Source organism: Tiliqua scincoides, chromosome 3 (assembly GCF_035046505.1).
Source record: "Tiliqua scincoides isolate rTilSci1 chromosome 3, rTilSci1.hap2, whole genome shotgun sequence".
In the NCBI taxonomy this organism is placed as follows: Eukaryota; Metazoa; Chordata; class Lepidosauria; order Squamata; family Scincidae; genus Tiliqua; species Tiliqua scincoides.
Genome location: NC_089823.1, coordinates 39,804,837 through 39,949,015, shown reverse-complemented (window position 1 = coordinate 39,949,015; position 144,179 = coordinate 39,804,837). Strand labels below are relative to the sequence as shown.

At 44.0% G+C, this 144,179-nt stretch overlaps 1 protein-coding gene across 1 annotated transcript; it reads left to right on the top strand.

Annotated features, from left to right (window-relative positions):
- Positions 1 to 23,616: 23,616 nt before the first annotated feature.
- On the top strand, positions 23,617 to 132,162 carry MYH15 (myosin heavy chain 15). The gene is made up of 42 exons (XM_066622592.1): positions 23,617 to 23,762; positions 27,204 to 27,307; positions 31,618 to 31,761; positions 36,322 to 36,478; positions 40,357 to 40,384; positions 42,183 to 42,276; positions 43,488 to 43,508; positions 45,342 to 45,434; positions 50,125 to 50,188; positions 50,285 to 50,383; positions 52,775 to 52,878; positions 54,311 to 54,449; positions 58,280 to 58,398; positions 61,003 to 61,152; positions 62,322 to 62,492; positions 63,976 to 64,155; positions 65,359 to 65,491; positions 69,069 to 69,136; positions 69,638 to 69,725; positions 69,901 to 70,018; positions 74,199 to 74,322; positions 78,822 to 78,958; positions 80,732 to 80,987; positions 88,267 to 88,509; positions 89,673 to 89,849; positions 91,728 to 91,873; positions 93,143 to 93,233; positions 95,834 to 96,223; positions 105,022 to 105,148; positions 106,557 to 106,675; positions 107,012 to 107,208; positions 109,125 to 109,474; positions 110,533 to 110,657; positions 117,889 to 118,004; positions 118,889 to 119,081; positions 120,580 to 120,783; positions 123,439 to 123,564; positions 123,915 to 124,085; positions 124,275 to 124,379; positions 125,552 to 125,647; positions 128,726 to 128,863; positions 132,029 to 132,162. Exons 1-42 carry the CDS (start codon positions 23,672 to 23,674, stop codon positions 132,044 to 132,046), a joined length of 5,814 nt encoding a protein of 1,937 aa, XP_066478689.1. The 5' UTR covers positions 23,617 to 23,671; the 3' UTR covers positions 132,047 to 132,162.
- The last annotated feature ends 12,017 nt before the right edge of the window (positions 132,163 to 144,179 follow it).

Genomic DNA, 144,179 nt, shown 5'->3' with positions numbered 1-144,179 from the left:
ATATTGTTCTGTGGCTTAAGAAAAGAGACGTGCAGTGCAATCCTAAGTAGGACTTAGGCTGGCGCAAGTCTCTAGAGCAAGCCGCGCCAGTGCACAGAGGCTGCATCCAGCCTCCGTGGCAGCTTACAGGTCAGCTGAGCTCAGCCAATGCAAGGCTCTGGGGTGGGCAGGGAGGAGGAGGGAGGGAGGCATTCCAGGGTGGCGGGAGGGAGGTGCCAGGGCGGATGGAGAGCAGGAGCTGGGATCTGGCTGTTATGCTTCAAGCCGCTCCACTCTCCTCGAACTTGTGCCACCTCAGGAGGTGGCGCAAGTCCAAGGAAACCCATAGAGGCTGAAGTGGCTTACACGGGGTAAGGAGAAGAGTTTCCCCTTACCTTCAGCTGAGCCACTGTGGAGCCCTACCAAGCGCGCAAGCCTCCTGGCTTGCCTGTTCCAGTGCAAGATAGGATTGTGCCCTTAATTAAGTATTTCTATAAGGTTAATTTCTAGTTGTTAGTACAGTACAATAAAAATAGCTATTATTGATTTAGTCTCAGTCACTTGTGCTTTTGCAAATAAGTGCTGAATGCACTTTGTCCTATTGATATTTTGCAAGTTCTTTTTCCTTAAGCCAAAGCATGTGATATCTGAAAATGTTACTCAGTTGGCCCAAACTTCGAAAGTGAGATCTTTATGCCGGGATCGCCTTCAGAACAAAAATAGCTAGCTAGGAATGATGTTTGCCTAAAATAAGTCTTTGGAAAGGGGAAATGCAGGATGCCAAGATAATGTCTTCAAAGTAATAGCAGCTACAATGCATTTGGGGGCTCTTGTGTTTGTATTATGTTATTAAAAACTAATTTTGTCAGTAGGCAGCTGTTGGCTTGGCTTGTCTGGATATTCCAATGAAATATCTGGACATCTTGGTGATGTTAGTTTTCCAGGGTTACATTTCAACTGTCCCAGAAGACAGCCAAAAAGCTTTTGACATCTGAAAGGAAATAAAAGGCCACAGTAATTTCAGACTCAAATGGCTTATATGAGATAAGCTCTGAAGAACAACACTTATCAGTTACACTGGATTCCAGTCTCATCACAGAAAAGAAGTCAAGAGTCATTTATTTATTTGTGTTGCCTCAAGTACTTCTGAGTACTTGCGTACTTCTGATGCCATTGCTTAGCAATACATTTTAGGGCATGATCCAAAACTGCCCTTAAGCCAGCACAAGTTCCTTGCACCGGTCTCTAGGTGTTGCAAATATGCCGTAAAGCACTGTGGGAGTCAGAGAGGCTGGTGCAAGAATGGCTGCCGGCCTCCCCACACCGGATTCAGACCAGTGCCAATAAGTTCAACCCAGCGGCAGGCCACCAGCACTGCAGTTTTCAGTGAAATTCAGAGCTGATTGCACCAAATCATACAGAAGACATTTCCACACCATCATAAAAAACATTTATAACCAAATTTCAAAAGTGTATATCAGGGGTGCCCAAATCCCAACCTGGGGGCCATTTGTGGCCCTCATGGACTCCCAACCTGGCCCTTGGGGAGTCCCCAGTCTTCAGTGAGTCTTGCTGGAGTCTATGCTAGCCTGACGCAACTGCTCTCAGAGTGAGGGTGATTGTTTGACCTCTCGCATGAGCTGTGGGATGAGGGCTCCCTCCACTGCTTGCTGTTTCACATCTGTGATGTAGCAGTGGCCTCAAAGGAATGGCTGGTCTTGCTTTGTGCAAGGCCTTTTTTAGGCCTTGAGCTACTACAAGGCCTTCATTCATTCATATAAGTTCCATCTCTAATATATTCATTTTTGTAAATTTATTCAAATTTGAAATGTAAATTAATTCTGTTTTTCCTGGCCCCTGACACAGTGTCAGAGAGATGATGTGGCCCTCCTGACAAAAAGTTTGGATACTCCTGGTCTATATACCAAAACACACTATGGGCTCAATCCTAACCCCTTATGTCAGTGCTTTCCCACACTGACATAAGGGCCATGCAGCTCTGAAGTAAGGGAACAAACATTCCCTTACTTTGAGGAGGCCTCTGTGAGAGACACCCAACTGCAGGATGCAGCACATGTCCCATTGGTACCACTATGCCAGTGCTGGAAAGCACTGACATAAGGGGTTAGGATCACACCCTATGTGTCCAACGAATTTAACAAATGAGGTAAAAGAGACAAAAATAATCATGGAGTCATAAGAGAACTTGCTATAAAAATGACACATCATCCACATTAATATTCCAAAGTCATAAAGTGACAGATTATTCAGAAATCACATGTGAATGTACACAAACAGAAAGGTCATAGAAAGAGGCCTTATCTGAGTCAGATTACTGATTCTTTTTGCTCAGGAGTGTTGACAAAGACTGGCAGTGGCCCACCTAGATTTCAGGCAAGAGTCATTTCCAGATGTACCGGGCGATGCTGAAGACTAAACTTGGGATTTTCTGCATGCAAAGAGCACCCTTGTTAAATAGCCTGAGGTTGACTTAGCTATTTCGGCAATAATTTTCCTGAATAAAAACCGTAGTCATTACTCTCTGTGAATAACTCCCTGCATCATCCTGGAGGGCTGCTTTATATTTGTAGGAGGCTCCTTCTAAATTAGGAATTATGCACGTTACACACTTGTGTTTTCTCTCCTTTTAAAAACCATCCAATCTCAGTAACGTCAATTATTGACAAGTGTCTTCTATCTGTGGAATTGTTGACAAAAAAGAATATGTTTAAATAAGATAGTTGAAATCTGGCATTCATCTCTGGTGACTGTTGATAGCTTTTATTTTCTTTTTGGATCTTCTCCAGGCTTCTTAGCCCTAAAATGTGAGTGAAAAAGGCAACGTAATAGCTGAAGTATATAGGATAAATGTCTACAAATTGTATGGAGATGCTCTGAATTAATGATAAGTTGTAGGAAAAGGAATAGATTCCCTGAACATTATATTTGAACTGATTCCCTGAACTGATATTATATATCAGTTGGTAGAGCTGCCACCTTGTATGCCTGAAGATCTGAGGCTGCCAGTTTGAAACAACCGGAAGTACCCGAGAACTGACGGCACGCTGATATACTGATGCACTGACCCTCGGTGGCAGAGAGGAGTTGCCGTCAAGTGGAGCGTGGGAGGCGAAGGGCCAGAGAGAGGCCAGACCGGGAAGGAATCCAGCTGGAACGAGGAGTTCTATGAAAGACTAGAACTAGTCAATTGTAAAAATCCCTACGGGGGTTTAGAACAGCCTGCCTATGTAAACTGCATTGGATTAAAGTCTGAGGAGAAAGAAAGGCAGTATATAAATACCTAAATAAATAAATAAATAAATATTTAATTTTAAATTAGATCTAAATGAAATGTTAACTTTTTCATAGACTGTCTTTGCGTAGTCGGCTGGAGCTTCATTTGCTTGTTTTGTGTGACAATCCTTGCTGCTGAAGAGACAAGCTTCTTTTAAACCAGAACAGGTTATCTCTTCAGCAGTGAAAAGGTCAGGCTCAGTGCTCCAGAGACATGTATGCTTCTCTTCTGCATGCTGCCCATATCACTTTTCATGATCTCAGGTTATGGGCTTCCATGCTGCAGCACTCCTGGGCTTCCGTGAATGGGAGTTGCACACTTGGCAGAGGCATCACTGGGGTTTGTGTGCATCATTGCGCCACCCCCATGATGGACCTCCTCCTGTACCCCACCATACAGAATAAATTATGATGTCATACACACAACCTAAATACAATGGCATCACTAAGGTTGGTGTAACCCCCATTTATTTATTTATTTATTTATTTATTTATTTATTTATTTATTTGCATTTAGAACAGTACAGTCACCCAACAAACCAACCAAAAACCAGTGGCCAACTTGATGACACTCACACAACTGAATAAGTTATAGTATTAGCTCTCATATATGGAAATGAGAGCTGACTCATACTAACACCTAATTTGTTCTCTGCTGTGTCATAAGAACACCTCATTGGTTCTTGGAAGAATCAGTCTCATGAGTCAGTTTTAAGTTAAGGAAATCCACTTTTTGTTACATTAGGCAGTTGTGATTTCCTTCTCTGCTTATTTGGCTATTGTATTGTATTGGCAACCTTCAGTCTCGAAAGACTATGGTATCGCGCTCTGAAAGGTGGTTCTGGCACAGCGTCTAGTGTGGCTGAAAAGGCCAATCCGGGAGTGACAATCCCTTCCACACCGGGAGCAAGTGCAGTCTGTCCCTGCTCTGTCTCCCTGGCTATGGGCCTTCCTTCTTTGCCTCTTAGCCTCAGACTGTTGGCAAAGTGTCTCTTCAAACTGGGAAAGGCCATGCTGCACAGCCTGCCTCCAAGCGGGCCGCTCAGAGGCCAGGGTTTCCCACTTGTTGAGGTCCATCCCTAAGGCCTTCAGATCCCTCTTGCAGATGTCCTTGTATCGCAGCTGTGGTCTACCTGTAGGGCGCTTTCCTTGCACGAGTTCTCCATAGAGGAGATCCTTTGGGATCCGGCCATCATCCATTCTCACGACATGACCAAGCCAACGCAGGCGTCTCTGTTTCAGCAGTGAATACATGCTAGGGATTCCAGCACGTTCCAGGACTGTGTTGTTTGGAACTTTGTCCTGCCAGGTGATGCCGAGGATGCGTCGGAGGCAGCGCATGTGGAAAGCGCTCAGTTTCCTCTCCTGTTGTGAGCGAAGAGTCCATGACTCGCTGCAGTACAGAAGTGTACTCAGGACGCAAGCTCTGTAGACCTGGATCTTGGTATGTTCCGTCAGCTTCTTGTTGGACCAGACTCTCTTTGTGAGTCTGGAAAACGTGGTAGCTGCTTTACCGATGCGCTTGTTTAGCTCGGTATCGAGAGAATGTGTGTCGGAGATCGTTGAGCCAAGGTACACAAAGTCATGGACAACCTCCAGTTCATGCTCAGAGATTGTAATGCAGGGAGGTGAGTCCACATCCTGAACCATGACCTGTGTTTTCTTCAGGCTGATTGTCAGACCAAAATCTTGGCAGGCCTTGCTAAAACGATCCATGAGCTGCTGGAGATCTTTGGCAGAGTGGGTAGTGACAGCTGCATCGTCGGCAAAGAGGAAGTCACGCAGACATTTCAGCTGGACTTTGGATTTTGCTCTCAGTCTGGAGAGGTTGAAGAGCTTTCCGTCTGATCTGGTCCGGAGATAGATGCCTTCTGTTGCAGTTCCAAAGGCCTGCTTCAGCAGGACAGCGAAGAAAATCCCAAACAAGGTTGGTGCAAGAACACAGCCCTGCTTCACTCCGCTTCGGATGTCAAAAGGGTCTGATGTGGAGCCATCGAAGACAACAGTGCCCTTCATGTCCTTGTGGAAAGATCTGATGATGCTGAGGAGCCTGAGGAGCTATTTGGCTATAGCTTTTGATAAAACACATATATTTCAATGCGGTTTGTTTCATTGCATTCTGAATTAAATTCCACATTGAATGATATATGATTTGATGGTATTATTCAAAAATACCAAGATTTTACTATCTTTGCCAGTAGTGGTGTCACTCACATGACAGAGTGCATCACCTGGTTCAGTCTGCACCCCCACACCCTCCTAGCGATGCCACTGGTTCTTGGAGGGTGTCATTTTGTGAGATCCACTGTCCAGTTCATCAAAGGAGCTCCCAGCTATAGAACACCATGGTGTAATAGGATGTTTCAATCACGTATGTTTACCTAAATAGGATGATTGTCATCCAGAACTCAGGTTGTCAGAAGAGGCTTTCATGCACGCTACTCTTGTTCCTGGATCATGGCAATTAGGGTCAAATGGCACATTAATCATAATGCATAGTTTGGCCTTCAGTGTGACAGTAACCTGCGGTGGCAGGCTACTGAGCAGAATGTTATTGGCTCAGTGAACAGGAGACACAATTGCTGCTCTTCTGAGCAGACATTTCAGGCATTCCATCCCAGGGAGCCTTCCTTTATGGAGAAACTGTCAATCTGCTGGTTGGTTGTTTTTTGAAACCCTAGACTGGAATACCAACATACATGCACACACGCGAATGTATGCTCTTATCAAGATGTGCAATGTGTGTGACTATCACGATCATTTAGGTGGGAGGATTGTGTGGGTATTTCGTTTCAAGGCATTGCCCGCCCTCCTGAAGGGATGACAATCTGTGTGGTTCTTTTCCATCTGTTAGTCCTGTCCATATGAGAGACTGCAGCACTTAATTGAAAGCCTGGTGGGGAAAAAAGCTCAAGTAGCAAGCCATCCAAAGGTCTGCCTGTGAAATAAGCACCCCAGACTGCTGCCAACCTCAAAAAGTCACCTTTTGTCCCAGAAGGAAATCTACATAGTACTGATGCAGCCCTAACCAATCTACCACATCATCAGTATGGTGCTTGCTGAACTTTGTGCAGAGAAACTAATATAAAATGCTCTATAGGGACACTAATGTTTGAGACACAGCGCAACTAGCTCAGTAAAATGCCTCACTTCGAAGATTTTGATGGACTCTGGAAGAAAGCTTTCAGCTTCATCCAGAACAACCTTTTAAAGTAAGGGAATGTTTGCAGGCTGATAAACACTCAAGAGGGTCAATTGGTGGGTAATAGCTGCATGTGACAAGTTGGAAAAAAGAAAAACACTTCGGCAGCAATAGACAAGGTCACTGTATCTCGTTGTTGCTGAGATATTTGTGTGATGATTAATCCAGTCCAGACACACATCTACCCACCCACTTTCTCCTGATTAGATCATTAGAGTGTCAGTGAGCTGCTTTCTCCAAATTTTAATTCTAATTGGAATGGCTTCAGGCACCTGATGTCATAACAGCATTGGTTTCTATGCGCTCTCTAGAAGGAAATATTTATCACGTGTTTATACTGCAAATTGCCAGCATAATTTTCAAACATAAAAATTTACAAACATTTACCAACGGGTTTTTGTTTGCCTGCTCTGTGAATTACTTACCATTAGACTTGTAAAATGTCCTGTATTTTTAAGGTGCTTTAAATAGACAGTGCTTTATTTCAGATCATGCTAGTTGTGCTTGTCTTCATTTCAGAGTTCCTTAGATCTTGAGAGAAAAGATTTTAGCATAGTTCCTGGGTGTCTTTTCAGAACTTATCGATCTGATATGTTTTACCATTGCATCTTAAAGTATGTTGCCCTCAGTTCTCCTGATCTGAAAAATTTGAAACCTTCAGTCTCGAAAGACTATGGTACAAGCCTACAGCACTCGGTATTCCCAGGTGGTCTCCCATCCAAGTACTAACCAGGCCTGACCCTGCTTAGCTTCCGAGATCAGACGAGATCAGGCATGTGCAGGGTAAGCTTGAGAAACCACCCCAGAAAGCTGTGACAACTCATAGTTCCTTTGTGTCTTCTCACTGTATTTGCACAACTGTTAAAGAGATACATGTTGAGATTATTGCAATATCTTTTATTCCACTATCAAAGTAGTTGAATTCCACGGCTACAAAGTAATACTGCCAAGGATGCTGATATGGAAACCAGAAAGTCCCTGGTTTGAACCTTACCCATGCTATGGATTCACAAGGTGAAGTTGGGCCATAAGGCACTTTTTGCACTGGTGCTATCAACAAATTGCCAGCGCTGAACCCAGCACCAGTCAGCACTGGGACTCAGTGCTCAAAGACAGATGCCAAGAGCTCCTGGCAGTGGGCTTTTCGGGGTGGGATAGGGTGAGAAGAAGGCATAACTGGGTGTGGGAGGGCAGGAGAAAGGGAGAAGTGGTCCAGGAAGGACTGGAGATGGCGGCAGGCTCTGCTGCCATATCCTAACCCCCCTCCCAGGCCAGGAAACCGGACACGGGTCTCCTTGATTCTGTGTCTGCTCAATAGTGGCCCCATTGGGGCCACCTGGTGTTAGCCCTTTGGGGCCGCCTGGGTGTTACAAAGTGTAAGGGAGCATTTGTTCCCTTACCCTGAGGAGACCTGGCACTGCTTCCCTGGCTCTATAGGTTAGAGCAGTTGCCATTTTGGGTGCTAGAAAAGAATAGATTTGGGCTGCCCGTCTCTTGATTTCCACCTCCTTTCTGCAATATGGGATCAATAACATTGACCTATCATGTAGGATGGCAGTAAGGTATGCTGTGAGTGCATGTAAAATACCTTAAAAGCTCTAAATGCATAGCAGTAAATGCCAAGTCATCTTATTAATGAACACAAAATCAACAAATGTTGTTCTGATATACTTGATGCTTGCATATGGCAAATATGGGGGAAACACTGCAAATTGTTGAAAAAGAAAATACTGGAGAGGTCTGGATGCTAGTAACCAGTGCAGTTCATGTTCTGTTGAACAATGAACCTATTCTGTTGGGTTAAGGACCAATTAGGGATCTGGTCAATAAGAAATTTTTTAATTTAATCGTATGGCAAATGCAGCAGCATTATATAAAATTCACAATATACTACATAGAGTATATAATATAATATAATTATAATACAATAATATAAACAACAAGCAATTAATGATTGAACATGGTAAATAAAATCATAAATAAAATAATTTGCTTATAATGAATGGGAGCCTCCTAGAAGTTTGACTCTATTTGGCAGTGGTTCCCAGAGATGTATACACATTAGAGTAATTGGCTACTCTTTTCACTGCCCATCATCTACAAACAGGCTTCTCACTCACACACCTGACACTCCCCTTTTAAAAAAATCATCATTTTGTTGGATGCTGGCACAGAGCACACAGCTGATGTTCTTTTATGCATCTGTGTACCCTTTGCATTTTGACTGAAAATTTAAGGAATTGCTAATAGCAACAATAGAAAAAGAGCTTATACTGCTCTAGTATGAATCACACAAGGCCACTGAGGAGAGACGATTCCAGTGTGGCAAATCTCTGTACACAAAACAAACAAGATTCAGAGATGATGAAACATTTTCAGAGGTTTTTAATTCTTTAGCTGTGTCAAAGTGAGTAAGAACATCTTCAGAGGCCAAGTTGTTGGAATATTCAGAATGAATTTCTTCCTGACCAAACCAATTATGTGCATGTAATCTCTGGAGTAGCATCAAGAACTGTTAATTTTGCGGATGCCATTGTTGCTCTGATGTGTTACAAGAAATTATGTGGTTCTTGCTTCACATGCCATAGATAGGAAGCTCTTTAAAATCAGTTCTGAATGAAAATGCAAATGGCATGCTGGAGAGAAATTTTTAGCACAGAACACTATGACGTTAAGTATATATGCCAGGCTTGCGCAAGTTGTCTCACCAGACCATGTGCAATCCACCAGCCATATGTGGCATGGGTTTGCTTATTTAAAGTATATTTATTCTCCCTTTCTATATGCAATACCCTGGTAACAAAATCAAAAGCAACCAGAACGATTCATTTTAAAATAATAATAAACTTAACAATAAATACTGCATAGCAGTATAAACTTGAACCAGTAAGGGCCCAATCCTATCCAATTTTCCAGTGCTGGCGCTGCAGTGCCAATGGGGCATGTACTTCTTCCTGTGGTGGAGAGGCAGTCACGGAGGCCTCCTCAAGGAAATGGAATGTTTGTTCTGTTATCTCGGGGCTGCATTTTAGTTGCACCGGCACTGGAAAGTTGGATAGGATTAGGCCCTAAGGGTGCGATCCTACCCTGCAGTGGAACAGGAAAGCCAAGAGGCTTGCGCTGTATCCAGTGCAGGATAGGTGCCAAAAGCAGCTCAGCCAGGGGCAAGTTTTCCTTATCCCTAGGAAAGACACCCTTTCCCCTATGGGACTCCTTGGACTTGGAACCCTAACCTCCTGAAGCCGCTCTTTACTCCCCAGGAACAGGGGTTGGGATCCAGCATAAGTGCTGGATACCAGCCCTTCCTCCTGCTCCTCACCCACCTGTTCCCAGGACCGCCCACCACCCACCTTCCCCCTACCCAGGAACACCTCCCTCCCGCCTCCTCCCTGCCCACCCCAGAAGCTTGTGTCAGCCCAGCCAGGCCGACACAAGCCTCAGAGATGAAGCTGGCACAGAGACTTATGTCAGCCTCCACAGACCGGTGCTTCACTGAGCACCAGCCCAGCTTTCTCCCGAGGAGGCGCAAATGTGCCTTCCGGCACATTTGCAATCCTCCTAGGCCAGTGCAAGGGACTTGCGCTGGCCCATGGGCACCTTTGGATTGCGCCCATAGATACATAAGTAGCAGCAACAGCATAACAGATAAATATTAGCAACAAAAAATAGGCTTTTTGCATTGCCATTACAGTAAAGACCCACTGAAATTAAAGGGCTTTAATTTCTGCTGGAAGGTCAACATTCAGAAAGACAAATGGGGTGGGGGAGTTTCAAAGTTGGGGACAACCACTAATGCAGATCCCTTCATGGTATGTTAACTGCTTGCCCTACCTCAGAGGTTGGGAACATGGATTGGGGTCTCTGAGGACCATCTAAGTGCTCAGGGACCGGCAGTCTCATATGGAGTTTGAAATGATGTTTTCAGGGGCTGAGAGTCTTCTTCTCATTGCATCCAAGAGAAGTAGAAAGACCAGTTCCAGAACTAGAGCCAAGGAGACACTCTGCTTTCCTCTTGGCTTGAGCAGTTTTACCATTCATTCCGCCTCGTTGTCTATTGAGCTTACTCTGAAGCCCAAAACATAGTCATACTCCTCCCCTGAATGGTCAGGCATCATCCTTCACCCAACAGGCTTCACTCAGCTCTGTCCCATCCTATCATCTTCCACCCCTGACCTCTAGGATATTCACCCTTAGCTCTGCTCCAGTGTCAGGAGACCTAGCAAACCTACATATGGCAGTCACCTAGCTCAATCACCTGCCCTTTTCTGGAAGTCTGGTACTACAAAATTAGAGCAGCACATGGCCAGCCACAAGAAATGGCTGTTGGGCTGCATTTGGCTTGGCAGCCTGATTTTAATATGCAAAACAGCAGTTGGAATATCTCTATTTTCCACATCTACGCATGGCCATACATTACATCATCATCAGTTTAAGCTCCCACTCTCTTTTCTGGAACACTTTACTTACACCCAAAGCTCTGTACAAAAATTATGCCATTTGCTTGGTCAGCTCCTGGGCCTGCTTTCCATATGTTTGTGGAAACATTTAACATTATGGAAAATAACTCTCTGACTGCTCTTGCCCACCCCCTATATAGGTCTGTAACCAGGCTATCCTCTGTCTAGAAATCCTTGTTGAGGACAGGAAAATGCCCTCTTGCACCAGACTTGAGATCATCATACCAAGTGGCTGAAGGAATCAGGGAGTTAAAAAGGAATTCAAAGGTACTTCAGAAGATGCACCTTTTGGATTGAAATCAGTGATTCATTTTGCCCTTCCTACACCCCAATCTGCTTAGAATATTTGCATGGGAAAGAATAACCTCAAGTATTAGGCAATTAAGTTTTTCTGTTGCTGTACGAAGCCTGGTAGTTGATTTATGAGTGTCAATGATGACTATTTAAAAGGTCTAAGAACTCCATCAACCTCACTTCCTGAGTTCTGCAGCGAAAGGCATGACCTATTTAGAAGTTCTTAAGATACAATAATGATCAAATGTCAGCAAGGCAGAATGAGTAATGACAGCTTTGAAATGTATCGCTACTTAGACCGGAATGGCAGGGGGAGGTAGGGGAGGGGGATTGTTCTTGCATGTGGTACTTCAGTATTCAGTGGTGTTATATGCTGCCAAGTGCCCTTGTCCACTTGAAAACACATTAGAGATTAGGAATGCCTTTCTGTGCTATGAAACCGATAAAGCATGCAACATTTTCCTTTTGTGATCCAAGCTTTTCTTTTGATCTCTTTTTACTCCACTTGTTAATGCCTCCCCAAATTGTAGGCTTCTGGAGCCAAGGAACAATGAGGTATTTTCACACACCACGAAACCGATCTAATTACTTCCATAAACACAGGGTAAACTGTCAATCACATACTTGATAGTTGTTTTTGGAGAACCAAGTTAGTCATCTCCTTGCCACCTAGGCACCTTTTCGATGCATTTTTCATAGGTTGAGAAAAGGGCCTACAGAGTCTCGGTGAAAGGTTGACCTGATTTCACAGTGAGTGAAAGTACTAATCATTATCACTGCTGCTGCTGCTGCATGGTCTGGACTCACAAATTCTACATGTCAACCTCTGGTAGCCTCTGTGCTCAGCATGCAAGTGACCTCACACCATCAGCTCACAAAATGTTGTTGTGCTTTTCCTGTCTAGTTGCTGTGAATGGAGCTCTCATTATGACTTTGTCTTACCGTGGTGCTGCCTGATTAGAGCCCAGAATTTGAAAAAAGAATGTGGTTTTCCTTGAGGGCTTTGAATGCCCCCCCCCCCAGAATGGGCAAGTCCCAAAGTGTTGGGAGTCTGAAGGTCAAACCACATATGATGCTAAACACATTCATCATTAGTCCTTCTGTTTTCCCCTCATTTTAATACTCCACTGTAGGAGGGCAATCACAATCAGGGCCAAGGAATGTGGGGAGAAGTAACCATGGCCATCCACCCACTATCTTTTATTGCTGTTCTTCCTCCTCCCACTCCCTGACTTGAAAAAGGTGGAGGAGTGGAGTGGAACAGGAAATATGAAGGAGATGAGAGCTGTGGCCTAGAGCAGTGTTTCTCAAACTGTGGGTCAGGACCCACTAGGTGGGTCGCAAGCCAATTTCTGGTGGAGCCCCATTCATTTCAATGTGTATTTTAATTTTTAATAGACTTGATGTTACCATGGTATGTAACTGCACTTGGGTAAATCTTACAGATCTGTACTTCTTACAGGCTACTATGCTTTTAACAATGATAGTCAATGGGGCTTACTCCCAAGTAAGTGTGGATAGGATTGCAACCATTGGGATGTTTGGGAAAATTCTTTTAAAAGATCAGCAACTGCTTGGGAGGGTTAGGAAGGTTTTTCTTTATTTTAAATAATTTTTTAAACTTTTATTTCTTGTAAACTTTTAATTTACTTACTTAATTGATTGACGTACTTGATTTGATTTTGCCTCATGGGGCAAAATGTTCCTGCTTGATATGTCACTTCCAACCATGATATCACTACCATGTTAATGACATCACTTCTGGTGGGTCCCAACATATTGTAATTTTAAAAAGTGGGTCCCGGTGCTAAAATGTTTGAGAACTGCTGGTCTAGAGTGTCCCTCCCTCTTCTGTTTCCTAACCAGGAAGTGGGCAAAGCTGAGGCTCGCACATCACAAGATAAGGGAGACAGAATTTGGCACCCCCACCTCAGAAGCCAGGAAGTCTTGAACTACATGGATCTGTTACATGGATCAACTATCTGCCACCCTGTTGCTAGACTCTGCGGGTGATGTTAGAGTTCAGCCAGGTCAAGGGCTCATCCAGCTGGAACAATCCTTTGACAGTCCAATGCTGGTTGGGCATCATAGATTTCCATCCCCATTCACAAATGGGGAGAGTGGGTAGAGCTGCCTCCCACTGCTGTAGCCAATCAGTTTTGCAGGAGGCCCAAGGCAGAGCTTTGCCCCAGGAAATCCAGCAACTCGATGCCAGGACCCTTTGACTCCATGCTGCTTCAAAACATAGGTGGTTTGTGGCAACATGGGAAACACTGCAGGGAAGTGGTCAGAAATCATGGTAAACAACATATCAACCCTTTAATCTGAATCAAACCTCTGCACGCCCTTCACCCTTGAAGCAGCCATTCTATAGCAAGTTCATTAAAGAACAGAATGGTTGGCATCGTTTATCAGTTAAAAAACTGCATCTAGTTCTTCGTTTACAAAGCAGTAAGGTGTCATAAGTAGGTTTTACATGATCCAGACATCCACTTGAAGATTATGGCATTGCTTTTGACACTATCTCTGGGTCTAGAGTAGATAAATCTTATTGCATTCTTTTCCAAGAGGCCATGTTGTTAAAAATAGGTTAACCTAATCGCAAAGGGAGCTTTTCAAAGTTCTTTATGCATTCTATTTTAACCTACCAGCCAAAGAATATCGACCAGTGCTGACCTTTCCAAATAACCAATGACTTTGTTTGCCCTGCTCCCAAATTTAGGAGAGAAAGGTCCATTCTAATGGGAACTAGAGTGTACAGTGGAAGATGGAAATGAATGAAATGTGATCACACTGAAAACTGTGCCAGTTAGGAAAGAAATTGGCCTTCCTTGATAGGGGGCTAGACCTTGAAACGATACAGGCATTTGTTCTCATACTTTGAAAAAGAGGCATAGATTTATCAACGAATGTCATATAATTATATCCCCTATTGTTATTTAGTATAGAATACCATTTTTCCTCATCATTATGTATTAAATGTAAATGCAACTTCTGGCCACTATTTTGAGTGTGCTGCTGCAACTAGCAGCACTGCAGGAGGCCCGCAGGAGTCACCTGATCTGCAAAGGTAGGCGTGATGGAGAAGGGGAGGAACAGGGTGTCCCCAGGCAGGGTGGAGGGTGGGGAGGAAGGAGAACTGGGAGCAATATTGGTGACACTCATGTCCCCCGTATCTTAACCCTATCCATCTCACGCACTATCCCCATTACGCGCCTTGGACTTGCACCTGCTAAACAGCAGGCATAAATCCAAGGAGACCCATAGGCGGCTTTGGAGACTTTCCCTGGGGTAAGTGAACAAAAGTTCATTTAACCCAAGGAAACCTTTCCAACTGCCCCTTCCCATGAATACAGAGCATGCTTCAATGGTGTGGCTGCATCAGCGGGGGAGAGGGGATTTGGGTAGGATTGGGCTGTTGGTCTAACAATTTTGCTACCATAGTTTGAAATGTTGAAGATTGCAGGTCCTCATTTGGGTGGTTTGCTCGCTGGGACAGATGGAACAAATCAGATCCCAGAACTTTCTGGAGTTTTTTTCTAACTTTAAGGGCTGCTGTTCTGAAGAAATGCAGATGTGGGTAGAAACACAAAATGACTCCAGACTGGAAGCACAGGCTGGCTACAGTCATATTTCAGGTGGCAATCGTGGGATTTCTCCTTGTGATCAGTGTTTGTCATAGGGTTTCATGAGCACATCATGTGTGGGGCTTTCCATGTGGGAGAGGAACAGGTATAACTTATGAATAGGGCTAAGGGCTTCCAAATATTTTTATCCCACATCCTGTCTTTGCCTTTGTAAGAGGGGTTGAGATGGATGAAGCACAGAGGAAAATTACTAGAAAGCAGAGTCATTTCACTCATGGCAAAGCTGACCAATTGTACTGATTATTTTTAAAAGACTATGGCAGAGTAGAAGCAGTGGCAAGTAACACTTTCTTCTATGCTGCCATGCCTACAAAATGCCATCCAGCAGAGCTGTTCCAGGCTGTAAAAGGCCTGATGATCTGGACTGCTGCCATCCTGAGGCTGAACTGTTGCCACGGTGAGGAATTTGTAGAGAAAATTGTTTTTGCTTGGCTTGACTTGGAAAGTGGCACTTTAGACACATAATCAAATTTTAGGATACTGGGGATCAGTGTCCTGCTTACTTGGATCATTGTCAGCCATATTGCTCACTCAGTCAGATTGTGTACTGAAGGAGAGGACCACGTCCATTGTTCATTGATATCCACTGTTCCCTTTAAGCTGTGTTGCTGTGTAGCAGGGATGTGCTCAAGGCATAAAGCCTGAATCCCAAGTTGAGTCCCAAGTCAGCGAATGGGCAGCCAATGCAGCCGCTGGAGAAGCGGACTGACAGAGTCGAACCGCCTACCTCCAGTAACCACACGGGCCGCCGCATTCTACACTAGTTGCAGTTTCCGAACCATCTTCAAGGGCAGCCCCACATAGAGTGCGTTACAGTAATCTAATCTCAATGTCACCGAGGCATGGATCACAGTGGCCAGGTCAGCACGATCCAAGTATGGCCGCAGCTGGCGCACCAGCCGAAGCTGAGTGAAGGCCCCCCTAGCCACAGCCGCCACCTGGGAATCCAGGAGCAGCTGTGAGTCCAGGTGGACCCCCAAGCTGCGGACCTGCTCCTTCAGAGGGAGTGCAACCCCATTCAGTGCAAGCTGATAGTCCAGCACCTGCATCGAGGATTTCCAAACCAGGAGAGCCTCTGTCTTATCCGGATTTAATAGAAATATGGTTACTGAATCTTATTTGAGACAGTGCAGTGGAGATATACTGTGCCTTTTTCAGTTTAGGCAGGCTTGTTCCTGCTATTGCTTGGGGAGTCTTCACCTTTAACCCAACTAGTGACTGATGGCTACAGATAAAAGAAAACAACTTCCCTTAAAATAGTCCCTTTCCTACTGCCTCATAGTATCTGGCTAATGGCACCCTAGTTCTCCAAACGTACTGATTCAACACCTCTTATGGAAAGCCACATCTTTGGTAAGCTCTTATTTTCTCAAGTGCCCTTGCCTCTGGAATCCCTTGTTGGGCAGACCATCCAAACAGCATATTACCAAGAGCAGATATAATGTGTACACAATGGCTTTATACTTGGCTCACTAAAAATAGCTAATTGCTTCTCTGGGTAGATATCTAGGAATAGAACATCTAACCTTCTCTCTTGCTTTCAGAGTTAGGATTCAGCTTTTGCACTTGCAGACTATTTGGAGCCTTGTTCGCGCTCCTGCCTCTAGGCACCATACTACATAACTTGCAGTGTTCCCATTTCAATGAAAGACTGCAAATGAACCCAACAACACTCAAGATAAACCTGAAATAACCCGATCAATAATTGTACAGAAACCATGAATGCTGAATTAGACTACTTGTTGGAGGTCCATGACTGGCAGCCCAATCCTGCCACCGCATCCTGCGCACCAACCGCACTTTTGTCCCCTTCTCCTGGGTAAGGGAAGTAGCCCCCCAATGACTGACCAAAAGGTTGGCAGTGAAGTAAGAGCATTTGTGTCAGGTGCCAAGCCCCACACAAACGCTCTGGATCTGGTGGAGCAGAGCTCCACCGGACCCACCTCCCTCCCTCCCCCCGGCATGCCTCCTCCCTACCCTCTTCCCACCTCCCCCCTCCCGGGAATGCCTCCTCCCCACCTCTCCCCCTGCCCTTGCTTTCTTCTCTGCAGCTTGGCGGTCCGTGTGACTGCTGAGCGACGGAGGCCAGGCACCTGCCCAGCACTAGCCCATTTCCGTCCAGCACTGGGCCAGCACGGGTGCTTGCCCAGCAGTAAGCAGTAAGACAGTGTGCACCAGCAGTAAGCCAGAGTGTCAAGTCCAGGATTGCGCTCTGGGTCTCCTCAATCTTTTCTTTGAAAAACAATGGTGGGTCTAGGGGGAGCTTACTGAAGATGTGGCTTTCTGTAAGAGGTGTTGAATCACCCTGTGTTTTTGTCTCAATCTAAATAATGCATATACCCACCTTCAATTTGTCCTGTTTGGGAAAATATATAGGTACACATATGTTTTCCATAAAGAAAAAACAGCAAGTGGGGAAGGGGCTGATTTAGATGGGAAAAATGATGCAGAGGAATGGGTTAACCTCCCCACGTCATTGGAAATCCTAATCCAATTTGCCCCTTCAACTGCTTTTAAAATTAATTTAAAGATTCATTATAGACCTCAAACGTCTCATCTACTTTGGCACTGAGTTACCATGGGAAGTCCAAGGCATATATTATTTACCAGCAAATAATTGGATGCAAGCATTCAGGCATAAGTAAATGTTCCTGGCTGCTACTCGTGTTCCCTGTTTCCAAATTCAGTTCTGTATTTGTGCTGGTTGGTCTGTATTACGTAGCAGAATCAGATGGGAATGGACTAGCTGAGTCCTAAAGGGGTCAAATGGACTGTGCCTCTGCAGACTGCATGTGGATGGTCACATATTACTTTCTTATGCAAATCTCCCTGTAGGCAGAAACCTAGCACAGCAGCACGTGTGTTAGGCTAGAACCTTTTTCCGTGGCATACTTTTTTTTTTTTTTTGTAATTACAAGGAAGTTTTTACATAGGACAGCATTAATTAAGAAAAAAAAAAAACTTTCTTCCACCTACAGCCTGAAGTGGTAAAATCTAGAATTCTACCACTCCAATCTATGCCTTCATTCTTCTCTCTATGGAGACTAACTGCGTGAAGAAATAGTGCAATTCCCACATGGGAAATCCCACATTTTGTTTGGTTTGCTGTATGCTGGAACTCTGGTCTCTATTATGGAGAAAACTTCATGTTAGGTACTTTTACTCATTAGTGTACCTTTCATAATCTCCCATTTGAGGAAGGAACATAAGTTCCTAGTTCTCACTGATGTAGTAAGCCCTGTATCTGAGCTGGACTACTCCGGGCCACAAAAGAGGCCCACTTGACTGAAAGCTCCTCCACACAAAACATTCCTGATACACAGAAAACTAATACCCAGGGAGAAGGTGTCCAGCTTATATTCTGTTGCATGCTGAGAGCTTATAGTCTGCATGCTTGCATAACATGCTTATATGTTGGACACTGTTGCGTTGTGCCGCCATTAAGAGACGTGAGGGGGGTGACGGCCAGAAACAGGGCCTTCTCGGTGGTGGCACCTGCACTATGGAATTCTCTCCTCTTTGAACTGAGGACAGCCTCCTTGCTATTAACTTGCCAGTGGGGCCTGAAGACTTTATTTATTTAGGAAAGCCTTTGAGACCTTATAATGGCTGCTTTTACTAATCTATGTTTTTACTGCTGACTGCTGTGTATTTTATATTGTTTGTTTTTTATTGTTTTTAAAATGTTTTTATCTGTATTTTATATTGTATTTTAATGTACTGATTTTTAGCTGCCTTGGGTGCCCTTCAGGGAGGAAGAGTATAAATCAAATTATATACTTATTATATACTTATACAAATTATTATAAATCAAATTTTATACTTATAAAATAAGTATAAATCAATAAGTATAAATCAAATATAATAAATATATTAACATTTATTAATAAATATTAATAAATTATATATTAATATAATTAATATTATATAATATATTAATATTATATAATATATTAATATTATATATTAATAAATATTAATATTAATAAATATATTAATATATTTATATTATAAATCAAATATAATAAAATAAGTATAAATCAAATTATTATTATTAATAAATATTAATATTAATAATAATATATCACGGGCCTACAAAAAAACCACTTTTTTGGTTTGCTGAGGATGTTTGAACCAGTTTTGCTCAATTGGCTCTAGTTTCGGAGGTACAGCATAGCCACCTTACGTGCTGATTCAAGCAACTTCCTTGTGAGAAAGCTGATGCCATGGGTTCCTCACGAGGAAGTTGCTTGAATCAGCATAGAAGATGGCTATGCTGTACCCCCAAAACTAGAGCCAATTGGGAAAAACCGATGCCGTTTTTTGATTCAGGACTCCAAATACACCCAGGTGACCAGATGTCATAACTGCAAAAGAGGACAAGGCACCCCAAAATGTAGGACATTCGAGAAAAATGTAGGACATGACAAAATAAAAGCTGAACACGCTCATATATTGATTTCATGTGGTTAATCACTACAATCACTACTACCCCTGGGGGCTGGGAGATAAGAATAGGCCCTCAGTTTGGCTGTACTTGTCATAAGAGGTGACTAAACTGCCATCGGGTAGATGGGACTTGTCAGCCTGGGAAGGCAGCTCATCTGAGAGAAGGAAAACTCTGATCCCAAACCTCCACTGCCTTGTGGCTACATCCAGTTATGGAAAAGGCTTCAGGAGTCAACCTCAAGGCAAAATCCGGAGCTGGAGTCCCTGAGGCAGTTCATGGCTGAACACAGTCATGTTCTGGCAACTCCTGCGACGCCGCTGGAACCAACCGTATTGGCCTCTGCCTTTCCATTGGACCATATCAGCGACGTGGAGAGGGGGGATTTGCTGCATGGGTAACAGCCTATCCTCCATACCTACTTTACCCAGGCTTTGTGCACTGGAGAGGACACTCTGTTCCAGAACCACCATTCAGAGCGCGATACCATAGTCTTCCGAGACTGAAGAATGCCAACAAGGCAATCACTACATTACTTTTTATTAAATTTAAAACTATATTACATATAATTTATTAATTACAAGAAGGTTAAGTGCTGCCTGCTTACAGAGCAAAGGAGGAAATTTAAGTTTTCTTCCAGGACACGATGCCAAAAAAGAGGACATGTCCTGGAAAAAGATGACGTCTGGTTACTGTGCCCAAGAATAGGTCTAGCTTTTAAAACAACAAAATGTGTATAGGCCCATGTATTCTATTTGCAGGGTGATTTTGGTATGGAGGAGCATTTAATCATGAAAGCCCAAGCCTGAAGGCTGAAGTGGTACAGAGCAAACACTGGTTTACCACATTATTGAAAAGTACACCCTAGAAATCCCCCATTTTCAGGCAATACTAGCAATAAGTACAGCTGGTTTCAAGGATCTGGACAGTTATCAAACGCCCTGGGCCCTCAGGAGGACTCGCTACTGATCCCAGACACCAGCTCTGCACCCATAGTCTTTGTGTGGTGGTGACACAGTGCCTCTTTCAGGAGAACCCAACCAGGTAGAAGGAGGCCTGTAATGTAGAGGGCAAGGTTTTGCCCCTACAGCAGGGGTGCTCACACTTTTTTGGCTCAAGAGCTACTTTGAAACCCAGCAAGGCCCGGAGATCTACCAGAGTTTTTTTTACAATGTTCGCGCCATCATAACATATAACATTTATGTGTACAATGTATGTTGGTGTACCTTGAGCCCCACTGAGTATAACAGGACTTACTCCTGAGTAGACATGCCTAGGATTAGGCTGTGAGGCTGCAATCCTAGCCACACTTACCTGGGAGTAAGCCCCATTGAGTACAATGGGCCTTACTCCCGGCGTTTCTTCCCAGAGGCACCTGAAGGGGGGGGGTCAGCACTCCGTGATCTACTCATTTTGCCTCGCGATCTACCGGTAGATCACAATCCACCTATTGAGCACCCCTGCCCTACAGTTTGCCAAGGGCACCTGAAACTTGGAGCTGGCCTTGATAATCAAAGTCTCTACTAGTAATCGGAACAATCACACACAGTCTACTTGAATGTATATAGACTAGGACAGTCTGCTGTGATCCTGCTTTCTCCTGCAGGTTTTCAGTCACCCCCCTGGATTGTCTGTCTGAACAGGACTCTGGACTATCTCTCAAGAAAAATAACCAGATTCTCACACTAAATGGCTTGTGGCTTGTAGTTTTGATTTCCAGGTAAACAATGGCTGGACAGTTTAAAAACACAAAGCTAGTGAGAAGGAGCACTTGTCTATGAATATGTGGAAAGGTGAAGATTAAATCCAAGCCAAGTAACAGACCACTCCCCCATCATACCACACGTACTGGAGTGCTTTCTTCTTCCAGGACCTAGAAGACAAATATAGAAACAAGGGAAACTAGTGATGCCTTTTACATCGTTATCATCATTGACCTTCATGGAAGGTGTATAAAAAGTCTGGAGCAGACAAGACCCCCTTACTTGGTCCTTTACTTTCCAGGGTAGGTACCAATCTCTTTTTTCTTCTAATATTTGTGGTCCAGAATGCTTTAACACTTTTCGGTATTGTATTCTATGCTGCTAAGATGTAAAGGTTTTAGTTCCGATAACCGTAAACAAAGAGTCTTGTTTTAATTGTTCTGAGATGCTGCCAGTGAATGCATAGATAAGAAGCAGGTCTTTTTGGCGGAGACTCCCAAAGTCTAAATGTTCAGCCAACTGGAAGAAGTACATTATTTTGGAAAGCAGAGTTGTGGTCCTTGTTATGCTGAAGATGCATCTATCACACTGGCAGACATGCTTTCCGTTTTTCCAAATATCTTTGAGAGTTCATGGGATTTCCTGATGGATCAGCTATTTTGGCTTTTAGTGGGAAAACCACTCACTTTTAATATGTGGATTTTTTTTTTTTTTACAACAGAAGCTAGATAATGCCTCATAAATGAAAATCCTCTTTCATCCTATCCTTTGCACCCCTTTTCTTGGACACCTGTAACCAATACCTGCTCTGTCCAAGAGGTACCGAGAGGTATCTCTTTGTTGTACGAGTGTCACATCATGCATACTGTGAAATGTGATACACAATTCCCAGGCCATCTGTGAAACTTGAACTCATGCTTACAGAGTTTTTAAAGTCACTGATTGGAAAGGCCCATGTAGAAGAGTTTCAGGTTCGAATGAATCCAGATGGAGCATTCAGTGTCCGCTGCATGAATTGAAGATCCGAGGCATTGCTGACCTGAGAAAGAAACCCTGTTGAGTTTCCTTATCTCTAGCAATATAAAATAGTAAGCATGGGTCAACTGCTCTTGGTGCAGTCCATGAAAGGCTCTAGAGCAATGAGATGTCCACGACACAGACCTTGTAACAGCTCCCTGCTCTCTAGTTTTAACAAGGCTGTCTTGTGACATCTTGCCATGGCTATCCGAGCATCTGTCTAAAACTGAGAAGGCAGAGTGACAACAGCTGTCACTGGACTTGACACAGCAGTATGAAAAAAGTCTTCTGACTGAACGGGAAGACCATTTTGCTGAAGCATTTCAGCACTCAAGTAACATTTTTGGCACCAGCATTCAGCACCCATTCTGAAAATCAAGTGTCAGTTTAAGGGATCAAATGCTCTCCTTTGCCCAGAGGGAATTTACACATTGGGATGATAATATGACCAAATTTAGGATCTGCTGCTGTAGTAGGATTCAAATGGAAATTCATTTCTGTGCTATTTGGAATTTGAGTACTATGCAACAAGAATCAAGAGGCCAATGACTGTGCACTTCCTCCGTCTTAGGGGCTTATTACAGAATCTTCTCTTTTCTGGGGGATGTAGCAGCATCTACTGTTTTGGTCTGACAAACCTGCAAGTCATAGCAGGGTCCATCAGCAGCAGTGGCTGCCTCTTGTGCTATCTGTCAGCAGTCCTCTGTTCCACCATCATAAATGCCTCTATGCAACAGCCCAATCCACAATAGGAATGAACTGTGAGAGAAAGGCACTTGTTTCCAGGCAGAATTCAGTCCCAACCCAACTTTTTCTAGAAATTATGGTAAGCACCGACTCGTGGAGCGTGACCGATATGAATAGAAGTAACTTGCAAAGCTCAGTAACAGACAGAACAACTCTACAACCTGTTTTCAGTCAGATTTCAGTCTGAAGCAATAATATATAGACCCTGAGCTTATGTGGAGTTAATTTTCCTCATGACACCTTACACTGACATATCGTACGAGGAGCGACAGGAGAACTGCTGTGGCCAGAATGGCAGAGCATACATTTGAGGTGGAAAAAAAAGCAATAATAAAGCTGGAGGCAGGGTGCAGGTTTCAAAGAAGGACTGGTAGATCTTATTTGAGGCCTGGTACAATTTTTTAAGGAATTAATTTCACACCGCAGAAAATAGGCAGACAGCCATGGAATCTTCCACTCTAGTAATGAGGCAGCGTGGATTCTCTGGGATGCTTGCACAGGGTCAGTGCGCCACTCTCCCTGAAAACAGATGTATTTATTCACAAAGTTTATATCCCGCCTTTCCTCTTGATATTTGGGATTTACAAAAGGATTTACAAAAATGCATAAAAATGCATCAAAACAATAATGCACCACTCACATTAATAAGAAAATACAACGCAAATAAAACAATGCAATGGCAATAGGAATGGAGACACATTTACGAAACTCTTTAAAAAGCACAAGCACCAACAGCTGAAAAATCCCCAACCCAACAGATGCCATGTGAAAATGTCTTCTATCTCTCTTATGTTGGACAGCTGTATACTTTGTAATTCTTTTGTTACAGGCTAGCTTGCTTTATCTTTCTTTTCGGAGTACGACCCTTCAGCTTACTTGCCAAGATGATGGACATGTCGGAATTTGGGGAAGCTGCCCCCTTCCTCCGAAAAAGTGAGAAGGAGATTATGATGTTGCAGACGGTGGCCTTTGATGGTAAGCACAGGATCTGAATTCTGCTGCCAATCAGCTTGAATGAATTGGTAGATTGGATACATACTTTGATGGCATGCGATGAGATATTCTGTTGTTACAGGGCACTGAATCTTCATGGCCTTCTATTTAGCCTGGTGCCACTGATCTGACCAGCTGGGATTCTATTTGTAGCTGAACGATTAAACAGTGCCATAATTTGAATATCTATTTGGCTGGCTTTCTGCTTCACTTGGCAAAATCACTTTTCCCTGTTGCTTTTGTGATGATTGTACGGCCAGATTGAGCAAGAAAGGTCATAACGCTGTGGCAGTTTGCGTCATTGCAACATTGTTAGTGATGTTCTATGAGGATAAAAAGCAATTGTGTTATACTCAGCATAGCAGATATCAGCCTGCTCAGAGAGTGCATTAAGGACATCTGCCACACATGTTCTTAATAGAAGGCTGGCCCATGAACTGTTGTGCCCATCCTTGTACAGTACCTTGCTATGCCAAATGTCAAAACCCCTGCCTTCAACACTCCTCTTCCTGCTCCCTGAACTGGAAAGAAGAGGGGAGTGCAGGAGAAGAGAGAGGTGATCTAGAGCGAAATACTCTAGTTCACCCCTCTCTTTTACACTTCCTGTTCCTGTTCCTCTCTTCTTTTTCAAATTCAGGAAGTCTCTGGGGAATATGCTAACTATGACTTATTCATTTACCTTGCAGACACATAGGCAACTGTCACAGGATGTTTGAAAAACATAACTAGGGGCGCAAAACTAACTACGCCCTAGAACATAAGAACATAAGAACAGCCCCACTGGATCAGGCCATAGGCCCATCTAGTCCAGCTTCCTGTATCTCACAGCGGCCCACCAAATGCCCCAGGGAGCACACCAGATAACAAGAGACCTCATCCTGTTGCCCTCCCTTGCATCTGGCATTCTGACATAGCCCATTTCTAAAATCAGGAGGTTGCACATACACATCATGGCTTTTAAGCCATAATGGCTTTTTCTCCAGAAACTTGTCCAATCCCCTTTTAAAGGCACCTAGATGCCGTCACCACATCCTGCAGCAAGGAGTTCCACAGACCGACCACACGCTGAGTAAAAAATATTTTCTTTCGTCTGTCCTAACCCTTCCAACACTCAATTTTAGTGGATGTCCCCTGGTTCTGGTGTTATGTGAGAGTGTAAAGAGCATCTCCCTATCCACTCTGTCCATCCCCTGCATAATTTTGTATGTCTCAATCATGTCCCCCCTCAGGCGTCTCTTTTCTAGGCTGAAGAGGCCCAAACGCCGTAGCCTTTTTGTCGTTTTTGAGATGTGGCAACCAGAACTGGACACAATACTCCAGGTGTGGCCTTACCATAGATTTGTACAACGGCATTATAATATTAGCCGTTTTGTTCTCAATACCTTTTCTAATGAGCCCAAGCATAGAATTGGCCTTCTTTACTGCCACCGCACATTGGGTTGACACTTTCATCGACCTGTCCCTTGCGTCGGCCCAGGAGGGTCGCAAACATGCCGTAAAGCACATTTGTGTCTCCTTGGGAGTTGGCTGGGATGGTGCAGGGACGCGCACTGGCCCATGGAGGCTGCATCCAGCCTCCACACCAAGTTCGGGAGGGAAGGTTGCGTCAGATGGGGAGGGCGGGGGGAGGGCAGTCCTGGAGGCAGGTGGGGAGCGGGAGGCGGGGCTGGGACATGGCAGTTATGCCAGATCCCAACCCCATTCCCTGAGCAGCACGGAGTGGCTTCAAGCTGCTCCATTCTCCTCAGACTTGTGCCACCTCCTGAGAAGACCCATTGGGGCCATGGTGGCTTACCTGGGGGTAAGGGGAAGAGTTTCCCCTTGTCTCCAGCTGAACCACTTTTGGCCCCAATCTTGTGCTGGATACAGCGCAGGCCTCCTGGCCTGCCTGTTCCAGCACAAGATAGGATTGCACTGCAAGTCTCTTACAATGGGTAGGTTATGTGTTTTTAGGAATCAGAAGAAATAAAGTTTAGCAGTCTGGTGGCAAGTCCCAACTAGCTGCAGCCAGAAAGACCTAATAAAATTGTTGTGAATGTGATGCCAGGCCTTCTTGAACATTCAAAATGGTGTCATCTGTGGCTCATAAGATGCAACACATCTTTATTGTATAAAGTGAAATCTACATTGTAAGTGCATCCAAAGAGAATAATCTGCCCTATGGCACAGTGGGTTTGGCATTGATATATGATGTGCACATTTCCTGCTCTTAATATCACTATTTCTTTGTTTGGATCTAGTGATTTGTGCAATTTGGAAGGTCCCAGAGGTGGGATCAGCGGTAGCAGTGCAAGCTGTGTCCCAACCCCCTCCCCAGACCTGATCTGTCTTCCTGGGTCAATGCAGAATTGTGCCAGTGATTGAGCTGGTGCAGGTCTGAGTTTATCTATAGTGGCTGTTGGGGCTTACCCAGGGGCAAAGAGGCAAATGTCCCCTTATCCTGAGGAGACCTCCAGGAGCTGAAAATCCCCTGTGGGATATAGCAGTAGCTGTACCAGCGCTGCTGCATTGCTTTGTGGGAATTTGGCTGCCTAATATCATGAAGATCTTCGAGCAGACCTTCTCAAACTTTTAGCAGCAGAACCCACTTTATAGAATGACAATTTGTCAGGACCCGCTGGAAGTTATGTCATTAACCTGGAAGTGATGTCATGGCCAGAAGTGACATCATCAAGCAGAAAATTTTTTAACACCGCAATATGACCAAATCAAAACACAAATCAATCAATTAAGTAAATTAAACATTTACAATAAATTTAAAAAATTATTTAAAATAAAGAAGAGCTCTCCTAACCCTCCTAAGAAGTTGCTGATTTGTTTTTGTTTTTAAATTCCCAACCATCCCAAAGGCTGCAGTCCTGTACACACTTACCCAGGAGTAAGTCCTACTGATTATCATTGTTAAAAGTATATACATAGTAGCCTGTGCTATATACATATACAAGTATAGATCTGTAACATTTCCCCAAATGCAGTCACATACCATAGTAGCTTCAAGCCTAATATATTAAAAATAAAATACACACTGAAGTGAATGGGGACCCACCTGAGATTAGCTTTCATCCCACCTAGTGGATCCCGACCCATAGTTTGAGCAACACTGTCTAGAGCACAGGAAGGCTCGAGGCTGCTGTACAACTTGTTGCGTCATTCAGCTTAATGCCAGGCTTCAGGGATGGTATCAGGTGTTATCTGGTCGGTTGGGACCAACAGATGACCCAACCAGCCAGGCTATTCCATGAATTACCCAGTACCAGTGGCTGCAGTCAGTGTGCACGGTGGCCATGAGAATTCTACTTCCGCTGTGCCTTAATATTGGTAAATTAATATTTTTACCAAAAATGATGTTTTGTTTTGTTTTTCCTCAATATTTTGTATCTACATGGGTTGGCATACTGCTGAAGGACTAATTCTGTTTCACAGGGAAGAAGAAATGCTGGATTCCTGATGAAAAGAAAGCATATATTGATGCAGAGATTCTTGAGAGCGTTGGTGGCAAAGTCACTGTTGAGACTTCAGATGGGAAGGTAAGGAGCCTCCACCCTGGTTGATTAGTCACCAGAACAAAATATATTAGACATAATGAGGGCAAAGGAGCAGGTTGTGCTGCATACAAATTTTGACCAGAAACAGTGGAAAGAAAATAAGCAGTCGAGTAGCTAAAGGGGGTACAAACCACTAAGTTTTTCAGGGAGCCTCACCGCGCCATGCAAGCGGCCCCTCTCCCTTCCCTTCAGAGCCATTCCGGGCCACTAGAGCAAAATGGAGGCATACGCAACAGGGCACAGGACTGGGAAGGTCCACCACTGCCCAAGACATCACTTTTCATAATAATCGGAGTTGATTCATCTACATGATCCACTTGGAGGTCTTGATTCACACAAGTGGCTTGCCCTCAGGATCCAAGACGACTGTGACTTCTGCAAATTCTCTCATGTACACCTGGTGCGTTTAGGATACCCTGTGAGTGTAATCATGTCTATATAGGCACTACCAAAAACCAGACTTGCAGAACATGAGAGGCACTGCCGTTTAATGCACCTAGATCAATCAGCAACAGCACAGTGTACAATAGAAACAGGTCATCAAATGAATTTCAAAGCCACACAGGTTCTTTCCAGTAATAGATTTTATTTCCCAAGGCTTTACAGAGAAGCTATCAAAATACTTAAACATCCCCAAAACATCGACAGAAAAGAAGAGGCTCTACATATTAGCAACACCTGGCTTCCAGCCCTAAAAAGAACAGACATTAAAGAGCTTTGTAAGGAAGAAGTTTCTAGCAGAGATTAGATTTCTACTGTGATTAGGCTGAGTTTGCTTTAAGCATGCAGCAGTAAAATGGAACTCTAAGCACCTGGAGGGTACAGGTTTTTTTAACTGCTGTTTCTGGCTTGTTCTCTACCAACATGTCCTGTCTAGGCATGTTTTCCCTAATGAAATTCTGAAAAAACAGAACATTGGACTTTTTTTAACAACATGGATTCTAATTCTTTGACACAACTATGATCTCACCTGAATAAATATATGTCAAATTGCTGGATTAAAATAGATTATTTTTCAGTTAGAAATAATACCGTGGATGCATCTGCTGAGTGTATCACCTATATCACCTACCTAGTGCACTTTTAAAATGTTTGAAAAGCAAAGGAACTTTTACTGAAAAATATTTAGGAAGACTCCTTCTACCCTCCAGGACTGACCTTACTCCATAAGAAAGTCCAATCTTTAGGGCTTTCCTTGGATTTGCTGGTCATGATGCCATGGACAATAGAGTTTAAGACCCTTCACACCCAGATATGGGATATTGAAAAACAAGAGCTCCTAGCCAATGCCAAAAAAACTTGTTCCCCACTTTACTTTGGATAATCTTAGGCAGCTGATTTCAGCTGTAATTACTTAACCTTCTTAACGAATCCGCAAGAACTTAGAGTGTTCTCCCTAGCTAGATTTAATGCTTACCCCTCAAATGAGATAAAAGGTAGGTTGAATGCTAAACAATCCAAAGCTTGTCACTGTGGTTCAGGTTCCTTGGAGACAGCCCCCCATATCTTACTAAACTGTGCCTGTTATTCTGACTTATGGAGCCGGTACTTACTCCCCCTTCTTGTGTCACTTAATGGATCTGAAATTGACATTGTCAGACAGTTACTAATTGGCAGGAATGCGGTTGTATCAACCAACGTGGCTAAATTTCTTTATCATATTTATACAAGAATTGTTTCCGGAACCTGAGTATAATCAAAGTATGATGTGGATGTATGATTTAGAAATGGGCTATGTCAGAATGCCAGATGCAAGGGAGGGCACCAGGTTGAGGTCTCTTGTTATCTGGTGTGCTCCCTGGAGCATTTGGTGGGCCGCTGTGAGATACAGGAAGCTGGACTAGATGGGCCTATGGCCTGATCCAGTGGGGCTGTTCTTATAATTTCTCAGACCAATATTTGGGTTTCACTGTCTATACCAATAAAGGTTTTAATTTGACTTTTAAAATGTTTAAAATTAATAAAAATGAGAACTTGGAATGAGAACTTGGAATAAAAACACAGAACACCACTTTCTGCCTTTCAAATCATGAAATCTGTTGAAAAAATAAAACCATTTTCAAACACCCCCAGCTATTACCTATAATCTGGAGGAAGAGAGAGATGTACAGAGACTCCAATAACCTAGCATCAGCATGGGGGTGTCAGTTAAGTCATCATCCACCAAGTCCTGAAAAATCATTCTAAATCAGCATTTCTCAACCAGTGGTATTTGTACCACTAATGGTACTTGAGGTGGTGTCTGGTAGTACATATGGGACCCCCCAACCCCCACTGTCTGGCAATGAGACCAGCAATGCAATGCAACAAGCAGAAGTAGGCAACTCAGTTCAGCAGGAGGTCTGGTCTAGAGGGTTGAGCCTCCATTTGCTTGAAGATAACATCCGAAGGTCACCAGTTCGAGGCCACCGGCACCGTGCGACCTTGAAGCAGCTGATGAGCTGAGCCGAGCTATTTCCATCTGCTCTGAGTGTGGGAGGATGGAGGCCAGAATGCGTGGCCAGATCAAGAAAGAAACATCTGATTGTTGTGGTTTCTTGAAATAATAATAATAATAAATAAAACTTTATTTTTATCCCGCCCTTCTCCCTAACGGGACCCAGGGCGGCTAACAACATATTAAAAAACAATAGAATTTAAAAAACATTAATACAAACAGATAAAAACATTTAAAAACACACTACAGGGCCATAAAAACAGTAGTCAGATTAAAAGAGTAAAAGAGCAGATCACCGAGGAATCAAGCCTGTAAAACTAAAAGATGTATAAAAAGTTAAGAAGGCCAGAAATCAGAAGGCTTGTTTAAACAACAGTGTTTTCAGGCCTCGCCGAAAGCTCTCAAGAGAGGGAGCCATTCTCAAGTCAAGGGGAAGGGAGTTCCATAATGTTGGTGCCACTACCGAGAAGGCCCTATTTCTTGCAGCCACCCCCCGGACCTCCTTGGGTGGCGGCACTTGCAAAAAGGCCTTCTCTGATGACCTGAGATGGCGAGCCGGATTGTACGGGAGTAGGTGGTCTCTAAGATATCCTGGCCCAGAGCAGTATAGGGCTTTAAAGGTCAAAACCAGCACCTTGAATTGGGCCCGGAAACGAATGGGCAGCCAATGCAGCCCCCGGAGAAGCGGGCTGACAGAGTCAAACCACCTGGCTCCGGTGACCACACGGGCCGCCGCATTCTGTACTAATTGTAGTTTCCGAACCGTCTTCAGGGGCAGCCCCACATAGAGCGTGTTACAGTAATCTAACCTCGATGTCACCGTGGCATGGATCACCGTGGCCAGGTCTGCACGATCCAAGTACGGTCGCAGCTGGCGCACCAGCCGAAGCTGAGCAAAGGCCCCCCTAGCCACAGCCGCCACCTGGGAATCCAGGAGCAGCTGCGAATCCAGGAGGACCCCCAAGCTGCGAACCTGCTCCTTCAGAGGGAGTGCAACCCCATTCAGAGCAAGTCGATAATCCAGCACCTGCATCGAGGATTTCCGAACCAGGAGAGCCTCTGTCTTATCCGGATTTAATTTCAGCTTGTTAGCCCCCATCCAGATCCTCACTGCTTCCAGACAGCGCTCCAGGCCCTCAACCGCCACCTTGGAGTCTGGAGGAAAGGAGAGATAGAGCCTTTCAAATTGTAAAAATCCCTACGGAGATTTAAATTGCCTGCCCATGTAAACCGCCTTGAATAAAGTCTGAGGAGAAATCTGAGGACCTAGAAAGGCAGTATAGAAATACCTGTATTATTAGTATTAGTATTAGTATTAGTATTAGTATTAGTATTATGTGCTTTTTGTGCCCTCGAAAAACCCCTCTTCTCTGCCCCAAGCCTCATACCAATGTTTGTCACTTACCTGGCCTCCCAATCCAGAAGTAATTGGCAATGACATCATTGCCAGTTACTTCTGGTGGTACTTCCAATAGGTGGACCATGCAAAGTGGTACGGCTGGGGACAAATGTTGAGAAACACTGTTCTAAATTGTTTTCAGTTTCTCCTTGCTGGTGCCCAACAGCTATGTCAGTTCTTTTGAAGCCTTCAGTGTGCAGGCAAACAGAATGGGATTTAGCTTATAATTTCAGTTCTCAGTTTTGCCACCACATGTATCTCAGCATTCTTTAGCTGTCATTCTCTTGGCTCTCTGAAAACTATGGATACTACTGCTTACAACATAAGAGAAGTATTTTAACCTCCTTTCTTTTTGATATTTGATTCCCGCAAGGGCGTAGAATGTGTGCTGCCTGCTCATTTTCTCTAATAATGGCAGGTGGAAAGTCTGCAGTGATGGTGTTCTGTTTCTTGCAGACAGTCACAGTGAAGGAAGATGATGTTCAATCGATGAACCCTCCCAAGTTTGACATGATTGAAGACATGGCAATGCTGACTAACCTTAATGAGGCATCCGTGCTACACAACTTGAATAGACGCTACACGAACTGGATGATCTATGTAAGCTGGGTTACTCTTTGTCTTTACATGTGGAATGGATTGTGAACTGCAGCTATGCAAGAAAAGTGTCAATGTCTCTCACAACACAATTGTGTACATGCAGCAGGGAACCACATGCTCTTGTTCCCCCTTTGCAATGGCACCTGTCGCAAAAGGTGCTCTTACTGCATGTGACTTAGTGCGTTGCTGGCTGTGCTGGCAGAAGACCTGCATGTTCCTGCCCAGGTCATCATCCATTCCCCTGATCTCAGAGGCAGTAAGATGATGGGGGAGGCAAAAAGGGAGTACAGTGGGGGTGCAGAGCAGGGGTAGGGAGGAGCAAAATGGGGTGGGGAGAGGGCATGGATGGGTGGATTGGGTCCTAGGACGGGGACAGGATAGGCAGCAATGGTGCTGCTGATATCCCAACCACCTTCCTCAGCCCAATTCTGTGATGCAGGTCATTGTGCTCTTTACAGCAGCAACATAGCTGTCATAGGTCTGGGTAGACCTGTCTGCGGCACAGAGGCTTACCTCCAAGCAAAGGAATAATTGTTCCCTTACCTAGAGGAGACCTCTGCAACTGCCTCCCCCCAACAGGATGTAGTAGTCACTATTTTGGCAGTGATGCATCAACAGGGGTGAAAAGGATAGGATTAGGCCAGTAGTGAAAGAATTTCTTCCATACTCTGGACATGTTGGCCTTTAACTTGCTTTGGGTCTGTTTAGACAAATCTTACCAAACCAGCCCCTCTTCTCATGTTTAGGAGTAGGATTGCACAAGTCCTTCTTCTCGTTCTGGATTACATTCCATCTTTTCCCAACCACATAGGGGGTGGTTCAGTCAAAATGTCTCCCACAACTTTGGGAAAAGAATGGGGAACATGCACCAGAAGGAGCTATTAATATGATGTGACTGTGGTTCCTGCCTATGGCTTCAACTTCAATTACCTATGGAAGTTACATTGTCCTTACATTGTCTCAATAATGCTCTCTGCTAGGTATGGGCCAGGACTCAGATGACTTGGACTTGAATCACAAAAATTTTTTTAAAAAACTTTATTTTATTTTGTGCAACAAAAAGAAAAGAACGAAAACAAACCTGTGTTTTTTTACAGGTTTTTTACCACTCATATGGACTCAAGTCATACATATTAAAAAGACTTGAATAGACTTGTCAACACTAACTTTTGTGTGTGCTTGTGACTCTGTTTTCTGTGTGTGTGCTTGCTTGCTTTTCTTTTTCCCCACTTCTGGGGCTTGACTTGCTTTTCAGAAAGACTAGGACTCGATTCAAAATGACTTTTAAAATGGCTCTGAACGAGTTGTGACAACCATTCATTATGACTTGTGGATGACTCGAGTCAAAGGGGTGGAGACTCAGGACTTGACTCAAGTCTCGGCATGGTGGCTCTAGCAGATCCCTGCTCTCTGCCTCCTTATACATTCAGTTTACTCCCTCCCACTCTGAGTTTCTGTTAATGCATTCTACTCAGCAGTTGTCAAAATGGCAGTGATGGAGAAACCTATAGAAACAAGCTGACTATTCCTGGTGGAGCACTCTCACCTCAGGATAGCTAGATCTTCTATATTATCCTACTGTGTTATAAGGAGGATTTTGCCTCTCATTTGGTGTCAGGAGTGTGGTAAATTGATAATTTATATGACTTTTCTGTCAGTTTCTGAAACATAGATAAGTCACCATTCATGGATTTACTACAAATCCAAAGGCATATTCAGAAGAACTTTCTGGAGTGGTTGCCATTTGAAAATTCCCTCATTCATCACGCACAGTCTCTTCCTATATCATGGTTTTATAACATGTTTTGCCTACTAGGACTGAAAGGGGAATGAGAAGTATCTCTTTCACGCATCTGACTGAAATGATGGTCTCATTTTATACTACAAAGTACCAGCTTATTACCTTGCCTCTAGCAGAGCTGTTCCAAGTGTGTGTTTTTTCCTTTCCTTCTGCTGTAGGCAAATTAAAATTTTACCCTTCTGTCTTATCAAAAATAGAGCAATGTAACAATAACATTAAATCATCAAGAATGGAGTCAGGACACTTATCTCATTTTCAAATGTCTGTTACTTCTTTCCTATATCCCCTTTACAACCATCTATGCCAGGGGTGTCCAAACTTTTTGGCAGGAGGGCCACATCATTTCTCTGACACTGTGTCAGGGGCCAGGAAGAAAGGAGTTAATTTACATTTAAAATTTGAATAAATTTACATAAATGAATATATTAGATATGGAACTTATATGAATGAATGAAGGTCTCACAATAGCTCAAGGCCTATAAAAGACCTTGCAGAAAGCAAGGCCAGCCTTTCCTTCGCTGCCGCTGCTGCTTCATAGATGTGAAACAGCAAGAAGTGAAGGAAGCCCTTGGCCCGCAACTCATGTGAGAGGTTGAACAGTCGCCCTCACGCTGAGAGCAGTTGTGTTGGACCAGTATGGGCTCCAGCAAATCTCTGGAGGGCCAATCGCTCATTGGAGACTGGGGGCTCCTCGGGGGCCAGATTGGGAGTCCCCAAGGGCCGCAAATGGCCCCTGGGCCAGGGTTTGGGTACCCCTGATCTATCCCAAGGGTAATATTGGAAAGTGCCTTAGAATGCAGCAAATACAAAACCAGCCAACAATTGCTAAGTTGCCTATAAATGCCTCCTCTAAAAGTACAAGTAGTAGGTCTCTTCCCATAAACTTTGCATAGCTGAAGCCGATGCCCCTATAACTTCGGTACACTAAGGAGCTTGCTAGTTTGTTACTGTGGTTAGGCTAAACCTTGCCTTGCCACTAGGTTTTTCTGGTGAAATCTCAGAAGTTGGGGAGCTTATCCAAACTTCTGTGGACAATGGGCAGATTTTAGAGTGTTACATAGCTCCTTTCCCGTCCACAAACACAACAGAAGCAGTCTATGTTATGCATAATATACAAATATGAATATGATTCAAGAACTGGCTTTCCTTAATACAGTGCTTGGAGTCATCTTACTGCACAATTTGGGTACTTATAGCACTGAGTAGAGGTTTAACTTTGTTATACACAGATTTGACTCAACATGAATGCCCATTGCAAATGAGAAGGAATGTGCTGATCCCTGGAGAAGGGAAAAATGCAACTTTTTAAAATCATAGTTAAAAAAAAACAAACGGCTTTTCTTACTGTTGTAGAGAGACAGTCATGCAAGTGATCATGCCATTCTTCAGCTGAGTCAGGCAAAAGCAGGGGTTCTAATTGCCTCTGACTGCCTCTCTACTACAGTAAGAAAAGCTGTTTTGAACCACAATTGGTTTTATTTATTTAACACATTTTATGGTATCAGCAGGGAGTCCCAGAATCAAACCCCTGAAGATGCTGAGGCAAGACCCTATTCCAAATGGAGCAATGGAGGGGCAAGAAACCTGAAGTGGGTCTTTAAATCTATTTTCCCATTGATTTTTTATCCACAGATTTTTTTTTTTATCTGTGGATAACAAGGAACAACTTGTATATTCAACCCTGGCTGCAACAGAAGATGAGCTCCTGTCTTAGGCAATATCCATTCATTCAATTTATACTCCACTTTTCTCCTCCATGGGCACCCAAATATCTGTATCAAATAGCTTCATGCAGAATTTTGCTGAGGCAGATGAGTTGAGTCTGGATGCTGGAGAACTGTGTTCAAAATCTGCACAACAATTTTCACCTGTCCTGTTTGAAATAGACGGGAAGAGCTCCCAGCATGCTCCGCTGTTCATTTGAAACAGGATGGGTATGGAGAAAGGAAGCAGCACCAGCACTACAGTTGAGGCATTGGAGTTTCCTAAGCAGCCAGTGTGTGGGCAAGGACGTGGCAGTGGGCAGCAATGGCAGTGGTGCTGGAGGAAGAGGTGGGCTGCTTAGTGAGTAGGAAGAGACCTGTAGAGCCTACTGAAGTAGCTTGGTGGATAGTAAACCATAAGGGGGTGGCAGGCATTTGTGGGTTGTGGATCACCTGTCTTCAATGCGCTATTTCTCCCCAAGTTTTAGTCAGTGTCATGAGCATGCAAGCCCTGATTGTATTTACATCCTGCCTTCCTCCAAGGAATTAAATGCAGCTTCTGTAGAGTGCCCAGCTGATCTTCCAGCCAGGCATTGATCAGACCCAGATATGCAGCAAAGTTGGGGCATCATGTACCTCTGGACCATAAGCCTGGTCCAAACCAATTGATATTGCTTTTCCCTAATAAATGTAATCACTGCCAACTTGCAGGGGGTGATTGCTTTCTGAGGTGGACTGATGGAAGCAAGGAGGCTAGAAGATCTTCAGCTACTTCACATTTTTCCAGAAATGACTGGCTGTGACCAACACATCCCAACTGAAGTGTAATGCACGTTCCATTCTTGTCAATGGGATTTGCCTGCTTAGATATGTTAATCACTTTGTTCCTTGGTTTCCATGCCGAAGCACTTGAGTTTTGTAGGTTTTGTAAAAACTCTTTGATTATCTGATGCAATGGACTAGAGCTATTAACTGAGCAGCTGACATCAGAACAGTGGTCGATGTACTCCTTTTCTTGATTAAGTATCAAATCAATGCTCTGTTCTTGCTTTCCAGACTTACTCAGGCCTCTTTTGTGTGACTGTAAACCCTTACAAATGGCTTCCCGTCTACAAGACAGAAGTTGTTGGGGCTTATAAGGGCAAGAGGCGCTCAGAGGCTCCTCCTCATATCTTCTCCATTGCAGATAATGCATACCATGACATGTTGCGCAGTAAGTAGCTTTATTTGCTAATACATTTAGTATTTGGAGGTGTAGCTAAGGCATCTGATACCCAGGGTCAAACAAGATTTTGGAGCCTCCTTCACAATGAAATTAAATTTACGTAATTAAATAAATAATAAAATAGAAAGTGTGCCCCACTCATCCTCTTTTCCTCTTTGCAAGGCATGCCAGGCCCCTAGCCTTCCCCGCGATTCAGAACGCCTGTTGCTGTGGTCCCTCCCAGCAGCATGGAGCTTAGCATCTTAGCAATAACACTGCGTACAACTTATTTTGGCTTTCTGAAAAGGAACAGAATTTGTTAAACAAGAAAAATAAAACTGTGGGAAAACACATTTAACCATGACACCAACAGCAAAGATTCTGGAAACTGAAATCTGGAAACTGAAACTGAATCTCGAATCTGGAAACTGGAAGGTCTATGACCTATGACTAACTGCTCAAACTTAACTTACATTTGAGGTCATATCTTCTGAATTGCTGGCTGAAGAGTAGGTCAATCCATGCAGCATATGCTTGGCCTCCAGAACTCGGTCCAGTTATTTCTAGAAAAAAAGAGGAAGGTGTGAGAATAATTTTTATCCATTTTTAGTTTCTGCTGAGCACAACTCCATGATCCCAGACCAAGTGCTGTGAGGTCTCCATTGTTCACAGGGTACCACTTGCCAAGCAAATGTTTTTCCATTGACTTCAATGCCAAAGGCTAATTCTATGCACCTAATAGGCTGTAAACGTAAATCATTTCCTGGCAGTGAAGTGAATGGGTAGCCTTGATCTACCTGGAACACAGTGTGCCAGCAATTCCCAATCTTAATGGTATTGTGACTCACTTCATCTACCACAGTGGGTCACAACACTCCTGGTGGTACCAGGGAGCCTCTTCTTGGTCTCATTAGGTCGGCAACCCACTCTACTGGCCTCCCCTGGGCCTCAGAATAGCCCAAATAAATCTTCTAAAGTCACCTCGGGTTTTCAGAGGCAAACCACAACTTATCTCTGAAAACTGGAAGTGGCTTTTGGAGGCTTCTGTGGGCCATTCTGAAGCCTGCGGAGGTCAGTAGAGTGGGTTGCCTGCTAGGTGTGACCAAGGATAAGCCACCGGGACTATCCAATGCTTCTGGAATTGATCTGATTTGGATCCATTAGGACACAAGAGCAGATGGGAGGACCCAGCCTATGACCTACTTTGCATGGGCTCACAACCCAGCAGTGTGTCATGACCCATACTTTGGAAAAGGCTGCTGTATGCCATGACTTCCCCACCACCATCACACCACAAGAAGCCACTAGATCAGGGTGCTTGTCTTGACTGTTATTTTTCCTTTTAGGTGGAAGGGATCATACAGTAACAAACCATGTCTACAAAGAGGAGTAGAGCAAGCAAAACAATGATTGAAATATCAGAAATGTATATTTCAGTGGGAGAGAGGGAATGAGTAAAGCATTTTTTTTAACTCTCCCATTAAAATCAATATATATATATATAATAATACACTCATTTTACATTACTGGGAAGGTGTGTGGGAGTGATGCAGATCAGCAATAGCTACATGTTCCTTGTAACATCTAGTTAGGCATTTAGTGCAGCAATGTAATGTCAGAGAAATACCCTCATATAGATTGGGATGGCATATAAGGGACCTTATAATTGCTTACATAGCTAGAAAACCAATTTTATTCACAGATCAAAATCAGCATACTGATAAATCCTGAAATGCTGTATAGAACAAGTGTAGACACTGGATCAATAATGTAGCCTAATGTAAATATTTTCAGCAGCCAGAACAGACAGCCAGTTGATTCATTCAATAGTGATCATCGTAGATTTAAGCATATCAGATTTCTGCCATGAGAGGGCACTGGTGATGCATGCCTGATAGCTGGGAACACTAACACTTGCCTAGCTTTAAACATTATTCAATGTTACCAAGTAATTTGGGGAGTCTGTTTATTAATTTTAAAAGTCAAGCTCCACAGAATCCAATGGAGAATGTACAGTTTATAGCGCAAACATAATGTTTCAACCTATGGGACAAATTCCTGTTTTGTGAGTTTTGTTGGAGCAAGCTGAATTATAATAAAGGTTAAAATGTAAAAAAGCAAAGTGAAATCTATAATTATGCTTGGCATAGTAATATATTTTGTCTCCTAGATCCTTATAATTATACCATCTTTAAATGTGAGGTGCCTCCCCTTTAAGAAGCACAGCTATTGTAAATGGAAGTGTGAGAAAAACATGTTACCTAATTATTTCCATCCAAGTTTGTCTGGATCCCTTAAATCAGACTCACAGCCCAATCCTATAAGCCATTTACAACAGTGGATCTATCAATCCAGTATTGAGAGGGCAGGGAGCAAGCTAGAGGAGGTGAATTTTGGCATCAAAGGTGCACACCGGATCCAATCTTCAATTTTTCAACTCCCCCCCCCCCCTTGGACTTATAACTAAATAGCTGGCATGGGTCTGAGTAGAGCTACACATGATTCAATGGCCTACCAGGAGATAAGTTAAAAGTTTTTACTTATCTCTTGCTGGCCGACTGATTACCCCCCTCCCCAATAGAATGCAACACATGCTCCATTGACATGGCTGCATGCTTCCAAACAGGGAGTGAGATATATACATTTTAAAGGCAGCAGAATGCAACAAACCGACTGACTACTTACTACATGACTAAATTCTCAGGGTCCTGCTGTGCAGGATTGGTACTCAAAGAGACAAGGTGACCCACAGCACTCAAGTCACAGACCACCCCTCTAGACTCACTTCTCACAGTTGTATAGATAATGACCTTTTTGGTCCAGCCCAATCAAATAGTCTTAAATCTGTTGAGTCATGGTCTGCCTTTCTATGGCTACCCCAAAGATGTTCTAATTCTCTGGTATCAGGCATAGTTCCAAATAGATAGCACCTGGTCTCTGTCCTTGTAGCCCCATAAGGGGCCACCTGGTGGGTTTTTCCCATTGGGTTCACAGGGCAACTGTCCACACTGGTGTCTAAACTGTCAGTTTTATTCCTCTGATTGGACAGTCCTCTGACCTCTCCAACTCCTTCAAAGAGTTTCACACTTCCCTCCAATCTGGATCTTACAGGAAGGACATTTCTACTTCAGTACAACCTACATCTTACAGAAAGGACATCTCTCTTCAAAACACAGCATCCCTAGCATTCTTCTTCCCACATTTTCCCACTCGCTACTGAGAGGATGTAACAGAAGGAAGGGGGGAACCCACTCACCCTCCGTGACACAGGATTAGAATTCCTCCAATCTGAATATCTTTATTTTCCTGTGTTTTCCATGTCATAGAGTCTTTGATATGCTAATGCATTCCATCACATCAAAATCCGTCCTCTATTTGCTTCTTTGCTCACTGCATTCTTGTTTCCTTTGAAGAGTCCTGTCAGTTTCAAAAGTAGACATTGCTTTTTGCATTTTTTCCAAGAAATTGGACACGTTGAATCATTTCTAATTAATCTGCTTGAGACATCATGCAACCACTTTTGCAGTCACATCCATAGAAAGAATCCACATGAAACTGAGGCTGTAATCATATCCGCACTTACCTAGAAGTGAGCCCCATGGACTATAATGCTAATTACTTCTAAGCAGACAGGCATAGGATTGGGCTGGAGACCATGGAAAGGGTCCAATATAACTTGAGTTTGCAGTCCAATACATGTCCAGAATAGTCAGCTTCACTGAAGCATTTAGTAATATAACGAACAATAAATCTATCTTTGTGACAGTCCTTGAGTTTGCTTGGTTAGCTTTCTTGTTGATAGGCATGACACTGTTGGAGCAGCAAAACTATGATGCTTCTATAGGAAGTACTATTAACCTAGGAGTTCTTTTTCTTTTTTCTTGTAGATCGAGAGAACCAGTCAATGCTGATCACGTAAGTGACTCTTTTGAGATGCACACACCAGCAATGGTGAACTTTTCAAACTGGTTGCTGGTATGTTTAGCATGCAGAGCACATGAAACTGGTGGTATGTGATCCTAGTGCTGCTACCTGACAAAAGGCACTGTAGTTTTTCAATGCCAGATAGACTTTCTTTTTGCTAGAATCTATGCAATAGAGATTAATATTAAAGCATTCTCAAGGACAAATTCTTACAAATATGCACACTTGTACTATCAATAATTATATCACTTTCTTGATTGCAAAAGTCTCTTGCAAGTAGTCAGAGCAAATACAAATTATTATTTCCCTTGCAAATTTCAAAAGTCTCAATGTGATCTCATTTCTCTTTCTTCAGATCATTAATAATTGTATGCATGTCTTTCCTGATGTAGGCATTACTCTCTATCCACATCTAAAAGTATGAAGACACAGTTCCTTCTCTCCTTTGAGGCTATGATAGAATGGTGGAAAAAGAACAGTTACAAAAAAATACACTTAGCAAAGCATTCTTGGTTAAATAAGCTCAGAATTATCTATCTATCCAGACAGACAGACAGTCAGACAGACAGGCAATTAATTCTGAGCTTGTTTAACCAGGAATGCTGCGCTAAGCATATTTGTAACTTTTTTTTGGTATTTTTTATGTTTTTTACATTGTTAGCCACCTTGAGTCCCCTCTGGTGTAGGAGAATGGTTGGATAAAAATACTATAAATAAATGATTCCAATTCGTATGCTTCCTTTTATCAACAGTTTTCTTCAACTGTTTGTGATTTGATAAAAATAGCTTTCAAACGGTTCTTCCAAGTTAGGCCTGAAATGCACAGCAATAAGTGCACATGACAGAAAACAACAAATTATCCAAAGAAAATGTCACTGAGCACAGAATGTTCTTTTATTCTCTAACATTCCAAGTCTCATACACTGAAGTTATGCTGGCATTGAGAAAGTGAATTTTGCCCTTGGGGTGTTTTGAAATAGTCTGTGGAACTCCTTGTCAAGGGATGTGGTGATGGCATCTGGCCTAGATGCCTTTAAAATGGAATTGAACAGATTTCTGGAAGAAAACTCCCATCACAGTTTACAAGCCATAATGAGTATGTACAGTCTGAGATTAGCTGGTCGCTCCTTATGAGGGCTGGGTAGGAATTTTTTTCAGTCATCCGAATTGGCTGTTGATGGAAGTTTTTTCACCTATAATGAGTATGTACAGTCTGAGATTAGCTGGTCGCTCCTTATGAGGGCTGGGTAGGAATTTTTTTCAGTCATCCGAATTGGCTGTTGATGGAAGTTTTTTCGCCTACCCCTGACTGGGAAGGGAGGCAACACAAGTTTAGTAGGTTTCATGCATTAAAAAATTGGTCACTGTATTTAATAAAGTAGCACAAGTTAAACACAAGGGGTGTCTTCATTGGGGGCTGTCAGGTAAATAGAATGCCAGATGCAGAGGAGTGGCGGCGAGATGCAAGTATCTTGGGGTCTTGTGTGCTCCCTGAGGCATCTGGTGGGCTGCTGTGAGATACAGGAAGTTGGACTTGAGGGGCCCTGGGCCTGATCCAGCAGAGCTCTTCTTATGATCTTTTGAAGACTGTATGAAAGTTGTAGTTCCTTTACTAAGGATGTCATGTGTTTAAACACAGAAATAGAACAGGAAGGCATAGTTGTTGTTGGGTTGTCTTAAGGGTTGTCGGTCACCATTCATTTGAATATAATGAAAAAATTGCAAAGAGACAGGACTGATTACAATGACTAATGTGAGATGAATAGTACCATTTTATTTTTGCTTGTAGCGGAGAATCTGGTGCTGGCAAGACTGTGAACACGAAACGTGTCATTCAATACTTTGCCACTGTAGCAGCTCTCGGTGAACCTGGCAAAAAGAATGTAAGTGTTTGAATGACTATTGCCACCTTTCATTTAAACAATATCAGGCAACATCTGCAAGACAATCTGTGTCTGGACCATGGTCACCATTATTCAGCATGACTGTTATATGCATGGAAGCCTAAGGAGAAGCTGTAATGCTGATGACATAGAGACTGCAAATCTTTTCTCAGTGACTCTATGCATATCAATGTACCCCCCAGGGTTTCATGGGACAAAGAAGGTCCACTGCAGTTTCTTTCATCCTTTCAGATCATAGTAGTTTGCATAGTAACGAGTTGTAAGGTTTCAACTTCTAAGTCAGCACTGCCATCAGGCTGGCTTCAGGGTATAACTGCACTATGAATTTATATCAGTGTTATACTTGTTTAAGCCATTTCTGCCCAACATTGCATATACGCAACAGGGATCAAATGTGTATACCTATGGGCTGGGCAAAAATGGGTTAACTGTCATGGCTTCCTCCAAAGAATTCTGGAAATTGTAGTTTGGTGAGTGTATTGAGAACTTTCTCTTTGAAATCCCTAGCATTCCTCTCTGGATTACAGTTCCCAGAATTCTCTGAAGAGAGAATATGACTGTTAAATCTCTTGACGACCATGGTGCGAAAATGCTTTTGACTCCTAGAGACTGCCAATCTCGCACTTTCAAGCAGGCTTGGAGGTTGTTTGGCCCACACAGGAATGCAAGAACCTCCCTTAGGGAGGACTGGAGTGGCGGCAGGGCTTGGATGCATTTAACAGCCCGCCCCAGCTCCCTTCCTCTCTGCAATAGGCAGCACAAACTGTTAGTGTTGCATTAATAGCCATACCTATTTCTGAATCTACTACTAGTGGCACACATACTTTTGCACTGGTAGGGTTATACTTTGTTCTGTACAGCAGAACCAGGTAGACAGATTTCAAGTTTTTATGGTAGCAGTTATACAGAGTAGATCGATCATGAGAAGACTCCATATACCAGCACTAGTATGTTGGACTAGAGGCTGGAACTTCAGGGTTTGATTTTGGGTGTTATGCCTGCAGAATAGTAAGGATTAATAGTTTAATATTGATAGCATTGATCAAATGTTGGCAGTACACTCACAGAACAGGTACATGCTATGTGCACCCATATGGGTTATGGATGTGGACTGGGGAGGAGGGAGACTGAATTTGTCTTTCATTAGCACTAACACCTTTGTTTTTTGTTTTTAACTATTGCTTTGGTAGCAACCAGCCACCAAGACTGGGGTAAGCAGATGAATCCACTCTTCTTGACTTTATACTCTATGAGTTCTTTTGAATGCAGTGAATGCCACTCATAAGCCTATGTAAAACATCAGTTGTGCATGTCATATCTGTAAACTGAAACTAAGGGTGCAATCCAGAGGTGCCCATGGGCCAGTGCAAGTCCCTTTTGCCAGCCCAGGAGGGTAGCAAACATGCTATAAGGTACTTTTGCACCTCCTTGAGAAGAAGCTGGGCTGGCGCTCAGAGGAGCGCTGGCCTGCAGAGACTGACATAAGCTTCTGCATCTTCCTCACTGAGGCTTGCATCAGCCCAGATAGGCCAATGCAAGCCTCTGGGGTGGGCGGAGAGGAGGCAGGAGGGAAGTGTTCCTGGGCGGGCAGTGGGCGGCCCTGGGGGCTCCAAGTCGCTCTGCTCTTCTTGGACTCGTGCCACCTCAAGAGGTGGTGCAAGTCTGAGACCCTTAGTGGAAAGGGTGCCTTTCCCAGAGGTAAAGGGAAGAGTTTCCCCTTGCCTCTGACTGAGCCGCTTTTGGCCCCGATCCTGTACTGGAAACAGTGCAAGCCTCTCGGCTTGCTTGTTTCAGCACAAGGTAGGATTGCACCCTAACTCAGTTGAGATGTGTTTTTCTCATAAACCAAAAGCTAATTCAAAACCATAGTAATGTCATGGTAAACATGGCTCTGAAACGATCATCTGTCATCTGAGTATTTACTTGAGCATCTTTCACCTCCTAGATCAGTTTGAATGTATGTTTATAGTTTGCGCTTTTCATTTTTTATGAGTGTGGTCCAGCCAATGTGAAGTCCTTCAGCCTTACTGATTTTGCTTTATAAAAGCTAGCACACACTTCACTCTACAGGTGAAACTGGTATTTTTTCTTTCTACACAAACTCACTGTCTCCTTTCCCTTCTTCCTACTTCTGTTATCTGACTTTACTATAAAGTCCCAAACTTTAGGAGCCCACAGACCACAAAAAAAACACACCACATGCAACCCCCCCCCCCCCCAAAAAAAGATACCATTAAATTTAGTAGTTCATGGGCTTGATGCTGGAAGTGGCTGGAGTGGGCGTTTCATTCTCTGCCCTCTCTGGTGGTCCATGGGAAAGCAGCTGGAGTAAGCGGTCTCCCATGGACTATCAGACAGGGCAGAAAACAGACTGCCCACAGCCACAGCCAACACTTCAGTGCTGGCTGTGCCTGCAGGTGGTCTGTTCTCCAGCCTCTCTGGTGGTCCGTGGAGGATCGCTTGCTCAGTGAGATGCTGGAAATGATCAAAAGTGATCAAAAGCTGGAAGTGATCATCTTTTTCTGAAACCTCATGGACCACTTCTCAGGGTCTCATGGGCCATGGGTTGGGAACCACTGTTATAAAGTGTGCTGGCAACAAACCTTTTTCAGTAGCCATTAGAAAAGATGCCAAATCTACAAGGCAAACGGCAGTGCAAAACTATCAGAGTGCCAAGGGCTTGTGAATGCCCAGGAATTGCAACCCATATTTCAGTTTGTTTCATAGAACCATGCTATTCACACAGTAATTACCATTTCCACTATAAGCTTGTATCACAAGTTGCTTCTCTTCCCGCCCCCAGACATCACATGCAAGGCAAAGAAATCAATGGGAGAAATACTGGAGCATAATGAATTTATCACCATGTTAATGAATCACCTTGAACAGCCTTCAGATTCTAAGCACACAGTAATAACTCCACTTCTGAACTGAATTATGTTGCGTTTAATAAAAATGAACATGAAAATGTATCACTGTACAAACATGGATACCTCTCTGTGGCACTGACTGACTAAAGGTACTTCAATCTTTTGTCTTCTTAGGGGACCTTGGAAGATCAAATCATCCAAGCCAACCCAGCTTTGGAAGCTTTTGGGAATGCTAAAACCCTGAGAAATGACAATTCCTCACGCTTTGTAAGTACATTTTATTGCTGCAGTATTTTGCTAGCCTTCATTAATTATATTTTATTTCTGAAATTAGAGGGCCAATAACTAGCAGGCCACATAGTCACCTCCCTGAAGATGGTTAATTCAGGTTTAACTCTTTAGCAACCAGCACCAATCTGGGATGGGGGGCATTTGCCTAGGCCTCAAGCTAAAAGGAAGACACAAGTGTGAACACTCACAAATTTAAAAGCAATACCAGTTAATAGTAAAACAGTAAAAACAGAGAGCCCAATGGATCATAACAATTAAACAACCATTAAAAGTTAAAAATTAATTTAATATTCCAGCAAAACATGTCACTCATTTAATGTTATCCTAAATAAAAATGTTTTAAAATTTAGCAAAATTTTAAAATGTTAAAAAAAAAAATCCCATTTTAAAAGTTTTTTTTTTTTTTTTTTTGCTAGGGACCTCAAATGTTGGAAGGGACCCCAGCCACAATGGATGTCTGAAAATAGGGCCTCTGCCTATTTTCTGTCCATCCAGTGCCCTAGTTCCTTAAATTACATAATTTTAAGCATTCAGTGTAAGCAGGCCATTTTACTATTATCTCCCTCCACTCCATGCGTGTTCGCTGAACACAGGTTGAACATTAATTTCTGGCATCCCAATATAGTGGGGAAAGACTTTTGTCAAAAACCTTGGAGATTCACTGAAAATCAGGGCCCAATCTTCTCCCACTTTCCAGCACAGATGCAGCCTCAATGTAGCCCCGAGTTAAGGGAACAAACATTCCCTTTGAGGAGGCCTCCGTGACTGCCCACCACCAACACCACAGGATACGGTGCACACCCTATTGACACAGCTGCATTGGCACTGGAAAGTTGGATAGGATTGAGCCCTCAATGTAGGTAAACCATACTGAGCTGGACAGACCAATGATCCAACTAAATATAAGAGATGCAGCATCCTTTGTGTCTAATGCCTGCGCAGCATGTTGGTCAATGGGCCCAACATTGGGAAAAATATTTCTCACTTATAAAATGACTATTGCATCCATAATAGAGCTTTTGCTTTACAGCAACACTGGTGTTTCTAATTGGAAATGGAAACAAATGTATAATCCAGAGAAAGTGCCATAAATTAGGAAGGGGTAGATGTTTGAGCAAGGAGGTTGTCACAGGGGAACACCCCTAGATGAATTAATCAGGAGAAGCAATGAGGTACAAATGATGGGAAATGTCTAATAGAGTGTTGCACCCTGTTATATCCTGCTGCCCAACAGATGAAGGGTGAGTCCATGCTTAGGGTGAGTCAGAGTGGAGTTAACAAGTGCAGAGCGCCTGACTGCCTCAGTCCTGTCGTACAATCTCCATTAATAAAACAGAGCACAGCACAGTGTCAGTGAAGCATACAAGTAATGTGTAACGATCCCCAAGGGATGCAGCAAAATCAGGCTGATCATGAGACAACAGAAGGGAACTGTTGTTCTAATTATGGCATGTGAGATACAAAGCTGCAGAAACCACAGCCTGTCTCCACAGTTTTCTAGCTCACCAGCAGTAACAAGGACAGAGAAGACGGTAGCATTTCCACAGTCTTAGAACTGCACAATCTGTTGTGAGCAGATTATAGTTCTCTAGCTCTGTGACACGTGGGGGATGGGAGCAAGTTAAACAGCAAGGCCAGGCAGAACCTGCCGCGTCCCCCGTCTGTTAGGCTCCCCCATACAATTCTTAGCACCAGGAGGGGATTCTAAAATCCCACCTGCCTTGCAGCACAATCCTATGCATGTCTACTCAGAAGTATGTCTCATTGAATTCAATGGAACTTACTCCCAAGAGAGTGTGTATAGGATTGCGGCCTTAGTCACATATAAGGTAATTCCTTTTTAATGTTAATGGGAAAGGGACTCATATGAAAACTGCTCCTTTCTTCCCCAATCCTTTTACTAACCACCCACCAGTGGCATACCTGTGGGGTAAGGGGGACAAATGCTCCAGGAGCCAGGCTTGGGGGTGGCACCATGCCACCATCCATCCCCCCACGGCCCCCCTCACAGCACTCAGTTGGCCGGCATGCTGATCTGAGATTCTTTCCCCCAGAGGTGTTCTGAGGGCCAGGGAAGCCACACGCAACCTTCCCAATCCTCCAAAGGAAGTGACATTTTATGCCCTTATAAGGTATTCTGCAGGCCAGAGAAGACTCCCCGGCCCTCAGAAACCTTTTAAAGGTTTAAAAATGTCACTTCCTGTTTCCTCCATTAAACTGGAAGAGAAATTTTTTGGCTCTCCAAGGGCTTTACAAGGCCTTTGTAGGGTCAGGGAGGTTGCGCATTACCTCCCTGGGCCTTCAGAAGGGAGGCAGGTGGCGGGACCAGTAGGAGACAGCAGCCCAGCCAGGTGGGCAGCAGCTTGGGGTTGTGGCCCCAGGGCCAGGATCGCCAGTACCACTATACACTAAAATATATTTTCCCAGGTTATGTATAACTGTGGGAGTAATCACACAATCTAATATTAAGATGAACCAACAAAACAAACTTTATTTGCATAAATAATAGATCAGATGCGTTATTTGCTTAGATGTTCTGTGGATTATAAGTTTAATAATAGCTCTCAAAAAGAACTAGACAGTGTGCCAGTTCAATTACCCCTTCCCATCTCTACCCTGTCACATTGGATGGCTTCCCTGGAAAGCCGTCTGGCTCCACATTTCAGGCCAGGTCTCTGAAAGGAATTATATCAGAGCATACAAAGTTTCTTTTGGGCCCCTTCCCTTCTTCATTGGAACATAATTTGATATGATCATTGGATTATATGATATTGGATTATTGGAATTATGATGAATAAAACTATGTAGGTTACACCTTTTATCACTGTTTCTCAATGTCAATCCTTCACTGTACCACTTTACATGGTCTGCCTATTCGAAGTACCACTGGAAATAACTGACAGTGACATCATTGCCAGTTACTTCTGGCTTGGGAGGCCAGATGCCATGCAACAAACACCAGTAAGAGGCTCAGGGTGGATGGGAGGGCTTTTTCATTTGCAGAAAAGCATGCTTTGGAGCTCTGCCCACCAAACTGAGTCTCCTATTGCTGCTTGTTGTGTCACATTTGTTGTGTCATATTCCTGGTCTTGCTGCCAGGCAGCAAATATCTAGGGATCCCACAAGTACCACCAGACACCACCTCAAGTACTACTGGTGGTTACTGTACCACTGGTTGAGAAACATTGCCTTATGTGAATGCTAGTCTTCACACAATGTATGCAAACGTTTTCTGAGATCCCAGGAAATGTCTGGCTCCCCTCCTTTGGTTCCTGGACACCCCTTTTGACTCTGGGTCCCAGTACAATGTAACCCTTGCAGCCCCCCTCCCATGAACCCTCATGAGATAGGAAAATGTAAGATCTCAGGAGATTTTTGGACCCCCCTCCTTTGTCTCCTGGGCCCCCTCTTTGATCCCAGGGCCAGGTACAATTGCCCCCCCCCCTGCATTCTGCTCTCATGAGTCCTACTTTAGGCAGCCTCAGGTCTCTCAAAGTTACTTCCTAAAGTCTTCCATGGCTCAGGACATTTGCTCTCCTAATGAATCAGCACTCAGAGACTAAGCAGTCGGCTCCTGACTCTTCTGAAGTGGGTTCCCAGAAAGCTTCCTTAAGCTCCCAATTTCAGACACAATGACCTCTTCTGATTTTCAGATACTCTGTTGTTCTTCATCTTAGCAACACTGCCTCTACAATATCAACCAACCCATCTCTGGGTTGGTTCTATTGCCCATTTTATTTTGTTCCACTCTGCCCTTTGGAACCAGTCATAAGACACACTCTTTCAAAGCTAGTGTCCTTAGGTGTATAATAAAAGCAAGTAAGAAAGCTTGGATGGAATTGTAAATAACGAATTGGAAGTGATCACCTGTTGATCAATCAGAACTAACCTGTGAATCAGAATTTCCCTAGTTTGAATCTCACCTCTGCAATGATAACCAATTGGAAGTGGTCACTTGCTGACCAATCAGAACTGCAGGTTTGTGATGCCTTCTGGACCATCAAGACAGTTTTAGCACATTCAAACCTCCACAGTTCTGTCATCTTTGAGTCGCTGGTGTACATAACTATGACTGACAAGGCCAGCTCTGCCTTCTCTCTTCCTCAGCACAACCTGTCAGCAGTAAGGCCCACACTGTATATCTATGTTCTCACAAGACTTCAACAGCTCTGCTTTAACCTTTAAGAATTGCACAACTGCAATTTGTACCTAAAATGCTGAGATCTCTGATTGTTGTTAATGTGATAATTGTTGTCATTTTGCTTGAACATTTCCTGTCATTTTCATACCAGAACTGAGAGCCGGTGTAGAGCAGTGGCTAAGAGCCTGACCTATGAATCAGAATTTCCCAGTTTGGATCTCACCTGTGCAATGAATCCTGACTTAGGTGGCCTGAGGCAAACCACTCACTCTCAGTCCGTCTCTGTACCCCAACTGCAATATGGGGAGAATGGTTCTTACTCACCTTTACATCATTGTTGTCAGGACAACATCAAAATGCTACATATAGAGCACTTCCCACACAGTACAATAAGTTATGAGTAAAATTCAAGTTATAAGTAGACTTGTGAGCATGTATTATTCCCCCCCCCCCCGGTATATATTTGTATTATCATGTTTTCCTGCTGTGTGTTTTTATTGATATGAGATATTTTGTACAAACTAGGGTAAATTTATCAGGATCCACTTCGGAACCACAGGCAAGCTATCGTCTGCTGATATTGAAATCTGTAAGCAACATGATAATTTGTAATTACTGAGCTGTACATTCTGTCTACAAGTTTCAGTTTTATTTCTCAGTCTTAACTCTTTACTTATCCAATCAGATCTCCTGGAGAAATCCCGAGTGATTTTTCAACAACCAGGTGAAAGAGACTACCACATCTTCTATCAGATCTTATCAGGAAAGAAAGCAGAACTACAAGGTAAGAGTCAGGACATGCTGAATGGATGCTGAGAGTTGGAACTAGATAAATGGGTAGAGGAGGGGAGGGGGAATGATTTTGTGAAAAAGAACAGTCAGGCTTATCTAAGCCGACTTGCACTGTTGTATAAAGAAGTCAAAATAGATCACTTTCAAAATATTATTGGATTCTGCTGACTTTCTGAGGGCCCAATTCTACCCAATATTCCAGTGCTGGTGTAGCTGTACTAGTGGGGTGTGCACTGCATCCTGTGGTGGGGAGACAGTCACAGAGGCCTCCTCAACGTATGGCAACATTTTTTCCCCTTACCTTGGGGCTGCATTACGGCTACACCGGAACGTTGGATAGGATTGGGCCCTAAAACATCTTAAAAAGGCAATCAATAGCCCAATGAAACAAGTGGTCATTGAGATTTTAAGACTTTCAATTGATTAATAATAACTCTCCCTTTTGGCAATGCCATGTCCCAGAATGTACTTGATCTTGGCACTAAGCAAAGGTATCCTGCCTGATCCAGAAAGACAGCACACATGTAAAAAAGCTTCCACCTGACGATCCCTTTGCTTGGTAACCTGCCATTTGTACAACAGAATGTTGCAACCTTGAATTCCTTAGCTGGGTGTATATGACTAGCTTTTGGCACTGTGCATGCAGTTTCTGGTGCTGGGTCAGGACTTACACAGGTAATGGTCAACACATGATACTGATGATGGGATATTGGATGTACATTGGGACGCGCATGTGATACAGTCAGCATTGCATAATGTAGATGAAGCTGTGCATTCCCTTCTATCATCATCTGCAACTGCTTTGTGAAGCTACTGCTCTCAGCGTGATTATCTATACTATCTCTTGATTGGAGCCACAGGGTTTTGAGTGTGTGATACATTTTTGCTCCTCTGCATTTATACATTGTGGTTATTTCATTTTTTAAATATATTGCTATCAGTGCACGGAGGCAACACAGATTGCTAGAGCTCCCCAGCTAGACAGCGCTTCTTGAAATATAGTGAAGCATCCCTTTATCCATGTTCTAAATTGCTGCCTGGCAAATGCAGTAATAATCTCATTTGAGTTCTTGTCATCCAGGCAGAGTGGCCCATCTGCTAAACCCTTAACCCAGTTAGCCTTTACTGTGGTCTAATTAAGGAAGATTAGAGGAACTGTTTCAAAGTAATTTTGTGCTAACAGGATTTGGACGCAAATATTGTACTGTGAAAATGTTCTTTCCCCGGTGAATTTATTCCCGTACCTACATACTTTGACAGAGAGATTCTTGCATCGTATGCCATAATCCAAACAGGGTTTTAGATGTTGCAGTCAGTTGCTAATGTCAGTTTCCCACTGGAAAAGTTATGAGCACCATTAATTTTTATAGGACAGTTCTTATCTCTTTAGCACACGTCCTGTTGTCTTAACAAATGTCCTAAATCTGATTCTCTGTCCTGTTTTTTGGCTAGTTATCCTGTCTTTGCCATTTGAATTTGCATTCTCTACCTGGGGACAATTGACTGGAATCAGCTGAGAGCTCTTCAGTGGTGTTAGGATTTGTAGGGCTCTCTGTAAAGTGTCTTTGCCTTAACGCTTTTATCAGCTCTGACAGAGCAAAGATCAGAGGCAGGGCTGCCTTTGGCATTGTGTTGGTCAGATGTATGGCATATCCCTGGTCAACTTGTCTTGACCAGGTACTTGGAACTAATGATGGAGTTCACTGGGCAAGTAAATTAGGGCCCAATTCTATCCAACTTTCCAGTACTGATGCAGCCACAGTGCAGCCCCAGGCTAAGGGAATGAACATTCCCTTACTTTGAGCAGACCCCTATGCAGCTCCCCCCCACCGCAAGATGTTGCACATGCCCCATTGGTATGGCTGCATCAGTGCTAGATAATTGGATAGGATTGGGCCCTTATTCACCAGAGAGCATTGTGGGGTGTTTTCTGTTGAGCCAGGAAATAAAGTTCATTTGTAATTTCACCTGAACTAGAATCAAGGCTATCTGTTCACACTAGATGGTGTCAGAAACTAAAAACTAAAGACTGAATTACCTCTAGGAGGCTTCGAAAGCATACATAAAGTAACCAGGGCAACCCTGTCATCTGATTGGTGCACAGAATCAGATACCAAGGAATCAAAGGATACCAAGAAATCAAAGGTTACCAGAATCAAAGAAAATGTGCAGTTGTCCTTGCTGTACTTCCCTGAGACCATTTGTGCTTGGTGCTACTTTTGAAAATGATCTGTTCAGGAACTAGGATCCAACTCTATGCATTATGCTGGTATAATCTCCTGCATCATGGCAGTATGAGACTGACTCTATCACACTGTGATGTGAATATCTCTAATGAAATATAGCTATCCAAGACCAGAGATGTTGTTCCTTCTCTTTTCAGATATGCTGCTGGTGTCTACAAATCCATATGATTTCCATATCTGTTCACAAGGTGTAGTTACTGTGGACAATTTGGATGATGGGGAAGAACTGATGGCAACTGATGTAAGACAAAATTCATTTTGATTATGCAAGTAAAGGTACAGTTAAGGAAAGTGTTGTGGTTAATTATTTGGCTCTCACTTTTGCTTTCACTGAAGTGGCAGTGGTTTTGAATTTGCACAGAATCAATCTGTAAAAACTGTACTCTGGCATAGGGTAGCATCAGTGCACTAAGGCAGGGCATCCAGATCAATGAAATTTTCTATTGACAAAAAATGGTCGTGGCATGGGATCTTCTAAGCGATGACTTCCTCTTCTTGCTTTATGCCATGTCAGAATTAGAACAGCAGGAATGTGCAGACAGCCTTAGGGCCTATTGATTTTCATTACATTTTGAATGTTCAGAGTGATCCTTCTTGACTCTCTGCATGCGAAATATATTATGAAAAGACTGCAATAAATATGTGTTAATAACTATCAGCCATAATTGCATTTCAAATCTAGATCTTCCATAGATGAGGCACTGTTTGCAATCACAAAATCATATAAATGTGTGGCAGAAGCACCAGGCAAACCACATATAAATGCTTTGCTTGAATTCATTTTGTGATCTGACAAATAAGTGAGAACAGTGACTTTCTCCAACAAAAGATGCACGAGTAAACCGAAAGATTCTTTTGGGCCTTGAACCCTAATTGACAGAGTGATTGGTGTCTTGTTGAGATTCAGTCTATGTTTCGGGGAGAGGGGTGCTTTGGTGGGTGGAAATCCAGAGGAAGTAAGATCAGAAATACAGGGCCCGATCCTGTCCAACTTTCCAGCACTGATGCAGTTGTGCCAATGGGGCATGCGCTGCATCCTACAGCGGGGGGGGGGGGGCGGTCATGGAAGCCTCCTTAAAGTAAGGAACATTTGTTCCCTTACCTTGGGCCTGCATTGTGGCTGTACCAATGCTGGAAATTTGGATAGGATTGGGCTCTAAGTTTGCTATCATGTCGGTTTTCTGCTTATTTTCTTTCTTACTTGCCCTTTACCTGAATGCCAGACTGTAAGTGCTGTGCCGAGGCATGTTGCATGACTTCCATGTCTGCTACCCCCCAATCTACTACATTCATTTTGGGGAGTATGCCTGGGAATCCGGGGTCCCTGCAACTCAATAGGGTGTGGGCATCTCCAAGGACCCCTGATTTTTGTCTTGATGGTGGCAGCAATTACTACCATGTTATTCCAGAATAAGGATGAGTTACAGTGAGGAAGTCAGTTGCAGGGGCACCTTTTCTTGACCGTCACATGGGCGCTTGCCTACTCTGCACCTTTGGGGATCAAGCAGCCTGAGAATATATAACGGAGGCCTCATGTTCCCAGTGTTTCTATTTTGAAAGATCTATACCAAAATGAGCACAAACACCAGCCATGCAGTGAGAGCTCTAGAAATAAAACTGCCTGTTGTTTCAGAGGCAAGTGACAAAATATCCTGTTCTTTTTACTTTCACAGCAAGCCATGGATATTTTGGGCTTTGTTGCAGATGAAAAATATGGTGCTTACAAGCTGACCGGTGCCATAATGCATTTTGGAAACATGAAATTTAAACAGAGACCCAGGGAGGAACAGGCAGAGCCTGATGGCACTGAAAGTAATCTTTGTTGTCTTCTTCTTCTTCTTCTCCTTCTCCTCTACATTTATTATTATTATTATTATTATTATTATTATTATTATAGAGTGGCATCAATGTTCCTAGTATTTTTCATAGAGCGAGGGGGTTCTAAGGGTCTTATAATCTAGAACAGTGTTTCTCAAACTGTGGGTCATGAACCAATTTCAGGTGGGTCGCCATTCATTTCAGTATTCTACTTTTCATAGGCTACTTACTATGCTTTTAATAATGATAATAAATGGGACTTACTCCTGGATAAGTGTGGGTAGTATTGCAGCCTAGGATTGTTAAAAAATTGTCCTGCTTGATGATGTCACTTCCAGTCATGACATCACTTCTGATGGGTCCTGACAGAATCTTATTCTAAAAAATGGGTCCCAGTGCTAAAAGTTTGAGAACCACTGATCTAGAAAAACACAAGAGAAAAACCAGAAAAGGGGACAAAAATGGAGCCTGGGGAACGCATGCAACAATTTATTATTGTCTCTGTTTAGCTGTATGAACTTGGGACTTAATTACAGTAGGGAAAATGGATGAAGGTGTAGCGCCAAAGGCTCTATGGAAAAGTGGGTTTGTTCTTCATTCTTCATTATTTACACAGTGTTGTTAATATTCATGGTGCTTAAGACAGAAGGGGAGACAGGTTACTGCCCTGAGGAGCTCCCAATCTAAGCTAGATCAAAGGGACACAACAGGGGAAGGGGAGGTGGCAACGTGCCAGGGTCATTGTAAAACATGCTTTCTGAGAGTGCCAGGCAGCACTGAGAGGGGGAAGGTCCAGGGCAGAAGCAAGAGAGACATGGAAGAGGCAGAGGCCTATGCTGGGCTGAACTTCTCCCTTGTTACTTGGGGCCACTTCAGCAGCTTGGAGCAATTGCCAAGCTCTGGCAATTTTAATGCCAGACTATTGGGAAGGGCAATACAATTGGAATGCCATACAGCTGGATACTAGACTATTGGAGTTTTATGGCATTTCATACATATATACTCAGGCTTTGTTGGAGGATAAAAGGGACATGCCCTATGTTAAATTGTCAGCTGGTGAGCCAGGCCTATTTTATCTTCAATTATTGTACAGCACCTAGAAGCTTGTTTTTAGAAGCTTTTCAACTAACTAAATAAATGAAGACATTCTAGGCCATTTCCCCATGATGTCTTCCTAAATGGAAGGCAAACAATTTGTGCAACGATCCTTCACCAGAACCCCTGAGAGACATCCAGTAGCCATAAAATGAGCATGCACTTGATCTCAGTGAATGGGTTTTTTTACACTCAAATGATGGGTTCAGATACAATACCAACTCCCAATTTGAACTAATTGTAGCTTAGAGACTAAATCATGATTTGCGTTCCTGCCATATGCCAAAGTTTGTGTGGTTTCCCTCTTCCATAAGAATGCCCAGCTGTTCTCCAAGCACAGAACTACACCCCAACCATGGTTTGCCAGTTTCATTGCTAGTCAACCACAGTTTGCTAAACTGATTTGCAAACTAGAACTCCGCCCCACACTGGTGCAGCTGCACCACAAGAGTGCACTGCATCCATCATACGTTGTGGGGGCAGACTGGGATGCTTCAGAGGCAAAAGGGGATTTAAATTCTCAATCCCTGTGTAAGCCTCTCTCTCTGCAAAGGGTCTCCTTGGACCTGTGCTAGCAATTTTGCAAGTGCAAGTCCAAGTAGAGAAGGGATGAGGAGGCTGCAGAAAAGGGGGATGGGATCTGGTGTGTGCCATCACCGCTTGATTCACTCCTTCTTGCAACCTCTTGGGAGGGCACCAGGATGAGGTCTCTTGTTATCTGGTGTGCTCCCTGGGGCATTTGGTGGGCCGCTGTGAGATACAGGAAGCTGGTCTAGATGGGCCTATGGCCTGATCCAGTGGGGCTGTTCTTATGTTCTTAACCTCCACACTCCCAATCATGCCCCCTCCCTGCCCAGTTTTGCCCCTTACCCACTTGCTTTCCATGCCCCCCACACCCTTCTGCTTTCCCTGCCATCTTACCATCATCAATGGGCAACCAGGGATCCCCTGGAACATGTGGGAAGGTTCCGACCTTCTGGACAGTGCTCTGACTGCACATTACTTGACATGCTGCTGGAGTGTACTTTATGGCTCTGGCAGCAGAATGATCATTTTGCCCCATAGGATTGGCCCATAGCTTTCATATCTTGGTTTAGTAGCCACTCCCTACACACAGTTTTTTAGAATATGCCATGATCGTTTCATCTGAATCATCTTGAAAATGGCTATGTTAATGCTAATTTTTATTTGTATCAGTTTATTCCCAAAACATTTGCTGAACTATCACAGCCCTATTTTATACTGTTGGGTGTCAGTTAACTCTAACCCTTTTAGGGCCCTATCCTATCCAACTTTCCAGCACCAATGCAACCACAATGCAGCCCTGAGGTAAGGGAACAAATGTTCCCATAACTTAAGGAGGCCTTTGTGACTACCTCCCCATCACAGTATTCACTGCATGCCCCATTAGCATGGCTACACCAGCCACTGGTGTTGCTAGAGGGGGGGTGGCACCCTAAGTTTTGCAGACAGCCTCCCTGCAGCCTGCAAGTGGCTCCTCCCCCTCCCCTCAGGAGCCATTCACTTCCATTCCCCCCCCCCACATGCCTCCAAAGGGAAGGGGAGGAGCCGCTTGCACGCTGTGGTGAGGCTAAAGGGAGGCGAATGGCTCCCAAGGAGAGGGGGAGGAGCCGCTTGCAGGCTGCAGGGAGGCTGTCTGCAAAACTTAGGGTGCCACCCCCCCTCTAATGAAGCCCAGCGGCACCAGCACTGGAAAATTGGATAGGATTGGGCTGTTACTCAGTAATCCTTATCAGACCTGCCCTTTTGTCCTCACCATTGTAATTTCCACATGACTAGGATGATGCATCCTCTGAGCAGGTATTCTGACTCTTGTGTGTTCTTTGCAATGCGGGAGTTACTCTCTTCGGGCTAAATAAAGGTCAAAACACAGCAGCAGCAACACCTAAACATTCCAATACAGATACTGGAGGCCAGAAAAAATTAAAAATGAACTGAGGATCCATGATCTGCAGAACTAAAGTTTAATGTATTCACATTTTTATATGAAAGATTTTTTTTTAGTAGATACTAGATCTAAGCTGGCATTACAATTTAATTAATATTGTGTTTTAATATTGTGTGTTTGGGAACACTTAGGAGTGATTTTCAAGTTTTGGCATTTTTGTGCAGGGCCCTGTGTTCCAGAAGGAACCATTTTTACTCACTGTTATTACAATCAAACAGGCGTGCTTCTTTATTGTATGGCAGCTCATGACGAAGGGCCCAGTCCTATCCAACACTGCAGGGCTGATGCAGCCATTCTCTGCTGGCATGCCTGCATCCTGTGGTGGTGGGGGGGCAATCATGGAGGCCTCCTCAAGGAAAGGGAATATTTGTTCCCTTACCTTGGGGCTGTTAACTGCATCCGTGCTGGAAGGTTGGATAGGTCTGTGCCCTATGAGCACAATCCTATGCATGTCTACTCAGAAGTAAGTCCCATTGTCTTCAGTGGGGCTTTAGGGAAAGTGCGCATAGGATTGCAGCCTAAGCTAGAAACTAAACAAACAAGAAAGAAAAGACTAGGGGCAGAGTCTAACTCCATCCCGTAATAGAAGTTTCTGAGGTTTAACTCATTATTGACCATGTTCCTACAGGTATTTTCCAGAATGCCAGAATCTGCCCTAAATCCTATGGAGAGTCAGGTTATAAATCTAAATCATCCCAATTCTCTCTCTCTCTCTCTCTCTCTCTCTCTCTCTCTCTCCCCCCTCCCCCCCCCCCCCAAGGTGCTGACAAAGCTGCTTACCTGATGGGAGTTAACTCCTCAGATATGCTGAAGGGTCTGATGCATCCTAGGGTGAAAGTCGGAAACGAATATGTCACCAAAGGGCAAAGTGTAGAGCAGGTGAAAAGATGTTTTGAGTTTATGGTCTGTCATGATACTTACTCCATACACTCTGGTTTTTCTGCTCCATAGATATATATTATTAGATTTCTACAGTACTTCTTCAGTCCAGTAGTATCCACATTTCCTCAGGAGTAACTCTCATTCATTTCAGTTCCAAGGAAGTACGCTTAGAGTTAATGTCTCATGCAGTGAATCTATGGGTGATGCTAAATGGGTCATGGTATAGCTGTGGTCTTATATATACTTGCAGCTGTGTAGGGCTGCAGTTTGGATTGTGACTTCAGCATGCAGGTGGAGGATATTTAACTCTCCAACTCTGTGCTGTTTTTCTGCTGAAAATTGCCTCAAGGAAGCTGCTATTTAACCCTAAAAGTGTGATTGTAGCAAATGGCACATTTACTGTAGTGTTAAATGCCCTCTTCAGAGAGGCAATTTGCAGTGGGGAAAGGTGTTTGAGGGAAAGCTCTATCTCCTGATTCCAATTGGAGCCCTGTGCAGTCGCTACACATGAGTAGATGGGAGCCTGCAACTGCACAATGACTTATTTAGCACCTTTTGTAACTTTACTACCTAAAATATTTCTGAAGTTTTATGCCTTTATAGTTGCGTATCCTTCAAACAGACCCGTGAAATAGATTAATATTTGAGTCCCTCACGGGGGAATGAATCCCAGCAGCAGGCTCTTCTGACTTACACTTTCTTGTTTGAACATGTGAAGGGAAACTTGCATGATCGATTGTACGCAAGGAAAGTTCTCTTTGTGCAATCAACCACCTTGCTTTTTATCAGTGGATTCCAATCGTGCAGCGAGCCCAGACTGAGGTGCAGGCAGAGCCATATGTGCAGATGAATGAGCTCTTGGAGACTCTCTCCACATGTTCAAATCAATGCACGTAGGCAGAACTGACTGTGCAGGTACGATCCTGCTTCTCTTCGTCGTGTTCAGCTAACCATCTATAAGGGGCTTTGGACTTCTGCCAAGACATGAATTTGGGCTGAGACCTTGAATGTCATGGTCCTGTTCACTGTGAATCCTGCTTAGAAAATTCTGGCAGCCACAGAGAAATGCACCAGGGTTTCGGTGAAATCTGCTATGTTTTGCTATACATGTGTGAGTCACTTAATGATGGGGATGTGTTCTCCGATCCCCACTGTTATGCGATTAGGTTGGTAAGTGAACATTTAGCCCACACTAGTGCCTTTGTTGTGTAAACAGACACTGCCTGCCAGAAACCAGCTGTCTGCACAGGCTACTGGAGAGGGATTGCCTCTTCTTTGCATTATGAGCCTGTTTGTTGTGTAAACAGACACTCTGCTGCAGGCTATGGGACACTTGACTGCCTCATTAAGAGCCTCTTTGTTGTGCTTTGACCACCCAGTCATATATGCGGCCTGTCTTTAAGTAGAAGGTTGTTAAGCGACACATGTCTGTGTGTCCTCTGTGTGAGGACCAAAATAGATGTTGCATGGAATGTGCAATATCCTGTACTTTAATTGACTTTCAGTGGAAGGTTTTTTGTTTTAAATAAAAATAGTGCCTTGAATGTGATCAGGATTGGTACCATAATAAGGGCATAGTGCTAGAGCAGTTTGCCAATCCCCTGAGCAGTTTTGCCCCAGTTCCCATCCCCCAGTATGCTATTTACCTAAAAGAAGACACCCAAAAACACAGGGACACATTAGGTATTTGTGTAATGTGTGGTTTGGCCCTAAGCCAAGAAGTTTTCATTGTCACCATTTATGGGTGAGCGTTATACATTCTTACAACAACCTCTATTGCAATACTTTAATCTTTTTGCACAAAACTGTTTCACTTATCATAACACTTCAACTGCTTCCTGACGCTTCACCGGATCGCATGACATCTTTTTTTACACATGCATGAGAATAAATTAAAGGTTGTGCTACAGCATGACTTTCAATCCCATTATGCAGTAATATTAGGTAAGATACATCTACATGAGAACAAGGAACTGAGGAAATGTCAGTTTGGCCAAGAGATTTTCAGCTTGGGGCTAAGAAAACAATAGAATTTCCTCAAGAGTGCAGGGCTATCTTTTGTCCCCATTTTATAGTTTATGGACTGAGGGTAATACACAACTGATTTCCCCAATGCCACATAATGAATTCATGGCTTAAATGAGGCTTGGGCTACAGCTTGTACCAGGTTGCTGAAGGCCCTGGTGCAAAGCTTGCACTGGGCTCTAGGGATATAGTGCTTCCAAATATCCCCCTGATGGTGTAATGGGTGCTACTACTGCCAGTACTCATCAGATTGAGGGTTCAGGGGTCCGTTTGGCCAGGTGGGCCATCTGATGTGAGCCTTCAGCCAATGCCTGATCTGGCCAACCTCTGACACCACCTCTGGTCTGGATCTAGTTTCTCAGGTGCAAGACTCTGTGTGCTGGACCACACTGGTTCTTAGATTTATGTCAATAAATGGACTGTAGCTTTAAACCGAAACTATCAGTAAAATATAAATAGACAAATGGAAAGGTCGAAGGACATATGTCCACCACTCATGAGATGCTGAGAGTCATTCTGTTTCCAACTATATATAGCCAGTATATACAGTATAATTTTTTCATATCTCTGCTGCAGGTGAGCTATGCAGTTGGTGCCTTATCAAAGGCAGTGTATGATCGAATGTTTAAATGGTTAGTTACCCGCATCAACAAGACCTTGGACACTAAGCTGCCAAGACAGTTCTTCATTGGCGTATTGGACATTGCTGGCTTTGAAATCTTTGATGTGAGTAATTGATACCAAAAATATCCATACAAGCAATGGATTAGGGTAACAGGCTTTGTTCATGTATTTTAGTTACAGCAAAAACATCTTGTCAAAGAGTTGTTTGTAAACATCTTACAGCTTGGTAAATGTCTTAGGAACTACAGATATGTGGACCAAACAGAGAGACACAGTGTGGCAGGGTCAGCCCAATGAATTCATCTTGCCCTATGCCCTGGCTCACCTTATATCATCATCTCCCCCCACCTCACCTTTCTGGCTTACCTAGGGGACTGGACAGCTCTTGACCTTTGGGTAGGCAGTTTGGGCAATTCCATCCTTGCCAACTGGCAGTGTTGGGCTTTCACAAGGCCTGCAATGGCAGGGCCTCTGAGGGGAGTCCCCAGCATATACCCAGGTAGGCTTACTCTCCAGCACCAACCAGTGGTGTAGCCAGGGTACTGGAACCTGGGGCAGGCCACTCGAAGTGAAGGGTAGACCTGGCCTCTGCCTCGAGATCCCCTGGTGGAGGCCAGGTCTATCCATGGCTTTGTGCTGCTGGTAGATCTGACTTCTACCAGGGGATCTCAAGGTGGGTGCCAGGTCTACCTGTGGCTTTGAGTGGCTAGTAGACCCAGCTTCTGCCAGAAGATCTCAGGTGGAGGCCAGGTCTACCCTTCGCTTCAAGCAGACACTCAAAGCTGGCCTGCTCCTCAAGATCTCGGGGGAAGCCAGGTCTACCAGTTACTCAGTGGCATGTTTGATGCCCCAGATATGCTTGACATCTGGGGCAGATTGACCCCTGCTCTTGCTACACTACTGCATCCCACTGAGGTGCATTTTACAGACCATTGTTAAGAGACCATTGTTAATTGCAAAAGTTCTAGACATCTGATAGTAGAGTCATTTCTGGATCAGGGTTGAGGAATTATGTCCCAGTCCTTGGAACACACTAGTAACTAACTCAGGTCCCTCAACTCTACTCAAATATGAAAATTATGCCATCATGTTCTCCATATTAAACAGAAGGTGATCTTGAAATAATGCAAGCCAGAGACTAATAGATATTTGTTATATCGATTATGCTGTTTATTCTTTACATTTGTCTTATGACAATGTCTTATGAAATGAATCAATTCTTATGTTTGATCCTGTGCACATTAAATGTGACAACTTTTTCTTCTTTGTAGTATAATAGCTTTGAGCAACTCTGCATCAATTTCACAAATGAAAAACTGCAACAGTTTTTCAATCATCATATGTTTGTCTTGGAGCAAGAAGAATACAAAAAGGAAGGCATTGAATGGGAATTCATTGACTTTGGCCTGGATTTACAGGCCTGCATTGATCTCATTGAGAAGGTAAGGACAGGCTTGCCAGAATTTTTATTCAAAAGTATAGAAAGATTTGCCATGAAGCAAATAAGATGTGATAGGTCGAGCAGAAATAGACTAAGGTAGATCTGGGGTCAAACCCTCACAGCCATCAAGTCTGCTTGGTGAGGACCAATATCTCCCTGCCAGTGTCTCTTAGCCTAACCTATCTTACAGCCCAATCCTACCTAACTTCCCACACGGCAATGCAGCAGTGCCAACATGGCATCTGCTGCATCCCATGAGGGAGTTTTGGCCTTTAGAGGCTTCCTCAGAGTAAGGTAAGGGTACATTTGTTCCCTTTCTCTGGGGTAAGCACCCGCTGTCCCCATGGGTCAATTTGGACCTGTGGAGGTCTGTGTAGACCCATGAAAACAGATCGGGCCCAGGAAGGGGTTAGGATTCAGCAGGAGCAGCTGCTTCCCTACCCTCATCACCTCCCCATTCTGCCCACCACTGCCCCATTCCACTCCCTCCCTGCTACGCTCCTGCCCCATGCAGTCTTAATTGCAGCAGAGGGCATCCCTGTTCCATTGCCATGCAGACCTGGCCGCTCACCGCTTCCAGTGGTGGACAGGCCACGCTCTTTAATGTATTGCATTTGCAAGTCACGTGGGATCGGATTGAGCAGTCAATCTGGCTGTAGTGAGGTTAAAATGGAATAGAATCATCAGAACCTGAGTACCTTGAAGGGGTATTAATATGTATATGTATACGATGTTGTGAGCAACATTCCTCCAGACCCTGTGCAGACCCCTTTGTTGGCTGTGTAGCAGCTTAGTAGTGTTTCTGGTGCCTTGTAATGATGTCATATGTCATTGCCGAATTTCCAAGAATACTGCCCTCCAAGCCACATGACTTCAAAACTTAAAGGGAACAATGGCTGTGAGCCCAATGGGACAAGGAATCATTTAAAAATGTGTTTTGCCATGTAAACCACTCTGAACTTTTGTTGTTGAAAATTGGTATAGAAATATTTTATTATAATAATATTCAGCTACAAACTAAATGCTTCCGTGAGCACCTCTGATGGCCTACCAGAAACTCAATGTGCCTCCCATTATTATTGCTTCTTTGGACTTCGAAACCAGGAGGTGGGGAGCGGGGGGTGGGAATCAATTACTTGACAAGCCATGATACATGGTAAGTTGGGTGACTTTACCTTCCTGGGTCACATTATGGAAAATCCAGTCAATAATAATAATGTTCAGTTGTTTTCTGACTGATTGAAGAAAAATAAGCCAGCCCATGTCAGCACTTTGAAAACCAAAGTGTCAATATTATGTCAGCACTCAGTATAAAATATAACATTTTCACACTGTGTTGCTAAAGCTGGTAGCAGCCTGAAAAGTAAAATATGTTAAATACTATGGCAAAAAAATTCTCCATATACAGTTTTCATTCAAGCTAACCCAAATGATGAACTCATAAAACAAAATCTTAAAGTCTATCTTCTTATTTTTATGAACAGCCCTTGGGCATCTTATCTATCCTTGAAGAGGAATGCATGTTCCCAAAGGCTACCGATATGACGTTCAAAGCCAAGCTCTATGACAACCATCTTGGAAAATCACCAAACCTGCAGAAACCCAGGCCAGACAAGAAAAGGAAATACGAAGCTCATTTTGAACTCTTGCACTATGCTGGAGTCGTAAGTTTGGACTATTTGCAGATATGAACATCATTGAGAGCCTCATAGTACCACTAATGCTGCAGTTTCACAAGCTCTTAACAAGCCCTGAGAGCAATATTAATCCCACTGTCATAAGACCGTATGAAGCTGCCTTATACTGTCAGAACCTCAGTCCATCTAGCTCAGTATTGTCTGCATTAGTGGCAACAGCTGACCAGCTTTCATTTAGAGGTCTTTCTGAGCCCTAACTGAAAAATAGTGTAAGGACAAATAGTGTAATTTGTCCATTGTGTCCTGGACAAATGTGTCCCAGTACTGGGCATTTTATCCATTCTTTTTGGATCCCAGACATTTGTACAGGGTGGCCCTAATTATCCACGAAACCACCACAGAACAATTCTTGTGGATAATGATATCAGAGCCGTTCTTCGGTTGAATCTGGAAGACTTCCTGAGGGCTGAAAAGTGCAACTTCCAGTTTTTTTTCTGTGCTTTTCGGCCCTCAGAAGGGCTGACCAGAGCATAGGTGTGGTTGGGTTTGGAGGGCTACAAGTGGCCTACCTCACAGGTTCGGAACCTGTGGGTATTCAAATCTGCGGGTATCGAACCTGCAGATATGAAGGGCTGCCTGTATATTTATATTAGATGTACTTTTTATTTTTAAAATGCAAACATATGGTTAGGGTTAGGATAAGAGGCTTAATATATATAGCATGGGGTTTATAACACACACAAACACCAACCCCAGACACGACTGTCCAGGGATACCAATCGTCAGGATGCATTTGATCATGACACTATCGACTAGGACAGCACTTTTCAAATTCTCTTGGAAAGTTTGAGCTGCTCTAAGTTCTTGCGGGGGCCGGGGGGAGGAGGCAGCCTCAGGGAGCACTGTGCAGGGCTGCGCAGGGCTCCCCGCACCTCCTGCAGCCTGCTGCAGCCCTGCCTTCTTGAAGTAAGTGCAAAGCACCCCCCTTGCCCCCCCTTAGATATGCAATCCTGGGGATCGCGTTGCTGCCCTAGCCCCTCCCCTGCAAGAACTTACTGAGGGAGTAAAGCTCCCTCAAAGTTTAAGAAACGCCACTCTAGGCTATTGGCCATCACCACATCTTGTGGTAGTGGATTCTAAAGTTTGATTGTGTACTATGTCAAGAAATACTGAAGAAATACAAGAAATTCTCCTACCCTTATGTTTTCAACTGCCTATGTATCTTCTTAGGTGCCTTATAACATCATTGGTTGGCTGGAGAAAAACAAGGATCCACTGAATGAAACGGTGGTGGGCATTTTTCAGAAATCTTCCAATAAACTTCTGGCAAGCCTATTTGAAAATTATGTCAGTGCTGACAGTGGTAAGCAGAATGATGTTGTTTCTTACTTCTGAATTAAGGCTCAGAAGAAACGTTAAATGCACAATATCATGATTTCTAAAGACTTACAGCCTTAATCGTAACTCCCTTTGTAACAACTCTGCTGGGAAATTGAGATATTGTCATTTCTATTGATTCAAACAGTTGTTCCCTTAGCTCAAACAGAGTTCTGTTAGCATATCATGCAGACTTCATGCTGCTGGCTGAGAACAGATCAAGTTGTTCACATGGTCATTTCACATGTTCCATTTTAAAGGGATATCTAATTATCTGCAAAATACTTTGCATGATTGTGCATGAAAGTAACAGACATGTGTTTGCAAATATGTGTGTTACCAAATGGTCCCACAACAAAATGTTGCGAAATTTGAGCCTCAATTGTTCATCTCTGGGCACTGAAGAGTGAAGTAGCCAGTGCCTCCCTGTTCCCTTTCTGCTACTGTCCGTCCCCCCACCCAACTGCTACTTCATAATTCTGTGATGGTCCCTGAACCTCTAGATGCCATTGAGCATGCTCAAGTTGCAGCAGGTTTTTTTTTGTTCAAGCGGATGGTGGTTGACGTTTCCCTTGCAGAAAATCTCACTAGACTTTATGGGGCTTGTTTCAGTGTAAACGTACTGGATCACACTTTAAGGGACAAATTGGAGTCTGTCTGTCTGTCTGTCTGTCTGTCTCTCTCTCTCTCTCTCTCTCTCTCTCATGCACACACACACAAGTGCAGATTCATGCACACAAACATGCACGTGCGCACATCATGCCAGTTTCTTTTCCACATTTTCCTGAGAATAAATCCTACTGAATTCCATGATGGTTTAATCAGAGTACTCATGCCCTGCATCACATTGTTAGATTGAAACTCTCATTCAAGTTTCCAATCCTTCCTTTCTTCCTCACTATGTTTTCAATCTCCTCCTCCCAGCAACCCCTGGAAGCTTTCCAGCGCACTTCAAATGTGTTATGTTACAATGAAAATGTAATCTTTATAGCAGGCTCAAGACCAATCAGCCCTGTGTAACACTTGCAGGCCTAAGAAGGGGGTTAGGATATGGCAGAGGCCTATTCCACCAATCCCATCCCCTCCCAGGTCTGATCTGGCCCCCTTTTGCCCTCTCTCCACACTGAAACATCCCCTCCCTGCCTCCGAACTACTCTCCCACAGCCCTGCCACCACTCAAGTGCTACCTTACCTACTCTGTTGGATGGAAGGCTTGGATGCAGCGTCAGTGGGGCAGTCCTGACCTCCCCACCAGTGCTGCTTACTCATGCACGAACGTGCCTTCCTGCGTGTTTGCAATGCCCTCTGACAGCGCAGGCACTACTGCCCCAGCAGATTTTCTGGTTTGGATTGCGCTGTGAATGGGCATGTATTGAATTGGTTGTGTGAATCTGCCACCAAGAGCACAAACCGCTGATTCGCAACCCAGGAATTATATAAACATGTTTCATGCAGGCCAGCAGTTGGTGCTTATAAAGGCTAATCCACGTGATTGGTTGCCACCACCATCTTGTTATATCAATCAATAACAGCAGAAGTGCAAGAAGTGATGATACAATATTGACAATATTAAATTACATAGTATCATGTAATTTTAAAATCTATAAAATGAGTTTTTTAATGATACATCATATGTATTTGAGGGGAAGTGGGGAGGAATTCTATGTTACCAATCCATCTTTAAATAAAGAATATGAGAAAGGCAGACTTGCACGGGAAAAAAAAATTAATCTGCAGAGCAGAAATAGTTCTTAATCATTCCTGTGGCTGTGCTTTTTGGACACAGCAATTTGCAGGTTTCTATGAACTGATGTTAAATAAGTAGGACTGAGACTCATTATAGAGATTTTGTTGGTATATCCTACAGCCATAGTCACTTACAGCACATTTATTAAGAGTCATATTGGAACAGATGTAGTTGTCACACATCATAGAAAGATGTCTAGAAGATCTCGCCGGAGTGCAGGTTCCACAATGCAGATTAGAGAAGGGGTTGAGCTAAAATAACAAAACCTGCCACTTGCAAACCCTTGCAGGTAACTCACAATTGCCCAAAGTGCCCACAGGGATTTTGGTCTGTGAAGGAATGTTATCCCCTGGGCTTGCTTCTGTGGTTTCCACAGCCGGAGGGCATAGGCATCTGAGCAGCATCACTGAAGAATAGCGCGAAACACATGGCGCCACTCACTTCTCTTTTATTAGGCTGTTGCTTTGGGTAAGCAACACAAATGTCCTGTCAGACTCATTGCAGCATTTCAGAAGCAAGTCCAATTGGTGAATTAGCAAATGTGATATCATTGTTCTGAACTCTAGCTTCATTCAGGTGCAGCAGCAAGTTGATGAGATGATAATATCTCAGTGGCATTAAAGTGCTGCAAAAGCACCACTTTTACAAAAATGGCGTGAAGGTTGGGGTCTGATGGGAGCACATCATAAAACAATATGGATATGATGCATTGGTCTATCAACAGCTACGAGGCGTGATAGCAATAAAGGAATACTCATGTTTGTAGACAATATACCATTAGTACCAGTTGCTAGGCAGCAAGAGCAGAGTGGGAGAGCTTTGCCTTCAAGCCCCAACCAGAAATACCCAGTCATCCAGCCTGGAAAAACAAATTGCTGGGCTGGATGGACCTTTGCTCCAATCCGGCAGGGCTCTCCTTGCATTGTTTTTTGTCAGATTTAAATCTGATGCTGGAATCTCTTAGTTGCTGCCAGAATTTTTATATAAAAGCTTGAACTTGGAGTCAGGACATTTCCAGCATCCCATTTGAAAAGCTGTGATTGCAGATTCTTCACTTCTGGTGTGAGCAGGGCTGGCATTACAGTTTGATATCCCTGGGCAGATCATAAAGCCTAAGTATCCTGGAAGGGCCCATCTCTGCCCAGCTGCCACTCCTCAGGGCAATACCCACTTGTTCATTGGCCTGCCTGATGGCCAGTCCCCACTGCTGCCCAGAGTCAGAGGACATGTGGAGTGACCAGTTTGGCCTGAAAACAAGTGGCAATAGCAGCAAGCCTCCACGGCCAGGGGCTCAAGATAGTGGTGGACATCTCTAGGTGTCCTAGGGCCTTGGCATCTGCAGATCATGTTTGGTTTTTCCCCCATGATAAGAATATGAAAAATGTGGCACTCCCTAAAACAGAATATTTGAGGGGTAATCAATAGTTTGCACAAACAAGCATATTGTTTGCACATTTTTTTCATGTAGGAAAATTCTGGCCAGTCTCAATGTCAGCGAAATGCCAAAACAATATGATCACATCATTCATCTCATTATTAACTGTTGACTTGACATAACTGTACCTTTTGCCCTTGGATTGGTGGTAGCAGGAGTGGAATGGGATAGGGATAGGAAGCCACCTAAAACCAGCACCACAGCAGTGTAGCAGTTGAAAAGCAAACTGATCCCAAGAAAAGCTGACATGACTCTCTCTGTTGCTTTCTGGAACCCTACTGATGAGCTTGTGAATCCTGATAGGCGCCTGTCATTTACATCACTGCTGTAAACCGTATTTAACTTAGTTTCTCTTTTTGTACTTTTTTTTTAAACCCCAAGCGGATCACAGTGGAGAAAAGAAACGCAAAAAAGGGGCTTCCTTCCAGACGGTGTCATCAATGCACAAAGTAAAGTATAACTTGTCGTTTTTCTTTGCCTTTTCACACTGAAAAGCTGATAGAGTTAGAATGAGGAACTCGAAACTGAATCGTCGTACAAATCCTAGATGTTCAGACTCCCTAATTCAACATGTCAAGACTAATGGCTTAATCCTATACTCACTGTCCCCTGGTGGCACTCCTTTTCCACTGGTGCTGACTGCCATAAAGCAGTCAGCATCAGTGATAAAAGACACTGAGGCAGGTCCCACACCCAGACCCTCAAATAAACAAGAGGTGAGCAGAGTAGCCTGGTGGAAAGTGTGCAAGAGCCATCCCTGGAATTGTCATTCCTATGATGTGGGTCGTTCCCTTTGGGAGGAAGTGGGAGGGGAGCAGGGCAATCATATGGTCCCAAAGCAACAGAAGTTGTGCTCATCAGAAAGTTGGTGTTCTATAGTGCTAATAGCTGTAGTCTGGTATATTTTGTCCAAACGTGCTTTCTTTTTAAAATGTCCTTTTTACTTACAGGAAAATCTAAACAAACTGATGACTAATCTAAGATCCACAGCTCCTCATTTTGTGCGCTGCATTATTCCCAATGAAACAAAAACTCCAGGTAAAATATACCAGATTAATTGTATTTGATCTTCCTTCCCCCCTACATAGATTATATATAATCAAAGTATTCTCACTATTAAAATATGGTAATTCCATCCTGAAATAAATTCCTTTCATCTACAGTACTTTTTCTGTTTACCTTTTGAATTATGATTTTTTTTCTCTCTCTCTAGGTGTAATGGACCCTTTTCTTGTGCTACATCAGCTTCGTTGTAATGGTGTCTTGGAAGGAATTCGTATTTGCCGCAAGGGTTTTCCAAACAGAGTTATCTATGCAGACTTTAAGCAAAGGTAGTATAGAGATCAATGGCTTAGCCAAGTCCATACCTTCCTTTTGAATCTTTGTTCTCATCTGAATAAAGAAGCCTCATTGTTCATTCCATTTGTTGTGCACTTCTCACTTCCCTGAGTGGTGAGAACTTCCAGGGGCAGTGCTACCTGGATTTCACTTTCTTTTAAGGAGAGAGATCACTGGAAAATGAGGGCGTTTTTGTAATATTTGGTTTGTTTACAAAGTAGAGCATCCAGGGGCAGCAGCGAGACCCAGAGTGCTGCCTGATTGCCATCTTGGACCTGCCTCCAATGTATTATGAAGAAAGACCCAAACCTTTACCATGCTTTTGCACTTTGCTGTGAAACCCAAAAGTGTGGGGCTTCCAGTTTCATTTAGAGGGACAGTGCAGACCCTCACGCTGTCCTTGCAAATGAAACTGGAAGTCCTGCACTTGGGTTTCATGAAAGCATGCAAGGAGCATGGCAAGGAGGGGGATGATCTGCTTCTCATTTGGTGAAAGAGAAGCAGACCATTATGGCTTGTGGCAGGCTGAAGGGAGGCAACAGTGGCAGACTCAGGGAGAATGGCACCCTGAATCCACCACCACCTCAGATTTCTTGCCATCTGCCATGATGCGGCCTGCTTCAGGTAGCTGCATGGATGGTCCACCACTGTGAGAATCAGTGAGCACCATTTTGGATCTGCCACTGTAAATGGTCGTGGTGCCCATGGCCTGCTATTTTCAGCAATGAAGGTAAGCTGGCAGCAGGGCTGGAGGTGGGTGCAATAGGATGGAGAAGAGGGAGGAATTTCTGGAGGGGGCAGGAGGGAGGTGGAATGGGAGGGAGGGGTGGATCTTGGTGTCACCAGTGTCTGCCAGAACTCCATTCTCTGTCCCCTTCCCTCTAACTTACTCTCCACTGCCTTACACCAGCAAAACATCTAGTGCAGGTCCAAGGAGACCCATTGATGCAGTAGTGGCTTGCACTGGGTAAGAGAACTAAAGTTGCCTTAGCTTGAGGAGGCCTCCAGACTCCCCTCCTCCCTGCAGGATACAGCACGTACTCCATTGGAGCCGCTGAATCGGCGGGGGAGCGGGTAGGGATAGAGTTAGGACTGGTCGGACAGTATTACAAAAAATGTCGGTGCTCTCTGTTCTAATGGAATCCAAACCGCCTCCTGAACTTTGGGATAGGTCATAACTCAGCACATGCAGAAGGTTCCTGATGGGCAGCCCAAACCTGAGCTGCCCAGCATGGGGGGCTGCCATGGTGCCAAAATGGCCACCATTGCATCCTGAGCATCCCAGGCAACTATCGGCAACTCCTCGGGGGAAGGGGGCATTCCTCCCCTTTCTTCAAGTAAGGGAAGTATCCCCACAATGGGGCTACTTGATTCTGCAGTGGCTCTTTAGCCGGCACAGAATCAAGGAGTCATGCGTTGGGCTGTGCAGCCTGACACAGGGTTCCAGATCTGGCGGAGCTGAGCTTATGGCATGTTTGCAACAGTGCACACTGGCAGTGAGCCGGCATGCGATGATCTGGATTGGGCCCTGAGTCTCTAACATCTCCAAGTAGGACTGGGAAAGACCTATGTCTGAAACCCTGCTGAATTTCTGCAGCATACTGACCTAGATGGACTAATGGTCTGACATGGTATAAGGCAGCATTCTGTGTCACCTCCTTCCCTTAACTTGAGGGCTGAGAAGGGCTCTGTGATCTTTCTTAAACTCAGATGACTTTTTCTATTCCAAACATTCCAAATAAATATATGTGCCCAGAGATAATCTCCTAACAATTGTCCCATTTTAGGGACATAAGCAAAGTACTGTGGAATATTAACATCCTTTTTTCAAACATCAAACTTTGGTCGGCTTTAAAGCAAACCCATAACACTCACTTCACTCTGCATAAAAGTCTAATTCTTTGAAGGATCAATTTTTGTTCCCTTTACAGATTGTTGAATGAAACACTGCATGAATTAGAAGTTTGGCAAATTCGCAAATTTTGAGAAGAATTCAAAACCTTGTATCATTTTAGTTGTAAATTACACCTGACTGTCAATAATACTTCTTTATCCTTCACCAAGAAGATTAGCTAGAGAGAGAGAGAGAGAGAGAGAGAGAGAGAGAGAGAGAGAGAGAGAGATGGATGTTCATGTGTTGTATGGTCTCATCATATAAAGATCTCCCAGACACTTAAATGTACTAAGAACTTAAAATCAAGTATTGACATTCATGTTTTAACATTTTTGAAGTTGCTTTGCTACCCACATGCAAATTTGAAATTGAGATATCTTAGTAGATATTTTCACATATAAATTTGAAGACTGAAGGTTTATGTAAAAATTTTCTCCCAAATCTAGTTCCAGGTGTAGTTTAATTTTTCTAAAAGATACAAAGAATGTGCCAACTAGTGTTACCATGTGGCAGTGTGTGGCCAGAGTGACAGTGCTGTAGCAAAAGGGTGGGGGAACAGGACACATCCCAGTTGAATTTAGGCAAGGTGGTGAACTCATAAATGGATCAGCTCTGCTAGCCCAGATTTGGAGGGAGCTATTGATTTGGGAACTATAGATTTGGGAACCATAGATTTGGAGGGAACTTCCCATTTAAGCTTAATTTGGTTCAGGGTTTTGCCTGAAAACCATCCTAGATGCCTGCTCAGTCCCATAGTTTGTGCATTAGTGATATAAAAAGAGGGTGTCTGAGCAAATTCTCCTCCTCGGTACTCAGTCAGTGTGCACCTGAGGCTAGTGTATGCATTTTGGGCGGGGAGGAGGGAGCATCACTCTAGTCTCTCTCTCTCTCTCTCTCTCTCTCTCTCTCTCTCTCTCTCTCTCTCTCAGATGATAATCACTGCATCTCTCCCACACTAGAAAAAAGAATGAAAGGACCAAAATTTATGTTGCTATCATTGAAATGAAGAAATTCTCCATACTGATTTTATTGTTATTCTGTATCTGGAGAGAGCCAAGCTTCCCAGTCTGAATACAAAGACTGAATGTTTTAAAGTGTATTTTGTTAGTGATACTCCTACACAGAATATAGTTAAAACTTTTTGCATTTATGTACTGACTTTAAGAACTGGGGCAAGATTTGGTTGGTTGGCTTAACCCAGTGGTTCCCAAACTTTTGCAACTGGCAGTTCCCTTGACCTACTGGGCCATTGGCCGCAACTCCCCATTAGGGTTACAATTTAATTCAGTGTATAGGGCAGTGGGGTTTTTCTGCAAGGATTCCATGCAACGGCATCACTAGGGTTTACATCATGTGGTGCGGGAGGCCAGCATGTCACCCCCATGACAGACCTCCTCCCATGCAGTGGGCACGGCAACAACTTGGATGGTGGGTGTTTTTTGGCCATACCTTTTGATAGAATAGAGATATTTCAAAGCTGTTTGTTTCATTGCATTCTGCTGCAAATTATGCATCGAATGGTATATAACATGAAGGTATTATTCTTACAAACCAAGATTTTAACGATTTTGGTCACTATTGGTGTCAACCGCCCCCAGGGTATCACCTTAGTAACAGCTTATTGGTTCCATGCTGTGTCATAACAACATCTCATTGGCTCTTCAAATAATCAATCTCATTGGTCTGTTTTGAATTAAGGACATGTACTTTTTAGTTAAATAAGACAGTTGTATTTTTGTTTTCTGGTTTTTTGACCATACTTTTTGATAGAATGGAAATATTTCACTCCGATTATCCAATGCATTCTGCTGTGAATTACACATCGAATGGTATATACCATGATGGCATTATTCCTAGGAACCGTGATTTTGGTCACTAGTGGTGTCACCCTGCCCCAGGGCGTGTCACCCCCCTGTGTGCGTCAACCGGTGTGGGTCGCATCCCCCCTGCACTCCCTAGCGATGACACTGATTCCATGGCTCTCCTGGTTGGTTTCTGCAGCTTGTTGGGAGTCATGGCTCACACTTTGGGAACCACTGGCTTAACCTGTTAGGAGTGAGGCTTTGGCAGCTCAGGTTGTCTGTCTTCTCTCTTTCCAGTCATCTGTATTTTGGATCATTTTTAACTCCTACCTAGCAGGAAATCTCTTTCTTAATGAGAAAAAAATAAATAATGGCACTGACTTTCCTAATTGCTACTGACTTTGCGGTGGTCAGAGGCAACAAAGCCTCATCCAGGGTTTCTTTCATCTCTTTCTATCTTCTTTATTTGTTACCCAGGTACCGCATCCTGAATCCTTCTGCAATTCCAGAGGATAAGTTTGTGGATAGCAGAAAAGCTGCTGAGAAATTACTCGGCTCTTTAGATATCGAATATAACCAGTACCGGTTTGGACATACAAAGGTAAGGCCATTGATTCAACCTTGTTGTGAGCTCATTGAATCATCTGGGAAGCCAGGATGGTGTGGTGATTTGGGAATTGGACTTAGGTCCAAATCCCCACTCAGCCATGTAACTTCCCTGACTAACCTTGGGCCAGTCACTGTCTCTCAGCCTACCCACCTCACAGGGTTGTTGTGAAGGCAAAAGGAGGGAAGGAACCATGTACACCATCCTGAGCTCCTTGGGGAAAGGGCAGCATAAAAATGTGAAAAATAAAATAAAATATTCATGCTGCAGCAATAATGTATTGTGCAGCACTAAAATTCAAGCTAAGCGGGTGTGGACCTAATCGGTACCTGGATAAGACAACTCTAAAAGCTCTACACACACACACACACACACACACACACACACACACAGAAAGAAAGAAAGAAAGAAAGAAAGAAAGAAAGAAAGAAAGAAAGAAAGAAAGAAAGAAAGAAAGAAAGAAAGAAAGAAAGAAAGAAAGAAACCCAAGGAGATGAACCACAGAGGTTCTGAAGAAAAGTTTTATTCCTAGAAGCACTCCAGTTCACAGATGTAACTCTTAGTGCATGTTGAACCATTTTTAACCACAGTCAATTGTCTTTTCTTTGTCTCCTGGATTAGGCATGCCTTTGTTTTTAGGGATTGCCAAAAAGGTGTCATTGCTGCTGATGAAGAGTGATTCACACTTGAAATGTGCGATGTGTAACAACTGCAAATTGGAAGATTTTGATAAATAAAACATGCTCTTCTCCTTAACTCTACCCCACCAATGTGGTCTCACTCGCGACTGTGCCCCCCTGCCCCCATGCATGCTGCTTAAGCAAAGGAAAAAGCTTACCGTGGAGCCAGCAAGGGCTTTTAAACTTGTATAAATATCTCAAGCAGGGAACGATCGAGTCACAATGTTCTGATTTGTCATTCTCTTTCTTTTAACCTACACTGAAATGGAAAATAGGTCAAGTGCTGTAATATTTAGATGCATTTTGATGACATTCCCAAATGTCTATTAAAAGCAGGCACATTAACAGCCTGACCCTTTAGCTTTAGAGGGCTGAGCTGGAACAAGGAGAATAGCTTATGTATTGCATGAGCATCTTTGCTTCAGCACAGCACTTGATGTCTAGCTCTTTATGTAAATATTGCACAGTCTCGGCCTTATTAATTCCTTCTCCTCTTCTTCCCTCTGTCTTCAACACTCTGCTCTATCCTAATGCTATAGCACAAAGCTTAATTTTAGCAGACTTGTTGCTGACCTGATGTGAGGCTTATTTTGCTTCATTTGCAGAGGAGCTAAGCACTGGCAAGGAATTCTGGTTTGATAAGAGGCTCAGGCCCAATCCTATCCAAATTTCCAGCAGTGATGCAACTGCAATGCAGCCCCAAGGTAAGGGAACAAATGTTCCCTTCTCTTAAAGAGGCCTCTGTGACTTCCCACTACCACCACAGGATGTAGCACACAACCCCATTGGCACAGCTTCATCAGCCCTGGAAAGTTAAATAGGATTGGGCTCTCAGTTTTTGCAAACCTTAGCCAGAAATGCTTAAGGGCACAATCCTAATCTGTGCTGGAACAGATGGGCTGACTGTATCCAGCACAGTTTTGGAGCAGCCCAGGGCACAACTTGCAGTAAGGCAGTGATTCTCAAACTCTCTGGGAGTTTGAGAGCCACTGAGTCTTTGTGGGGAAGGGAGGGAGGCAGCAGGGGCCGGAAGAAGGCAGCAAGGCGATCCCCAGGATCGTGCCGCTAACGGGGCTGAAGGGACTGGGATGTACTCACCAGTCCCTGCAGCAGCCTTCCCGGGGTGTGGGGAGCCCTGCGAAAGCACCTGCAGGGCTCTCTGGCCGCTTTGAAGTGAAAGTGGAGTGATCGCACTCTAGCTCCGCAGAAGTAGAGCGCAATCGCTCTACTTTCACTTCAAGCAGCTGGAGAGCCCTGCAGGTGCTCACACAGGGCTCCCCACACCCCAGGAAGGCTGCTGCAGGGACTGGTGAGTACATCCCAGTCCCTGCAGCCCCGTCAGCAGCACGATCCTGGGGATCGCCTTGCTGCCTTTCCCCCTGCCCCTTAAGGGGGCAGAGGGCTGGGCCCTCAGGTTGGGGCATTGCGATGCCCCAGTCTAAACACCACTGCAGTAAGAGGACTTTTGCCCCCTTACCCTGAGCAACGCCACAGGCAGCACTATGGGGCTACTTGGATCTGCACCTGTAATTTTGTGGGCACAAATCGAAGCGGCCCAAGTAATGCTGCTTGGGCCAGGGACAGGGGTTGGAATCTGGCCTGCACCACCGCAGCTGGTCCCAGCCCCTCCTGGACCTGGTCCGCCCCCAGGCTGCCCTCTTCCCATCCTCTTCCTTCTTCCATTCCTCCCTCCCTCCGTCCTCTTCCACCCCATGCTGGTCTGCCCAGATCGGCACAAACCTACCTCCTCTGGACATGGGGCCGGCTCCATGCTATCCTACTCCAGGGTCATCACAAATGTGCTTTACAGCATGGTCATGACGACTAGGAGCCAGCATAAGGGACTTATGCTGTCTCTGGGGGGTGGGGGTTTAGGATTACATTATAAGCCTCTTATGCTTGAATAGACACAAGAATGCCTATCTCTGGGCCAAATTGCCCTTTTCTAAACGACCCGTAGCACTTATTCAGGAAACCTGTGTGCAAAAAAATAAACCAAAGCGCTACAAAGATATAAAGTGGCCAGAACAAAAGCAAACCGTCATGCAAGGTATTCAGTAATAACAAAAAGTGAAAAAGAATTTGATCAGACATAAGATCAGTAGTCTACCACCTCGAGATGTATAATTTACCGGTCTGATTGTACCTGCAGTGCTTTAAACGGTACTCATCATTACTAATAGCCCGATTTCAAAGTGAATCAATGGATAATGTAAGAGAGTAGAACTAACAATGACTCACATACATTTTTTAAGGCAAAGGAGAAAACTATAGACACATTCCAAGCTTCAAAATGCTATGATGTGTCTATTCTCCTTTGGGCACAATCCTAACCTGCGCTGGAACAGGCAAGCCGGGATAATTGCCGGATCCCAGCCCTGTCTCCCGCTCCCCGCCTGCCCCCAGGGCTGCCCATCGCCCATCCTCCCCCTGCCCAGGAACGCCTCCCTCCCTTTTCCTCCCTGCCCCCCATGCCTAACTTTTCCACTTGTGTCAGCGCAGGCGGGCCAACACAAGCGGCTGAGGGGAAGCTGGCGCAGAGGCTTATGTCAGCCTCCGCAGGCCGGCGCTTCTTGGAGTGCCGGCCTGGCTTCCCCTCGAGGAGGTGCAAACGTGCTTTACGGCACGTTTGCGACCCTCCTAGGCCGGCCCAAGGAACTTGGGCCAGCATTGGGCACAGTTTGGATTGTGCCCTTTGTCTCTTAAATGCACTGCTTTTAGCAAAGTGAAGTGTCATTGTAAAGTAGGATGGACGAAGTAGATCCATGCACGGAGCTACAGCATCTGAGCTTATCTAATGAGCAATACCACATTATATGATCAAACCACACGCAGGACACTGCAGTACCACTTCACTGGCATCAGGCACAGGATTTTATGTTATAGACCCAGTGGCATCCCATCACTAATGGGATGAGGGGTGTGTGAACTGGACAGAATGACACCACAAGAGGCAGTGACACTAAAGGTGGTCTGTAAAATGACACCAAATTTGATCTATAAAATTTTTATTTTATACAAGTAAAATTTTTCTTTAAAAATAATAAAAGGAGGAACAGCCTTTAAATAAAAGGATTTAACAGCCTTTCTTCATATTGAAGGGTATGTGTGCACAGAGGGGATGGGGCCCAAAATAGGCTGCATGGAAACCATCAATCAGAGGTTGGTTACCGCACTGGATGATACCAACCCTAGTGATGCCACTGCATAGAGCTATTACTCAGTTTCTGCTCCAGAAATGGGCCTGTACAAGTAGCATCATTACTACTCCGACCTATTTAGTACAGGTCATGACTTGTTATCCACTGATTTGGCATCCACTGATTTAACTCACCACTGATATCAGTGTCCACCTTCAAATGCCTTGTAACAAGGAGAAAAGCGCCAAAATCCTATTTCCGACCTTCATGCTGTTAAACCGCACTGGTTGCAAACTTCTCAAAAATCACTTTAAAGACCCACTACTGGGTTTCTTGCTCCTCCATTGTCACCCCAGAATGCATCGGTATAGAGCAAGAAACCTGGAACTGGGTCTTTAAAGCTATTTTTCCGCTGATTTGGTATCCACTGATTTTTTTATCCACTGGCAATTCCGGAATAGAACCCCAGTGGATAACAAGACATGACCTGTATTTGTAGATCCAACAATACGATTTATAGATCTAACAACCTACTTACAGATCTAACAATAGTTACTATTACTGCAATGAACGATCAAATTTGAATTTTGGCATTATTTTGCAAAAAAAAAAAAAAAAAGACTTTTGTTGAATTTCCTCTGCAATTAGGTCTAAACCGATGGTATATTTTCAGGTGTTCTTTAAGGCCGGTCTCTTGGGCCATCTGGAAGAAATGAGAGATGAAAGATTAGCCAAGATTTTAACTCTAATTCAAGCCAGAGCCCGAGGCAAGCTGATGCGCATCGAGTTCCAGAAGATTGTTGAGCGAAGGTACTACAATGTAGTCTTTTTATAGCACACTTGCTGTGAACAGATGCTTCTCCTGGACACAAACGAGCCGCATTTGCCATAAATGCCTTTTAAAACCCTTTCTTTAGCTGATGGGTGGGAGGGAAGGCGGGGGAAGAACTGCATTTTCCAAGTGACAAGACTGTGAACAGGTCTGAGTGCTTAGAAGAGATGATAGCCCTGCAGTAGAAGCAGTGTCTTGAGAGAAAATATTTGACTGTGGATATGGACATGACAATGATGCTGTTGTCTTGGGCTTGCTATTTCTTATCATGTCCACCTTATGCAAAATAGATCTTTTGCATGTCCTTAGTAGGGTGATGGACAAGCGTGGGGTCAGCTTCCTTGCAATGGGAGATGGAAAAGACAGATTTAGCAAAAGGCAAATAACTAGGAAGCATTAGATCAGGGGTGTCAAACATAAGGCCTGTGGTCTGGATGCACCCCTGGAAGCTCTTTATCCAACCCCCAAGACAATTGGGCTCTGCCAGCATCGCCCTTTCAATAGCACCACTTCTGCCAAAGCGCTAGGAGGAAGAGACGGAAGGAGACCTCAGAAGGCAAGGAATGCTAGAGGGTAAGGGGAAGACCAAGAGGGTGAGAGAGGGAGACGCTGTTAAGGTGCTTGGAAAGCCCAATGTTCATGCAGGCCATCCTTTCAGGAGCACTTTCTCTGTCAAAGCATCACTTCACGCAGTGGCATGGCTAAGGGGGTACAGGGGATGCGGTTCACACCAGGTGATATGCACAGTGGGGTGACACCAGTATTGCCCAAAATTTTTAAAATGTTGGTACTTCTGAATAAACCATCATGTTATATATCATTCAATGTGTACTTTCATGCAGAATGCAATGAAACAAACCGTATTGAAATATTTGTATTCTATCAAAAGTTATAGCCAAAAAACCAGTGGGGAAGGGCAATGGTGTATCACCATGCCTGCCACCCAGGGTGTTACCCGTGCTGCATGGGAGAAGGTTCATCATGGGGGAATCTGCTGACCTCCCGTACTGGGTAATGCAAACCCTAGTGACGCCACTGACATCACAGACCATATCTCAGCTGCTGAGCTGCAAAGTGATGCCTTGGCAACAGCAGAGTGGCCAAATGAATGCCGTGTGTGATAACTGGGCTCTCCCATATCTTGAAAATATGATCAAGATTTGCACATTTTTTCTTCTGTCATTTGCAGCTAACGTGTTTCAATGTGAGAACAAAGTGCTTATTTTTGGCCATCATCTGCTTATATTAATGACATTGCTTCTTGCTTAATGATGTCACTTCCAGCCCTCAGCAGGCATCATGAAAGCTATTCAGCCCACTATATGAAACAAGTTTGACACCCCTGCATTAGACTCTCTCTCTCTCTCTCTCTCTCTCTCTCTCTTTTATCTCCAACCCCAAAGGATACTCAAATTGCTCCATAATGCACATAAGCATGGTTGAAATCAAATTCAAATTCACTAAACCACAGTGTTCACTGTTATGTCTGAAGTCACTGTAAATCCATGCAAGAAATAGTAATGGTGCATTTATGCTTTTGAAAATGATCAAATAGAATGGAAGTGATGGGATAAGCAAACTACAGTGTACAAACACTGTGGGGTTTAATAAAGGAAAACAAATAAATAGCAACTGTGCATTTGTTGCACAAAACCCCAGGCATGGGGGGAAACCAAAGGATAAAATTTCAAACGTCTTAGCTAGGTACCTCCATAACTCAGGCTATGATGTCTGTTTTTCTTTAAAACCAGAGATGCACTTCTTGTGATTCAGTGGAACATACGAGCATTTATGGTTGTGAAAAACTGGCCTTGGATGAAGCTTTTCTTTAAGATCAAGCCCCTGCTGAAGTCTGCAGAAACTGAAAAAGAAATGGCCAATATGAAAGAAGAGTTCCTAAAGCTGAAGGAGGCCTTGGAGAAATCAGAAGCGAGGAGGAAGGAACTGGAAGAAAAACAGGTTTCTCTTGTGCAAGAGAAGAATGATCTTCTCCTTCAGCTCCAGGCAGTGAGTGGAAAATAAATCAAGCTTTGTTGTTGATGCATTTGAATCACGGGCACAGCAAATTAGGCTGATAGTGGAATAATATCTTTGAAACATAAAGCAGCAAGTAAGTCTAATGGTCCCTTAAAGACTAATTGTATTACGGTGGCATAAGCTTGTGTGGATTGGATGCCAGTTGGACAAATACATGAAGTGTTGTCCTTGCTTGATACAGAAGATGTGCATTTTTCTTCTCTATAATGTAGCACTTGCAATTCATACAACATTTAATTGCCTAGTATTTTCTATGAATCATGTTGGCGTGAAAAGAGAAACAGAGATGCAAAGACATAGGTAGAGTAATTATGAACTTGCTGCTCTGAAGTTCTTAAAAATAGACTCTAAAGGAACCAGTGCAGTTTGCAAATGTGGCTTTGACGGAGAACAGATTGTCAAACACTTTCACAGTGGAAAGAAAAAAATAAAAGGAGTAGAGAAGATAATTTGAAAATTTCTAGGCTAGTTTCAAAGGCTTTTTGTTTGACTTGCCCTGCCTGCTATTGGCCCGGGTGCTGGCAAAATGTAAGAAGGAGAGGTGAAATAGGAATGGATCTGAACTGATGGGCGCAGGCATGGGCACAGTAGCATTTTACTACTGGTTTCTGCTTTTGGTTGTATCCCCCCAAAAGTTAGTCCTGGGCCATGGCTAAGGTCCTGTTAAAATTACATTTGTTGTAACTAACCTAACAGCCCAGCCCTATCTTGTGCCGGAACAGGCAGGCCAGCTGGCCTGTATTGTATTCAGTGCAGGGTTGGAGGTGGCTACCACACAACTTGGAGTAAGGGGATAATTATCCCCATACCCCAAGTAATACCCCAGCCACCTCAATGGGGCTATTCAGATCTGCACCAGCTAAATAGCTTGCTCAGATCTGAGCAGTTTGGTCTAAGGCTGGGCTGCTCAGGAGGGGGGTTAGGACCTGGCCTAAGTGCTGGAGGTTGGTCCTACCCCCTCCTGGGCCCATTCTGCCTACTGGTCTGCCCTCCTGCTTTCCCTCCACTCAAAAACACCCTTGTTCTGCCCTCCCAACACCCTCCCCAACCCCCCAGTGCTGGCCTTCCTAGGCCAATGCAAACGTACCAGCTCGGATCTGGCATGGGGAGGTTGGCACACATCTTTGCACTGGCCTCTTTGACTCCTAAGAGGCACAAACGTGACTTATGGTACATTTGTGACACTTCTGGGCTGGCACAGGAGACTTGCACTAGCCCAACAAGCACTTTGGAATGCGTCCTAAGTTTCATTAATTTCAGTGAGTTCTTAGTCATGTACAGTATATAGTAACCCCCTGTATCCATGAGTCATGTATCCAGTTTTACTTAGCCATGGTTAAGAAATCTCCCCATCACACAAATGACTTAATTGTTTCTGCAGCCCTCCAGTCTCTGTCTCCTTGTCTCCTGTGCTGACAACTTCTTGTTAGCATCATGTTGACTGCAGCCCTCCAACTCACTTCCTGTCAGTCTTTGCCTTGTGTGGTGGCGAGAAAAGCCTTGCTGCATTTAACCATTGTTTTTCTTCAAAAAAGTAAGGCTAGTCAAGCATGCCCATGCTGGAGTTAGAACTCAAGTAAACATAGAGCCTTCAAACATTAAAATATAAAAATACAACAGAATGGCATGGAATTGTGTCATTTACCATCAGTGATGGAACAGGTACTGTCCAATAGGGGCATACTACAACCAGCAACCAGTAATCTCCATACCAGTAGTGTGTCATCTAAGGAAGTGTAATAGTTTTCCAGTGACAAACTATCATAGTTGGAATACTGGCAAAATGGGATCCTCCAGCAACAGAAGTGCAACTTTGAGGCACAAGCCCCTGATTCCCATACAAATAAAGAAGTAATAACCCAGCATTTATTATTTTCAAGGCAATTAAAGAATATGAACATGTGCAATGTGAAAATAAAAGCTATGAAGAAAAACCATGATACAAACACTGCAAGAATTAACAAGGGGAATCTACTGAATCTGGAAGGAAGGCATTTTTCTTGTTTCATTATTTTAATTTTGAATTTCCCAATTAAAAATGTGTAGAGTTTCTTCCTAAGAGTAAAAACATAAAATAACTGACAATCAGGGATGCAAAAAAAAAAAAAAAAAAAAAAAAAAAAAGAATATGAGGAGAGGGTAGCTAAAACATCAAGGCAAACAGTAAAAATGTCTTTAAATACATCAAAAGCAGGAAACCTGCTGGTGAAGCGGCTGGACTATTAGATAGTGAGGGAATAAAAGTGAAGCTTAAAGAGGATGTGAAGATGGCAGAGAAGCTGAATGAGTTCTTTGCATCTGTCTTCACTACAGAAGATGTAGGGCAGATACCTAAGCCTGTAGTGACTATCTTAGGGAAGGAGCGTCAAACAGAAGTAACAAAAAATGAGGTTACACAGCATACTGACAACTTAAAAGTTAACAAGTCACTGGATCCTGCTGGCATCCACCCAAGAGTTCTTAAGGAACTCATGTGAAATAGCTGGTCTTCTAACAAAAATATGGAACTTGTCCTTCAAATCAGCCTCCATGCTGAAGGACTGGAAGATGACCAATGTGACACCAATAACTAAAAAGTGATCAGGGAGGATCCAAGTCATTATAGAGCAGTCCGCTTAAAGTCTGTTTTAAGGAAACAGGTGGAAAGCATAACTAAAGATGAAATAATTAGACATACAAAGAAGCCTTGCTGAAGGAGAACCAGCAAGGTTTCTGCAAAGATAAGCTCTGCGGCACTAACCTTCTGGAGTTCTTTGTGAATGTCAACAGGCAATGTGAAGAAAGGCAAACCAGTTGAGACTGCATGCTTGGATGTACAAAAGACTTTTGACAAAGTCTCTCCCTGAAGCTCTTCAGTAAACATAGAAATCATGGAATAACAGTACCAGTCTTTTAGTGAATTGGTACCTCATTAAAGAACAGTAATTAGAGAACAGGAATAAATGAACAATTTTCACAGTGAAGTAATAATAGGACTCCCCCAAGGATCTGTCTTGAGACTACTGCTTTGAAACTTGTTCGTAAATGATCTGGAATTAGGGATAAACTGTGATTTGGCCAAGTTTGGAGAGTATACCAAACTATTCAGGGTTGTGAAAAAAACAAAAAAAACAAAAAACAAAGCAGATGGTGCTCCAAAAGAACCTCTCCAAACTGGATGAGAGGGCAACCAAATGGCAAATGCAGGTCAGTGTAAATTAATGTAAAGTGATGCATATTGGGGCATGAAATACCAATTTTGCACTATACGCTGATGGGGTCTGAGGTGTTAGTGACAAACCAGGAAAGAGTTCTTCAGGTTGTGGTGGATAGCTCAATGAAAATGTTGACCCAATGTGTAGCAGCAGCAAAGAAAGCAAATACCATGCTAGGGATCATAAGGAAAGGAGTTGAGAATAATGGCCCAATCCTATCTCCCTCCTCTGCCCCTCCATAATGAGCACTGTGCCTGAGGAGGCTGCTTTATGGTAGTCACAAAGCAACCTCTGCCGACGCATGTTGCAGCCCCGCTGGTGGGAAGGCCGTAGTGACCTCCCGCTTGCTGGCAGATCCATGGAGACAGCCAGAGCAGGTAAGACCACCCAGGGGATTGGAGGAGGTGGGGAGGAGGTTGAATGCGTTGGGGGTGGGAAGAACAGAGCAGGGAGGACGGTGGATCAGTTCTGGGAGGGGACAGGATTGGTGGCAGTAGCTCACAGCCAGACCTCCTCTCTGGGCCTGATCCACCTTTCCAGGTCTACACCAGCAACTGAACTGGTGCAGGTCCGGGTTCACCCATAACAGCTGTGAGGACTTACCCCAGGGCAAGGGGACAAATGTCCTCCTACCCCGAGGAGACCTCCAACCGAAAATCCCCACAGGATATAGTGGTAGCTGTGCCAGTACCACTGCATCTCTGCATGGGGGTATTTAAATAGGATTAGGCTGTAAGACTGCTAATATTATACTTCCTCATTATACAGCCTCATTTGAAACACTGTGTACCGTTCCGGTTTGAGAAGAACTCAGACTAAGAAGAATATTGTAGAGCTGGAAAATGTGCAAAAGAGGGCAACTAAAATGATCAGAGGGCCAGGAAAGCTTACAGAGTTTGAGAATTTTTAACTCGGAAAAAGGTGATGGGGTGGGGATAATGACATGGTTGAGGTTTATAAAATTATGCATGGTTGGTAGGTAGTGGAAAGAGATATATTTTTATTTTTCTCTTGTCATCCTAGAACCAGGGTCATTCTGTGAAAGTGATTGGTGGAAGATTTAGGACGGACAAAGGCCCAATCCAACTTTCCAGTGCCGCAATTTCCAGAGGCCTTCATGTCTGACCCCCCCCCCCATCCCCTTGCAGGATGCAGCACATGCCTTATTTGCATGGCTGCTTCAGCACTGGAAAGTTGGTTAGGATTGGGCCCAGAAGGAAATGCAACTTCACACAGCGTATAGTCTGTGGAGTTGGCTGCACAAGTTGTGGTGATGACCACTAGCTTGGATGGCTTTAAAAGGGGATTGGACAAATTCATGGCGGCCAAGTCTAGTGGTGCCTGCTAGCCACGATGGCCATTCACTACCTCCGGGAACAGTGACAAACAGTATGCCACTGAAACTGTTGGGAGAGTTAGAAAACTCAAAAGAAAATATTTACCCAGCGTGTAATTAATCTGTGGAACTTACTGCCGCAGGATGGCACCTGGCCTAGATAGCTTTAAAAGGGAATTGGAGAGATTTATGGAAGAAAAGTCCGTCACACGCTGCAGGCCATGATGAGTATATGCAACCTCCTGGTTTTTAGAAGTAGGCTACCTCAGAATGCCCAATGCAAGGGACTGGCATAAGAACATAAGAACAGCCCCACTGGATCAGGCCATAGGCCCATCTAGTCCACCTTCCTGTATCTCACAGCGGCCCACCAAATGCCCCAGGGAGCACACCAGACAACAAGAGAACTCATCCTGGTGCCCTCCCTTTCATCCTGGTGCCCTCCCTTGGGTATCCCCACATACCCAAGGCAATGTACCCCCTGCCCTCTTCAACCATGCCACTGGCAACAGGATGAAGGTCTCTTGTTGTCTTGTGTGCTCCCAGAGGCATGTGGGCCACTGTGAGATATAGGAAGTTGGACTAGATGGGCCTTGGGCCTGATCCAGCAAGACTCTTCTGTGTTCTTATGAATACCATTTGGAGGGGAGCAAAGGCAGGTGAGGCTGCCTGCTTTCCTGCTTGTGGGCTTCCCAGAGGCAGCTAGTAAACAGAATGCTGAGCCTTTTCACTGAATCCAGCAGAGGTTTTCTTAATTTCTTACAAAGACGTGAGAAACATTCATATTCAGTTGTTAAATAATATGACTGTGAGTATATTTTGTGTTCCATTTAGACTTCCCAGGACTCTAAATACATTTTCTCACATAATACGTATAAATGGTCTGCATAATTCATTCAAATAATGAATTATTGGTCTTGCTGTGCATTCGTTTACATGACTTTATATGTAAATAAACTATCTGCAGGACTTAAAATGCTGGGATATAAATACAACCACCCGTATCCATATTCTAATCCGTTGAGTCGGTTACCATGGTAAATCACTGAGGCAAGGAGATGTTAAACTTGGGAGTTGTGACATTTTACATACAATTTGCAACTGTGCTGCAGAATTAGCTAGGCAATTAGTTTGGAAGATTACAAAGGATGTATATTTTAATAGTGGATAGCTTACATTCACGACCAAACGCTTATCAGTATGCCCAGCTCCCATAGCTAGCAATGAATCTAAAAGTGATCGGCTCAGAATTTGAATCCAGATGGAATCAGAATTTTCGCCAGCGTTATATTCCAAAACTTTGACTCAGATTAAAATCTAAACCAGAGTGGAACTTAAGTTCTTCCTCCATCACTGTCTCCCACTCTTCCATTATACACACACCCAAATACATGCCAACACCCTCCTATCCCTTTATACTCTCTGCTACTTTTGCTTCTGCAGCAGATGAAAGAAGGGGTGTGTCTCATCTCTCCCCACTGTTAGAACTGGGTACGAGAGGCAATGAGTGCAAAAAATAGCTACCCAGCATTTCCTGCATTTGGCTCTCAGCCCTAGCAATGTGCTCGATATCTGAGTGGGGAAGTGGGTGAAACCCCTCTGTTTCCTTGCCCCCAACATCAGAGCAGCAACAAAGGTAAGTGGGTGGAACTTGGGGGAGATGAGCAGGAGTGAAGGATAACTGGATGCTCACTGGAAAAGTTGAGAGGAACCGGACCCTGTTGCACTCCCAATTGAGGCAACAACAGAGTCTGAAATACCCCCGGCACTAGGCTCAAAAAGAATATAATTTTTTTGTTTGGGATTTTTTTGTTTTTTTTCAGTTCTGAAAGGCATGGCTTGATCATCACTACAGTACTTTATAACATAGGAAATGGTTTATAATCTTTATGTTTTTGTCCATACAAGCCCCCCTCCCCAAAGTGGGGCACTATCGTTTTCATTTGAAAGACCAGGTAGAAAGAGGCTGAGATAGGTGGCCACTTTCCATATAGACACTTTCCATATAGACAAGAGAGCTGATGTGGTGCAGTGGTCGGAGTCGGTACTAGGAGACCCAGGCTCAATTCAGCCACAAAGCTGTGGGGATCTTGGGCAGTTGCTAAACTCAGCCCATTCTGCTTTAGGATTGTTCTGAGGAAAAAAGCAGGGTGGAAGGATCAATGTGTGCCACTCCGAGCTCCTTGGAGGAACACATAAATGCAATGACTGAATATGAAAAAGAAAGTTTTCATTCGAAGTCGCAGACCTTCTCCCAATAGCATGCCCTTTTGCTTGGAACCCCATTTTTTAAGGAACCTTGCTTAACCAATTTTCTGAATTATCTGATGTGGGTGCTATCCTAGCACTTTACCTCCTAACAGGCCTTCTGCTTGGCTGTTCTGTTTTGATGTGTAGGTTTTAATGGCTCCATTTTATTGTTCTCCGACAAGGAAACCCACCGAGGGGTCATTTGGTAGGAAAGAAATTTGAATCTAAATAAATCCCAGCCTTTTGTGATCTATCCTCTGGGTTACATTAGCACTCAGAGTGAATATTTTTCAAGCATTCATGTTAATTGCTTCCTGGAGTTGCTCACTGGCTCCTACCTGAATATGTACTAAATGTGTGAGTGGGGAACCTCTGGAGAGAGGAGGGAAGTGCGGATGAGAAATCGGTTCCCAAAAACAAAAAAGTTTCCTTCCTCATCACTAACGCAGCCTTCCACACATCCTGACAGGAGCAAGACACCCTCGCGGATGCAGAAGAACGATGTGACTTGCTGATTAAATCCAAGATCCAGCTGGAGGCCAAAGTCAAAGAGCTGACGGAGAGGGTGGAAGATGAAGAGGAGATGAACTCCGAACTGACATCCAAGAAGAGGAAGCTGGAAGACGAATGCTCTGAGCTGAAGAAAGATATTGATGACCTTGAAATAACACTGGCCAAAGTGGAAAAGGAAAAACATGCAACAGAAAATAAGGTTCCTTGTTTATTTTGCCATAAGGCACACTCACTCTTGAGGCTGTTTTGTATAAATTTTTAGGGAAATCACTCCTGATTGGGAGGGATCTGTGCCTTCGGTTTAGAGGTATTATACAGCGTTTCTCAAACTGTGGGTCGGGACCCATTAGGTGGGTCATGAGCCAATTTCAGATGGGTCACGTAGTACCTAGCTCAGTCGCCATTGAAAATACAGAGCTGAAAATACAGATTACAGAGCTGCTGGACAGGGCAGGCTCCTGTTGGGAGAGAGGCATGGTGCTTTGTCCTGAATAGGTGGGAAGATGGAATGCTGGAAAGAAGGGAGGGCTGTGTAGTTGAAGAAGAATCCAAGTCTGCATTCTGCTTTGACTTCTGAGCTGGAATTTTTGAATTCCAAGCTTTGCAAAATAGCAGCATGAGTGTACTATGTAATGGGACCTTTTGCTGATCGCAGCTTAGGTCTGAAGCCTAAATGAATGATGTCGCTTCTGGCCATGACATCACTTCCAGGTTAATGACATCACTTCCAGTGGGTCGCAACAGAGCATCGTTCTGAAAAGTGGATCCCAGTGCTAAAAGGTTGGAGAACCCCAAATAAAATTGCATGTTTCCCCTTCATTATGCCATCCCAATAGAAAGGAAGTGATGCCTACAAAACTTAGCCGCTCTGTTTTGTACCCATGTGTTTAGTCTTGCAATCCCTGAGCAGCATGCGCAGGGCAGTTACATATGCGAGCCAGGAAATCTGAGATTTGACTGTCAGCAACTTCTGTTATCTCAGTGACTGAAAACAAACAAACCGTTCTTCTGCAAGTTGTTTCTGCCTTCATATTCCATTGGCTTTGTCTTTATATTTAACAGCTAAGTATTGGGAAAGTAGCTCGTTAGATTGGGCTTCCCCATGCTTCAGTATGCCAGCTTCCTTCCTTTAGTGTCTGGTGTGGTGTCATGGATTTGGTTCACATGCACGCAGACTCAAGAAAGGGCAGCTTTGCTTGCATGAACCAAAGAATTCATTGCTTGAACTGGGTCCACATTGATGCAGCACACTTTTCCCAGTATGATTACTGTGTTAAAAAGTCTCTTAAATGAGGAATGGAAACTCAAAGGACATTATGAAGACCTCTGTTCCTTTGCCCTTGTGCTTCATTTTCCCTGCAGGTTAAAAACCTGACAGAAGAAATGGCTGCCCTTGATGAGACCATCAGCAAGCTTACAAAAGAAAAGAAATCCTTGCAGGAGGCTCATCAGCAGGCCTTAGATGACTTGCAGGCCGAGGAGGACAAAGTCAACACCCTGAGCAAAGCAAAAGTGAAACTGGAGCAGCAAGTAGATGATGTATGTTGGCTGTGCTATTGGTTTGATGAGAGGCAATTTAAGGGCTGTGACTCAGTGGTAGAGCACTTGCTCTCCATGTAAAAGGTCCTTGGTCCAGTCCCTGGCATCTTGAAGAGAAAAAATTCACCTCTGAGTAGAGTCACCAGATACAAAAGGGGACAGAGTTCCTATACCATTAACCAGTATACGGCAGATGCAGCTTTTTAGACACTTCCATGTTGCCAAAATTCCCTCTTCTATACAATGGTTAAAGGTACAGGCTCTCTGTCCCCATTTGTATCTGGTAACCCTACCTCTGAAGCCCTGAAAAACCAATGCCTATCGGTTTACACAATATTGAATTAGCAGCCCAATTCTAATTAACACCCCCCACACAGTGATGCAGCCGTGTCAGTATAGGTCATGTGGCATCCTGCAGGGTGGGTGGGCAGTTGTGGAGTCTCCTCAAGGGAACAAATGTTCCCTTAGTCTGAGGTTGGCCTCCATTGCCCTAATGGTCTCCTCAGATCTGCACCAGGCATTTTGCTGGCACAGAACTGAGGAGACTAAGGGAGAGGGAACGGGCTATGATGCTGACACAACTAACTGCTGCTGGAATCCACCCTCTCCCTCCCCATTCTGCCTCCTGCCTGCTCCTTCCCACCCAGTCACTCCCCCATTCTTCCCCTTCCCCTCTCCTCCCCTTCCCCACCTTGTTCCTCCCACTGTCCACCCCAGTTTACCTGCACCTCTGTGGATAACTGGATAACACTGCCGCCATTTGCAGCAGCGGTTCCCAAGTGGCTGCTTGTGGCACATTGCATGCGCCACTATATGGCCATTTACAGCAGCAGAACCTCTGTTCCACTGTCATAAAATGTAATTAGAATTGGGCCATAATGCTGTAACTGAGTATAAGGCAGCTTCCGTGATTGAGAAGTGTTGCAGTTCTTTTATAAATGTCAGAGCCAGTCTGCTATTAAATTTCTAAATGGGAAGTGGATGAAGAGACTGCATTTGTATTCCTGTTCTTCAGGGAGGTTTAGGAAATGGGGAAGTTTTTCTAGTTCTTTTCTGTGAGATAGATGGGGGCAGCTTAACACGTCTGCAAAAAACAGACGTGCGTGTCTCTGCTTCAGGATGGCTTACACAATGTTAAAAAGTGCAGTCAACTTCTGTGTTCCACCAAGAACAAGAAAGGTTGAGTGACGGGCAGCCTGATCCTGCACTCCTGGTGCCCAGGGCTGCAGCGACGCCAAAAATGGCTGCTGCTGCATCCTCCACGCATTGCGGGTGGCTCCTCAGGAGAAGGAGACTTTTGTCCCCTTCTCCTGGATAAGGTGAGTAGCCCCACAGTGGGTACTCAATTCTATGTCGACCCAAGGGTTGGCATAGAATTTTGAGCCTCGATGTCGGGCTGGTGGCCTGAAACAGAGGCTCAGAATCCAGTGAAGCTCCACTGTTCCCGCCACCCTTCCAGCCCACTCTCTCCCTCCAGCATGCCTCCACCCTGCCCTCTCCCCGCTATCCGCCCACCTCCCCCCCACCCCGGAACACTTCCCCCTGCTTCCCCCCACGCCCCCACCTACTTCTCTTCTGCCCGGTGGTCCAAGCTCTGGTGCTTGCCTGGTGCTAGTGCTCACCCACTGGGCTAGCGCTGGCGCTCTACTGGTGCTGGGGCCCACAAAATGTGCCTTACAGCACGTTTGTGACTGCATGCTGGTGGTGAGCTGAGGTGCACTCTATAGGATTGGGCCCTGAGGCTGCAATTCTATCCACACTTTCCTGGGAGTAAGCCCCATTGACTATAAAGGAAATTACTTCTTAGTGGATATGCATAGAATTGGCTCTGTATCTCCCCCCCCCCCCAATACTGACCCCTTTTTATTGCTTCTGCAGCTTGAGGGCTCTCTTGAGCAAGAAAAAAAAGTGAGGATGGATCTGGAAAGGGCAAAACGCAAACTGGAAGGGGACTTGAAGCTGACTCAAGAGAGTGTCATGGATTTGGAGAATGATAAGCTGCAACTGGAAGAGAAGCTCAAGAAGTAAGAGAATGGTTCAAAGTCTCCTTATAGCTGAAGTGTGTTTGTACTGTTTAAAAAAAAAGAGTGCACCCAACCTTCACAGCTCACTAATGTTTTCTATTCACTTGGTATAAAATATGAGAAGCAAGTACCTCTCACAGCATGTAGTTTCACTACATTCCAGGCCTGCAGTGCAGCCTGCCAGGTGCTTGACAACCCTCCTGCCTACCAATCCCAGGAAGGCAGCCAAAACCAGGAAATTCAGTCGAGCCCCTGGTGAGTTGCCATGCGTGGCTTACGGATGTGTTCAGTGTGCTGGGTCACACATTCTGCAGGCCTGCTATATGCCAGACTACAACTAGGATTGGGTAGGGAGGGAGTTCCACAAAAGGTGGGACTCAGAAGAAAAAAAGGAGGAAAGGAAAGCCGTGATGTTCCCAGAAGGGGCACAGTGCTATCTATGGTTTGCAGGGCACGTCAACACGCCATGTAAGCTGCCCCTCCCCCTCACAGACGGAGCCATTCTGGGTGGTGAGAGTAACATGAAGGCATCTTGTCCACATTGCTTTTGTCACCCAGAATAACTCCGACAACAAAGGAGGCAACCTACACAGTACGTTGAGGTACCCTGCAAAATGTAGTGCTGTGCACGCCCTCTAGGAACACTACTGAAAGAAAGGAAAAAGAAGCTTGCCATTTGTGTATGGACCTAGAAATCCTTCTCACTGAACAGCTCAGTAGTAGAGGGTGGACAATCAGGTTCAGTTTCCTGTTCTCCAAAATATACGTTGTTTGCTTTCTTCTCTAATCTGGTCCCATCCCATATTAGAACCATGGATGGCTCATCCATGAGGCCACCTCACTTGGGTTCCATCACCTGCGGATTGCAAGGGGTTCAGGGGTGATGCATTTCGGACACCTTTCACCCTGAGTCTGCGGCCATTGCCTCTCTCCAACTTGCCACCAATGTAAACTGCTATGATCTGCTTCCTGTTTGCTCAAGTGAGAAACAGGTAATTCTCCTCCTTATCAAGCTCCTTGCACGCTGCTGTCAAACCCATAAGTTTGGGAATTCCAGTTTCATTTACAGGGACAGTGTAAGTTCACGCTGCTTATGCTGCAAGAAGTGTGTTTTTAAGGTGCCACAAAATTCTGCCAGTTTTGATGCTAGAGACTAGCTCTGCTACCCCCCAGGAAGTAAAGACAGTAATAGTAGCTGCTGAGACAGTGTTCCTGCTTAGAAAGCAAGCAAATTATTTCACATCAGATTCTTACACATTGCCTTCACAGGAAAGAGTTTGAAATTAGTCAGATGAACTCCAAGATTGAGGATGAACAGGCCGCAGTGATGCAGCTCCAAAAGAAGATTAAAGAACTTCAGGTATTTACTCGTGCTTATTTTCCCCAAACCTCTGTGCTGAATCCAGTACTGATAGAAAGCCACAGATCTGTTGCATCTGAACATCAGGTTATTAAAACCTACCGAATGATCATTTTAAGAACATTGGAAGAGCCCTGCCTGATTGGACCCAAGATCCACTAGTCCAGCACCCTTTTTCCAAAAGTGACCAGCAAGATGTTTCTGGGAAATCAGGTACAGGGCATGAAGGCTAAAGATTTTCCCCAATTGTATGCCTCCAGCAGCTGATTTCAGATGACACAGCACCTCTGAACCATTTGGATATCATCGCTATTGACAGAGGTATCTTTAAAAGAATTGTTAGCCTGGGTGCATGGAATTCTAGGGGAGGCGTGATAGGCTTTAGGGGGTCCATGAACCAGGCACAAAATAAAATTTTGTGTGCATGTGTTTATGTGCATTTTTCTGGGGAGGAGTTCCATAGAGGTAAGTAAAAGAAAATGCTTACTTACTTACTCCACCATGCCACGATCCCTGATGGATCTACTTGAATTTGTGCAGGCTGGAGCAACTCCAAGTGAGCCCACAGGGGCATGGGGAGCCTGGGCAGGGGGCATAGCATATCAGCTGCATCATTGCTGCCAATAAGTGCTCGCTGCCCTTCCCTGACATACTTCTCAATGACCCAAATCCTCCCCTGCCCTGATCCTTTCCCTCCTGAAAAGGCTGAAAATAAAATACTATATGGGGAAATGGTTTGAGTGAGGGGCAGGTTCACGATCCCACTTGTTATTAAAACTCACTGAGTTGCTTAGGGCATGCCAAAGCATAGCCTACCTTATAAGCATTTTGTAAGGATAAACTGGAATAAGCTATTGTATGCCACACTGAGCTTCTTGGAGGAAAGATGGAATACAAATGAAACAAGTATGTGAGAAGCAAACCCATTCAAATCCCAACAGATTGAAAACTCCTGGAAAGTAAAGTCTACCTGTTTACCTGCTCCATTGTTATGCCTGTATGGTATGACAGGTACATGCTGGACCATGGGGTAAAAGGAGAGGAATGAACCATCAATTGAGTTTGCCCTTACATAGCCATCTTTGTAGCCCTGTGCAGTGAATGTGTGGAGCTGGGGGTGGGGGAGAAAAAAATTTGGATTGCAACCATTCTCCCCACTTTTAACTTCCACATGATTACCCAAAGGTCGGAACAGTTTACAGGCATACAGTTGTAGCCGCAATTGAGGATTCTGCTTTATGTAGAACAGGCTTGGCCAGCCTTTCAACTGTACGGCTCCTGGATCATTAACAATTGTGCAGAGGGGGGAATTTCAGCAGATGCAGTGTCATCTGTGAGGTGCAGAACTCCCAATAGTTGAGAGACAGCCCACATATATGCAATCTGTATGCCCATAGGCTGTCTTTAGACTTTCAGACCAGTGAATCCATGGTCTGGAATGGGAAGAGTGGGTGTGATCCCACTCTGCTCACTTGTTCATGTGAACATCAGCAGAAGGTTTATTTTACCAGATTTTGAGACTGGATGTCCCTTTGGATGACCCCTTTGGACATGGGCGTATATATCGTTTTTTTAAGCCCAACAGTAAACCTTATTATGTGGCTGATTATTTTAAAAGGATAATCAGAGAAACTTGCTGAAGGAAAGATGTTTAAGAGGCAGTGAAAAGAAATGAGAAAAATGGGGCTGGGGGCAAGATATTCTTAGAGCAAAGTCAAGCGTCTGCTTTTGAATGTGATGTCCTTGGTTACAAGCACCTGGGGCTTGAGAGCTAGTAATAGAACAGGCTGTACTGCAAACTAAGGCATGATGAATCTCAGTGATGAGTAAGATCAGCATTGAAGTTTACACAGAAGTAAGAATTCTTTGGAGGAAAAAAGAGTCCCCTTGGCTGCTGATCCATGGAGGCTCTGTGACCTCATTAGTTTTGCAGCTGCCGAAGATGCTCTCTGTTTTCCTCTGGAGGCTGTGGGCTGTGCCATTAATAATTCCACAACTTGCTTGTTGCCAGAGGCAGAATGTGTGACTAACTGGCTTTGACAGTTCAAGTTCAGAGGTGAAACATGGAAAAGGACCACAAAAGCTTGTATTTACCCTGTATCTTTATACTCTGCTTCCCCCACCTCCAGTTTTAGAGTGGTAGTGAGCACCCTTGGTATCAGAAATAGCTACTTCTGTTATCCTCTTCTCTCTGGTTTTCAGCTGTATCTTGTGGAGTATCTTGTTGAGCTGTATCTAATTACATGCCTGATGCTTAGGGGCTAGGCTGGTACAGAGCATTTTCCAGGTCTTTGAGTAGGTATCTAGGGATCATCACTCTATACTGTAATTTTTAGATCTGTTAAGGACTTAATGTGCTGATCTGTGTGGGGGTTGCAAGCATTGGAAGTTAACACAACCATTATTATTATTATTATTATTATTATTATTATTATTATTATTATTATTATTAGACAGCTTTTTCAACAAAAGTTCACAAAGCGGTTTACAGAGAAAAATCAAATAACTAATGGCTTTATATGGTTTCTGGCATCTGTAAGACATGGCACTGTGGCGTACAGGGAGCTACTATTATTTATATGTGTTTTTCTGCCTGATAGGCCCGCATAGAAGAGCTGGAAGAAGAACTGGAGGCAGAAAGAGCTGCCCGGGCAAAAGTAGAGAAGCAAAGGTCAGACCTAGCCCGAGAGCTGGAAGAGCTAAGTGAGCGACTGGAAGAGGCTGGGGGAGCAACTGCAGCCCAGCTGGAGATGAATAAGAAGCGGGAGGCGGAGTTTCTGAAGTTGCGGCGGGACCTGGAGGAAGCCACCCTGCACTACGAAGCTACTGCCGCTACTCTGAGGAAGAAGCATGCAGACAGCATGTCAGAGCTCGGGGAACAAGTGGACAACCTGCAGAGAGTCAAGCAAAAACTAGAGAAAGAGAAGAGTGAGCTGAAGCTGGAGTTGGATGACCTGTCATCCAATATGGAGCAACTGATCAAGGGAAAGGTAGAGCCACAGGACTGGGAAGGGGGGGGGGTTAAGTTTGGTGATGATGCAGGCCAGATGGGGATCTGGATTGTTCCAGACCTTGGCTGGTGGTGTCTGTCCTACTTGCATCTGTTGCAACCAAGGGTAGCTTCCACAGTTTCTTGTTTTGGAGGAAGGGAAACTGGATGCTGCCCCAGGAGTTGAACCATTCATTGACCATTGTGCAGGGCACCTGATTAGTAGGTGAAATGTACATTGGTAGTTGGATTCTTCATACTGTTTTGTGTTCTCAAAGTGCACACTTCCCATCTCTCAAGTTCAAGAGTGATGACCGATAGCTGTTGACCGAAAAATGCCCATTTTCATCAATAACAAATTCACGTGAATTGTGAAATTTGATGCTGCTAATTCCTAGTGCTGCATAATGGCTAGAAAATGAAACTACAAATCAGGAAGTCCTCACTTCAAATCTCACCTCTGCCCTGGGCTGACAAGGTAGCCTTAAGGCAAGCCACTCTCCATAAGCTTCAAACACGCACCCATCTCTAATCAGTAATGAGGGATCATAACACTTCTCAGCTTTATCAAGTTGCTATCAGGATCACCAAGGTACTTATTTAGTGCTTTAAGTATTCTGAAGTGTTTTATAAATACTAATTAATGCAAAATGAATACTTAAGAATGTTAAGGATTCTTAACTTAAGAATGCAAAGATTCTTACATAGGTTACAAGCTTTAAAAGTTACTAATGGTAGGCAGCAGACAAAGATATAGAAAAATACAGAGACATACTGAATAAGTCCCGCTCCAGACACATTAAAACAGATATTTGATCCAAATCCGCGAACTCATAGATAAAGGTGCCACTGATTGTGGTTTGTGGAGCTTATGGATGAAGGCGCCACCTAGTGTTGCAGGCATGCCTTACATTTACAACACTCAGCACTGGTGTAGGGCCAGTGCTAAGAGCTCCGGATTGGCCTGTAAAACAATTCATAATAGCATAAAAGCAGCATCAGAAAGCCTATAGGTCAGGGCTTTTCAAACTGGGGGGCCACGATGCCCCATCCTGTGAGCCCTGGCCACTTTCCCTTTAAGGGGTGGGGGGAAGGCAGCAACACGATACCCAGGATCGCGTCGCTCAGGCGGCTGCAGGGACTGGGATGCACTCACCAGTCCCTTCAGCAGCCTCCTGGGCATGTAGGGAGCCCTGCGCGTGGGTCTGCAGGGCTCCCCAGGTTTTGAAAAGTGAAAGCACAGCGATCGCGCTCCACTTCTGATATTGCGGAAGTGGAACGCAATCGCTGCACTTTCACTTTTCAAGACCTGGGGAACCCTGTAGAATGTCACGCAGGGCTTCCCGCACCCCAGAAAGGCTGCTGCAGGGACTGGTGAGTGCATTCCAGTCCCTGCAGCCCCCTAAGCGACGCAATCCTATGAATTGTGTCGCTGCCTCCCCCCCGCCCGCGCAAGAATTTACTGAAGTTCAAACTCCCTGAGAGTTTGAAAACTGCTGCTGTAGGTACTCATAAAAAAAGCAGTCCCGAGGAAGTTCCTCCTTCCTTATATGCCAAGCAGAATAAATATGTTTTTCAATTATCTAACATTTTTCCATGTGCGTATGTTTGTTTTAAAACCTTTGCACCCCACTCCAATAGATTAATATGAAATGAGCTAGTTCTTTAAATGAAGTATAATGAGCTTCAAAGTAGGAAACACTCTAATGAAGGTATTTAAAGTTGATTTTATTTTATTATAGTCTTAATTTTGTGTGGCTATATGGGGAAGTGCTGTCATGACAAGACGCTTTAAGTTGTGCTTTAAAATTTACCACTATACCACAGCTTCCGTCTTCTTGAATAAAATATCCAATTTATATTTTCTCATCTTAGTATGTTCCCTCCAACTGTAGGATATCTATCCTATTGCATCAGACACCAGAATTTTACAGACCTTCCCCAAATATAATTCCTTATCATTTAGTACTTTTAAAGTGCCTAAAATGTACCACTTTCATTTGGCCACAGCCTGCTTCTTCTTTTCTTGATCCAAACCAGGGATGGGCAAGTCAGGCAAGGCGTGATTTGAGTCAAGTCACAAGTCTCCATCCCCCCACAACTTGACTCAAAAACGAATCATAATGGGGGCACGTTCCAAGTCGCCTGTAGCATTTTCACAACTTGTGAAACACCCAGACAGACAATTTTTAGCTTAACTTTTACTAAAAGCACAAGCAGGAATTTCTTTCTTTTAACATTTAAACTGAAAAAAACTCAGGACTTTCTAAAGTCAAAAAAATAAACATACATTTATAAACTAGGGAAATTAACTCAGATTTCCCTCGCCTGGCCAGGCTGAAAACTGGAGTGACTCCACTCACTGTTAAAAAAAAAAATCACTGCCGTTAACTTAGCTGACTTTACTTAGAAGTCAACTAGAAGCACTAATTGCAACCAGAGGAATTAGAGAAGTTTACATACCCTATTTAGACAATAGGAGATAAGGCACATGTGATAGACGACATGAAACAAAGAAACATGAAATAAACAGGCATCATAAAGTCAAAATCATAATGAGTTCATTACTTAAGTTCACAGTCACTTTGGAAGTGACACTTACTAACGTTTGCATAACAATTAGCAATTCCTGTGAGGGAAGAACTTTGACAAAGAGCACTTCATAATACTATAGCATATATTATATTTACTTTTTCACTCTCATTCTCACACTTCACACATGTCCATGGACTTCAAACAATTCAAACACATTACTCACTCTATACACGTTATAAATAGCATATTTCACATTACACATGCTTATAATTTACAGCTCTAATGTACATGCAAAAGAATTAAACATTTCATACTTACTTCAGACTTCCCTCCATTCCGAGGTTTCCAACACTGAAAGCACTTACAATACAATCTTACCTCTCTTCTCTTCATGCCACGACAGCCTTACTACTTCAGGTACTAACTTCTGTTAGATCTCATTGTTGAATCAACAATGGGCACAGTGTCCTTTTAATTTTTTTCTTAACTTTCCTCGTATTCGCTCCTCCTAAATTCTTACTTTGGCCCATATTCTTTTTAAACCAGCACATAAAAGCACACAGCTCTGTTAAAACTATTAACTCACTTTAGCTTAAAACAACACAGCCTTAGACAGGAAGCAGATTCACTGACTATTTTTAGGAGAACTGCCAAGTTGCTATGCTGCTAAAGCGAATTTTTAACTACAGAAACTGCTTGAGTCACTCTAATATTTACAAATTTAAACTCTTTCTCTATCTCTAAAAGGACAGTGAGCACTAATTAAAGATTGCTTACTAACTTTCCCACAGGTATGTCTACCACACACAAGGGTCCAGACAATGTTTTTTTTACCTGTTTCACCGCAGTTCTGGCCACCCAGAACTGGAACCTGTCTTACCCAGACAGTCACCGGGGATATACACACTTGTCCCCAAGGGCCCTTATTTACCCAACAAGGTTTACTTAAGGTACCAAGGACAAGGTACCCAGGACAAGGACACCTGCTCCTATTGTACTCTTTCTTCCTTGTGGTAGGTACCTTGTACATTACTGTACTTCTGTACCCTGTACTTACTTTGAGGTCCACACCCTCATGCAGCAACTCCACTGCAGCAACTCCACTGGTCGACCAGACAGACAGACACTTAGACAACACTTTCACATACTTACCTGCTTGCACCACTCACACCAGTAGACATCATGTGCAATCAGGGGAGAAATCATCATATACAGGGAGAACCTGTATCCCATGTCTTTTCCAATTTAAGTTGCTTGGTTTTTTTCCAACTGCTTAGCAGAGAACAACCAGAGTCCCATCTGGGTCGCCAACTGATAGAGAGATTTTTGGGTCATGGTCTCTGGGTCAAATTGCTAAGCAGACATAGACTTCTTTATAAGCATATAGAAAATTTATTTACATGCTATTTACAGATTAGGAATAGATTAGGATGGATACAGGTTCTAAGTTACCCCATGGTGGATCTTTGATTTCTTTTTTCCCGAACCACACCCAAAATTCCTATACTTGTACTCAATGAAAAACAAGTGACCCATGTGATATTCATGTCACTTCCCTCTCCTTATTTGGCATACTGGTACATGGTTCTAGCCCTCACTGGGAAATCCGTTATCCATGTATGGAAAAGTTCTGGCTTGCACTTTGATTTCACAACACCTTGGAATGTTCTTTTTGGGAATGCTATGACACACATGTTTTTCTCTGCAGGTCATCTTGACATTTTCTACCTTGTTTTTAACAGAAAGACACTATTCATTTTTTCCTAATGTTCTTTCTCTGAGAGAAATTAGGTTAACCCCTAAAATCTCTAACAAAAAGACCCAAGTCACAAGTCACCTCCTTTAAAAAGCCCACCATGGAAAAAAATGGGACTACTGCCAGTGTGTGTGTGTGTGTGTGTGTGTGTGTGTGTGTGTGTGTGTGTGTGTGTGTGACACACTTCTCTTTAAACACTCCTCTGCTGCCCCATCCCATCTTTAAACAAGGTGGGGGGTGGCGGCCAGACTGTGAGAGAGCAAGGACAGAAGCAGCAAGAGGGAGGAGGGTCACATGCAGCAGCTGCAAGACTTACCAGGATGACACAGAGCCAAATCCTATCCAATTTTTCAGTGCTGGTTCTGCCATGCCAACAGGGCATGTGCTGCATCCTGTAGTAGGGAGGCTTTCATGGAGGTCTCCTCCAACTAAGGGAATGCTTGTTCCCTTTCCTTGGGTCTGTATTGCAGCTGCACTGGCATTGGAAAGTTGGATAGAATTGGGCACCCAATTCTTTGCAGCTCTACTCAGAAGTAGTTCCATTTGCGTCAGTTGTTCAATAAGGCTCCCTCCTCCCAAGTAACAACAGAGCTATATGGAGGAAAGCATGATGGCTACAAACCACCTCCTCCCCTACATGGGCTTCTCCAATCAATCCCAAGGCAAAAACTCCCCTGGGCTCATCCTTCTTCCCTGTCTCAGCCAAAGAAAATACCAGACTGCCCATCCTTTGTCCAATGATCATTGGTTCTTTCAGAGATGGGTAAAACAGCCTGCTCCTGCCTCCCACCTCCTATTCATTGCAAAAGCAAAACATTAACCCTTCCCTGCTTCCTGGCTGGAACTTCCCTGCTGTTTGCCTAGTTTGAATGATGGCCCCACGAGATTTATCACTGTGAAAACAGTAAGCAAGCGCACCCAGATACAGATAGACTTGAGTCTATGTGCATAGGGACAAATGCTGAATCAAGGGGCCCTTGACTTGAGAGTTTTGCCGAGTATTCCACACACTTGACTCAAGTGCACATCACTCAAGTGCACATCACTCAAGTGTACAGAAATCGGTGAAAAATGCTGATTTCACAACTCAGACTCAAGTTCCCATCCCTAATCCAATCCCTGCTGACCTAAGAACTGATCTACTGATCTACTCATTTCTTAATACCTCTCCTTTTCATCAAAATACCCTCTCCATTCCAGCTGCCTTCAGGGGATAACATCAACATGTCTGTCTCATGTGCTTTGGTGCAAATGTATATGTTGTTTGCGCACCAATGTCTCTTGTCCCTAAAGCTCCATGGTGCTGTCACAGAAAGCCTTTATGTGTTTATAGAAGTGCATACTGAGCAACACTGGCAAGAAGCACTACAGGTTTCACCAGTTCCCCTACAGTTTGTTCTGGACCATTTTGTAAGTCATTAATGAGTACCTAATCTAATTTTTAAAAATGCAGTCCACAGGCCGCTTTGAGGACCAAGCTATTCTTATATGAAAAATAAAGCTGGCATCCTTTGCCAACTCCAGTATAAAATGAACGTAATATTTTTCACTTTATGATCTTCAAAAAGCTTCCATCATACTTAAATCTGATAGATGAGAAAAAGAATGATAAAATGGTCCTTTGGGTATTTAATTTTTTTCCCATTACTAAGAGAAGCCTGTTAAAAAAGCACATGTTCATGTCTCACAGAAATATAATTCTGTTTATTTCAATACAAAGCATTGCCATCATATCAATTTAGTTCAATAATTCAAAGCTATCAATTAAATGATAGCTCTCCTTCCAATTGGCCTCTCCCTACTATATTTGTTTATTGTTTTATTTTTATGGGTGTTTATCTGCTCCCTTTCCAGCTCCTAAGAGGACCTCAAGGTGCTTCACATTCTGTTAAAGCAAAACATAGTCAAAACATTAGAAAACAATTAGAAAACAACAACAAAAAAGAAATAATGCATAATAAAAAGGGAAACCATAACAAAAAGAAGGGGAAGCTCAACTAAAAGCTTGTGTAAAGAAAAAAATTTCCAACCAAGGGACCAAGGTTGTGCCAATCCACTGCAGCTCGACTCAAGTCTACCCTGCCCCCTTTGACTCAGCTCTCACTTGAGCCTTAATGGGCAGCTATGGGGACTCATCCAGAGCGTTTTTAAAACGTGATTTGTGCAAGTCTTTCTGGCAAACAAATCAGGCAAGTCTCCGCAGAAAAATGGAGCTGCTGGCAAGATGTGTGTGTGAGAGTTCTCATTTAACACTCCCCTGATGTCCCCATCTCATCCGTAAACAAAAGCTCTGCTGTTCAAGTGAGATCAGCAGTGCAGAAAGCGCTGATTAGTTCCTGACAAACCCCAGGCACGAACCCACCCCTGTTCCCGTCACAACTCCTGATTTCGCCCTCAGAAGGGGTGCCAAGCACAGATGGACCTACTGGGAGGGAGGAGGAGGCATCCCAGCTTGGCAAGGTGGGAGAGGATGGGCAGCGCAAGTGAAGGGACAAAAGCAGCAGGCAGGCAGGTGGACAGACTCTGAAACAAAACTTAAGCCTCCCTCCTCCCCTCTACCCCCACCTCCTGGTGCCAACCTACCCTCCTCTCTCTAAGTCTCTTGCTCGCACCACTTTGAATGCAGCTTCTGGATTGCCCACATGGTCCTTTGGGTGTCATGGAAGCTGCAAAACAAAAAAACACAAGCGCACACACACACACACACACACACACACACAGCAGAGTGGTGGCCCGAAAGAGTCATGTTTTCAAGTCTGTGATTCCATTTATTCCCGATAAAAACTCCCAAGTCCTGAGTCACTTTTGGTTTCAAAAATACATGTAACTTGAGTCCAAACTTGTCAGGAAAAACACACGTTTTGAGACTCAAGTGCAGGTCTTCTGAGTCAAGTTGCCCATGCCTGATGGATACCACTGAAGGGTCCAATCAAGCCTCCAGGGAAATGGTGTTCCAAAGCTTGGGAACCATGACCAAAAAGTTCCGCCAATTTTATTTAATGACTTAAATAAAATATTAACTATGGAAAACCATACTGTCATTGTTATCTAAATATAAACTATAACTGAAGCAAACTGGTCTCTGTGCTTATGAGGTCAAGAATAGGGTCTGTTAACATAGTACAAAGAGCCTCCATCTGCGCATGTCACATATATTACAAACAGAACACCAAACTTGTATTGTATTGTATATTGTATTGAATATTGGAGTGCAAATATTAGAATGGTACTACCCATCACCACCAATGCAACTGCTGCTCACAACCCACTGGAAAGACCAGTGGCTGGAAAACTTAGATCAGGGGTCTCTAAACTTTTTGGCTAGAGGGTCACATCAAATAACTGGTGTGGTGTTGAGGGCCAGAAAAAAAATGTAAATATGAAGTTTTAATAAATAAATTAGAGATGGAACTTAGAAGAGTGAATAAATGAATGAATGCACTCATTCATTCAACCTCTCCGGCCCTCAAAACACCCTCCAGATGCAGCCAGAGCACAGTTCTGGTCGCGTTCCATTGAGTGGGCCAGAGGCTTTCAGGGGACAAGAGGCTGGCCGTGGGCCAGATAGACATTCGCCGGGCTGGGATTTGGAGACCCCTGACTTAGATTATAGAAATAGCAAACATAGGTTAACTGAGAACTGGCTCTAGTTAGTAGTCCATCTGGGCCTAGGACTGGTCAGAGCCCTGAAGAGAACATACAGGCTCCACCACTCACACAGACCTCTGCAGCAAAAGTGTTTCCCCCATTCTTACTGCTTTTCTTATCCTCTCAGCTTGCCTTTTAAATCAGTAGTCTAATACCTAAAGAGACATACTTTAAAACTCTGCCAAAAAAAAATGAGATTCCAGGTCCAAAACCACATTTCTTTGAATTTCGGATTTTAAATTCAGGGTGTTTTATTAATGCTGCAATCCTAACCACACTTTCCTGAGAGTAAGCCCCATTGAACAAAATAGGACTTACTTCTGAGTAGATCTGGTTAGGCTTGTGCTCTTAGCTTTTCATTTGCTATGATGTCACTTAAACGTTGATTTACAATTTCAGAGACGCACAAAACCACATGAGATATTTTGCAGCTTTATTTTAGTGGACGTAGATAAGATCCGTGCTTACCTTTGTATTTCTGAAAGCATAGTAAAGCCACAGTTAAGTCCCTTAGATTTCAATGGGAGAGTTAATTTAGAACTCAGTGAACCTAAATCCCACTTGGTGGAAATAGAGAGACTTAAAAGTGCATGTAATTCAATCCTATGAGCATTTACTTAGAAGTAAGTCTCACTAGTTCAAGAAGCTTATTTCCAGGTAAGCATGCATTGCACTGCAGCCTTAATGATATGTCAGTTTCTCTAATAGTGTTCTTATTGCCTTCTGTTTTTCTGTCTGCCTTGCTCACAAGTGGGTCAATGAGGTTCTTTACCATTAAAAGAGATTGACCTTAAAGGGTGAATTGAGTCATGCATATTGATTAGGCTGACATTTGATTACTTGTGTTCCAAATGCATTAGACAAATGCAGAAAAACTCTGCCGCACTTTTGAAGACCATCTGAATGAGGCGAAAACTAAAGTGGATGAGATGACCCGGTTGGTGAATGACCTCGGTGCCCAAAAAGGGAAGCTACAAGCTGAAAATGGTAGGTTGGACAAACATTGTCACTAACATAGGAAGGAAGTATGGAGGTCGCACCTAAGAACCTTTACAGCAGTGTGAACCTTCAACATTTGCAGGAACATTCTTTTCCTTCACTTCTACAGCTTCTGCTTTACATTCTGGGATTCATGAAAAGAGAAAATTCATGCTGACAACACATATTAGGGTCTCTTCCAGCATCTGTGCTGTTATTTTGTTCTGATGGCCTGCATTGGACCATAGGGTTTTCCTGATGCGCAATGTACTCTTCTTTTTACGCACATGCGCACATGCTCCCAGCCACCCACTGTTCCAAGACATATTCAGGGTAACGATTGCTTTCTGGGATCTTTTCCCAACTTGATAATATTTTGATTGGGTTCCTGGGCATGTTGGCATTAAAGCAATACATTGGCAAACCAAGTTGCCAGAATAGCAAAGCCACCTGCCCATTTCATGCTTGGATCCCTTTGAGTGATGTTATCCTTGTTTTAAATCAGAATTTGAACTGACACTGGCAGAACTGGTGGGAAAACAAGGGGATAACCAGCTTTCTGAGTTTCATCCTGTTTGGCAGACATGATGAGATACTGAAGCACATTGTTTGGCAATCAAAGGGAGGAAGTTTCCTAGTTGGTCAGAAGACTGGGTTTCACAAAACTATATCCATAGAAAGGGAAGCCCCCACAGTCTTCAGGCACTGTGATGTGCTTTTCGTATGTAAGCATACTTTGCTCAAAAATACTCATACAGTCTTTCCTTTAATTCCAAGCAGTTAGCTGTGGAAAAGGAATGTACTGCTAATGTCTTGGATATAAGACTCTGGTATGTCAGTTTTTATGAGGGTCCCAGAATTTGGGCTGCCAGAGCAAAGAGCAGACCAGGCTCTTCCACTCCACAGTTCCTGATGATGAAGAGTGTTTTCACTTGTGACTCTTAAATCTCCTTTTTACCTATCTCCTGCTATTCATGCTAATGCTTTTGGGGGGTATTCATGGAGAAATCTGTAGCATGAACAAGCACTCTGGGTGACGTAGGCTTTCTGTTGACCTTGCACATCTGATCAAAGTATTGATACGTGAAAATGTCAGTCACAAGTACTGTGATTTTCCCCAATGCCTTTTACTATGCCCAGAGACCTTTTTTGGATGTTTTCAGTCTTTGGCACAATGTGACCTAGACCATAAATATCCAGTCTACCTCCTCACAGGAGGAAGTAGTCTGCAAGGTGTTCAGGACTGCAAAAGCAGGAAGCATGTTACTTTCATTTACTCAGAAGTCACGGCATCCGTGCCTCTGGTAGCCCATCCGTCTCTGTACTCCTTTCCTGTCATTCTGATTTTCAGGTGAGGGTGGCAGTGAACAGTAAGAAGCTTATACTCATTATCTTTTTTGTGTTAACCCTCCGGCAGGTGAATTTACGAGACAGCTGGAAGAGAAAGAATCGCTTATAAACCAACTTTCCCGAGGGAAGTTGTCTTTCACTCAACAAATAGAGGAACTTAAAAGGCAGCTGGAGGAAGAGACCAAGGTAACACTGTGTTTAATTCTCCTAACTGATTCTGAGTTTGCATGAAACAGCTACTCATTGAACTGGTCCTTTTGCTGGTGCAGAACGGCATATCAGTGTTAGAACTGCACTGAATGACACAAGCTGTGAGGGTTTGGTTCTGTCTGTAAATATCAGGGAGAGTCAGGGATAGTACCAATATGATCAAGAAATGCCACAATTATTGCTATGACGTGTTATGGCTCCAATCTTACGTACTTGTGCATGTGAGTAAGTTCCATTGAATTCAATGGGGCTTACTTCTGTCCAGTCTTGTCCTCCCATATATGTGATAAATGCAGTCTTCTGATCTTGCAGGCAAAGAATGCTCTGGCCCATGCTCTGCAATCTGCCCGTCATGACTGTGACCTCCTGCGTGAGCAGTTTGAGGAGGAGCAAGAAGCCAAGGCAGAGTTGCAGAGGGCCCTGTCCAAGGGCAATGCAGAAGTGGCCCAGTGGAGGACTAAATATGAAACTGATGCTATCCAAAGGACTGAAGAGCTAGAAGAAGCCAAGTAAGCTATGCCATGATTGCCCTTTTAGGTTTTCACACGTGTCTTTGAAAAACAAAGCTGGCACTACAGGTTGCAGGCTGCAAACAGATCAACTCAACTGCTGATCTGTTCTGATCAGGTGGGTTGTCCAGGGAGAACATTCAGTGAGAAGCCCTGCAAACTTTTTCATCAGGTGAGCTTTCTGTAGGAGCCCCTGCTTCTTTCAGCAATGCCTGATAGCACTGTTGCTCTTTTTCAAACACTAGGCAAAGTCAGTCCTGTTTGTATTTATAAACCTGTCTCCTACCAGACTGAACTGTAAATCCGGAACACTGCAGCACTAGCCCGCAACCTGCATATCTGCCAGGGGTGATGTCGCTGCAGGTTATCCCACATCACCCTGTTTTTATGCCCTCCTCCCACTCCAGAATGCCTCCCTCCTGCCTCCTCCCTGCCCTCTCCACACCTTCCCCAGAACCCTGCACCAGCCAAGCCCAGCTGGTGCGAACTCACCTGCTGCTGCAAGCGGCGGAGGCTGGTTTTGGCCTCTGTGGGTTAGCGCATCTCTGTGCACTGGTGCAGCTTGCTCCCACGGAGGCACAAATATGCTTTACGGCATGCTTGCGACCCTCCCGGGCTGGCGTAAGGGACTTGCGCCAGCCCGGGGCACAGTTAGGATAGCACCCTAAATCTGATTGACGGAACCCAGACAATGGTGGCTCCAGCTTTTGGGGAGCTGTGGGATAAAAGCTCTGAGAGGACCTCCCAATGGTGTACTTCTCTCATGCTTTGGAAAGTGCATGTGTATGCCAGCTGGCAGCTAGCAACATGCCCCCCCCCCCCACAATGCCCAGGAATAGAGCACCAGACAAATGACTGTCATCCTTCACTGCCGTAGCTATAGTTATTGGGTCGTAGTGTGAAGGTGGACTCATGCCTGCTGCTACTATCTCCTCCCCACCTTCTCCTGGTAAGCCTCCCTGTTGGGCCCTGAGCCCCTAGCTGGCTTGTTAGTCTATGATGGGAAGCAGCAGCAGCATTTGTAAAATGCCAATGGGGAGTATGGTCTGCTGTTGCTTCTGTTGCTTCCCACTGCCTCCCTGTGAGGAGGTTTACCGCAAGATGATGTTTTTCTCATGCTTTCTAGCACTATTTCTGGATGCCCCAACCCCTGACACGGGGGGGGGGGGAATGGGACGGGACACAAGACATCTGGGGATAAAAAAGTGACACTGGGGGAAAGAAGACGGTGGTCTGCTGCTGTCACTGCTCCCTCACTATAATCTGAGGAGCATTCCCACGGGCCCTGGCATCCTGGTCAATAGAGGGGAGCAGCAGTGGCAGTGGGCCTTCACTGCCTCAGGGCTTAGCCAGGCCATGAAGCCATCTGGAACCAAGCACGGAGCATTTGCTGTGGTGGCACTGCAGTTAGATTAGCCATCTGACTCTTTATTTATCACATTTTTATACCACCCTTCCTCCAAAGAGCTCACGGCTGTGTGCACAGCTGCTTCCTTCCTTTTGTCCTCACAACAACCTTGTGAGGTAGGTGAGGCTGAGAGAAAGTGACTGGCTTTCACTTTCAAGGTCACCCAGGAGATTCGCCATTAAGATATAGGCAAGCCATTAAGATGTTTTTGTTTCACAAGGCTTTTAATTACTAACTTTTAATCCATTTTATGGCTGCTGGTTTTAATCAGTGCTACTGTTCTACTATATCTTATTATTATTAATATTGTTTATTGTTTTAGTGTGCGTGCGTGCATGCAATGGTGAGCTATCCTGTGAAAACTGTGGTCTGAAAGACAGGACAAGCAATATTTAAATGTAGTAAATAAAACGTGCCATCAAATGACACGATACACTGATTACAGTTTGATAATAATAACCAGGAACTTTGGGGTGACAGTCATTTTATTGCACGTCCCTTCTGTTAGGAAAAAGCTGGCGGCTCGTCTCCAAGAGGCCGAGGAAGCAGTTGAGGCAGCCAACGCCAAATGCTCTTCTCTGGAGAAGACTAAGCACAGGTTGCAGAATGAGCTGGAAGATATAATGATTGACTTGGAAAAGGCCAACTCAGCCGCAGGAGCCCTAGACAAGAAGCAGCGCAATTTTGACAGGATTATTGCTGAGTGGAAACAGAAGTACGAGGAGTCCCAAGCAGAGCTCGAAAGTGCCCAGAAGGAAGCCCGGAGCCTCAGCACAGAGTTATTCAAGCTGAAAAATGCCTATGAAGAAAGCCTGGACAATCTGGAGACCTTAAAAAGGGAAAACAAGAACCTCCAAGGTTGGTCATATGCTGAGGATGTTTCAAAGTTAGGAGGAGCCAGTCAGTGAGGGAACGTACGTATTTGAGCCCCAAAGCAATACAATTGACACACCACTCCAGAGAAACAGGCAAGGGGACATTCTCTCCACCGTATAATTTGTTTAGGTTGAGAGCTGGCGAAACAGTGCTGTTAGACCCTGTTTTGTCGTTAGCCCAAGTCTCCAGTTTTCCCAGTAAAGTTAGCTGGTATCAGATCTCTCTGTTATCTGAAATGGTGGCAGCACAGCATGCAAGTTCAAGGTGACAGCGGCAACCACGTTCTGTCCCTGTCTTGTAGATCCTTGCCCTGAGTAGCCCAGAATCTAGATATAGACACAAGGGAGAGAACAAAAGAAGGAGATGGAAGTGGTTTGTAGGGTAAAACCCTGGAACAATTTGTGCAATGATTCACTGAAATATTATTAGAGCTATTTTCTTGTAAAATGTTAAGTGTTTCAAGCAGTTCTCTTTCGACTTAGCTCTGATGCCAGTAATGAGCTGGGCTGAGGAGAAAAGTGCCTGAAGCAACAGAGTACAGGGAGAGAAGATGGGAAGGAAGGTCAAGCCCCCTCTCACCTGTGTGGCCTTTTTGTGCACCTGCTTCATGCAGGCATGAATAAACATGGCTACCTCATCCCATCTAGTTTGCCCTTACTCCTTCTGTGACTGGCTCAGTGCATACTGTAATATTGTATTAATTACTTTAACCTAACATGTTCAATATTTGATTTCCTCCTCACACTCAGCTTATTACTTAATTATTGTCTTTGGCCACTTTTCATTATTAAATAGCTCTTGAATTATACAAAGTATCTCACAGCTCTGCGAAGTAAGCCTGCAATTCTGTATGCCATTTTCTGGGAGTAAGCCCCACTGAACACAATGGGATTTACATCTGAGTAAGAGTAGCAATCCATAGGATTGCACTGGAAGTTATTTGGTTCGAATTCCTTTGCCTCTGCAGCTGTAGCAGATACAACTTTTTGCTTTTAGGACTTTCTGACCCCTATAATCTAAATTTTTAACAATCCTTTCAGAGGAGATTACGGACCTCACCGACCAGATCAGTGAAGGAAACAAGACCCTTCATGAGATAGAGAAAATGAAGAAACAGATTGAGCAAGAAAAATCAGAAGTTCAGCTCGCACTGGAAGAAGCTGAGGTAAGATAAAAGGTTTGGAAGAAGGGATGGCATTTCTTGGGTCACTGCTTTCCAAACACGCACACACAAAATAAAGCAATGGCTATGCCTATGATTCTGTCAAGCACCACAGACTGTTGTGGTGCAATGCAGGATTCACATCTCCAGGGCTTACTCAGAAAGACTCTGGGGTTGCTTATAGATGACATCACTGCCAGTTGCTTCCTATGCAGCTGGGATTGACAGCTGTACTGGCCCTTTAAAAGGGCTGATAGGAAAGGATAAAGAAGGGATGAAAAAGCAGGCTAGGACAAAAGGAAGGAGGACAGAGAAGAAAAAGGGGAAGCAAACAGAGGAGGAATAGGAGGAGCAAAAGGAAAAGATGATGTAATATTTAAGAAGAAGGGAAGAACTCAAGTAGGAAGATGGACATGGAGAAAGGAAAGAAAGGAAGTCGTAGGAAGCGAAGGTGCACGAGATCATTTTGGGGCACAACCAAAAGTGGGCAGAATACTGGAGAGGAGGGGCCTATTACTGGCAGCTGGGCTGCACCACATGCAGGGACTGAAGTGAGGCAGAGCCATGCCCCAGGCAGAAGGACTTGAGGGCCACCTTTCATACGGGCATCTCCTAGAGATGGGAGAGAGCTGGTTGATTATGACCCCAGACACCAGTCTGGTGCAGCAGATCAACTATGATGTAAAGAACCCTAAGATGTATGGCTTGTCAAGCATTCACCTACCCAGTGTGAGAGATTATCAGTTCAGAGTGAAGACAATGCTGGGTCTGTTAAGGCAATAAAGGTGAAAAACCTACTTTGCCATTTTGACTGGGATTTTGTGATCCTTTGAAAAATTACTGAAATTTCTCTCCATCTCTGGGTATCTAAAAATAAATAAATAAATAAGTCATACCTCCTGAAGATATGAAACTTCCATCATGGAATAGGGGGGGAGGCCAGAGAAGTAGTCACAGATACCTTTTCTATCTGATGGTGCTTACTATTCCTGAATCTCAGAGCACCGTTTGGAGAACAGCATGAACCCTGAGATTACAGGTTTGGGTCATTCCTGCCCTAGGACATGTCTTAGGCCCAAACCAAATGCACACTTATCCCATGGCAAAATACATCCATGGGTTTCAACTCATGTGGGATTTGTGACCACACATTCACCACAATCCAGGACATTCTTGGTGGCATAAGTTAACACCAAGCCTTCCCATGCTTGCCATTCATCCCTCAGCAGATTTCCTGGGTCAAATTCAATCTTGCAACCGCATATTCAAAAACCCACCTGGAAGAAACTCACGTGGATGGCTTAGGATGGATACAAGTGACAGAGATACTTGGATATTATGTGGCACAAAACCCACAGGATAAGGAAATCCATGTGAGCTTAGCATTGTAAAATGAGCTTATTCCATGAAAATGCCCATTACCACATGCATTTGTGCACCTGGTTTGGGCCTTAGAGTCCTGTACAGTGAATTTCATAGCAGGCAAGGCAGTGTGGAAAAGACTCCCTTAGGTTTGGAAATTTGAAAACTATGTCGGTCTAAGCCAGTGGTCATAAGAACATAAGAACAGCCCCACTGGATCAGGCCATAGGCCCATCTAGTCCAGCTTCCTGTATCTCACAGTGGCCCACCAAATGCCCCAGGGAGCACACCAGATAACAAGAGACCTCATCCTGGTGCCCTCCCTTGCATTGGCATTCTGACATAGCCCATTTCTAAAATCAGGAGGTTGCGCATACACATCATAGCTTGTAACTCGTAATGGATTTTTCCTCCAGAAACTTGTCCAATCCCCTTTTAAAGGCGTCTAGGCTAGACGCCAGCACCACATCCTGTGGCAAGGAGTTCCACAGACCGACCACACGCTGAGTAAAGAAATATTTCCTTTTGTCTGTCCTAACCCGCCCAACACTCAATTTTAGTGAATGTCCCCTGGTTCTGGTATTATGTGAGAGTGTAAAGAGCATCTCCCTATCCACTCTGTCCATCCCCTGCATAATTTTGTATGTCTCAATCATGTCCCCCCTCAGGCGTCTCTTTTCTAGGCTGAAGAGGCCCAAACGCCGTAGCCTTTCCTCATAAGGAAGGTGCCCCAGCCCCATAATCATCTTAGTCGCTCTCTTTTGCACCTTTTCCATTTCCACTATGTCTTTTTTGAGATGCTGGGGGCCTGATGTGGCCCACAACAAGCTTCTATCCAGCCCTCAGCAAGCCTTTGGACTACTACCCATTCAACCAAATGTATCCAGAATTATGCTCCAGTTGTATCTGAATAGTGTTCTGAGAGCCAGGGAGGCCATGCGCCTCCCCTCAGAATGCCTTCTAAAGGTCTAAAAACATCACTTCCTGGTTTTCCTGAAAAACCAGAAGTGACTTTTTGGGCCATCTGAATGCCTTACGATTGTAAGGCTTTCTAATGTATTTATTTAAATTTTATATTTAAAATTTATTTATTTTTCCGGCCCTCGACACCATGCCAGATATTTTATGTGGCCCTCTGGCCTAAAAGTTTAGAGACCCCTGGTCTAAGCCAACAGCTTCACCAGCTCCTCTGCAAATTAATTAAGACTACCTTTACTGTATCTTACCTACGTGAGTGCTCAAATATTCTTGCAAGCAGGCTTTATTAGAAATACCCAATTCATAATTTGCAAATAAAACCAAGGATTGGAAGGAATGTTCCGCTTGTGGAAAGGTTGTTTTACATCGCACACAAGAGAGCACTATATGAGAAAAGTGAAACTAAATCCAAAGAAGTATGCTTTCCCATGCACAGCCTCCAACCCCTTGCTCTGGCACAAGGGTTAAGTACTGCTATAGGCCTCTAGGTATTATAGCACAGCATGAGCTCTTGGGCAGACATCTGCAGAATAACATAAACAGTTATTTTCCTTCCGGTCATGGTTTTTGAATCCAATCCAAATTCTCAAGTTATCCAGCAGTGCATGAAGGAATGGGAATGCAATGGCTCCCATGCCATTGGGTTAATGTGAGTACTAGAAAAGCTGAAATATCTGGAAATTGTGGTCATTTTGAGGGAAGATAAGAAGTCAATGTTGTAGTTTGCTGGTTTTTTTTTTTTTTTTTTAAAGCAGCTATCTCACATGCACCTAAAAATCATTGGCTTCCACACCTGGTGTCTACATGGCCTGTGATACCTACAGGGTTTGTGGGGCTAGTTCAAGGCACTGGAGTATTATGATTCACTTCTGATATCGCCAAGTTAATTGAATACTTTTCAAGGCATTGTCGTAAGTGAATGTTAAAAAGCGTGCCTTTGCTTTTAATAGAACAACTCCACATCCCTTCATCTTCCCACAGCCTATGAAATGCATTGATGCTTGGGAAAAAAAAAAAAAAGCTGTGTATCATTTTATTAACCTCTTCTTTTATCTTGCAGGGTATTTTATATTTTGCAGGGATTTCAACGCCAAATATAAAGGTGCTGATCTATCAGAGCAGAGGAAGCAGCATGTTTTTGTCCACTGCTCTGAAAAAGCGGAACATGATATATTATATGCTGATATAATATATACATGGCATCCATATTTTAGCTGATTGGTTCTAATGCATCCATTTGTAATGCATTGAACAGCTTTACTTTGACAGATAAACGTAGACGTTGCTGAAGCAGGAGGGCTGTGAATCTGAGAACCAAAGGGAAGTATTTTGCTTCCTCCTCTTCCCCAGTAATCTATCTTACTAACAGACCATTTCTACACACCTTCATTAGCTGCAAAAGTGCTGCTGTGACACTCTCACCCAGCCCTTTGACTGGGAGCACTATGCAGAGAAGGACCACCTCTGATCCTACCTCTGCCACAGCTCGGTCTAATTGCTGCATTTTTGCTGCAGCAGTTGTTGGACTCAAGTGTCAATGAGAGCTGCTACACCAACCCTCCGGCCAGGTCCCGACACTGCTACTCAGTCTGCACAGCAGCACATAGAATGAAATCAGAAGGCATTTGTGGATGTCTGTCTTATTAAAAACAGATTGCTTTTGCTTGGTTATCTGATCTTCCTGGATGCAGGGAGGCAGCAATCATTCGTGCTTAAAAGAGAAGTCTCCAAAGTCCCTGATTCAATTAAGCTATGTCTGACTGACCCCAAATGCCATTGAGATTCTGCTCTCTCATACGCGCATATACATACACACATGTATATGTAGGAATCATTCTGTCAAGTCAGATGCCAACTCTGCTACACCCTCATACAGAGCCAGAGCCAGTAGATGGTAACTCAAGAGCGTGGGATTTGGTAATGTGTGAACCAGGAAAGAAGGAAAAGAATTAGCAATGGGTGGCTAACCTCTGGAGGTGGCGCAAGTCCAAGGAGACCCATTGGGGTTGCAGTGGCTTACCCAGGGGTAAGGGGAAGAGTTTTCCCTTATCTCTGGCTGAGCCACTTCGGGCCCCTGTCTTGCTCTGGATATAGTGCAGGTCTCCTGGCCTGCCTGTTCTAAGTGTGAGATAGGTTTGCACTGTAAGTAGTTAAGGTTACGTCTCATTAACGCAAAGCATAAAGCAAAGCAAGACCTATACAGACTTAACAAAGGCACATGAAAATAATAAAACTAAAGTGCCTAGACTTACTAAACTTAACTCTTACAGGGCACACATCCTTCTGAGCATAGCAAAAGCAGTCATTTCACCTGTTCTCTATTTGGTGAAAAGCCAAGTCCATGCTGGAAAAGCAGAATGACCTGGAGTTGCTCCAAATTCCAGACAAACACTGTCAAAATCCATCCACCCCCCTCAGGTATCCTTTATATCACTAAAGTATTGATCAACTAATCTTCTGGCAGGTGATGCAATACCAGAGGTTGCTAGAAGTCAAACTCTCCAGATCACCAAATGCCCTCACGGCTGCACTAAATTCCTGATAATTACAATGTCCTGAATACCTAGTTCTGCTTTTTCTTTACATACTTCCCTTCGGGGAAGATGAGTTAGAAGGTTTTAACACCTTCAACTAATCTTACTGTCTTATACCAAGTAAGGGCAATCTTAAGAACTAAAACTAACACTATAGTTATTCTAAAACTACATCTGTCTTACTCAACCAGTGAGCAGCTGACAGTGCAATACTAAAAGGAGTCATATAACAGTGCAATACTAGGAGTCAATTTCTCCAGATCACTGAATAATATGCTCACAGTTGCACTAAATTTCTGATAATTACAATGTCCTGAATACCAAGTTCTGCTTTGGTCTTTATGCCATCCCTGCAGGTGAATAATCTAGAAATCCACAGATCATAACAGCAGTTCACATTATGGAATCCTTCTATTTAATATAATGCTTTCATTACCTTCCATACCTCTCTCTCCCATCTGATGTAGGGGAGGAATCTCATACATGCCTCCCAGAGCCTTTGAGGAAAGGTGACCATCAGCTGAGAGGCTGTTTAGGGGAGAGTGGCTTACTTATCTATGACTAGTTCACTGTTTTAAGGGCTATGCTCTCAGAAGGAGTCTGCATAGTGCTGGGCTTTGTTTGTCAAAAGCAGGTCTTTTTCATGATTCATATAACTCCATGCCATTGTTTCCTTTTCCCACTACTCCCAAATGCATAAGATTTCATTGTCAATTAAACTGGCAGTTCTTTGCTTTTGAGGACCCTGCCAAAAACGCCACCCACAAATTGCAACTTGTAAACACTTGAAGAATTAAACAAAACTAGGGAGGCGGTGTAATGTACTTTATTTGTTCTAAGAGCAAAAGTTAGTTTTCTGCTTGCTGATACTTTAGTGCAGCTATAAAGAGCTGATACTTTAGTGCAGCTGTAAATGTTAGAGAGGACATTGAGGAGCAGGCAGAGTTTACAGTAGTGTAACTTGCAGCTTAAACCTCATGATACTGCAGTAAACAACTGCTATTCCCCAGACAGAAGCTTTTTCAGAATAGCAAAACCATTAATCTGCTGCCATGTACCTACAAGCTCTGGTGCCTGGGGCAGAGAAGGCACAATGTCATGTGATATCATAATGTCACTTCCGGGTTCTCCTGGAAGAGGAGATGCTGGCAGCTTCTCGGTCTGGCTGCCATCCTTATTCATTCTCCCTATAGACCAGTGGTTCCCAAACTGTGGTCTGGGGACCACAGGTGGTCGGTCCGTGAGACCCTGAGAAGTGGTCCATGAGGTCTCAGGAAAAAAAGATTATCACCTTTGATCACCTCCAGTATCTCACCAAGTGAGTAGTTTTTAGTTTTTTTAGTTAGTTAACCTTTATTGGCATTATAAATATTACAGCAGACAACTGACAACAAAGTGGAACAATACAACCGTTATCCACTAGACTAGTTCAGGAAAAGACCAAGTGAGTATTCCCCCACAGACCACTGAAGTGTTGGCTGTGGCTGCAGGTAGTTTGTTCTCTGCCTTCTATGGTGGTCCAGTGCTTGCTGATGTGCCAGCTGTGGGAGGATCCATTCTCCAACCTTTTGGTAGTCTGCTGAGAAGTGCTCACTCTGCGAGATGCTTCCCCATGGACCACCAGAAAGAGCGGAGAATGAACCCACCCGCAGTGGGCATTTGCAGTGTCTTGCTGAGCGCTCCTATATGGGCTACTAAACTGAATTGTATTTTTTTGTGTGGTGGGGATGGAGGGGGTTGCATGTGGTCCAAGACAATTCTAATGTTTGCCTCAATGGTCCACAGGCTGGTTGGGAACCATTGCTATAGAGGCACCTTCTCGAAGGATGCAACCCTTGAAGGAGGCGCCACTGAGCAGAAAGAACAAGGGGCAGTCAGATTGCAAACATGGGGTGGTGGCTTTGTGATCTGGCTCCCTCCTGGCCATTCCTTCTTCACAGTGGCACAACCCCCCCCCCCTTCAAGTGGCAGCCAGGGCAAGTGTCCAGGCCTGCCATATCCTAGAACTACCTATGCCTGCATGAGATACATGTCCTTCCAAAATTATCTCAGCATCCTTTGTGCAGGAAAAGTATTGTAGGAAAGTTGTGTTTTTGTTTGTGGTGGGCCTGCTGTGACAAACCTTCAGTTTCACTATGCAGGGGTTTCAAAAGTCCTTGATCCTCTTCCAAATAATTCCTTGGGTGGTGCAACTTCACACATTGTCCCCCTTCCTCATTGCAAAGCTGCATGTGCGGAATCCATTGGTCTGTTGTGCAAAGGAGCCTAGGATTGGGCTGCACCTTTCCATTATCATCGTTCATGTTCTTCAGAACAAATACGGACAGATTTTGGCATAATGTATGCTGTGTGGTTTGTAGGGAGCCCTTGAACACGAAGAAAGCAAGTCACTCCGTTTTCAACTGGAGCTGTCCCAAATCAAAGCAGATTTTGAAAGAAAATTGGCAGAAAAAGATGAGGAAACGGAAAACTTCAGGTACGGTATGTTCCCAAGCTGGCTGGCTAATAGAGTCCATTTTCTACAAAGCTTGGTAAGAGAGACCAAAGGTGGTATTAAGCTCTAGCTATGTTGTTAGGGTTCTTCTCAAGAACACTAGGCACAAGTGATCTGTGTCTCTACCCATCAACAGCATTTTCTTGCGCTAGTGCTGCCAGTAACACATTATGTAGAAGAGGGCAATTTACTTCTGCTTATATATCTGCTTTGCCATCTGTGCGCTCTGCCTTAATTTGCAAGAATGTTGTTGAGACTGATTGATAATTACTGTCTGCACAATATGTTGACAAAAGATGCATTAATAAACAAGAGGCAATAAACAAGCAAAAGCTGGGATCTTGCTGGGTGAAAAGTTATGGAACAGATTCAAAGTAAAGGGATTTAGTATCGGGATAAAAAAAGAGCTATATGCAATACCTTAGGGATGTAGGTCTGTGGTTTAGTGGTAGGGCACATGCTTTGCATACTGAAGGGTCATAAGAACATAAGAACAGCCCCACTGGATCAGGCCATGGGCCCATCTAGTCCAGCTTCCTGTATCTCATAGCGGCCAACCAAATGCCCCAGGTCCAGGTTCAATCCCTAGCATCTCTGAGTGGATAAGAAAGAAATTCATCTCTGACACCCTGGAGAGCCACTGTCTGTCTGTATTCACAAGAGTGACTTAGCTGGATCAATGGTCTGATTCACTATAAGGCAGCATCCTATAAGATGGAAAGAGGTGATGAGGTTTGGGCTCACTCATTCTGTAGTGAAGGCATGACCGTGAAAGCGTGGTCCCTATGACAGTAAAAAAGTGCTTGAAGTTGAAAATTAGAGGAAGAAAATCCTGTATTAACTACACCATATCATTCCAATACCAGGAGAAACCAGCAACGTACCATAGACACCTTGCAGTCCACTCTGGATTCTGAAGCAAAGAGTAGAAATGAGGCCATTCGGCTGAAGAAGAAGATGGAAGGAGACCTCAACGAGATGGAAATCCAGCTCAGCCATGCTAACCGGCATGCTTCAGAGGCCACCAAGACCACACGCATGCTTCAGGCTCAGATAAAGGTATTTCCTAAAGATGCTGAGTTCATTTTTTAAAATCCCTCAGCATATGCACTGGCCATACTAAGGCACTGCAAGGATAGCATGAGGTGCCAGCTCCATCTTATCCTTGTAACCCCTAGTAATACAGAAGGGTCCAGGTTCAACCTCTAGCATCTCTGAGTAGATAAGAAAGAAATTCCTCTCTGAAATCCTGGAGAGCCACTGTAACACACAGGCTTCCCTTGTAATGCACAGGATTGGAAACACTTGCAGGAGAGAATCAGAGGAAGGGAGAAGTGCATAACCCTTCCCACCAGCCCCTGGAAATGCCACACCACAGATTAATCTGAAAGGTGGTGGTTTTTTTTTCTCCAGCTAGGCCCTGAAACCAGAAGAGCTGCAAGCTGGGGAATCGATAACTGCAGGGGTGGAGGTGGGAGGGTTGCGGGGGAGAATCAGCGGGTGCAGGGAGGAGAGAATCAGCAGGGTCTAGCCTAGCCATATCCTCACCTGCTGGTGCCCCAATTTGCTTTGCCCTTTTTTCTCAGCACATGTATGTTGGAAACCATGTGTTTGCCATATAATATCTTTGTGTACTTCCCCCCCCCCCCAGTAAAGGAAAAAAAACAAAAAAACCAGCATGGTTGATTAGCCGAAAATCCCCCACAGGAGAAAGGGTTAAGAAGTTCCCTGGGTCCCTTTAGGGAGAAGGGCGGGATATAAATAAAGTTTATTATTATTATTTTATTAAGTTCTTCCACCCCCACACAGACAAATCTTGCAGCAGCCATGACTACAAGTTGTTTATACATAGGTATCTCCCCCGTATCCGCGTATTCAGTTATCCGCAGTTCCCCACAGGTCCCCCCCTGCTTCCTGTTAACATTCTGAATGTGTCCCCCTACTATGCAGGCTGCCTGCCTGTTTGTCGCATTTCTGTTCTAGCTTCTATAAAAGCAAGAAACATGCCTACTTGGTAATGAAGAAAACAGAAGGTAATGAGTGTGTGTGTGCGGGGTGCAGGGGTGTAGTGCATGGGTATAGTACAGATAGGGTTCCCTCATATCCGCAGTTTCCAAATCAAGAGCTCCCCAGAATAGATCACCCTTGGAGATGGGAGCGTGCTTGTATTTTAAAAGTCAGGAATAACCTCATATGAATGACATGCCACGTTTTGGGTGACCCTGAGTTCAAGACAAGTTCCAGAATTTCTTTTTGTCTGAGGGCAGTAGAAAAAACAACTTTTTCAAGTTGTTGTAGCAGATTAAGATTCAGATGTCATGACAACAAGGTGATGGTCTGGTATTTTACTTGATTGTAGCCCAGACTCACAGCACTGTAATGTAGTTAGCATTACTACTGAAATACAGTTTGGGGCAGTGGGGAGGGAAGACACCTATACTTTCTGGCAGTGCTGAGGCCCTCAATTCTGGTGTTGGCCCTAACTGAGAATTCCTGTTTCCAGTGTTTCGCCACACTAAGTGTGAAGCCCAGCTTTGCTGCTGCTGTTTCATTGTAGGAACTTCAGGTGCAGCTTGATGATTCGACTCATCTCAATGAAGACTTCAAAGAGCAGCTGGCAGTCATCGACCGACGCAACACCCTTCTCCAGTCTGAACTGGATGAGCTGAGGGGATTGCTAGACCAGACAGAACGTGGCCGAAAATTGGCAGAGCAGGAGCTGCTGGAAGCCACTGAACGCGTGAACCTTCTGCACACCCAGGTTGGCTCGCATGGGAACACTGCTGGCCTTTTTCTTTCCCAGTGGAGCATTAGCCAGACAGTGCACAGAGCTGTGATTGAGGATAATGCAGGTTTCAGACAAAATATAACCTCATTAACAAGCACACTCAAAGGTTGTTCGCTCCCAAGTGGTGGAAGAAATTAAGGTGTATATTATATGCTGTACAGTAAGTGCAGTGACCTCCAGATAAAAGAAAAATTTCCTTTCAATAACACCTCTGTGACCCCCACCATCTTTCAATGTCTTTTGTCCATGCTTAAGGTAATATTTACCCTACCCAGAAGTTTTCTGCCATATTTTTTCTGCATAGATGATTTCCTTTGCTTTCCCACTCACCTTCTTTTATCACATGCACACTGATACAAGACCATTAAAGAATCTTCCCAATCAATACTGAGTTCATCCCAATGTACTGTACAGCATTCTCCAGGGCTCCACCGTCTACAGTAGCTTGGGCAGTTGGTTTAAAATTGGCTACTTATTTATCTCAGACTGAATTTTTTGTTTTGTTTTACGTATTATTTTAGATAATTTTAATATTGCTCTTCAAACACAGTTGCCAGGACAGTTGCCAGGACAGATGATTAATAACAGTTAAAACAAAACAATATAATGAAATATTAAAAACAATCAATAAAAGCACATATTAAAATGGCAAAAAGATATTGTCATTGGATATTTAAAAGTCTCAGATATTATAATCTGGGGAAAATTGTTTTAAAGCCTTCACTTGGAACCAAAAATACATTAACAGGGAGGGAGAAGAACAGGGAGGAGATGGGTTAGAAGGAGGGGAGGCTGGGAAAAGGGCTGGAAAGGACCAGTATCAGTGGCAATATCTGCTGTCAATATCCTATCCACCTTCCTGCTTGAACTCAGACTTGCGCCAGCAAAATCACGGGCACAGGTCCAAGTAGACCCATTACAGCTCTAGAGGCTTATGTGTGGGTAAGCCTCAAATGTTCCCTCACTCAGAGGATACCTCTGGGACTGCTTACCCCACAGGATGCAGCGCATGCTTCAGTAGCACAACTGCATCTGCGGGGAGAGAAAGGATGGGATTGGGGCCTCAGCCAGGTTGAGTGCTGGCCTATGGCCCACTCTTATCAGAGGGCCCACCCCAGTACCAGTGGCATGAGTGATTAGAGAGACCCATGCTGTTGCTGGACCTGGCACTTCTATCTAAAAATTGGAGCATACTGCAGAGGCCACTGCCTTTGACAAGTGGGTGATAAGTGAGAAAAGCTTCATCATTCGTAACCTGTAAGCATAGCAGAAAACAGAGGCAAAGTGCATAGCGGTGGGCCCGATGAAGAACTTTTCCCTGAAACCTCCAGCAATATGGAGCTATCTCTGCATGTAGGGCTTACAAGATAAGCACTGACACTTTGAATTAAGCTTGGAATTGGAACCATGCAGAACATATAAAGCCTTTCCTTATTACTATGTTTCTTCTAAGTATGACAGCAATCATTATATGTGAGTGCATTCCAAAAGCTGAGTGGATTTAAGAAAAGTATTTGCTTTGGTACAGCTTCAGTGGGTGAAGGGCCAACTGGTAACTGGTTCAATGGGTGAAGGGCCAACCAGGCCACAAGTTAGTTCTTCAGCTAGGATATGATCAGCCAACACAGAGCACTTGTAGTCCCATTACTTCAGTGGTGGAAAGTTAAGCATGACTCTGCCTCATGAAAGTAACAGGACTTATAAGCTGTAACGTAAACTGAATCTCTTTCCTTCTTCACAGATTGACATAAAATTTTCAGCCCTATATTGATGGATATTTTATGTGCAAGGTATTCTGATGAGAACAATATCAGAGTGTCATTTTTTTTTTTTTGCAAGCTATTTATGGCTGCATAAAATACAGATCCTTGTCTAATGAGATATTCCTTTCCAATGCTAAATAATGAGATTTGCTCAGACCATGACTAACAAGATAACTCTTAAAATTCTCCGCAGACAATTCCATTTTCCACAGAATTAAGTATCTTTCACAAGTAACAAGACGGCTTAAGGCAGGCAGTCTTGTCTCCTCTTCTTCAAACTGACTTCTCCACATAGTTCATGACCAGAAGATGTCGTGATGGCCACTAACTTCAGAGGCTTTAAAAGGAGATTGGACAAAGTAAAGGAGGACAGGTCTACCAATGGCTACTAGTGATAATGCTTATGTGCTACCTCTGAGTTCACCAGCAGTGTGCTTTTGAATACTAGTTGCAGGGGAGCAATGGTTGGAGAGAAATATGACTTTTTCTTCTGCCTGTGGGCTTCCCAGAGGTGGTTGGTGGGTTACTGTGGGAAGGAAACAGAATGCTGGACCATATTTGTCTTTGGCCTGATCCAGTAGGGCTATCTTATGCTCTTATATTCCTATATCTTGGAGTAAAACCTGGAGATACTGATCTTCAAACACCAATATGTGCCTAGAAAAAATATGTGGTAGTTAGAGGTATGTTTCAAAACATTCATTTGTGCTCTAGTGTACAATATGTGAATTATATGCCCAGGTAGAATGTGTGAATAATCCCAGCGGTGTTTCAGCTGAGCAGCACCAGTCTAAGAGGTGAGTGAGATTATCATGTATCACTGAAAAAATAATGTTCTTTTCCTGTTTTGTCTTTCAAAATCAAGAACACAAGCTTGATCGGTCAGAAGAAGAAGCTGGAAACTGATATCACTCAAATGCAGAATGAAGTGGAGGAAGCAATTCAGGAGTGCAGGAATGCTGAAGAAAAGGCCAAGAAGGCAATCACTGATGTAAGTAACCAGCTTGTTTCTTTTTTTTTTTTTCCCAACATCAGATTTTATTCTTCTTGGCTTGCTGATCTTCTGCCTGTGGCTAATTCCTGAGTGGAGTACATTGTTGTATGTAATTATCTGACCAATAGTTAAATTTTTTCAACAATCTGTGTGCATGGTATGCTACCCAGTTGTCTGCACTGAGCAGAGAGGCTGGACTAAATGACTTCCAAGGTCCCTTCCAACTCTAACTTTTTATGGTGCTATCCACAGCATTAGAATTTCATAATTGTACTAAATGACCTAAAACAAATTAGTCCTTGTTTCTTTGGGACATCATCTCATAGTCTAAACTCTTTGTTTTATAGGCAGCAATGATGGCTGAGGAACTTAAAAAGGAGCAAGATACCAGCGCTCACTTGGAACGAATGAAAAAAAATATGGAACAGACCATTAAAGATCTACAGAAAAGACTGGATGAAGCAGAGCAAATTGCTCTAAAGGGGGGCAAGAAGCAGATTCAAAAGTTGGAATCCCGGGTAAGTTTCTAGTCCTTATTAAAGGCTCTATTGTTGCTCTCAGCAAATCGGTGCAAGATAGGAGAGAAAAGTTTAGCAGTGCAGCCATTGTAGGTAAAGCTGCATAGATAACATGGATTTATTTTACTTCTTAAACCGCTTTGTGAACTGCTTCTCAATTGACTATATAAATGCGGTTTTCTGGTGTAGATCCGTGAGCTGGAAAATGAACTGGAAACAGAAGTCCGTCGGAATACAGAATCTCAGAAAGGCGTTCGCAAATATGAGAGGCGCATTAAAGAGCTGTCTTACCAGGTAATATTAAAATAACACGCCAATCCTATCCCCTGCCAGCCCACAGCATGGAGTGAATACTACATGTTGGGGAGGGGGAACAAGACGGCCCAGGAGAGGTAAGTAGAAATCTCTTTTATTTACCTCACTGTAGGCTGCCTGGCTTCCAGTGGGTCTTCTTGGGACTATGCCAGCTCTTTTGCTGGTGTAAGTCCGAAGAGACTCCTTAGATGCAGATCCAGTCTGGAAAGGGAAGATAGGAATTTGGCATGTGCTGCTGTTGCAGCCTGGGGAGGGTCATGTGCAGCCTGGGGAGTTGGCATGTGCTGCTGTTCCCCCCCCACCTCCTCCCTCCCCTGGCCCACTCCCACCCTGAATTTCCAACTATCTTCCCCCATATTCTCTGTTCTGCCCCCTTACTGGTGGCAGTGGAGAATGGTGGAATCTCAGCAGGTTGCTGTCACCCACATGCAGCCTCCAACCACATGCTAGGGCAACCATAACCCACCAAATTGTAAATCTGCTATGGAACGACCAGTCAGGATCTGCTGCTGTTAGCTCAGCACAAGCTTGGGCTGTAGATTACCTAAAATATTGCACACTAGCAGCCCAATCCTATCTAACCCCACCACAGGACAATGCAGTGGCGCCAGCATGGAGCCTGCTGAATCCTGTAAGGTAGTTTTGGCCTCTTTGGGCAAAGTTAACATTTGTGCAAAAGTGTCAAAGTTTTTCCCCTCCCCAGGCTGCTATTTAAAAAACAAGCAACCCACCAGAACACATTTACAAGCACATCTAATGTGCTTAGTCTTAGTTGAATTCCTGGCAAGTGTCACTGGCAGTGTGTTGCAGTGTGGTGTAGTAAACAGAACTGGATCAGAACACCTTTGATTTGAATGCATGCTTGGCCACAAAATTCTCTGGGATGGCCTTGAGCCTGTGGCTCTCCAATACCCTCATAGGATACCTTACAGTTTGGTTATAGGATAAAATGGAGATGTAACCCCATGTAGGGCATCTGGATTTCCTAAGGGGAAGGGTGGGCTACAAATATGATAAAGTGTAAATACATAATGTCCCTCTGTTTCAAAATGCTAGATTTCTAGCAGAAGAAACTGTTTCCCGTGCCTATGTGTCTTCAGTGAGTAGCTGTCCACATCTGACCTTTAATTCCTTTAATTTGTTCTACAAAGGCCGAGGAAGATAAGAAGAACCTGACAAGGATGCAGGAGCTGATTGATAAGCTGCAGCTGAAAGTGAAAAGTTACAAGCACCAAGCAGAAGAAGCTGTAAGTTCCATGAGCTTGTACTGTGTGATGCATGTGCCACTATTGTGCCAATCCTGAACTGACTGTGCTATCTCCGCTTAGTCGTGTTATTCAGAAGCAAGTTCCACTCTTTTCAGTGGGGTTCATTCCCTAATAAGTGAGTTTAAGACTACAGTCTTAACCTTTTTGCTCCTACACTGTGAATGGTGGGGACAGTTATAGCCAAGGTGGAATGTTTTCATTCTGATTAGGGAAGAAAGAAAGACAAACCACAGGCCATTTTTGTTTGTTTTAAAGAAAAGGCTTTTTTAATTATTTGAATTTAAATTGGAAGGGGGAGAGGTTTTGAATATGTTTCTGGGCACATATTTGCTGGACTTTAAAATAAAATAAAATAAAAAATAAAAGTTCACACTAAATGCAATGGCAGCTGGATCTTGCAGCACTGAAGCAGAAAGGGAAAGCTAGAAGCCTCTCTACTATGGGCCATATCAGACAATATGTTTTACCATCATGTTAGGTAAGTGAGTGCTCACCTGTCCTCTCTGTTCACCAACTGTGCCTGTCACAAAGCGAGGACAGCCTTGTGAGGTGGAGGAGGTGGGCAAGCTTGAACTAGCTCCTTTCCATGCAATATAGGCTGGAATTGGTGGAAAGTTATTATCCAGTCTGTCTGACAGTAGTATAATACACAGACTGCTATTTGCTATTTAATTCCTCAGAATTGGGAAAATCAAGTATGGGGAAAATCTTGAAAGTACATGGAAGGATGCTATTAAATGTTCTGAAACAGGGCTTCATGTGGTCAAGGACGTGCCTTTCCTCTTGATCCCATCCCTATGTATTACTTCCATTTTTCAAAAATAATCTGTTAACGTCTTCTTCTCAACCACACCAGACTTTCCAAACACACACAAACACACAGATAATACAATAGCACTGAGACTCTGAAATCAGAGTAAAATAGGGATTATTTTTCATAAATGCTTCTTATCACAGAATGGAAGCTTTCCAATTTTGGAATAGTTGGAGTTCTTTAATATAAATTTGCCTTTTTCATTCCCCCCCCCCCCAAGAAGTAATATATTCTAAAAATGTGTCACACAGGATGCAATCACAGATCTAAATATAATTTCATCTCACTGAATGGAAAATGAACGTTAGGTTGGTATACAGTCATTTGTCTTAGCATTCCAATGCATGAGAAATGACATACTCTGGCACCAAATGCTTTACTTCGCATTCTGTCCTCACTTCTTAGATAGATCCTCTGATTTAGTACACTAAAGACTAGAAATGAAGTAGGATGTATTTAATGAAAGCATCTAATACAGTGATGCCTCGCAAGACGAAATTAATTCGTTCCGCGAGTCGTTTCGTATTGCGAAAATTTCATCTTGCGAAGCGCGGTTTCCCATAGGAATGCATTGAAATTTAATTAATGCGTTCCTATGGGCAAAAAAAGTCAGAACAAAGTCAAATTTGGTTTCCAAAGTGTTTATTTAGTGTTCTTTAAAGGCATACATACAGAGGATTTCAAAAATTTCAAGCACAAAACTTCAACTTCTTAAACATGACAGAAAAACATATAAAAATCAGCAAACATGAGGCAGGACCATCTGACTGAAACTGAACAGAAAAAATTCGTCTTGCGAAGCACGGCCATAGAAAAATTCATCTTGCAAGTCACCAAAAAAATCGCAAAACGCTTTCGTCTTGTGAGTTTTTCGTTGCGCGAGGCATTTGTCTTGCGAGGCATCACTGTATATGGAAATCCACGAAAGAGGCACAAGCTGTCCAATGCAGCTTGCACAGGGTCTTTTGCCTAAAGAACCAGAGTTCTCAAAGGATAAGACACAGCTTCTAATGGCAATGTAATATGTTGTGGACAGCCCAATCCTGTCCAAGTTCCCCCACACCGGCTTGCGCTGTATCCTGCAGGGGAATTGTGTGTGCTGGAGGTCTCTACAAAGTAAGGGGACATTTACCCTCTTGCTCCAGGGTAAGTCCCAGCAGCTGCAGTGAGACTGCAACTTAGACCTCCACATTGCCTTGTGTCAGCGACTCAGGCCTGGGAGGGGGGATAGGATATGATATACACCGCTGCTGCTGATACAGCTCCCCTCATTGAAACCCTCCAACTGCCCCATTACTCCCAACCAACCCTCCTCTTCCCCTACCCTTGTAGAACTTACCATGTCCTGCGCATGCTGCTGCTTGCACTGGTGCCAGTGGGATGGTGCAGGCCTTCCCACCAGTGCAACCAACTGCCACGCTGTCACAGCATGTTCCCCCTATCTGTGTTGTTCAATGTTTCTGGGGACCAGTGGAGAAATTTTGAATGGGAGCAGGTATGAGGATTTTTCTGCTTTTCCTGAGTTCCTAGCTGAAAGCCTTTAATTAACTAGGAGCCCAGTCCTATCCAACTTTCCAGCACTGGTACAGCTGCAAATGTTCCCTTACCTTGAGGAGAACTCTGTGATTGCCTTCCCACTGCAGGATGCAGTGCACTCCCCATTGGCACGGCTGCACCAGCATTGGAAAATTGGATAGGATTGGGCATCAAGGTTGCAACCCTATCCACACTTACCTGAGAGTAAACCTCACTGATGATCATGGAACTTACTTTTCAGTATACTTGCATAGGACTGGGCTCTAAGCTAGGATTCCTTGCAGGTGGCATTGATGTATATGGTTCCATGCTTTAGACAGGAGTGATTTCTGCCACTTAATTTGTGTTGTTTTTTTTAATTTCATAATTACTTGGAGAAACTTTCTATGACAAAGGTTGTGAATATTTACTGTTTCTTCAGCACATATGGGATTGTTCCAGGCCATTTGCTTACCAACTAATAGTCTTGAAATAACTAGCTGCGGCTTACTAATATCCCATGCAAGCAGAGAATGCTGGATGCCTCCTGGACAGAATAAACATTTTTAATGAAACTGCACACCAGCATAGGTCACAAGGAAACCTCAGGAGATTCTAGGAAATACTTATACATGCTTGCGATGGCCCTGCCTTGCTTTCATGCTGTGGAGGAACACTGCCTGCCAGAGTCTCAAAGTAAAACATTTCCTTCCTTTTTTCCTTGCTAGGAAGCGCAAGCTAACCAATACCTTGGAAAGTACAGGAAGCAGCAGCATGAGCTGGATGATGCTGAAGAGCGGGCTGAAATAGCCGAATCCCAGGTCAATAAGCTGAGGAGCAAGTCAAGAGATATTGGTCTGAAAAAGGTATGTCATATGAACCACCTGTGAAGGGGCAGAGGATTCCAAGGGCCTCCCTCTCACTAGAGAGGCCACCATGACCTCTCTTGAAGAACTCAAAATAGGGAGAGTTGATGCTAATGGCGATGCTTAATATTATACCCACCACAAAGATGCCACCCAAAATAAAATCTCCTCATGGCAGAATCCACTGTTCCTTGCCATAATATCTAGGACGTTACTGCTTTTAAGAGATGTGTAACTTGTATGTATGCGGGGATCGAGTGCAGTGATCAATGAATGAACTTGGTGGAAAGCCAAGGCTTCTCTCAAGCCAGCCAGCTAGAAGGGGGAGATTTGTGTGCTTGCTACAACAGACCAAAATCGTGGCTGTCCGTGAGGCCTGTGAGACCTGAGAACTCACAGCCTAATCAGCCATCAGCCTAATTCAAATGCCACAAGACTAGCTTAGGTCATGCTGTCCTGACATGCACCGTGTACCGTGCATGGTGGGTGCTCAGTGCTATAAGAGGGATAGGCAGTCCTTGCCATGGAAATGCCATTTGAGGCTGTATCTCTGGGACAGCCCTAATGCAGTGGTGTTGCTAAGGAAGTGCAGCGGGGATGGACCACCCCAGGTGCCATATCCCAGGTCGTGCCTCCTGAGCCCCCGCCCAGAGAAGCTCTGTGTTGCATTTGGTGGCAGATGGGTCCTCCTGCCCACCCTTGGCTCACAATGGCAGCAAATAATGCCCCTCGAAAGCATTTTGGTGGTGACACAAGGATGCACCAACATAATCACATAACCGCCTAACTACTTCTCATGCTGTGTGTCATGCCTGCATGCCAGGCACCGTGGGCCTGGGCCTGCCATTGCTCTCAACACCCACCATTCAACATGATAAGGAGGGGTATCACATGATGGAGGTGTAACCCGCCCTGGGGGTGGAACACTTCAGCAATGTTACTGCTTCAATATTTTGCCTGACTAGGCTAGCAAAGTATGATTGCATTATGAGGATGAAGACCAGTCAGTTTCATCTTTCACAGAATCCAAAATTTCCATCAAGGACTAGCTTGTAATGAAATAACACTGCATAAACATAGTTGTACACGAAGCCTTATAGGCCATTGGAATCTATTCTACCATAGAGTCTTTTCTTATTCCATGCTAAATGCATGGTATCAATGTATTATTTTAGTTTAGGTTAAATTTATTAAAGTGTACCCACCACAAATTAATCATCCAAGCTATACATTTTGCCCATGTAATTATATCTTTAGAGCTACTGTAATTAATATAAGAATTACGTCATTAAAAGGTACAATCCAGAACTATTAACATCAATGTGGGGAGTTGCCAATGAACTCTTGTGCGGATGTGGATTACACCCCAAACCAGCTAGAACTGGCATTTACAGTCACGGCATGGATAGATTTGTGTTACTTTGGCAGCTGTAACTCATGTTTTTTTGGTTGTATCAGCATAATTTCCTCTAATTACGGGTATTGAGAAAATTCTTATTTAGTAATATATATGTTCTGAATGCTCCCACGGCACAGCAGAGGCTAAGGAGGAGGGTTTCCACTGGCACATTGCAGAACCATATGATGCTGTTGTCATGGCCACCGTTTCAGGACTCAACAGGAGCACACTAAAGGAACAAGAACAAACACGAGTAGGCTGTGAGAAAAACAGCCAAGCTTCAGCCTTCACATAATGTCTATAAGGCACAGACCCACAAGCACTTCCTTTGCCAGTGAGGAGAGTGAGTGCCGAGTCTCCTGATGGTTCCTGTTACAAGCAGTTACACAGTTTAAAAGCAACAAGAAGAAGAAACCACAGCTTGAACTTATAATGCATAAAGGAGATGGCAAAGGCAAATCCTAGCAATTTTTGGCAACCTGGAGGTGGCTAACCTTTCTCCTAAGCAAAATATAATGAAGGCATTGCTGCCTCCTCCTGTTTTCCAAGTGTCTTCCAATCCATAAAATGCTACTCACTAAAAGTGCTGTACATGTCCACGCACAGATCAAGCAGATCTAAGTACACAAAATTAAGTTGCTGGGAGGTAACAGCAAAATCCCTGCAGACATTTCAAGTCCCTTTTCAGACATTTATGGTGACTACAATGAACATGTGCATGGGGAGTGCAGCACTGTGCTGTCAGGCTCCACCCCAACCTACATACATTCACTATAAGACAGTGTTTCTCAGCGTTTGCCCTCTGCTGTACCACTTCACACAGTCCATCTACTGGTAGTACACCGGAAGCAACTGGTGATGACATCATCGCCAGTTACTTCTGGTTTGGGAGGCCACATGAGATGCAACCAACACCAGTAAGAGGTTCAGGGTGGGAGGGCTTTTTTGAGCAGGAAAAGCATGCTTTGTAGCCTCCTACTGCTGTTTGTTGTGTCACATTCTTGGTCTCACTGCGAGGCGGCAGGTGTCCAGGGATCCTGCAAGTATCATCAGAGACCATCTCAAGTACCACTGATGGTACCCGAACAACTGGTTGAGAAACACTGCTATAAGTTCTGAAAAGAGCCTGCACACACATGCAGTCATCTAATGACAAATTAGTTTGTGTGAATTATCCCTCACGGATGCTACGGTCATGCTTAATATATCCTAGGAAGCTGTGTGCAATCCAAATATGTGTCCTAGAATTTTCTGGGGACATTGTAAGAGATTTTGTACTTCACCATATGTACACAAAATGTTCTCTATGCATAAAAGAATGTAATGTTTCAAAGAGTCATTGGGATCAAATAGCACATGATTTTATATCCATCATTTGTGCTTCTGACGCAGTTTTTTAAATTAAAATAGCAACTGTAGGGAGACAGGGACAATCAGATCATGACCAAGGCATATGGAGAATATCTATTTTAACCGTTTCCCTGTGGTGCTGCTCACAGCTGTTAGGGTTAGGGCAAGGATGGCAAGAACAAGAGAAAAAACAGGAACAACTGTGGGGAAGTAGACCTTTTGTACAGCTCTACTGATTTATTCTTACAGGTGAATCCCATGCATGTTTACTCAGGTGTAAATTCCTCTGAATTCAGTGGGGCTTATTTCCTAGTAAGAGTATACAGGACTGCTAGTTTAAGAAGCCACATAGTCATCTCTGTTGTACCAAAACAGTGTTGGCATCTCTTATAATTTATTTTTATAATGTATTTCAGGTTCATGATGAGGAGTAGACACATCGTGCTTTGAATCGCTAAAGGCTGGAATATTTATTATTAAGGGGCATCAGGCCAAGGCAAAAGCAGAAGAACACAGGCAACATGACAAATAAAGATCAAATTAAAGGCTACTGATGTCTTGCTCTTTTATTTTCTTGTTACATTTTTCAAGGCGTGAGAGTAAAATGAGAGGGAATAAAACATTTCTGCACAGTTTTAGGGCGCAATCCTAACCCCTTATATCAGCGCTTTCCAGCACTGGCATAGTGGTGCCAATGGGACATGTGCTGCATCCTGCAGTGGGGTGTCACTCATGGAGGCCTCCTCAAAGTAAGGAAATGTTTATTTCCTTACCTCGGAGCTGGAAAACACTGACATAAGTGGTTAGGATTGCACCTTTATTCTCTTATGCAGTAACCATTCTGATGTTCATTTATGATTGGATAAGGTGGACGCTCCCCTGGGAACCATCTTTTGTATAATCCTGCCCATTGAAATGAAAGAAAGTTGTTCATCCACTGTGTTTCTTATGAATGGAGCTTGTGCAGGGTTGGTTCCAGCCTCTTCCCTAGACTGGTGAGTCAAAAAACCAATTATAGATGGTCTGGAGATGGCCACCCAAAGTGATTAAAACCAGAAATGTTTCAGATCATTGTAATGTATATTAACTACTCCCACAGCAAACATTTACATTTTGGGTAATGCAGGACACCCAAACACAGTGATAACTATTTGCACATGAGAAAATAATCTAATATTTAAAGTGTAACCTTAGCTAAGATTGGCCCATTGCCCTAAACATCAGTCAAAGACTTGTACCAATGCTGTATCCCATCAGGCTAACCAAGTAGCATTTCCTTTGTGATATCTTCTTGGACAAACTGATCTTTCAATTTCCTTTATGCAGGACGCTGTGGAAAGATGAGACACACAAGAAGATGTGTGAGAGGGCGGTATGCTAAACAGAGAGAATGATTCTGCAGTTATACCATTTACAAAGGGGTTGAAACATTTCAGTAAATACTGTGTATACCATGAACTGCATGAGACATGGTGTGAACTACAGATCATCAGTCTGGGCAGTTTTATCCCAGCAGAAAGTTAATGTGATTCTACCAGTGGGAGGTCAAGTGGGGAAAGTTATTATCATAGCTCAATTCCACTGGGCTTCCCCCTTACCGGATCCAGCATTCTGGCAATGGTACCTTAAGGCAGTTGCAAAAGCCACTTCAGCAGTGTGCAAAGCCACACTCTTCTGAAACACTGCCGGAGAAGACAGAGCAGCCCCATGTGTGGTGGCAGGTTGAGGAAGGCCTGCCGACTCAGATAGGTTGGAAGGAGGGCGGAACAGGGCAGGGGGAGGGCTGGGGGTGTGACAGAGGTGGGAGGGATGGCACTGGGAGTGGGTGACTTCTGCTGGATGCTATCCCCTCTAATAGCAGCTGGCACACCCCCTTTTATTACTTGGACAAAGAAGGAGACCCACAGGAGACCATGGTGCAACAGAGTAATTATTATTATTATTATTAAGTAAGCAGAACTTTGCCTTACTTCCCTCTCCTATCACGCCACGGCACACGCACACGCTCTCCCCTGCAAGGCTGCATCAGTGCCGGGGGGGGGGGCAAAAGGATAGGATTGGGCCCTCACCTTTTTCATGTTGCTTCTGGGGATGCTTTTTAGTGGAAAGGGCAGTAGATGCATTTGCAAACATAATTCTTGACTTTCTCCAAGGTATCTTTGCAGTTCTACTAAGGAGCTTTCTAGCCATAGCTGGGTGCCCAGAAAGGGTGGAAAATAAAGCCTAACTCCTTAGGACTCCTCCTAAGTCCCAGATATAGCAGCATTTTCCACTCTAACCTATGCATAAGACAGAAGTCTCACTACATTCAGTGGAGCATACTCCCTTGTAGCTGTGTTTAGGATTGCGCCGACGGGCCCAATCCTATTCAACTTTCCAGCCACAATGCAGCCCCAGGGTAACTGTGCAGCCACAATGCAGCCCCAGGGTAAGGGAACAAATGTTCTCGTACCTGGAGGAAGCCTCTGTGACTGCCTCCCCAACACAGAAACAGTGCATACCCCATTGGTACAGCAGCATCAGCACTGGAAAATTGGATAGGATTGGGCCCTAAGTGTTGCAAGAGCTTGTTTCTTGACAGTCAATACTTTTCTATGCATTTTGTCTGGTATGTTTTATGACAAGACATGAGGAAGTAACTGTGTACTAATGATGCCACATTATCAGTGAAGTCTTGTGATAGTAAACAACAAAAGAGAAAGCTTTAACTTTGGAAATTGTCCCTCTGTCACCAATTTCCATTCTCCTTGTCTTTAAACAAAATGGCATGAATGCATAACTTCTTCTCTACAGAGCATCCTCCTTTTCATTATCCAAGGCTGGTATTAAAACATGAGCAGCATTTTGCTAGTGCTTTGTCACTTGGGTGTTACGCATCTCGTACTGAGAGAATGACAAGGAGGAACCCAGTCACATAATGGCAAAGACTCAAATAGACTACTCTTAATAATTGAGAGAGCAATTTAAGGAGTTAGGGAGTAAAAATGTCCTTAATACTTTCAGAAGAACATCGGCACTTGGGATCTCTCTTGTTTGCACTTACACAAATTATCCTCTAGGTAGAAGGAAAATACATTATTTATAAGTTTGCTGGTTCTCTGTAAAATTAGTTCCTACTAACTGCAAGGTTCTTGAGAATGATCAACTGCTTTCTAGCCAGACCAAGTTATGCACACTGCTCTTCCAGCAAGGATAGCAGAAGAAGCCCCAAGCCCAGCACCAAGCTAGTGAACGCTTGTGGCATTGGATACTAATGGTTAGATCAAAATGGAGAATTGCATCAGCACCCTGCACTGCTCATGACTGCCATCAAGTGGTGGGTAAGCCTTGCAGGGTGGGTAAATTTAAAAGCATACACACGACGTCATGACATTTTAGTTGCTCATCTGAGAGCTATTTGGTTACTGTTTGTTGTTTGTGTATATATCTTTTCAGATGGGTTGCCCCGATGGCTGTAATGACATACATGATAATGTTTTTGTATAGCTTCATACTTCTCTTATTAACACAGCAGCATAGCTAGCGGGAGGCAGGGGGCAGTCCGCCCCAGGTACCACCCTTGGGGGGGGTGTAACACCACAAATACCCCAACATCACTAACATCGCTAAGGTTAGGAGTAACCCCATCATGCCAAATGCCGTTGGACATGGAATGTCCAGCAGAATGCAATGCAAAAAACCGGATTGAAATATCTCCTTTCCATCAAATGTTATGGCTAAAAAACCGGAAATCAAAAAATGCATTAAAACCTATGGAAAATGAAACTGAGCTATATCGCATGTTTACTCGCGAGTAGGCAAACTTGCCATCGTTCTTCAGAAAGGGCAGGCTGAGAGGAATCCAACAACACCAGAATGGTTCCTGTCCAATGAAAACTGCCCCCAAAAAACACCCAAGAAGGAGGTCTCTCCCTCCAAGCAGGCGAATGTATTGAGCCCAATGGAAAGCGAAAATAAGCCACATGGTCGCATTTACTCACGACTAAGCAAATGTGCCTTGGCTCCTGGTCAAGTCAGGCAAAGAGGAATGCAAGGCTAGCTGCATGGTCCCCATCTAATGAAAGTGCAGCTCAACAAATGCTCCAGAAGGCAGCACCCCCCCAAAGAATAAACCAGAGGCTTGAGCTGGTACGGTGGGCACTGGGGAGGGCGAAAATCTCACTGATTTTGTGTGTGTGTGGGGGGGGGGGTGTTATTGCACGCAGGCTATGGACAAAATTCACTTGGTGAAACAGAACTGGCTTCCCCTTATTTATCTGTTTTTCTTTAATTTAATTATTTATAATTATTTTATTTTGCTTGATGATGTCACTTCCAGCCATGACATCACTTCCAGTGGGTCCTGGACAGATCGACATTCTAAAAAGCGGGTCCCAGTGTTAAAAGTTTGAGAACCACTGCCTTAACTCAAAAGAGGCCAATGAGACATCGGGGTGGAGGGTGACACACAAGTGACCAAAATTCCGGAAATTGTGGCTTTTAGGAAAAATACCATCATGTTATATACCATTTGATGCAGAATTTCATCCATTGCTTGTGGGGAAATATCACTGCATTTATTTTTCTGGCCATTATTATTATTCATTCCATGTCATGACTATTACTATCTCTGTCTCACCTACCTCACAGGGTTGTTGTGAGGACAAAATAAGGGGAGGAACCATGTACACCACCCTTAGAGGAAGGGTGGTATAAAAAGTGAATTAATTAAACAATATAATTAATAATTAATAATTAATTAAATAATTAAGTCATGTGGGGTGACAAAAATTTATCAAATGACCTAGCTACACCTCTGTATTATGGTTCTAGTAACTGTGAATCAAACCAGATTTCAAACCAGATTTCTTTCTCAGTATCTCTTAACCCATATAGGATAATATATTAATATTATGTGGTGGAGGGGAATAGTCCTCCAAAAAACAGCCCTATGAATATGCACCAGGATAAGGAATACTTGACAGCCTTTTCTCCTCCTTCCTTTTATACCTGTGACAATTGAAAAGTGATGTTCTCCCCAATGACTTCAAAATGTCATCTGGCCACCATGGACAAGCTTCCTGTTTGTTTTCATTCAAGCAGTATTGTTCCATGCAATCATTTTTTCTAAAAAACAAAGTAAGAGCGATTAGAGTACTGTAGAAAATGTCTCCAAGGACATTTAATTGAAAAGCTCTGTACTGCATGTTCTGAAAAGTTGCAGTGAGCTGTGCTTGCTGCTCCTGAATACTCTGTTGTAAACAAATGGCAGAAGTAGGTATCTGGCACTATTTCCAAAAATCTGGTGTGCTTCCCCATACACTTTCAACCACGGTTTTATTTTAATTTTTTTGAAAGGTCATATTGTATTGATTACCATATTTTTCGCTCCATAAGACGCACTTTTTCCGCCCCAAAAAGTGGGGGGGAAAGTGTGTGCGTCTTATGGAGCGAATACTGCAAAAAAAAAAAAAAAAAAAAAACCTCCGCCCTGGCCCTGGCCCAGCCCCCTGCCCGCTCACTCTGCTCTGCTCGGCTTCCCTGGGCAGTCAGAGGCTGAGCTGGCTGGGGGGCTCCTGCGTTCCCTCAGCGCCCACGTGGACTGTGGCAGCGCTGGAGGGAGCCCAAGCCCGCATGTCTACTCAGAAGTAAGTCTCAGAGTCACTGGGGCTCACTCCCAGGAAAGCGTGGGTGGGGTGGCAGTCTCACTGCCCAATCCTGTGCATGCCTACTCTGAAGTAAGTCCCATTAGAGTCAGGGGGGCTTACTCCCAGGAAAGCCTCTCCCCCCTAAGCCTGGAGCATCACAGCCTCTCTTTCCTCCCACCCCAAGCCTGGAGCATCACATCCTCTCTCCCCCCAAACCTGGAGCATCACAGCCTCTCTCTCCCCCCCCCAAACCCTGGAGCATCACAGCCTCTCTCTCCCCCTCTCCCCCCAAACCTGGAGCATCACAGCCTCTCTCCCCCCCCCAAAGCCTGGAGCATCACAGCCTCTCTCCCCCCCCAAGCCTGGAGCATCACAGCCTCTCTCTCTCCCCCCCCCAAGCCTGGAGCATCACAGACTCTTGCTCCCCCCCCAAGCCTAGAGCATCACAGACTCTTTCCCCCCCCCAAGCCTGGAGCATCACAGCTTCTCTCTTCCCCCCCCCAAGCCTGGAGCATCACAGACTCTTGCTTCCCCCCCAAGCCTACAGCATCACAGACTCTTCCCCCCCCAAGCCTGGAGCATCACAGCCTCTCTTTCCCCCCACCCCAAGCCTGGAGCATCACAACTTCTCTGCAACACAAACACTTTCCCCCCTCTCTCTCATACACAGGCTGCCTCCTTCTCTTACACACACAGATGCTCTGCTGCCCCCCACACACTCACACAGCAGGGGAGGGGCGCTTTCACTCATCTCATCCAGCATCTGAATGTAAGCCCCCCCCCCATCACAAAGAAAAAACTGTCTCCTTGGTCAGAATGCCAGTGTTTGCTTATTGCACAAGCCCCAGGTAAATCACCATAAATCCAGAGGTTTGTTGTGTCTTGAGAATTCAAGTTGTGGTTGGACTTTCCACTTGTTCATTTGTATTGGAATCACAAATTGGAACTGGCGAGGAGGTAGATGTGGTGTCAGCAGTGGCCCCTTTAAGGGTAAGGCCTGGGCATCCAGCAGAGTGTGCTGCACAGCTGCAGCCACTGGAAGGCAATAGGGCCCTCAGGGATATAAGGAGTACCTGAGGCAGAAAGGGTTGGTGGGTTTTGAAGGAGTGCAGGGTGGAGAGGAGACTGACTGGGTTTATTGAATTTGGAATCTGACTGTGGATTGTGACTGGACTTGGATACCCTGACGGATTTGACTAACCTACCTGGAATCTGACCTTGGACTGTAATTTGGCTTATTGGCTCTGATTGATGGGACTGATTTACTTGGCATCTGTGGACTAGAACTGGACTCACTTTTGCTTGCTGCACTGGTGAGTTGCACAAGGGGGACTGATCAGCCTTAAGCGGGCACGAGGTGCAGTGGATTGGAATTTGGCAGAACATCATTGTAGCAGAAAGATAATCTGATCCCCTATTTGTGTGCACCTGCTTTTGTGAGCTTCATAAATTCTGACCCTAGTGCTGATGAGTTCTTGGGGTTTCCAGAAAACTAGAGTACTCAAACCTTTAAGTCTCTCCATTTGTTAATGACAGTGATAATGGTTCTTAATGCCACTGTTGACTGCTGTTCACTTTACATGGTTCAAATGTTATTCTGTTATAGTTTATTAAATATTTTATTACACTATTTGGTTCAGAATATTTTTTTTCCTGTTTTCCTCCTCTAAAAACTAGGTGCGTCTTATGGTCAGGTGCGTCTTATGGAGCGAAAAATACGGTATTCTTTTTTCTGTTTTAGGGAGGGGAATTTTATTTAATTTATTCATTTATTTAAATACTGTTAATAATAATAATAATATTTCCATCCAAATTACCAAAAGTCAGCTGAGGAGGATGGATTTTCAGAATAAATTTTGCACAAAAAATAATAATAATAAAAATTGGGGTCAGGGAAGAGAAATGAAAATAATATAATCTTCCTTTGAACATTTTTTTTAAATTATCAAGTCAGACTATCAATGTTTAGGATAAAGAGGCATTTTAAACTCATGCAATTTGTCGCATCAAAACTCATATAGTTCTCATGTACTTCCCCTGCATAAGTTCCATTATGAAAGGGACTTTCTTAGCCCTCCTGAGCGTAAGAAACTTATAGCTCAATCTTAGCCAAACCACCCCATTCCATTGGTGGAACATGCATTCCACCAATGGAAACGTCAGGACCAAGGCAGAAGTTCCAATATAAATTGCACAGCATCGTGATGCATGAACCATCACGGGCAGCTGCACAAGTGGGCCAGTAGTGAGGTCATTGTCTGCTGGCACCAGAGAGTACGTGGTGGGGGTGGGGAGAAACAGGAGTATTTCTGGGCAGGGAGGAGGCACTATCAGTGGCACTTGTGTGCGGCCATATCCTATCCCCCTCCCCTCTTCCTTTACTCTCCTCAGTTGTGCTAGCAACATAGCTGGTGCAGAACCCGGAGACCCATTGAGAAAATGGAGACTTTCCCCAGAGAAAGGGAACTTTTTGTTCCCTTATCTGAGATGGCCTTACCTGTTCAGCTCTCCCCCCCCCCACCATAGGATGCGATGTGTGCCTCATTGGCACATGTGCATCGATGGTGGAATTTGGATAGAATTGGGGCCTTTGTGTGTGTGTGTGTACAGCCCTGCTTTTCGAGGAGGGATGCAGAAGCTCTGCATACAAGCGCACCAGGGTAAACCTTCATCAGAAAGGTTGCAAGATTGGGGGACGAGTTGAGCCTAGCAGTGACATAGCTAAAGAAGGTGCAAAGCACTAAGTTTTGCAGGGAGCCTGACTGCACTGTGCAAGGAGCCCTTCCCCCTCCTCTTCAGAGCCATTCCAAGTAGTGGGAGCAAAACGGTGGTGTATGCCTCCATTTTGCTCTCTGCCTGGAATGGCTCCAAAGGGGAGGGGGAGGTTCCCTGGCATGCTGTAGTGAGGCTCCTTGCAAAACTTAGTGCTTTGCACCCCTCCAGCTACCCCACCAGAGCCTAGTAAGACTCAGAATGAGAAAGGCCATGTGAGAGAACCTGGAAGCTGGTTATAGTTTTGCAGCAGAAGCCTCTGAATGGTTGGGTCTGTATGATCTTCTCAAGTTCCCAAAGCCCAGACAGACCACAATTAAACTATTTTTGTTAAGCCTCCAGTTTAAGTTTGTCTGCCTTGGGTATTTCCAGTGAGTTGTAAACAACGGATGATTAAGGGCCCAATTCTATCCAACTTTCCAGCATTGGTGCAGCCGCAATGCATCCACTAAGGGAACAAATGTTCCCATACCTTAAGGAAGCCTCTGTAACTGCCTCCCCACCCCAGGATGCAGTGCATGCCCCATTGGCACAGCTGCACCAGCACTGGAAAATTGGATAGGATTTGGCTCTGAGTTGTTGGGACCCTTATGGGTAAAGAACTAGATGCTTAGCACAATCCTATACACATTTACTCAGAAGTAAGTTCCACTGTGTTCAGTGACACTCACTTCTAGGAAAGTGTGTATAGGATTCCAACCACAGCCTGCAGATAAGTTGTGCTTGTGTATCCCCCAGTCCTGCCCCATCTTAAGTTTTTGCACTGGGTTTTTCCAGTAAGTAGATAGCAGAGTTTGTGTGCTGTGCACTGTTCTTCTCACCTATTACATAGCAACTATATACTTAAATACTGACAGAGCCACCACTTCCCACCTCCCACGTGCAACCATGCCCCTGCACCAGACTCAAAAGCAGTCTGCATTGGCTGCCTTCCAAACAGGGTGGAAAGAGCGACCTGTGAGTATAACATGAGTACCAAGGGCCCAAATCAGATTCCTTGCTGTGTATGTTCCTTTGAAAACTGCTGTGTAACCTTCCCAAATCCTCTCACTGGTGCTTTTGGGATCAATTCATAACAATGACATTTAAGTGGTGGAGGGGGAGAGCCTAAAGTGTGTGTTCTCCATATTTCAAGTTACATGCAATCATACCAATAAATACAAAGCAATAGAATTCAGAAGTATTAAATGTGTATTCATTCACACACCTTGTGATCATCACTTCTGTTTCCACTGTTAACACTACAATAACAGCTGTACCAGCTGCTGTCACTCAGCCCCTGGCTATGCAATTTTAAGAAGGGAATCTTCCCTTGGGGGTTTCTTCCATGAAAAAGGCCTGTTCGATTTTTGTACTGGGGTTTTTGATTCAGCAGTTGATCTTGCTTGTACCTGTGGAAGCACACATTTATTCCAGAGAATTGCTTTTGCCATTTCCAGAAGGATAGAGCAAGGCAAAATACAGTCTCTGCAGCTTTTAAAAGGCATCACAGAGATGACCGTTTATAAAGAAAATCTTGCCTTTCAGATTACAAATGCAATCTCAGAGAACCATTCTTCTGGGCACAGGGAGTGCAGTTTGATCACTTAGTAAAATGCCCATGCTCTGATATGGAATCATAGAGTGTTAGAGTTGGAAGGTATTTTAGAGATCATCTAGTCCAACCCCCTTCTCAGTGCAGGCAGCTGTTGTACAGTTTCTCTGACAGTTGACCACCTAGTTTCTGCCTAAAAATTCCAATAAGAGCCCACCACTGCATGAAGCAGACTTTTCCAGTGCCAGGCAGCTCTTACCATTAGGAAATTCTTTTTAGTCTAAATCTGTTGGACGGTAACAAGGTAAATGCTTACCTGAAATGTATGTTTTTGATTGGTTTGTATGTGTAAGTTAAAGAGGAGGTGTCCAAGCAGGTTGGAGTGGAAGAGTAAAAGGGACAGTTTCGGTTTTGGCTGGGGTTGGGCAGCCTGCCACAAAATGTTCTCTTAGAACAATGTTGATACTTTTGAATGCAAGCAAAACAATGCTCCTTTGTTTTCAGAGCACAGAAAAAAAAGGAGCAGTTTAAAATTCGGCTTGAAGTTTTAACATTGCTTTAAGTTCAGAAGCATCCAGTTTGAAGACTTTCGGAGCACTAGGCTGTGCACACAAATGCTAGAAAGCAAATATTCACACCAGCTTTCATAGAAAAATATTAGTCAGCTTGGTTTTTATTGTTCTTCATTTCAGAAGCAGTTTTGGTGTACACATAAGTGTGACTAGCAAATAGTAATATTTTATGTTAGTAGTCTAACAGCAATGAAAGGTTCAAGGCTATCTTCCGTTCACAGCAAAGCATTTCTGGATTAACACATTGCAAAGGTCAGATTCCCAGAGAAAAACATTTCGCAGCAGTTTTTAAATGAACACACACACCGTGACGTCAATAGCAAGTATGCTGCCTTACGAAGACCACAGTACATCATCCGATGGTTATGGATGAGGTCAGGTTTGTGTGCAGTGCCATTTGCTGACTGTTGGGGGTATATTGTCTATGATGGATGTATAAAATAGCCTATTATAGAACAACAGGTGTTTTGAACCCACCAATGAATTGTCTCCAAAGAGAAATCTATGTGTCTCAAGGAGGGAACCCCAGTTTGTTATAAAAGTGCGCTGCAGAAGGCACTCTGGGCTTCGCTTCGCTTCTCTACTTCCACTTCTGACTTGTACACACACACTCTCAAAGCTTCACGTAACGTTAGTGTGATTTCTCTCACTTTGGATTTACAATAAAGGCCTGGATTTGATCACCTTTGCCTTCTGAGTTTGCTTTGGAACCTGGGATTACCGTGCAACATCTGAGATCTCTTGTAACATCTAGGATCCCTTGTAACATCTTGGTTTTTGCACCTTGCAACAAATCCACTTCCCTCTAGTTAAATTCATTGGTTATAGTCATATTAATATCTACAAAAAAATTCTTGTACACTTCCCCCCAGCAGTGTAGATAGAGGCCATGGTGCCTGGGATGGTGACATGATGTGTGAGGTTGACGTCATTTCCAAGTCTCCTCTCTCAAGAATGTCACTTCTGTGTTCTCCTCTCCCAAGGATACACTGGTGGCGGCGGCCTTGTGATCTAGCCTTGCAATCCTTGTGATCTGGCTGCCCTTCTCTGAATTGCCTCCTTGAGTTGCAGGGGCCTCGCAGTCTGGCTGCTGCCCTCTTCCTCCTCTTTTTTGAGGTTCAATGACAGCTTCCACTTGCTCTACTTTAATAGAGACTGCTCAGTGGTGCCCAAGGCACAAGTCCTACCTGCCATTTCTCAGATACACCACTGTTCCCCACAACCCTGAGCTGACAGAAACTTAAGGAACAGTTCTACCTGGGTTTATAGGCTTTGAATGAGTGAGCCCTGGAGACTTTCAGCATTGCTGTAATATTAGTTTTATTTACAAATAGACAAGTGGAGACCCACAAAAGCAGACAATGGGCACATACAGAAGACCGTAGATCCATTTGCCCATGTTAGGTCCTCAAAGAAAGACCCTGCACTCTTAGTCCTTCCAGCCTTCAACCAGCTCATAGCTCTCTTGTCGTCTATGTAGGATGTTTACACACACACACCTGTCCTCTTCCCATAACTTCAAGAGTCTGACAGGATCCCCAAGCATTGATGGTTATTTCATTAAAAAGAGAAATTTCCAACTTGCATCATCCTTTCTCCAGTACACGTACTTGTTCTAAAAATGAAACTAGACTAGATGGAAGACCCATAGTCTGATCTCCCACATTTTTTTTTAAGTTGAAAGCAGTAGCACAGGGAGGGATGTGACACCTTTTCACCCCACACCATATTCGAGATCTAGATTGTACGTTCCAGGTGCTTTTTACTCTATGGCGAAAATCATATAGATATAAGTACCTATATGTTTTCCCCCATGGAACAAATACAGATATGGAGATAAGGGTAGGATTGCAATAGGGAAAATGACATGAAGGGAAAGTTGTAACCCCTCAAAACACACACACACAAAGAGAGAGAGAGAGAGAGCATGACCCCAACATAGTTTAAAACAAACCCTGTCACGTATCTCCCACTGTTTTGTCTAGTTAGACCCCCAGCCATGCTTTACTGCTTTATTTTATTGGTTATCCAGCACAAGTGGAAGATATTGGTGAACTCTGTG

Coding starts and splice junctions, on each gene's coding strand:
- MYH15 (XM_066622592.1), top strand. CDS start 23,672: ATGATGGACATGTCGGAATTTGGGGAAGCTGCCCCCTTCCTCCGAAAA. Junction 69,137..69,637: donor CGGTGTCATCAATGCACAAA/GTAAAGTATAAC, acceptor TTTTACTTACAG/GAAAATCTAAACAAACTGAT. Junction 107,209..109,124: donor GAAGAGCTAGAAGAAGCCAA/GTAAGCTATGCC, acceptor CCCTTCTGTTAG/GAAAAAGCTGGCGGCTCGTC.